At 49.7% G+C, this 127,232-nt stretch overlaps 5 protein-coding genes across 18 annotated transcripts; 1 reads left to right on the top strand and 4 right to left on the bottom strand.

Annotated features, from left to right (window-relative positions):
• Positions 1 to 19,309: 19,309 nt before the first annotated feature.
• Positions 19,310 to 32,699, bottom strand: TOR4A (torsin family 4 member A). 6 transcript variants are annotated; one of them, XM_041119746.1, is made up of 2 exons: positions 32,681 to 32,699; positions 19,310 to 22,103 (listed from the first exon to the last, which is right to left on the bottom strand). In XM_041119746.1, exon 2 carries the CDS (start codon positions 22,062 to 22,064, stop codon positions 20,562 to 20,564), a length of 1,503 nt encoding a protein of 500 aa, XP_040975680.1. In that variant the 5' UTR covers positions 22,065 to 22,103; positions 32,681 to 32,699; the 3' UTR covers positions 19,310 to 20,561. The 6 variants fall into 6 exon arrangements, with proteins under 6 accessions (XP_040975680.1, XP_029856834.1, XP_040975679.1 ...); XM_030000974.2 differs by lacking the exon at positions 32,681 to 32,699 and adding an exon at positions 30,265 to 30,284; XM_041119745.1 differs by lacking the exon at positions 32,681 to 32,699 and adding an exon at positions 29,075 to 29,158.
• Positions 32,700 to 34,568: 1,869 nt separating this feature from the next.
• On the bottom strand, positions 34,569 to 47,210 carry ANAPC2 (anaphase promoting complex subunit 2). Its single transcript, XM_029999869.1, has 13 exons — positions 47,103 to 47,210; positions 45,620 to 46,242; positions 44,966 to 45,098; positions 42,506 to 42,680; positions 42,238 to 42,357; positions 41,600 to 41,717; positions 41,335 to 41,516; positions 41,043 to 41,184; positions 40,211 to 40,286; positions 38,835 to 39,038; positions 36,439 to 36,568; positions 35,847 to 36,082; positions 34,569 to 35,073 (listed from the first exon to the last, which is right to left on the bottom strand). The coding sequence occupies exons 1-13, from the start codon at positions 47,184 to 47,186 to the stop codon at positions 34,861 to 34,863; spliced, it is 2,436 nt and encodes an 811-aa protein (XP_029855729.1). The 5' UTR covers positions 47,187 to 47,210; the 3' UTR covers positions 34,569 to 34,860.
• LOC115334942 (Sjoegren syndrome nuclear autoantigen 1-like) lies at positions 47,206 to 49,921 on the top strand. The gene is made up of 3 exons (XM_029999871.2): positions 47,206 to 47,301; positions 47,376 to 47,575; positions 49,698 to 49,921. The coding sequence occupies exons 1-3, from the start codon at positions 47,250 to 47,252 to the stop codon at positions 49,824 to 49,826; spliced, it is 381 nt and encodes a 126-aa protein (XP_029855731.1). The 5' UTR covers positions 47,206 to 47,249; the 3' UTR covers positions 49,827 to 49,921.
• On the bottom strand, positions 48,705 to 70,000 carry TPRN (taperin). Of its 2 annotated transcripts, none has more exons than XM_029999867.2 (4): positions 67,764 to 70,000; positions 53,342 to 53,522; positions 52,938 to 53,068; positions 48,705 to 52,533 (listed from the first exon to the last, which is right to left on the bottom strand). In XM_029999867.2, exons 1-4 carry the CDS (start codon positions 69,909 to 69,911, stop codon positions 52,471 to 52,473), a joined length of 2,523 nt encoding a protein of 840 aa, XP_029855727.1. In that variant the 5' UTR covers positions 69,912 to 70,000; the 3' UTR covers positions 48,705 to 52,470. The 2 variants fall into 2 exon arrangements, with proteins under 2 accessions (XP_029855727.1, XP_029855728.1); XM_029999868.1 differs by having other exon boundaries at positions 52,938 to 53,065.
• A 3,574-nt stretch (positions 70,001 to 73,574) lies between these two features.
• NSMF (NMDA receptor synaptonuclear signaling and neuronal migration factor) lies at positions 73,575 to 127,016 on the bottom strand. Of its 8 annotated transcripts, none has more exons than XM_030000073.2 (16): positions 126,703 to 127,016; positions 117,736 to 117,797; positions 106,078 to 106,557; positions 101,461 to 101,536; positions 99,254 to 99,259; positions 98,607 to 98,675; positions 94,262 to 94,314; positions 92,118 to 92,207; positions 90,344 to 90,465; positions 88,610 to 88,693; positions 87,508 to 87,541; positions 86,875 to 86,945; positions 85,644 to 85,723; positions 83,903 to 84,005; positions 83,434 to 83,509; positions 73,575 to 81,564 (listed from the first exon to the last, which is right to left on the bottom strand). In XM_030000073.2, exons 1-16 carry the CDS (start codon positions 126,807 to 126,809, stop codon positions 81,467 to 81,469), a joined length of 1,611 nt encoding a protein of 536 aa, XP_029855933.1. In that variant the 5' UTR covers positions 126,810 to 127,016; the 3' UTR covers positions 73,575 to 81,466. The 8 variants fall into 8 exon arrangements, with proteins under 8 accessions (XP_029855933.1, XP_029855939.1, XP_029855941.1 ...); XM_030000079.2 differs by lacking the exon at positions 126,703 to 127,016 and adding an exon at positions 112,566 to 112,997; XM_030000081.2 differs by lacking the exon at positions 106,078 to 106,557 and having other exon boundaries at positions 126,703 to 127,011.
• Positions 127,017 to 127,232: the final 216 nt, after the last annotated feature.

Below are 127,232 nucleotides of genomic sequence, written 5' to 3'. Positions count from 1 at the left end.
CCACATGCCTCAGGGCCGTGCTGTGTCCCCGTGTCCCCCTGGTGCACCTCATGGCCCTGCCATGTCCCCGGGTTACCTCATGTACCTTGGGGCCCTGCCATGTCCTCCTGTTTCCCCATGTACCTCAGGCTGCCGCCATGTTCCTGGGCCACCACTGCGCACCCCATGCTCCCCAGTTGCTGCCGCCTACCCCAGGTCACCGCCATGTCCCCTAGGGTCCCATCACCGCCGTGGTGCCGGTGGGTCCCTCCCCGCCACCCCCAGCACCCTCCCAGAGCCAGTGCCCATGCTGGGTGGCCACAATGGCAGTCGGCGTTGTTGGGCCACCGGCCAGCGTGTGCTGATGGTGGCCTCTGAGGACACACAGAGGCTCAGGTACAACAGCCTCTCCCACACATGCCTCTTTTCAACAAACTTGACGTCGTTTCAGCTACTTTTTAGGATGGTGTCAGTGAAGATTGGCCCTTCCCTGGGGCTGTCCAGACACATGGCCACAAAGAAGCCAAAGAAAGTGAAGGCGAGTGGGAAACTCTCCTGATCAGGAGGAAGGAAAGGAAGGAGAATACTGGTTAACAGGAAAAGGTGTGCTCAGAGGAGGTTTTCAATACACCAGGTGAAAACATAGCCAAAACATTAGACTAGCGGCCAGCTGGATAGACCTACATAGTCTCTGGGTGTAAAGTAGATGGACATTTTGAAGATACTGTTTAAGAGCAAATAATGGTGAAGAACATCACTTTGCTCCAGGAAGCAGAAATGCTGGGTGTTTGGGTAATCCTGTGGTCCTTACAATCAAACTTTCTGTCTCCTATAATGAATTTTCACTCATGTTTTGCAGCGTGAGTGAACACAAATCAGTTTTCAACTTCATGTCTTTTAGCTCTCTTGAGTGGCTCTTTAATGCTGTGAGGCAAAAAGTACAGACCCTGGTATGTCTTCGATGGATTGCTCATTGATTTATTGATTTCTGATCATTTCCCCTGATTTTTTTCTTCTAAGTCTTATTTACAGTAATCTTTTCAGGCTCCCCTTTTTGAGACATCCCGTTGTGCAATGGAGTAGTGCAGCACGTAATACCTAGGTGAGGCAGTGCAACAAAAAACCATTTTAATATTTTCTCTATTACACTCCTGAGGCATCATCAGTCCAACTTAGAGTGAGCCAGAGGGTGAATAATGCGCCTAATGAAAGCGGCTGTGTTTATAACTCCCATGGCATGTCTCTGCAGGGAGCAGCATTGGTGCCCCTTGTGTCACAGCGAGGGGAAGTGGTGCCAGCTCCTACATTTGGTGGAGAGTCGAAAAGATATGGCAGAGCTTGCTGTTACACTGCGGGAGCGCAGATCTCTGCTAGTGAGGTTATGAACGGTCTTCTTATGGCTGCCTCAGAAAAAATACTGAGCAGCTCTGTGTCTGCTCTGGATGAGCATGGGAATGGGGGGTCAGAAGGGTATTCATGTTGTAGGATCAGGGAAACACAGCAAGAGGTTCCCCTTTAGGAGCATCTTTGGAGTGCTGCATCTCACAGTGCGCCTGGTCCCGTAGGATGCATCTATAGTACTTAATTAGGGTGCTCCTGGGGGTGCTGCTGGGTACAGGAATGCGATCATAGGTAATGACAAACTGCCAGAACAGTCCCTGGCCTGGGTTTGGGGTAGTGCATCCATCACGGTCCCCAGGGACTGTTTTCAGGCAGGGAACATGGTAGGAATGTCCCAGGGGCTGCTCCCAGTACACACCTGGATGCTCTTTTCTGAGAGATTTTACCAGCAGGGATTTGTCCTGGAGCAAAGGACTCTGTGCCCAGCAGCAGGTCTGGGGGAGTCTGGGGCACCAGGAAGAGATGACCTGGGCTGAGATGACCCAAGCAGACTTGGATAAGAAAAGAGGTTGGAGGGAAGGGTGGTATGAGGAAAGAAGGGGCTGGGGCTGTAGCATGGATCTGGAAGGCTCTGGAGTGGGCAGAGCAGGGAACTGGGAGCTCTGGGAGAGGAAGGAGCGAGACACAGGCTCTGGCCCCAGGACTTCAGGTTGAGGGTGGAGGCCTCTGGGGCAATAAAGCTGAGGTGCAAGGGACCCCCTGCAGAAAAGGCAGCTACTAGCAGGAGCCACAAGCCCTGTGCGGGACTGGAAATTCAAGTGCAGGACTGGGTCCTGGCATGTCCCAGCTACAGAGCCTGTCTGGATATGCTGCTCTGCCAACTGCGGCGTAGCGCAGACATGTTATCCCTCCGGGGCACCACAGGGCTCCCAAAGCTGTCCTGCCAGGCTGCCTCATCCCTTGTGAGCTCAGCCAGAGCTGGTGCACGTGCCTCCAAACTGCCCTGGCGATGCACAGGCCTGGGAGTAGCTACAACCAGGCTGGGTGAGGGTTGGCTGGGTGACGGCACTCACAGCACTGGGCTGTGGAGCAGGCATGTGTCCTCCTAGCAGCGTCCTTCACTCCTGCCCTTGGCCAGAGCTGGTCCTGTCCATGCTACACCCTGCCAAAAGCAACTGTTGCAGCACACAGGAACGTAAGGGATAGGAGTAGGGGCTGACCACCACTGAAACACTAGACTTCATGCAACAGACTTATTGTAACGGTCCTTTTTGTGTTTAGCTCATTCACCAGGTCTGAAATGAATTTTCAGTGGTTGCATTGGTTTAGTCTGTCAATGTCTGGCTTGAAAGTTGGCCTGTGTTACAGCTGCATTACCATATACCTCAGCTTGCTGTCCTATACCGTATGGAACAATAAAACTTCTCACCTGTAAGAGTTAGTGATGGGTGGGTTTTTTTTTTATATTGAAGGCATGTCTGTATACATTTTGCTGAGTTATGCCCCAGCACGCTAGTTTGTTTTGATAGATTCTGTTTTCCCACCACATCAGCTCTCTGCAAGGTACTGACAGCATCCTCAGCAATTTCTTGCATATGCGCCATTGCGGTTTCGTATTGGGCGTCTGAAACACTGCAGGCCACTGCCTTCTGGGTCCTGCTCAGATTCTGTCTCTGCTGCCCTCTCGTGATACCTTTGGGCTATGCTGCGCTTTGGGAAAGTCCTTGATCTCCCAAGTTTACAATCAATCAACTGACAAGATTTCAACACCACCATTGTTGAAAGATCTTTTTATTGTCAAGTATCTTTACAATTCCAGAGTTTTCCAAAAGTCCACATTCAGTTATTCCTTGTGATTGCATGCCTTCCCCTGCCCACACAAGGGATGTAGAGCCCTTCTGAAGGGCTTATCCTGGACCACCACTCACAGAAGTCATATCCCAGCTGCTCCTTACTCCAGACAGTTCCCTGGCTGCACACAGACAGGTTGCTCATTTTTTTTCAGTAGAAATTAAGTAGCTAAATTCTGTTAACGATTCAGCTTTTTCAGCTACATTTTTTTTTCGAGATATAAGCAAGTCTTTGTAATTGCCGTGGGCTGCAGCTCCCTGCTCTTCTCTGTTGTGGCCTGCAGTGCTGCACTTGGCTTTTCCACACCTCTTCTGCAATCATGGCATGTGCGATCCAGCTTCCTTCCATCCCTGGGTCATGTGCGGCTGCTCTAGGTCATTACGAAACATCTGAGTTCTGCGCTTATCAGAGCCTGAGGAAATAATTGCTGTTGCCGTGAAAAGACCTGCTTTCTGAGACACATTGCTCAGTGAACAGCTGTGTGAGGCACACCAGCTGACTGTCATGATGTGGCATGGAAAAGATCTGGAGTCCCAGGCAAGTGTAAGAGGTTGGCCAAGGAGGTGGTAAAATCTCCAGTCTTGGAGATTTTAAAAGTTGTGCTGGACACAGCCCTGAGCAACCCAGCAAAAGTTTGAAGTTGTTCTGCAGAGTGGAAGGTTGGACTGGAGACCTGAAGGGCAAAGCTGGGGGCTGCAAAAGCATAGCGTGGCCTTTTGGGACTGACCCTCATGGGGGGAGTCCTGATACATGACATACATGAGGCTGGAGCACAGGCCATAGCTTGGAGAAGGTTTTCCCGGTGGCCTTTCCCCAGACCTGGGCTCCCAGGCACGCTTTTCATGGAGTGCTGGGGAAATCCTGGGCAGACTTACTCAGGCTTTCCTCAGGATGCCTAAATTAGGGCAGCTGAATCCCAGCCTCAGGGACTAGGTGATAAAACAGCCCAGGAAATTCAATAAACTCAAAATATCATCCACTGAAAATCCTGGACTCTGCATTTCCAGCAAGGAGCCATGAGTGGCTCTTTGCTATAAGCCCCGTGGCTGGACAAGCAGCAAAAAGCAGGTCCTGAGCCTGATTTCTTTATTCCTAACTCAGGCAGCCTTCTTGTGTCTGGGAAGCAGCAGCCCCACTCTGAGCTGCACCTTGCTATGTAGCCCCCAGACACTATCACACATTCACTCTGTTCAAAAAAACCTACAAAAATACTGCTTTGGACCAGTGGCTAATCCCATATTTTATGCACAGAACCACAAAGTGCTGCTAAACTCCCCGTAACCCCTGATAAACACAGCAAGAGTAGAAGTGTTGGTTAGAACCGACTACTTGTGATCTCTAGTTCAGCCTCCCCCCCCTTGACCAACCCTCTTTCCCAGCATGTCCCCTGGTTTCTTTTAGGGGCCTCCCAGCTTTTTTCCAAGAAGATATCTTAGCCCAGTGCTGTGGCTCATGTTGTGTCCCATCCCATGCCTGACCCAAGTCTGTGAACTCTCTCCCCATGCTGGGCTCCAGCGTGTCGGTGTCCGGGTCCTGCTGTGGCTCTGACCCCACTATTCTTGCTGGTTGGACAGTTTTATTTCTCCAAGATGGTCAGCACTTTTCAGCATGCAGCAGAGCGGCAAACCTTAATTTTAAAATGTCAGATGAAACACATTGTGAAAGTCTGATCTTAGCAGTTTTATTCTTACAGTGTTACAGAGAAAGAAAAACACACACGACCTTTGCACTCTCTTTGGTTCGAAAGCTGAGCTACCTCTAATTTGTGAGAACTGACAGTAAATTACAACATGCAAACGGAGGCACTGAAAAAAGTTACGCAACAGTGCAGGTAGGTTAGCACAGTACAAACCTGACCCAGGAGCATAAATCTAATTCCTGCAGCCTTTTGTTACAGTTCTTGGAAACCCAATCTCTAATCACAGTCACAAATGAATCAGCACAGTTCTTGCTGCAGCCCTGGGCTTTCTTCAATGCTTCTTCTGGCCACCGCGGGCCCCATGACCATCCAGAGTCCTCGCGTCCCCTCAGAGGGGTGCAGGAGTTCGCAGACCACCTCTGCTGCTGCTGATGCTCCAGCAGCTGATGTCCAAGAGCAGGAGTAGGAGGACAGCTTCTCACACACAGTTTAGCGCTCTGCATGAGAGAAACTGGTCAAGCATTGCCTGCAGAAGACGTGCGGTTGTCTCCTTGCTTGTTGTGGCACATCTGCTGTGGTTTGCCAGAGAGGCTGGTGCCCATAAGCTGATGAGAAAATGATTGCTGGGGCCTCTGAAATAGCTCTGTCTTCTCTGGAGCCGTTCCCTGCAGCCCCGAGCCGTGCAGCCGTCAGTGATGCTGGTGCACAGAGTGGCTGCTCTCTAAGGCTTTCTCCCCTATCCAGTCTCTCTTGCTCAGGATCCTCAGTTAAGACCTGCATGAGGATGATGCCAGCAAAGAAGAGCAGCCACCGCTTGACTGGGTCTTTCTCCTGACGTGGCAAGTATTTTCTCACCTGGGCTGGGTACAGCACCTTCCTGACTTTCCTGCTTCGCTTTGTTGGAAGGCCTGGAGGTCTCCTGACAGTTCGGACAGCAAACATCGGCCTGGACAGATTTTCTGAATTGTTTTTCAGCAGATCTGTGCTGGAGAAAATATTTTCTCTGGTGTAAGACAGCATGTCCTTAGCAGCCTGCCGGGGTAGCTCTGAAAGCTGTGAGAACTCTATGGAAATATCTCTGTGCTCAAAGATGGGTTTAATTCAAAAAGCAGACCGATGAAATAATATTAAGAAATATTAATAATAACAACAGGGGTTTTATTTATTCTCATTAAATGCAGCACCCCAGAGCTGAACTCTTGGAGTGATTTATGAATCTTTCTGGGAAGCTCTTCTTTGATTTCTCTCCCTACTCCTACCTGTGCTATAAATACTTGCTTTGATGAGTGAAGTTGTGATGGGAGGAGCTCGGTTGACTCACAAACTGCTCTGGAATGTCTCTACCCCCAGCACCATGTATCTGCCCACGGGCACTCGCTGCTAACAGCAGTGTAAGAGCATGCTCCAAATTTTCTCCTCGCCAGTTCTGGTCTCCTTTATTACAGCTGTCTATCACAAGACTTTGCCTCGAGACATTTCAGTGCTTTTGAGAGTGTATCCTTCATTAAAACTCACCTATCTGCTATAAAGAACAGAAACGGAATCTGAGGACAAGCATGCTCTCACCTTCCTCCCCTGCCTTCCCATTCCATCTGCCAGTATCTCTGGCCTTGAGCTGGAGGGATGGAGGTGGGAGACCCCAGTTTCTGTTATGACACTGTGCAATCTCAGCACTATGCCCCAGAAAACGAGCAACCTCAGCACTTGCTCTGGCAAGCTCAATCTCAGATATGCCCAGAAAAGGAAAAAAAGTAACACTCTCATTCAAATTCTTTGTGCCTTATGATGACTAAACAGAGCCTGAAAGGGCTGAGTGCCCACAAACCTGCTGGAGAGGTCTCCAGCTCTCTGGGATCTTTGTCATGAACTTAGCAGATTTAGCTGCAAACTTCATGTATCTTTGTGTCCTGGTTTTTGCTGGGATAGAGCTAATTTTCTTTCTAGTAGCTGGTATAGTGTTATGTTTCGGATTCAGTATGAGAAGAATGTTGATAACACACTGATGTTTTCAGTTGTTGCTAAGTCATGTTTATACCAAGTCAAGGATTTTTCAGCTTCTCATGCCCAGCCATCAGGAAGGCTGGAGGGGCACAAGAATTTGGGAGGGGACACAGCCAGGACAGGTGACCCAAACTGGCCAAAGGGGTATTCCATACCATGTGATGTCATGCCCAGTATATAAACTGGGGGGAGTTGGCTGGGGGAGTGGATCGCTGCTCAGGAACTAACTGGGCATCGGTCGGTGAGTGGTGATCAATTGCATTGTGCATCACTTGTTTTGTATATTCCAATTCTATTGTTGTTGTTGTTATTATTATTATTATTTTCTTCCTTTCTGTCCTATTAAACTGTCTTTATCTCAACCCATGAGTGTTACTTTTTTCTTCCCAATTCTCTCCCCCATCCCACTGCGGGGGGGCGGGGGGAGAGCGAGCAGCTCCTTGGTGCTTAGTTGCTGGCTGGGGTTAAACCACAACACTTTGTCAGTATGGGGCACCTCACACCTGCACCAAGCAGGTGGGAATGAAAGGTGGACTTCTGTAAAAAGGCCTTGGGCAACCAGCTTTGGGTGGCTAATGTAAAATCAAATATAACTTGATGTCTCCTAAGTCTTCTCAGACAGCCTTTAGCCATCACAAAGCAGGAAAGGGCAAAAATTAAAATTTTAAAACTGTTCTTTGACATCTCCTCTTGCCCTTTGGGCTCCCTAACACTGCTTGCTTTCTGCTTCTTGAAGAACAAAATTATGTTGGCTTTAAGTCACAAGGCATCAAAATCCTGTGCTTTCAGCATTGTAAAACCTGCTGTCATGATATGAAAACTCTCAGTCATCAGGCTTATTCCACTGGAAACTAAGTCTTGGGCAAAACCAAAACATAGCTACTAACACAGTGACTATAATACATGGAGTCCCATTTCTAGGTATGTACCACCCAGTACCTCCAAGATCATTAATTCCATGTGGCAACACTGCTTGTGGCTTTTGCAATCGTCCCTAATCCCCATTTAAACCAAGTGCTGGAGCCAGTGGCTCACCTCAAGACACTTGCTGCTGAAAAACACCTTCCAGGGCAGTCTCTTATGCTGCCCAGATGAGTACTTAAACCTGAGACACAGCCAGGGCTTGAAGACAGAACTTTAGTGGTCTTTGGTCATCTTCCCTCCCCCCCGCCCAAGACAAAGTCCAGAGGGCTGGGAGACAAAAAAATTGCTGCTTCCAAAATCATCTACTCATTGGCAACTCATGGCAAGGCAACTCCTAAGATGTAAGGAATTGGCTCAAGCAACCTCTTTAGTCACTCTCTCTCCTGGAAGCTGGTCAGAGTGGGGTAAAATGGCTTGTCTCTTAACTCTGCTAGCTAAAGCTGTGCTCAGGGGCAGCATCCTAGCTACACTCCCTGCTGGGCATCCTCCTCCCACAACTGGTGCAATATTGTCAGGCAGCACCTAAATCATATAAGTGGCTTAAAAGAAGCACGCGATAAGAAAATAATTCATGTGGATTGCTGCTGCTTTGCCCTGTGGCGTCTGAGCCCTCAGACCTGCCCTGGTCCCAACACGCGAATGAGTCAGGCTGGGGATTAGTAATGAATTCTCCCACTCCTAGCCATGGGTTTCAGGCCGGCTCAGCTCAGTTCAGAGGAGAAAGGGCCACCAGCAGCGGCCTGAACTGGACACCAAATACACCTGAATGTTGAGTGAACAGTGGAAGTTAAAGGCCAAAAATCAAACCTTCAGTATTACATTCAACTATCCCCTTTATTTCAGCCAGGATCATATCCAAGGAGAGAGACAGATCACTTTAGTTTCTTCCAGCTGTCCCATCATATGAGCTTTGTTTACCTCGGCACAGTTAACGGGTAGCTCCTGATGGACAGGAATGCAGCCTGTCCAGAAGTTGACTCCAGCTCTGGCACCGATGGCATCACCTGTGTTAGTCACGTAGAGGTTTCTTAATGAAGTTCCACATCTTGCACCTCTCATGTGCCTAATCCATCTCACCAGCATTGCCCAACACCCAGCTGTAGGGAGGCGAATAATAACCCAACCTCAAAACAAGCCCCATGAAGAGGGGTGTCTACCTGTAGGGACAAATCCTGTTCTTATTGGCAATCATCATTACACATTAGCTTATTGTCATGTGAGTATTACACAGGGATGTATTTATAACTCCCAGGTGAGCTTGTCCAAGCAGGTCACTGGATCTTCCTCAAGCGAGAACTAAGATGAATCAGCACTGCAAGAAGCAGATCTTCTGCCCACCAGGTGCAAGGAGAGGAAAAACAATTTCTGTTGAGCTGGATCCAAAGAATTGAATTTCATCAACCCCCTCTAACCTAGAGACTTCAGTGCATTTCACCAATGGATCACCAAAGCCAAAAACTGAGCCTTGGATGCATCAGGAACAGCTAGAAGTAGAGGTGCTGGATCTTTGGCATAAGGGTGCAACCTGAAAGGCCTTGGCATGGGTCATGGGAGTAAAAGAACCAGCATGGAGTGGCTTTTGCAGCTGAAGATGACAGAGGCCATAGCACTGATGGAGCTGAGGACACTGGGTCGCATCAGGCCAAGGTGCTCTGGAACATTCAGCACCGTGTTCTGACCTCAAGACTTCCAAGAATCACAATGCTGTTTGTGCTAAAGTCTGCAAGGAGGGGCAGAAATGCTCATTACATCACCTGAAATAGTTGGAGCAAACTCAAGGCACACAAGACCTTTTTCACATTGGAGAGAGAAGCAACAACCTTGAAGCCAAGGACCAGCTTATGCTCAAAGCAAAAGCTCAGAACTGACTTCCCAAGGCCCCTGCAGCACCCAGAGAGATGGCAGGACCTCACTGAAGGCAAAGCAAGCCTGTGACTCAGAAACTTTGATCCCACAGGGGGAATATATGAACTCATCTCAGGAAGAACTGGGCTGTTTGCTGTGATATATCAGAAACAGCGTGCGATAGTAATGCCAAATTGTGCCAGCTAAGAGGGGTATGTACCTCTTCAGTTGCAGCCTTGGAAAAGCTACCGGAAAACTGAGAGCCATGTTGTGAAAGTGTGGAAGCTGGGGAGGGCTGGGTGGAACACAGCACCAGATTCCCTGATTTCAGTCACGCCTGCAACTCATAGAATAGAATCATAGAACCATTTAGGTTGGAAAAGACCTTCAAGATCATCGAGTCCAACCATCAACCATGCCCACTAAACCATGTCCTGAAGTACCCCGTCTACTCGCTTTTTGAATACCTCCAGGGATGGTGACTCAACCACTTCCCTGCGCAGCCTATTCCAATGTCTGACAAACTCCTTTTGTACCTGCACACAGCTTGTGGGCAGCTTAGAGAGTTTAAAGGGAAACCATAAATTCTGGGAATATCTTTCTCCAGGATTTTGAAATTTTTTTTTTTTTTTTTTTTTTCTTGGAAGAAGATGCAAGATACCACATGGGTCTGGTTTGAGTGAGAGCATTTGGATAGCGCAGCACATTATAGAAGGAGAAGAGCAGCAAAGGTACAGGTGAAAACAGAGGTTTTGGCTGCAGTTAGTGGTTTACTTTCTTGCTGGCCAGAAAAACATACACACATCTCATGGGGGTCAGCTGCTAGGATCTGATGAAGGATGAGCTCCTTGGGACTGGATCCTTTATGCCCTTCTGGGGAAGCTGGGGCTGATGCCAAAACTTAACAAAAAACACAGGGAGCCGGTGAGGTGCTCCAGGCTAGAGCATCTAGGCTGGGAACTGGGAATGGGGAGAACATGGTGGTCCCTCCTGGCACATCCCCAGGGTAAAGCCCCAGCAGGGAGATGCACCATTAGCAATAAAAGCCAAGCAAGATGCACCCACAAAGATGGCCTGTAGCTCAGGGCAGCAGAGTGATTGCTTCCACGGCTGTAGTAGCAAACTAAGCAGCATCTGGCCCACAACCGCTGCTTAGCATGATTTTGGCCTGCAGGAACTCACCCTGTCCTAGATGGAAGATGTTGCGTGAGGTTGGCTGGGTAGCCAGGGGTGGGATGCAGTGGTGGTAGCTTCCATCAGCAGCATGCTGTTGCATCAAGGAGTACAGAGCTGCAATGGGCTAGAATAATCTGGGGGCTGCATGGGCACCACATGGCCCTGGGGTCCAACCCTGCCCAGGGAGCCCAGAGCATGAGCTGTGGCTCAGGGAAGGTTTTCCAGGTGGCCTTTTCCCAGGCCTGGGTTCCTGGGCAGACTCTTTCCAGGAAGCAGGGATGGGGAAATCCCAGGCAGACTTACTCAGACTTCCTCAAGATGCTGAAATTCAGGCAGCTGAATCCCAGCCCAAGGGATCAGTTGATAAAACAGCACAGGAAGTACAGCGTCAGTAAACTCAAAATAGCATCCACAGAAGATCCTGGACTGTGTATATCCTGCACAGAGCCATGAGTAGCTCTTTGCAGTGATTTCCACAGCTGGAGGCAGAGCAGGAGCCAATGCCAAGTCCCATGCTGCAGAGCTCTGCTCCTGCACAGTGACACAGGGAGCCACTGACCAGCTCCACATCTGTAAACAGAGAATATCAAGCCCTGCTGGGGAGGTCTGCCCCTTTCTGCAGGTGCTTCCTGGAGATGGCTACAAGTCCTTTGAGGTAGATCTAGATTAAGACCCTAAAATCATATCTAATATCTATTAATAAACTGAATCGATAAGGGAAAAGTGTGAAGGAGAAGTAAACAGGATTCTAGATTAGTTTAGTTATATGATTAACTGTTCTCCATACTCTAGTTTCAATGCTGGCTGATTCCCTTGTCCTTCTAACTCATCCCACCTGGGAAATCATAGAATGGTTTGGGTTGGAAGGGACTTTAAAGACCATCTAGTTCCACCCCCCCTGCCATGGGCAGGGACACTTTCCACCAAATCAGGTTGCTCAAAGCCCCATCCAACCTGGCCTTGAACGCTTCCAGGGATGGGGCACCCACAACCCCTCTGGGCAACCTGTTCTGGTGCCTCAATACCCTATCAATCAATCTGTTTGGGGAGTTACTTGCTGATCTCACCACACTTCCCCAGGCTGACAGTCTTCAGATGCAGGTGCCTGAAAACTTTGCACCTAAATATAGGTATTTTAGTAACTGAAACAAATCCATCACAGAGGAGTAATGTTAAATTGGTGTGATATCTGTGAAGTCTAAGCACTGCAAGTAAGACCAGCTGTGTGCTGGGCAGGAGAAAGTTACAGATGAACCTGTGACAGGCACCAAGGCGTGACAGAAGACAGGCAAAGTGGGACCTCGTGAGACCACTGAGGCAGAGTCCTGCAGCTCTGGCTAAACCCATCCTCCTCTGTCACAAGGTTCAGTGGCAGCAATTCTGCAGCCACTATAATCAATCCATTTTGGTGCTTCACTTCTGCAGCTACAGCAATTTTCCTAAAGTTTAACCTAAATCTCACCCTCTGGAGCCAACTCCACACCCTGCCCAAGGACCACTAGGCAAACCAAGCACCGCTGCCTCCTTTCTGCCAGTCTTGCATATTTGAAACCTCTTATCATGCTTCACCTGAAACTTTTCCCCAGGCTGCATCAACCCCCTCGCTCACTCCCCTCCTGCAGCTCAGTTTTGCAGGAGAGATGGCTGGTGCGGCACAGCGCCGAGGGCTCCCTCTCCAGGAGGGTGCCCAAATATGGCCACAGTGCTCCAGCAAGGCACCGTGCGTGGCCCCGCATTACTTCATCCCTTGTATATGCAACACACCTATTTATACTTTTTAATGGGATGTTTGCCTTTCTCGCAACCCCTGTGGTATTATTCCTCGTGCGGAGCGTGATCTCTGCGATCCCCCCCAGGCTTGTTTTCCTTCCAGCCCTTTGCCCTCCCCATCCTGGAACGTGCATTTGCTCATTCCCACCCTCCTCTGCAGCACATTCTTTCAGATCTTTCCTCCAATTTATGCTTTTCATCCCAAGCCTGCCTTCTTGCATGCCTCTCAGCTCCCCATCCCCTCCAAATTCAATGGGCAGACAAACTCCCACCTCTGTCCTCCCCACCGTTTGGGGAATATTGAAATTCTCCAGCTCTGGAAAACTCTTTCCAGTTCATCCCAGTAACTATTAACAGCTATTCTTTGAATATCCTGTCAGAAAAGGAAATTAGACTCCATGGTCACAACTTGGAAAACGTTGGATGTTATTTCTCCCATCTCTTCTATATGCTCACAGGTAATTCATTTGCTCTCCTATCTGCCTGTGCCTTCCTCCTCCTTCTCGAGGAGAGGGGGTGCTTGTCCTCCCTCCACCTTTCAGAGACTCACCCCATCGCTGTGCAGTCTCAAAAGCCATTGCAGACAGTTCCCTCTGCAGCCTCGGATGAATTGCATCATTCACAGCTATTGGGAAAGCTCTAACTTGCCTAAGCTGTCCTTGCTCTTTTCTCCCCTGCTGCAGCCCATGACCTTCCCCTGCCATCACTGATGTTAAACTTCGCTAAACAGACAAGCTGCAACTAAGAAAGCAAAGACCACAGCAAGTTGGAAAGAAAGTAGCAAAGCACTTAACCTTCTAGGGATCATCAGTAGCTTTTCCTTTCCCTGTGTGTAAGGGCATATCATTAGTGTATGTGATGGGCTTACTGTCACCCCCGCAAGTGGTACCTCGATTTGCATCTATCTGCAAACATCGTTCAGGTGCCCTTAGCCAACATCATGCACCTTCTGCGGGTCTTGGTAGAGCAGTCATGGCCAGAGGCACTGGCTAGCGAGGACAAGGTCCTGCCGGGTGGGCACACTGCAGTAGGAGCAGCTCCAGCAACACTTGGGGAGCTCGGGGACTGAGAAAGCCCAGCAAGGCTGGCACGATGCTGTGGTGCGTAACAGAGCAGCTCTGGTCCAGTACTGTGCCATCACCGGAGCATCTTCCCATGGTGGAAAGAAGTCCCAGGGAGGACTCAGCCTCGCAGCCAGGCTGGCCATGTCAGCCAGCATCCACCTCTGGAGGTGGCTTTAGACAGGCTTGCTTGGGAGCTCCTTTTTAGGAACATTTAAATACAAACCTCTTTTCCTGGAGGCAGCTGAAGTTAGCCAGAGCTCATGTAGAACACGTGCATGCACCTGCCTTCCTCTGGCTGGAGCCAGGCCATGTCCATGGAGAATCACAGGGCACATCTCATTCATACTCCCACAGCCCCAGACCACGCGGAGGGGGCAGCCACGTCCCTGGTACAGGAGTTCCCTGGGAACGCCAGCCACAGCGTTCTTGCCTGGAGTACTCCAAGCCCACAGGCTTGGTGAAAGCAGTTCATTACCTCTGTCTGTATAAAAGAAAACCTCCCAACTCGCGTGTAGAAGCAATTTGAGGGTCATCTGGTCTCCAGCTTTCAGCCTTTTCTCAGGAACAACTAAGGATCCTCCTGCAACTGGAAAATGGGAGAGCCTGGCTGGGAGATTGTCCCTGATGACACTCCTACAGGCAACCCGGGCTGTAGGCACCGAGCGGAGCCGGAGCACTGCCCCAGCAGTTCACTGCAAAATGATGGAGTCCTGCAGCTGAGCAGGGACTTGGGCAACACCCATGGGCATCCAGAGAGACACCAGCAAAGGCATCGTGTGCGTCAGTGCCAATCCCAGCAGGAAGCAGTTTGCTGTTTCTGTATCTCGGCAGCCCGCACTTTGTCCAGGCATCAGGGTTCCTGCACACGGCATCCGACCTCAGCACCTTCAGGCACGACCCCCCAGTGCCACCCGCTGCCAGTTGACGTGGTAGGGACAAGTGTGTGCCTGGTGCTCCCTGGGGCTGGGTGGGAGGGAGCAGCTTCAGCCCATGCATGGGCACAAAGTGCAGTGGTGGTTTATCTGTCAGGAACCATGCATGGCTCAGGGCAGGGGAGATCTCCAACACCACCGTGGAAAAGAGATGACATTGGGATAGATCATGGGCCAGACAGCCGGGCATGGGTCTGCAGCGGCATGCTGGGGTGCACACCCACCCCAGGGTATACCACAGGTGACACCTTCACCAGCCAGGTTGCTCACATATTGCATCACCCCAGGCTGCTCCCTTCCCTGGGCAGCCCCGGCAACTTGTCGTGCAACCCAAAGCAAAGCTTCTTTGGCAAGGAAGGGGGTGCAGATGTTGGGAACCAGGCATCTCCCAGCTCAGGGGGCTCTTCTGGTGCCATGGGGGGGTTCTACCAACATGGGTCATGCCCCGGACACAGCTGGCACCAGAAGGCCATATGTCACCTCCCACTCTAGCTTTAGGCACCCATGGGGAGAAGGTAATTCGTGCCTTGGCCACAAGTGTTCCCCACCAGCTGCACACTTGGTCTCATGGCCTTTCCTGGCCCCCCACCCCAAGGTGCCCCCATATCAGGGGGCAGCAAGAGCAGGGCTGCTCCCTCAGGGAGGAGGGAGTAAGTGGGACCCCAGGTCCAGCAGGGCACATCCCACAGTACCTGCATGGCAGACTGGGGCAGGTCTGAGACAGTGGCCAGGTCCAACCAAGAGTCCAGAGCAACCCAAAAGTCCAGATCCAGCAACACCATGGTGATGAGATGGGGTCAGCGTGAAGCCAGGAAGACAAGCCACAGATCAGGGCCAGGTCCAGCAATGGCCAGGAGAGTCCACGGTAATGGCACAAGACAAAACATCAGGCTTACAGGCTGAGGTCTTGGATCAGCAGAGCCCATAGTCCAGGCACAGATGGAGCTAAGCTGGATACCAGCACTCCTCCAACACAGCTCCCACAGGGAGTGGTGGCTCCAGCTGAGCTTAAATAGGGTTCCTGAGCATGCTTAGAAAATTCTTCCCATGCAGGGAAGGCTTCTGGCTGTGGGGTGCCGTCAGGTGAGGCTGATATGGGGAAGACTAATTAGCGCCTTCAGAGCTGGCACTAATTGGTGTGTCTTCTGTATTGGGAGGTGCTCCTCGAGGTGGCACAGCTGCTCTGTCAAGGTCTGACAGCACCGCATGTGATGGGAATGCAGCTCATGCCCATGGGGCCCCCTGACCTGAGCCTGGCCCTGGGAAAGCCTTCAGCACAGACCACACCAATGTGATCACAATCTCCATCCTGTGCAAGACACACACTATTTCATACTTACTCTCACCCTCCTTTATAATTGCCATACTCTTCATGGGCAGTAACGGCAGCTGTTCCCACATCCTCACTGTAGACCTATTTGGAATCACTCTGCACCTTCCCCAGGGTAAATGCAAAAGGAATTTGACCCAAACACCACTCTGACTTTGGGATGCAGTTGCAGGGTACAGAGTACCTGCTGGTCTCCCCATGAGCCCCAGCCACTCTGTGATGGGGAATGGTCATCCCAGTGCCGCTTTAATTACTGGACCAGCCGTGCTTTGCTTGAGGCCAAAGGCAGTGCCACGCCTGCAGCAGGGTGGGAGCTGCTTTCCATAAATCACTGCTCCAAGCACAACAGGAAGGTGTGCCTGACTCAGGAAGAGCTCTTGCCAACCAAGGAAGCCTTCCCAGTGCCACCTACAGCCACCACTATAGCAGATATATGTGGCACCTCCTGCACGTCAGGCAGCCCCCATTCACCTGGGGGATCCAGAGGAGCTGGATAAAGGCACAGGACAGACGTGCAGCCACAGCAATTCTTTTTCTCCCTAGCAATACCTCCTACAAAGTCATATTTCCAGATCTTTTGATTACAGAGAAGCTATTAAGAGTAAAGAAGGGCTGAAGAGATCCCTTATAGATGGATGAGGCTATGGACAACACAACATGGTACCCCTCTGCAGTCCCCCTACTCCATCAGGTGTTGTACCCATTAGGAAGCAAGAGCTAGGAACAGGAGGGTGACCCATCCTGGTGACTTGGACCCATGGGACCAGCTGACCCAGCATCCTGTGACACCCAAGGCCCAGCACTACTGGAAGAAAACGAGCCCTTCACCGGGTGAAGGGAGCTGACAGCGCAGGAGAGGCGTGTGGGATGCTTTCAAAGTGAGGGAGTCTGGGCTGTCTACCAGCCCTTCAATTCACAGCTCAGCTGTGCAGGAGAAGAGCCGGACCACCAGTTCAAGTGCCCCAGCCCTGGGGGTTCTCTCTATCCTTCAGCTTCAGTCCCATCCCTCCAGCTCGACCAGCATTTTCCCTGGAAAATGCAATTGGATAAAGAAATCTATGTCAGGCTAAGGAGGACAAAGTCTATGGTGAAAGCACATCACCACACACCTGGCATCTCAGTCATACCCATTGAGTAAAAGCTCTCCAGGAGAGCCTTGGGTCCCATGCCACTGTGCTCTTTGTGCTTTGGTCCCCAGATTCCAGCCTCGGATGTGCTGCAGGAGGAGCTGTTTACATCTCAAGCCAGGCTCATCACCCCACCACTTCACCAGGCATGCCACGGTGGGGCCTTGGCCAGGGATGTGTGGGAGTAGCTATGATGATGAGCAACTCCTTGGAGAGGTTCTCCTGGCTCTGAGGCAGCATAAGATTTCTCCTGTGCCGAGCAAAGGTGGAGAACCTCAGCAGTCCTGGCACAGCCATTATGGGAGACTCTGATGTTTAAGTCTCCTTAGCTGTTCCTTTCCCGTAGACCAGCTTCCTTTGCACACAGCATTGAGAAATGAGCCAGTGGGCTCCTGGTGCTCAGCACTGTGGATCGCCCATGTGCCAGCTTCACTGCCTTGAAAGTGCCTGGCAGGGCTGGTGGCTTGGCAGAGGATCTCAGGGCAGCTTGGGGCCAGGGACAGTATGGACAGATGCCTAAGCTGGGATCTTGGGGGAGACTGGGGTTGGGGACAATCTGAAGAGCCATTTGAGCTGGGACCTGAGTCTTGGGGCAAGTTGGGACTGGGGACAACCTGGCGAGATATCCTTATCTTCTGGCGGGGAAAGTCCTCTCCATGGCCTGGAGGTTCCTGTGCTTTCTGATGAAGGTCTGCAGAGGTACAAGCTGCCGTGCGGGCTGGGAGCGTGTGGAGGCCTGGCACATGTGCAGGCAGCACTGGCCAGATTGTCACATCCAGCACTGGCCAAGGGATGAGGTGGTCTTCATGCAGCAGAAGGCTGAGCCCCACTTCTTAGCCCTGAGAGGAACTTTGTGGAAGGCAAAGACCTTGGCAGGTCTTCATGGTGCACAGGGCACCTGTGCACCCCATGCCTTTTGCAAAATAGTCAGGACAGCTTTGCTTTGGGGAGTTGATGTGCAGAAATGGGGTGAGATAGAGGGGGAGGCAAGACAGCACAATGTGTCCCCAATCTTCCTGAGCAGAGGCGTGAGGGGCACCATGCTGCTGAGCCTAAGGGTGCTGAGCTGCTCCCAGTGAGCCCAGAGCCACCAAGCATGCTGCTCATGGGGGATACAAAGGCATGGGCTGGTGCCTCAGCAAAACTCAGGCAGCTCACTTGGGGCAGGGTTGGGACCCCTGGTTTAGGGCAGGTGAATCTTAGAGAGATGAAAAGAAGCTCTGCAGATGCTCAGCTCCACTCAAAGTCACCCTCCTTTCTCACACGGGGTGATGGTTTGTGCAGAGGCACCCAGGGACCTCTGGCACAACTAAACACCCTGTGGGTGGACTGCAAGTGCAGACATCCAAAACCAAGTCTAAATCCCCTCCAAAACAACTCAGGCATCCCCACAGTACCTACAGCCCCTTGCATAGCCCTTGGAAGCCTGAATTCCTCCCTTGTGAAGGCAGCACTGCCATCAGCGCTGCTGCCTGTCCTGATGCCACGACAAAAGCCATCTGCAATCCAACACCCATGGGTGCCTGCTTTGGCAGCACCCCTGCAGCCCAGCACTATAGACCCTGATGGCATTTTCAGCTTCCAAGCCAGGGCAGTGTGGGTGATGCTTACCTCTCCTGTCATACTCCTGGGCTTTGAACTCCTCTCCCAGGCATGAAAGACCTTGGTAGAAGAAACCAGAAATAGCCTCTGTCCCTCTGCCAGCTGGAAGAGGAGGGGAATCCTGGTCCCTGAGTTGTTTCTGTTTCTTATCGAGGATAAAAACATATTAACTGTCCTGGTAGTAAAGTCTCACTAAGCTATGGAAACCAGCTCACACATGTCACTTTTTGTGGACACTTGCATCTAGAAGGTGGCTTAGTTTCATTCAGAGCCCTTCCCCTAAGCCACGCAAGCAGCCCTTCCTGCTCTCTGCCCAGCTGCTCTCACGCTGCAGGGCTATTCTGCAGGAGAAAAAGGCTCCTCCACTGGATAATTTCAAGAGGAGAAACCATGGACAGGCAGTCCAGCCCAGCACCATCTCAGCCAAGGCCACACTTCCCCAGTTGCCGGCCTAGTCCCCCGGGCAGCTCTTGGGGATGGAGGAGCTGTGCAACACATAGCTTTTGGCACTGCTGCACTGTGTGGGTTTTGGATCTGGCTTACTATGAGTGTACCTCGAAGAGCTGTGCACACAAGCTGCATCGAGGTGGTCTGCAAAAAACATGCAGCAAAACTGTAGCCCTTGCTCCCAATCCGAGTCACTGGGAAGCACAGGCATGGCAGTGCAGCTACATCGGTCCAGAAAAGAAATCTGGGAGGAAAACCACATTTCAGTCAAAGAAAGGAAATGTACTTTGAATGATTTTATTCAGGATAGTTTGGATTTATTCCTGACAATAGCTCTGGAAGCAGGAGTTTGTGATGGAAGTCTTTGGAGACCAACAATTAGAAAGAGGAAATCAAACAACCAGTGCAAACATCCACAGGATTATGTGTATGATAATTCACAGCAAATTGTAGAAGGGGATTTAGGCACAAAACCAAAACAGCAATGTCATAAATACCTGCTCAGTTTGCCTGCTCAAAACAAAGACATGTGCTTTTCCCGAGGTGCTTCCAGGCAGCATGCTCTCTCCAGGGTCTCAATGGCAAAGAACCTCTCCTTGGCCTCGCAGGACTGGGAACAAGCCGAGGACTCCCACTGCACTTGGCCCAGCCAGCCTAAACTGCCTTTGCCAGTGTGTGTTGCTTAATATATGCCAGCTGCTATTTTGTGCTTTCTAGATAATGAGTGTGGTGAAGTGTACCCAGAAGCAAAAAGCAGAAGAGCTCGCAGGAGGAGTTGCCACCACCAGACCTGAAACAATCCAGCGGTTATTTCTGCACTGGCTGGCGCAGCTGAGCAGTCTTCAAGACGAGCCCAAACAGAAATTGCAGGGCAGAAATCTCGCTGGAGGTGCCAAAGGTGAGCTCAGGTATGAGCTCAGAAGAGCAAGAACTCAGGAATGGGTCCAAAAAGCAGTCTCCAGAGCGCGTGGTCACGTAGGAGATGGGGAAATCAGAGTTCTGACTGCCCATGCATTTGGGGGATGAGGAGCCACAAATTCTCTCAATTCTCCCAGGCGTCCAGCATGGCTTCTGCTCTGCACATCACCAGACAGGACCAAGAAAAGCAAAGAGTTGAAGACTGTGAGCCTGGAGAAAGAGTGAGACATGGCTACGTGTACTGCAGGGACAGTAACCCAGTTACTATTTCCTCCTCTTGTTTATATCCCACAGCGTCTGTCCTCATCTCACAACTCCTTAATGACAAAGTATCCCAAATGAGCATGTGAGGAACAAAGCATCTCACAATTAATGGCTGGTTGCTTGGGCTTTGTTGCCTGTGCCTTATTCACAGAACATTAGGAACATGTGAAGCATCTGGAGGAGAACAGAGACCATGTTGCAGAGGAGCCCTGGCTGCCATCCCTCCACCTTGACCAGGACAGAGTCAGTGCAGGCCTGAGAAAGGACACCTTGACCTGCTGTAACGTACTCCTCCATAAGCCCAGAATTTTGCAAATCCTGAGAGCAGGAATTGGCCTCTGCAGTAAGTCACTACAGCAGGTTGACTTTGGCCACAACCTGCTTGCAGCCCATCCTGGAGTACTGCTTGTCCCCTGTAGTGTAGTAACTGAGCTGACTCGCTAAATTTTCAATATGCTTCTGGTCAGGATACAGCCCTTCCCTCCTCATCTCCTCTAGGAAGCAGTTTATGACGTGACTTTTCTCCAGAAGAACAAATGGGATGATGTCTGCAGATTTCCAGAGGGGGTGGACATCAATCAGTACAGGCTGGATGATACTCAGCAGTTCTTCAAGTCCCCTTTGCTGATGCAGAACCTCAGCAGATGCATTCTGGATAACAAACTTGGTTATTTCACCACCTCCTATGTTGCTTATTAAAATGTAGATGGCGTTGAGGAACTCGTTGGTTTGATTGGGTTCAAAGAATCGGCTGAGAGTATCCAGCAGGACTGGAGACATGAGTTCAACCTCATCCAGAATAAACAATGGTATCTTCTCTTCTATTTCAGCTCTTGTAACCATGTCAGAAATCTTCTTAGACAAATCTATTTCACAAGTAAGAGAAGCCACCTCGTTGGGGCAGTGATGCATAACAAAGTACTGAAGCACAAAGTCATTGTCCATGACGGAACGAAAATGTTTAGCCAGCAGCCAGCCAACATGACTCTTCCCAACTCCTGTCGGGCCATTTAAAGAGATTACTAGAGGCTTGTTGTGTATGTGGGTAGCCAGATAGTCTTTCAGTAATTCCATAATACTTTCCACAGCAACCTTCTGCCCAAATACTTCCCGGTGCATTGTTTTCTCCAAACCATCTAGGTCGTATTTTTGGAGGTTATCATCCAGGTTCTCTATTGCATTGAGAATCTGAAAGAAGATAATGACAATGAGCAAGAGGAGGCAGCGTTTTGCCTTGCTCTTCTCCTCTGTTGGAAGGTATCTTTTTGTTTTGTCTGGATACAGGACTATCCTAGATTTCCTTCGATTCTTTTTCCGCCTGCATTTTTTCATAGAACACTGCTCCACAGATGTGTCAAAGGTGAAGTACTGGGAAGTCTCAAAGCTGGTCTGATTAAAGAAGGACATGGAAGGGCCATACAGGCTAGTTCGGTTCAGGGAAAGCTGCCTTTGAAGCAGCCTTCTATGGACAAGCTCTGAAGACTTTTCTCGAGGGAGCTCTAAATGCAGGCGGCTTTTCTTTTGCACCCGGTATTGTCGTCGCAGGCGGATGATTGCCCTCAACGGAGAAGAAATAGAAGACATTTTCTTTGAAACAGGGGGGATTTCAGTATCTGGTACTTCTTCCCCATCACTCTCATAGCAAGATGCCTCTCCTTTTGCGTCACTCTCGGCACAGGGCATTTCCCCTTCCTCATCACTGTCAGTGCCGGGCATCTCTCCTTCCACGCTGCTCTCAGCACAAGGTGCCTCTTCTTTTGTGTTGGTCTCCACACAGGGCACCTCTCCTCCCAGATCCTCCGTGGCAGAGGACACTTCTCCATCCACCTCAGTGCAGGGCAGCTCTCCATCCATCTCGTCTGGTTCTTACAGCCCATTCACATCATCTTCTTTCTAAAAAGAAAAAGAACAATGTAAAAGCAATCTTTGTAAGACCAGGAAGTGACTAATAACGGTCAAATTATTAGACAGATATCCCACTTTCTAATGGGCAGAATGGTTACCTGTAGCAATCAGAAATGGCAAGGTGGCCGAGAGAGACTTTTGGACCTAAGCTAACTTTCTGGAAGATTTTCTAGACATGCAAAACTACAGATGAAATTCAGTGTAAATAAATGCAAATCGATGCATATCATAAAACCAACCCTGCCTTCACATACAGAAGGAAAGATTGAAGCTGGCTGGAGCCAAAGCCAGGGGCTCTGCAACGTGCTGCCACAAGCAAGAGGCAGGACACTGGGCATACAGATCCGTGCTGTGAACCAGAGCTGTCCCGTCCTATTTCCTTACAGCTGCTAAATTTAAGCAAGACACAAAACCACACCTCTGCACCAGCATACGCACACACGCACGTACACACCCCTATAGGAAAGAGTCACTCGTACAACCACAGAGACCTTCCGGGGTGTGGGAGCGTGCACGGGAGCAACTTGCTGTGGAAAGGCTCTTGCCACTCAGGTTGTGGTGGCACGGCATCTCCCTGGGGGAGGATTTTTCCTGGCTCTGCCGACGGGTATGCCAGGCAGCGCTGGTCACTGCCGGCAGGGAGAGGAGGCGAAGGCGGCATCCAGCCAGCGCTCAGCCCTCGGCCCACAGCTCCCCAGGCTGCCCCCGGATGGGGAGGACTCAGACAGGTTGCAGAGAACTGACGTGGTTGTGACTAAGCCTGCTAGCAGCACGTGGCTATGGGGAGGGGAGAGGAGCAGGGCTGCCCCACAGCACCCCGACCCTCCTACCCCCACGGTCCTTCCCTGCCCCGTCTGCCCACACACTCGCACCCCTGGACACGTGGTGGCCGCTGTGTCCTTCCCACACGAGACCCCGGAGCTGCGCAGGAGAGCATCCCTGGGAATAACCGTCTGCGGGGGGAATGCATGGACAAGCCTTGGTCAGCGAACAAGGAGGAAGAGGAGAGGCCATGCTCTGGCTGCAGGACGTGACGACAAGAGGCATGGACCTGATGGGGAAGCCCGAGGGAAAAACCAGCTCTCCAGGCCTGGATGCAGCCATGCGGCACAGGACCCCGTGCACACACGACCACCTCCACGTGCTGCAGCGCCAGGCATGGCTCTGTCCCTGCCCGGCATGAAGCCGGTGGTGGCAGAAGCTGTGTCACGGTGGGAGGGCATTTCCCTGCTGCCTCTGGACCGCAGCAGCGGTGACGCAAGGGACAGTTTGCCGCTGTGATATTACCAACCCTGAGAGCAGGAAGCTGGCACGGGCAGGGCGAGGAAAGCCGCTTTCATCGGCCACCCAGAAAAATCATCCCTAGGTCTTGCCAAAAGCACCACTTCTCTGGAGAGGAGGAGGAGGTCCCCGAAGGGTTTGTTACTAACTCACTTCAGCTCAGCAGGAAGTTATCAACCTGCAAAATGTCACGGTCTGGCGAAGGTTTTACTTCCCTCACCATGAGGCTGACGCAGGCGGGTGCCCGCCGGCATGCAGCGAGCAAAAGGGTGGCCTGGGAAGCTGTGCAGGGAGTTGCAGGTGGTGGGAAACGCTCTCATCCGCCTCCTCGCTTCACCCCGCTCCTTTCCCAGCTCCTTGGAAATGCCAGGACATGCCGAGCGAAGGCTTCGCCCCCGCCCCAGGGACAAGTTGATTTCTGGACCATGTGCCGGCAGCCGGCTCGTTGTGGGAACCAAGCCTGGGCAAGCGGCTCCCCCAGTGCTAATCGCTGGACGAGCTATTGCTGTGCAGCAATTAGCCCCGAGTGCTAATTGCTGACCATGTGCAGGATTTGGCCGTGCCCACAGCAAAACCAGCCGGAGGAGGTTGCTGCAAGCAGGTGCAGAGGCGGCACCAGGCAGGAGGGCTGGGAGCCAATGCCACCAGGGATGCCACCGCCAGGGATGCCACTGGGAATCCTGGGCTGTCCCCATGCCACCCTGGGGTCACAACCTTACTTCTCTCCGTCTTGCGCGCTTTGCCTTGCTCACACAGCGCCTGAAGGTCCCCAAAGGGACAGCCGTCCCCACAGCTGCTGGGGAGCAGCCCCTGCGGCACAGACCAGCACGGGCCATGGTCCCCAGGGAGCGGGGACACCGCAGAGCTCAGCCTGGGGCCAGAACAACCCTCCGGGCCATAACACACATCAACGCAAACATGCAGTGAAGCTTTCTCAGCCCCAAACCCATGCAGGTGTAGAGGGGATTGATTAAATGCCAGGGGAGAGCTGTGGGACTTTACGGGAAAAGGTTTAGGGAGCAGAAGGATGCTGGCAGGGAAACATGAGACATCCCAAACCCTCCCCACGGATACTACTGGGTGCCCACCCCACCCTGCCCCTGCCCATAGCCCCGGCCGAAGCATGAAGCGGTTTGGCTCCTCGCAGCCTGGAGCCAACTCTCCTACCACTGCCATGTCCACGCAAGGAGCCCTAGGCCAATGTGAGGACGATGGAAAGCAGTGAGGACCGAGTGCTCACTAGCCGGGAGATGCTCAGGACCTTCTTTCCCAAAAGCCGAGAGCCCAAACAGCACATCCATCCCAGCAGCATGGGATGCCCAACCCTCCAGATGAGCCAAGTGAGGCAGGGTGGAGGGAGCAAATCCCATCCTCAGCAAGAAATCTGTCCAGTCACGCATATAATAATCCTATTAATACCATGACTCAGTCCCTAATACCTGCTGGTATTTACATAGGACTCGAATTTTGTAAGAGCAGCCCCCACATGCTCAACATCAGATCAGGGCCGGGGCAGGCGGCTGTGCCAGCCCAGCGGTGCTGCCAACCTGCAGAGATGCACTTTCGACAGCTTAATTAGATGTTTGGTGAAAACTATAGGAAAAAGAACCCCGCAATTAGGTCCACAGCATCACAAGTGCTCGTGTAAACACTGTTAGCCACTGCTCTGCACCGAGTCCAGCCGCACCGCGGGAAGACTTGCACTTAGCTCTTGGAAATGCTCCTGAGAAACCTCCAGCTTTCCTCCTTTAACTCTTCCCCTAACATCTGCATTCATGTGTCACCCTGCTCCTGGCAGAACAAGGCTTCCACAACAGAGGAGACTGCGTGGGCAGACAGAAGCAGCCAGGCCAGGAGGGGAGCAGGATGGGGGCAGCCTCCGGGCAGATGGCATTAGCGGGTAGAAAGTGCCTGGTTTGCAGGAGACATCGGCCCAACGCCAGCCAGAGAAACGTGTCCCCGGTTAAAGTCCCGGCTGCTGAATCCTGAGGACAGCATTGGAGAGGAGGGAGCTGCACCCCAGACTTGGGCTCTTTGGCTTAGCAAAGCTGCTGGGAAAAGGGAATGGCTAGAAAATGAGCAAAACGGCCCCTTGCAGTGCGGGCTGCAGATTAAAGCGCATCAGTGGCCGGGAGCGGAATTCCTGGATGCTGGCAGAGGCCAGCATGGCTCCGGCACAGGACACAGCCCCAGCACCCGACTTGCAGCTCCCTGGGGGCACCACTTGGAAACAAGCTGAGAAACATGGTTTGCTTTGCGGCTCAAGCCTGGGGCACGCAGGCACTCACCCTCCCCAAAAACACAGCACGAGGGTGACAGCCAGGGCAATGCAAAACCCACCCATACCGCCCCAAAAGCCTGCTTGCCACCAAATCCCACCGGCCCCACTCCCAGCCCAAATTTTTTGCCAAGCCCCAAAGACAGAGACCAACGGGAAGAGCAGCAAGCGGAGGGGAAGAGCCCAGAGCATCCAAAACCAGCGGGAACAGGAGGATCCCTGCAAAACTGGGGCGGTTTTTGGTGGAAAGGGGCCATTGGGGATGAGCAGGAGGCAGCGGTGGGGACAGAGCTCAAAGTGGCCGAGGCCAAGGGGTGCCCGGTGACCCTCTGTGGGGTGGGGAGCGGGACAGGGAAGCCGAACCAAACGCAGTTACCGGCAGCGTCTCCCTCGGGGCCAGCCGCCAGTGCTCCACTTCGGCCGCTGAGCCCAGCCTCTGGCCTTGGACGGGCCGGCTGCTCCTCTGCCCCCCCTTCTCTCATCCGTATAAAAAAACCCGACTGCAGAGAGGAAATGGCGAGGAGGAGTGGCCCGTGGCTGCACTTCCTTCTCCCCATGGCGTGGGACGGCTGACGGTGGCCGGTTTTCTCTCCCTCCTCTTGCTTAAAGCCCTCCTCAGCGGCTGCCGTCAGACGGCATCGTGCGAAGAAACACGAATCCTGGGCGGCCGCGGCGGGACTGGGTTGGGGCAGTGGGATGAGCTCATCACCCATGCAGCCTTGAAAACCCCGGGTTTGGGCAAAACATCCCCACCCTATGGGGTGTAATTACCCCTGAGCCTGTCACCGGTAAAGGTCAAAGCGGTGACGCTGCGAGGAGAGGTTATTGGGGCTAACCCGGCACCGGTGTAGCTCAGGGACGAGGCTTCTTACCAAGCAGGGAAAACAGGGAGGGCAGAAAATAGAGCGAATCTGGGAAAAAAATAGTGAGTCCATAAAAAAATAGTGAGTCTGGAAAAAAATAGCAAGTCTAGAGTAGTTGAATTGTCTGTCCCGGGGCAGGCTCCTGCACCGCAGCAGCTCCTGCTCCGCTGTCCCCAGCCACCCCGACCCGCTGAGGCTTTTGGCCCCTTTGCAGCCCCCGGCCCCATGGCAGAGGGACGGGGGGACGGCCAGGCCAGGCTGCACGGCTGCTGCAGAACCGACCTCTGGAAGAGACGGTGTGGGCACTCCAAGCCCTCGCTGCACAAAAACTCCCTGGGGAAGAACCGCTTCCTCCACCAGCTGCATTAAGAGAGAGAAGAAGGAAACCGGGGGTTTTTTCCATAGCCAGCAGTGCAAAAGCTCATCACGGCAGTTCCTCCTCACCTCCACCTGCAGCTCAACTTTCCTTTAGCCCTAACCAACCTGCTCTGACCCCCGTCCTACCTCTCACCTGCACTTGCACAACCTGGCCGAGGCTTTTCCCCGAAAAAACAAGCCCATTTGGCAAAGCCAGAGCAGCCCCAGTGTGACCCCTTGCCGGTCTTTCAAGCTCCTATTTTTGGATCAACTCCCAGCTGGAACCTGCTCCCTGTGAGAGCGGCTGCCCAGGACCAAAAATAGGGGAAAAAAAAACAATTTGGAGTGTTCTGGAGCATCACAGCACAGATCCCACCCTGGCTGCAATGCACATGAAGGACCCCACATCTCCATGGGGTGGGGGATGCTCTGAGCAGGGTCCCCCAGCCCAGACCCACAAAGTCTCCCCAGCTCCGTGCCAGGCGCCCAGACATGCCTCTGCTGTGGCCTGGGCGGGATTTGCCTAACAAATCTTTGCAAATGTGGGGATTTCTGTGTCACGAAGGTGCAGGAGCTCAGCTGGAGGACAGCCACTGGCATGGAGTGGCTGGGAGCTGCTCTCCTGGTCGGGAAGCCTGGCAGGGCTGACCCCAAGCTGGAGATCCCCTCCAGAGAAGCTCAGGCAGACATTTCAGGAACAGCCATGAAAAGAGATGTTTTTCTGGCTAATTTAGATTTTTGCAAAGGAAGAGCTTCTCCCAAGCAATATGGTTGAAAACCATTAAAAAAAAAAAAAAAGCAATGCTCCCCCCAAAACCCTAAAAGAAGCAATTAGAGAAGCAAGAAGCTCCCAGCCACCACCTGAGGGCTGTTAGCATACCTCCATAGCCCAGAAAAAAATGTATTGCTGTAACTGGGAAGGTGTATGAGCTGTCCCCAGTGCCCTGTGGGCAGCCGGGGCGGTGTGGGGGGCAGAAAGCCTCCAAAAAGCAGCAGGAAACCAAGGGAAGGTGGAAGCAGGGCTTGAAGCGCACCTGTGAGGGATGCTTGCCCTGCCGGGACACCAGGAGATGCTGGGGCCATGGCCAGAGCAGAGGGTGATGAGCTCCCAGTTACGGTGAGGACATGGGACCAACCTGCGTGGGACCCCCACGGTGCTGGAGGAGCTCGATGGTGCGTGGGGACGGGGACCCGAGCGGGGCAGCAAGGCCACCACCAGCCCATGCCCGAGCTGGGGGGGCCCAAGCACGGCCGCGGGGTGCCCATGCAGGTGACGTGGTGATGCACGCAGGGTGACGCAGGGCTGGCCCTTGCGGGTGGGGACACTGTCCCGGTGTCGATGCCAACCAGCCTCCAAAATCATCGGCTCAGTCTCGGGCGGCTGCCAAAAAAAGCCAGGGGAGTGCCTTGGGGGGAGCAGGAGAACGGGGCAGGGGCATCGCTGGCACCAAGAGGTGTCCCACGTGGGGACGTCCCTCCGGCGTGGCCCATCGGGCAGGTGGGGACAAGGGGACAGGACCGTGGAAAATGGTCCCTGCTCACGTTCACGGCCGAAATACCACCTCATGCTGCCGCTGCCCCTGCCACGGCCCCGGGGTGGGGACCGCGTCACCCCTGCGGGGCTTTGGGGACCTCCGGCACCCCAAAGTGGGGGGAGCAAGCTGCCATGCCGCTGGGTGCCATAGGGAGGGGACATCGGGGGGGGGGGGGCACATGCAGGCACCGGGGCAATGCAACTGGGGGGAGCTGTATGTGGGGAGCAATGCAATAGGGTGGGGGCTGCATGGGGGGGCAGAGCAATGGGGGGCTGCTTGCAGGCAGGGGGGCAGTGCGCTGGGGGGCCCCCACGTGCAACGGGGTGGGCTGTGTATACGGGGAGGCTGTGCAATGGGGGGGGCACACGTGGGCATTGGGGCAGTGCAATGGAGGGGGGGAGACGCTGCATTGGGGGGACGCTGTGTGAGCAGGGCAGCTGTGGGCAGGGGGGCGGTGCAGCTGCGGGGGGGGCCATGCCTGTGCATTGGGCCAGTGCACCGGGGGGGGCTGTACGCACGCAATGGGGCAGTGCAATGGGATGGGGGCTATATGCGTGCGGGGGGGGGGGGGTCTAGTGAAGGGGTAGGAGGGGTGTGCGTTGGGGCCAGCCCTCTCTCCCCCCAAACCCCAGTTCCCCCACTCACCTGGGGCCCACGAGCCCTGTGCCCTGTGTCCCTGCCGGTGCTGAGGCCGGGCCCCCCCCCAGCCGGGCCCCATGTGAGGAGGAAACGGCGGCTGGAGCGGGACTGGGGACAAGCAGCAGTGGGTGCCACGGCCCTTCCTGCAGAGCCACAAATGCAAATCCTGTGCAAACACGGCCTCTCCCCCAGCTCTGCCCCGCCACGGGGCACTCCAGCAGAAAAGGGGCAAGAAAGCCCTAGGGACAGGGAGACGGCGACCTCTGAGCCAAGATATTGGTACCAGTCACTGACCAGTACCCACTGGTTTGGGTACCTGCAGGTGATGGGCAGCCCCTGACTTTGGTACTCCCCAGAAACCATCGTTGGAGGTCAGGGCAGCCGCACGGCCCCTTGCTGCTGGGCACCAATTTGTACGACAATTTTAGGTTTTTCCTCCATTTTTTGGCATGTCGCCTGTTTAGCCAAAATACCTCCAGGGCTGATTAGCAGCAGCTGCATCCAGACATGTGCAAATGCCCCGGCCTCTCTGCTCCCCCAGAAAGCCAGAATAAGGTGAATGAATCCCCCAGGGCCAGTGGGTCCCTTTGGGAGGGCTGCGGGTGCCCAGAGCCCAGAACGGGTCCAGGACGGAAGGTCCCATACCCACAGCACTGGCCTTACCTGGAGAAACTCTGCAAAAAAGGAGGAAATCTGTCAAAAAGGAAGCTGAAGGCAGCTGAAAAGGTCATGGGCTTGGAGCCACCAGGAAAATGGATGTAGAGATCAGAAATATGCCCCACAGATGCAAAGTCTGGAGCAGGCAGGGAGCCCTGAAACTAAAAGTGAGAGCCTGCAAGTGGAGAAGGGGAAATGGTGCCCGGCGGGGGTGTACAGAAACCCTCCAGCAGCCCTGCCGGCCCCAACCTCAGAGCCGGCCCCGACCTCAGAGCCAGCCCCTCCTGCTGCCCCAAAAAGGGAAGAATAAAAGTATACAATAAAATAATCCGATTCATGGTAGGCAGCAGCTTCCCTGGCGTGGGACTGCCCAAGCAGATAGGCGGGAGGAGCCCCTAACAGGCATCGCATGCAGGATCCAGCACCGCGGGGTCATTCACAGACCCAGAGGACTTTTTTCCAAGCATCGAGCTGCCCTTTTTGCAGTGTGACCACCCGCCCTCCAGCTCCATGGGTTTTTTTCCTTTTATACCACCCACCTTGCGTTGATCTGCCCTGAATTTCTGCTGCTGCTCCAGCCCCTCACTTCCACAGGGTGCCTCTGCACCGTCAGCCCTCCTGCATCCTCAACTTGGTGTATCAGCAAGAAGCAGAACAGCAGCCAGCTTGGTGTAAAACCAGCAGCAGATCAGCGACTCCCCAGGCGGGATGCAGTCCCAGGGCCATTGAGCCAGACCCCACGCTCTTCCCAATCTCACTCGTAGCAAAAATTTCCAACCTTTGTAAGCAGCCCTGCTTTAACACGCCCTAAATAACCCAAACAGTTTATCTGCGGGCCGGGGAACATCCCCTGTAAGGACACCACATCCTGCTTGGATTATCATGGCCCTTCTAAACAGTTTATAAATAGACCAAGGTAAATGAGGGCGGTTGCTCTTTTTGAAGGAAAGTGAAGACTTCTACCCAATTTCTTTTTGTAAAGCCATTCAGGGCGCGCTGGTCCAGATGACCACTCCTAAACCCCAATTTTAATATGTTGCTTCTTTCTCCTCCAGCTGAGCTCCATCCCTGACTCACTAAACAATAAAAAAAAGGAAAAAACCAAAGAAAAATGGGTTTGGCAGCTTCACCCCCTCACGCGCCGGCCTCAGCGGCGTCGCGGGGCTGCCGGGAAGGTCGTGGTTGCGCCGTGAGGCGCCGGCCGGGCTCGGCACCAGGGCGGCAATGGGGTGGGTGCTGGGGCCAGCAATGGGAGAGGGCAGGGACCAGCGGCACGCGCTGCTGCGCCTGGGAGGCTTTGGGGTCACACTGCTTTTTACTTTGGAAAAAAAGCACAAAATTGGGGCGAAAAATGGAAAATTTGGGAAATAATTTGGAGAAGATGGAGAGCAGCGAGTGCCCACAGCCGCTCCTCCTGCAGCAGGTGGGACAGTCACCTACACAGTGTCCTGCCGTCAGCGTCCCCCAATGCCAAAAATATCAACTCATTTCACAAGCAGTGATCAGAGAAAATGATCTTAACGCTTTCCTGTGTAAATGTCCGTTCACAGAAAGGGGTTATATTGTGCAACAAGGGCATCTGTAAAACACTCTGCAGGAACTGAACCCATTTCCAAGAATCTAAGGAGTGAAGAAATGGTATTTTACGTGCACTTCTGAGCTATAAATACTTTTTTCTTTCTTTCCTCTAAAGGTGGAAGTGATTTGCAAAAGCAAGGGACCTGGGACAGGGCTTCACCTTGGCCAGCAAAAGCAGCTCCAGCCTGAAGCAACGTGGCTACATGGCAAACGGCGCAGGGAAGAGCCCATAGCTCTTTTTTTTTTTTTTCCAGCTTCCTCCATTCAGGCTGAAAAATTGCATTTCCAGCTGGTTTCAATTAATTTTAAGACTTTTACATTCCACAAAAGCTGAAGCGCTCATTAAACCAGAGTTTTTCCTATTGTAACACTTTGAAACGACCACACTACAACTCAGATGGTGGCTCAGGCTCAGCTGCGCCAGGACCTCCCGCGGGGAGAGAAGCAGCTCCGGGTCCCATCAGTGGCAGCAACACTCACCTTCTGGCTCAGGATGGACAAACTCATCGCACCCCATGGGTCCACCCCATGGGTCCATCCCATGGGGCAGCATCAGGGCAGCTGGGAAAAGTCAGGGCAGGAAAGATGCTTGTCCCGTGCCCTTCCCCGACCCGACATCCACGGGACTGCCACGGCTTTGGGCATGGCAGGGAGGGCTGGATGTGCCCCTCATCTCATTACGGGGAGGCTGGGAGTCCTGCTGGGAACGGGGTATGGCTAGGGCACGCTCACTGCCCTGCAGCACCCTGCCTCAGGGGGTGAGGAAGCACCACAGGAGGAATATATCCACTTGCACCCACACATAAATTGTAGAATCATAGAATGGTTTGGGTTGGAAGGGACCTTAAAGATCACCTACTTCCAACCCCCCTGCCAAGGGCAGAGACTCCTTCCACTAGACCAGGTTGCTCAAAGCCCCATCAACCTGGCCCTGAACACTGCCGGGGATGGGGCACCCACAACTTCTCCAGGCAGCCTGTTCCAGTGCCTCACCACCCTCACAGTGAAGAGCTTCCTTACATCTAATCTAAATCTACTCTCTTTCAGTTTAAAGCCATTACCCCTTGTCCTATTTTTGCACCTATAAGCAAAGCAGAACCAGCCAGGGCCCTGCAGTCACTCACAGCCACGCTCCTTGCCCCAGCAGCCGGCCCTGGCTCCATTGGTGGCCGCGGACAGCCCTGGCGGCCAGCAGCCCCACTGCAAAGCTGACGGTTTCTTTGATCCCGAAAGATCAAAAAGAGACGTTTCCCCGCCCCGTCGCAGCCACAGCATGCCCAGACGTTTGTCGGTCAGCCACGAAGCACGGAGCGGGACGTGGCAGCTCCAGCTCCCATGGCCGGCAGACACTGAGCCTGCCGCCCCGCGGCTGCCTACCTTTCCAGATGCTTCTATGTGCTCAAACAGTTTTCCTTCCTGAGAAAACAAAACAAGAGAAGCTGTGAAACGCAGCAGGAAAGAGGTATCCTCTAGGGATGTCTGCACAACCTGCCCACATGTTGCTCCCTCTCGCCCTCCCAGGGCATGTGGGTTTTGGATGGAGCCCAGGCACCTGTGGGCTGCTTTGGTTTATTCAGTGGCGGGCGAGCATCTAAGCAAGAGCTGAGCAAGGGCATGCGGAGCTGAGCAGCCTTTGAGGGAATGTGGAGAAGTCCCCAGGAGTTGTTTTCTGCAAGGAAAAAAACCCACCAGGACCTGCTGCAGAAGCACCAGGCAGGCAGCAGAGACCTCTGCCTGGGGTTAAATGAGTTGCAGTTCGACAAGATTTTGTGTCTGGTGTCCTCGACACATGGGTCCCAGGCATGTCCCCAGTCACATCCCATGCTGGGCACAGCAATGACAAGTCCAGTGCCATGTCCTGGCCAGCCCATCCAACCTCAAACAACTGATCCATCTGGGTATCCTACCAGGGTCTGGTGGGGCTCCTCACACGTTCGGGCATAGATTTCCCTCCCCTGCCTGCTGTGTTTTGGGATTAGCCGCTGTTCATCCTCCTTGGCTTCACCTGGAGTAATATCCTACATGTTCACAGATTGGGGTTTATTTAGTTATTACCAGAGTCCCTACAGCACAAGGAATATTTTAAGCTTCACAATAGAACACACCAACCAGTTCTAGTGCCACACCACCACCAGCTTTGAGCAAAGTGCTGCATGGAAACAAGAACACATGGTCTCACCCACAGAGGAAAAAACGTAAATTTGCCCAAGGGGGAGATAAGTGTCGTACCCCACTGCCTGTGGCTGCACAAAGGATGCCCACAGTGTGGGACCTGCAGGCCTTTAGGCACTGAAAAACAAGGTTAAATGTTAAATACAGGTTGGTTTCTATGTTCCACAAGCCTCTCATGCACCTGGATGCACAGCAGCACAGCCAGGGTTACCAGCTGCTCCAGTGTTTTGAGCATGGCCCTTTGGTATCTCAGTTCTAGCTGCTGCAGTGCTCACAGGCTGGGACAGAATACTCAGCAGAGGAGGGGAAAGACTCCTTAGGCTGTGGAAACTCATTCCTTGCTTCACAGAAAGCAAATTTTTAGTAAAAGCCAGATTTCCCCAGCATATTCCTCTTGATGAGCAAAACCCACCCAAAAAGCAGGACTAAGGCACCCTGAATGCAGAATACAATCCTGAAACCCATTGCTTGATACCCAGGTTGGGGGGCGTGATGTTTAACCAACAGAGTTCAGGGATTATCCCATCCAACTGCCTCGTTGATCTCAGTGGTGCCAATAACTCCAAAGCACACCAAGACGACGAACCTTCGAGGGCAGCCACCGTGGTGTTGGAAGGGAGACGTGTATTTGTGCCATAGTGAAGCAATCCTACCAGTGCCTGGTTAATCCACTTACTTATCCTGCAGGACTAAATAACTTGCCCTGAAGAACTGCTACATCTCATCCATCTAAAGCATTCTTCATCCCACAATAAAATTATTCCACAAAATTTAAGAGTCCCAAACAAGGGCAAGCAGACCCTGGAGTCTTCCTCCCACATAAGCCAAAGGAGACAGTGTGAACACTTGCTTTTGTGTAGGGTCTTGCTCATCACAGCCAGCTGCAAGACGCTGCTTTAGCCACACAAAGAGACCCAGACAGCAACTGGAGCCAACAGTCCCCCTCCCAAAACCTCCCAGGGCTACAGACGGAGACCCAAGGAAAGGGAGATGGTGCCCGGCAGACTGGGGAGTTTCCTGCCTGCCCTTTCAGCATAGGAAAGCTGATGCCAAGAGTGCTCTGCCAAGAGGAAACAAAGGAGTTGGTACCATCTGAAGAAGGAGACTGCTGCTTTTTATTAACCAGTGAAGTGGGCCCAGACACTCACGTATGGGAGGAAAAGCAATGTGGGGAGCAGGCCCAGACCCAGCAGTTGTGGGGTGCATGGCCCAGGCTGCTGTTGAGCTGTCTCCATGTGGAAAAGGACACCCTTTTGGGGAAGAGGGCACAGCAAACCGCCAGAGCAGAGAACTACCCAGCAGGATGCAGAGAGCTGGGCAGCACTCAGGAGCTGAGCACAGGCACGGAGAAGTGACGCAGAGGGGAAAGCAGGGACACTAGCAAACTAGTTGCAGTTCTTGGGCAGGCGATAGACACCTCCAGAGTAGATGAGTTGCTGGTCCCGGACTTTTTTCTGGAGAAAACCCTGCAGCTCTTGTATATCGATCTCTGTAACCACTGGGCCTGTCATCACAAACATCTTCAGCATGCTGTGAATCCTCTCCAAGGACAGGCTCTCCAGGTTTGTCAGCATAGCCTGGATGTATGTCCAGAACAGCTGCAGAGGGGGACACACAAGCAACAGTAAACCATACTGACATCTATACCATGAAGAAAAAGGGTGCTTTAGCATCCTGTATCCCAAAAGCAGAGCAAGGCTGTGGCTGGCAGTAAGTTCTGCTCTCAGCCATAAACATGTAGTCTTTAAACAGGAAATACCCAAGAACAGCACCAGGTGTTGGGAAACACAGCTAGAAAGCAGGATTTGACGTGCAGTACGTGCATGACCCTCAGTGGATAAACACCAGTATGACACCTCCGTGTTGCACAGTGGCACAACACACACACACACAACATGACACATGGGTAGAAAAAGCACTGCAAGTATCCAGGAACCACAACACAGGGAAGGCAAAAGTCCAGCTGTAAGTGCTAGGTAAGCCTTTTTGGCAGTCTAGAGTGCCAAAAAGCACTGCTTGGGTGAATCCAAATAAGTGATGACTATTTTCAAACATGAAATCGTGTCTCAGACTTTTTCTTTTTTAAAACTGAAAAAACACATTTAGAGGTGTCCAAATAGTTGCCTGGCCTAGCAGCCAGGCACTTTTCTGGAGGAAAGGCTGCAATCCAGCACCTGCACCAGTGAGCATTAATCAAGAGATACCCATTTCAAAAAACCCTCATGCTGGACTTAGCCACTTGCAGTGGAAAACGCAAATCCAAAATGCAAATTGAATCCATCATCTTAATCATATTCCCCAAAACCAACAGCATGGGATGTTTGCACCATCCTGCTGGCTTCACAAGCAGCAGAGACACACAGACGGGTACCTGCAGCTCTTCCTCTTTCTGGTCAGCCTGTGACGCCATGGCAGAGTCCCCCTCCTCATCGCTGTCTATCAGAACGACCTTCTCCACCTGGTCCTTCTGCTCCTCCTCAATCACAGTGAAGGTGCCTTGGGGCTCTTCACGCAGGACACCCTGCTGCAGCCACAGCGTCATCTTACGCTTCAGCGATGTCACCGGCACCTTGAGCACTTCACTTAGCTCTGTCAGTGTCCACGTACCTGCGGAGACCATGGATATCGGAGAAGAGAACAGGATACCTGCCCACCTCCCAGCATGCCAGGACTTAGTAAGAGGATGGGGAAGGCTGGGGAGCAAGCCAGGAGCAAGCAGCTGCGTGCAGTGACTGCCTGAAAGCAGACCGGGTGCTGGGCTGGGGCCCTGCTGTGTGCTGTCTCCTACGAGAGCTGGAGACCTGGCTGAACCCTGTGGTAGATCCAAGCCCACGAACCAGGTCTTGGTCCTGCTGCCAGAGCTCTCAGAGCCTTCAGCCACCTGAGTAACACAGCCTTCCCACCCACCCACGGGAAGCACACAGACATGGGTGGTAACACTGAGTCTCTGCCACAGCACTCACTCTTGGTCTGGAAGTGCAGGATGATGGCGGCATGCACAGGAGAGACAGACAGGGAGAGGGTGCGATCTGCCAGCTCCACGTCCAAGCTCACCAGGCCCAGGTGGTACTTCCAGTTCAGGGTCCTCATGGCCTGGAAAAGGGAGAAGCAGCCACTCACAGCAGATCTAACGGGAACCACTAAGCACTGCGTTATTGCAAATGCCCCTCTACCACCAGGGCCAGCTGCGCTCCATATCCCTCTGCCAGACATGAAAGCTGCTCCCCTCCTCATGAGTCACCCAGCACTGCCACCACCCAGCCGTCCCCTACCCCCTCATGGGAAACATCCTCCTCAGTACAAGTTGTTGTTCAGCCCTTGCCCAAGACCAATACCTAAAAAGCCAGTCACTCAGCTCTCTGGTAGGGTAAGCACAGGTTGAGGAAGACCAGCTGGGCCACTCAGGACAAACTCCTACCAGAAAATAAATACTCATCTGGGGCAGGATTTCCTCAGAAGAGAAGCAATTTCTTCTGATACTGATGTGAAAAGAACACTGCTTGCTTTGAAGGTTGAGGATGCTCAAGGAGGCCGCTTCCTCCTTGCATCTCCTCCTGCATCCTCCCCTAACTAATTTTTTGCAGGCACAGAAATCAGGTGGCACCCACATCTGGTACGTAGCTACAGCAGAAGAGACAGGATCTAGAAGCATGAGCTTCCCAGCCTCACGGCATGTATCACCTGGTGTATAATAACAAGTTCAAGAAAGGATATAGAAAACCAAGCCTGAAGCGGAGTCAGAGCACAAGTGGACAGGCAAAGTGGAACATCTGCATGAGACACCAAGCTGCGTTCAGGTTGGCTGCAAGGAACCATCTGTGTGTGGACACAGACACTACACTGGCATGACAGCTAGATCTGACTCATCCATGCTCCAGATGTGTGCTCTGCACTACACCAGGTAAGAAGCTGCAAGATGAGAAAGCCAAGACCACAGCTCTGGATATCACCTAGATCTCTCCTTGACTTCCAGACAGGTGCTCCTGCTTCCAACTCATTCTGTATGTCCAGAGCAAGATGCACCTCAGCCTTCTCTATTTGACTAACTGCCATGATCAAGTGCCTGGAGAACAGAAGAATACTGCACGGTTGGTTACATTTGCTCTGTATGCCTCTCCTCCACCCTTCCATGCTGTTTAAAAAGGCATGGATTCAAGACTTTGTCTGAGCCACAGTCAAACTGACCAAAAATGCTTGCACCTAAACCGTCTTAACACAGAGTTCAGGTGTTATAGTAACTCGCAGAATTAACTCACAAGATTGGCAAAACTTAACAAATTTTGAAATAGTTGGTATGAAGAAATACATTACCTTGGAGACACTGCTAGGAGACACTGCTAGGTGATCATGTAAACTTAAGATAAACAGAGTTAGAATATGTGCAGTATGTATAACCAAGAACATATTATTCATTAGGCACAGATAAAGGCAGATTAGTCAGTGCTGGATGAGAATCAAGTAAAGACCCTGTCCTTGCCTTACCTTGCTTAATTTTAATACTAAAATCAACACCCACTTGTGCATAATGAGTATGTAAATGTGAGACCACCTCAGTATAATGAGCTGGACAAGAGCATGACGTGCTCAAAAGATCTTTTCATTGTATAAGTTTGTGTAGCCTATCACAATTTTTGTTGTATGTGTTTCCTTGTAACAAAATTGCATAAAAAGCTCAACCTTTCTTTCTAAAGGTGTGCAGGTATTTGGAGACCTGGCACCCTATACTGCAGTACAGCAATAAAGACAAATATCTCGACTCGATGTGTTGATTGGCTTACAGCACACTGGGTGAAAAAAACCAGCTTTTGAGACAACACAGGGACCCTCCAGAAATGAACGAAACAATCCAGGAGAGGCCACAGACAGAAGAGGAAGCAACATTCACCTAACTCTAGACTAACAGTGAATCTTAAAATGAGACCATGTTAAAAGAGCTTCTTTTCAAGAGGAAAAACAGGGGAGGAGAGTGCCAGGGTCCTGAAGAGAGGCCCAACAGGGACAGGATGTCACTTACTACTATAGAACTTAGGCCAACAAGCTTCGACCAGACTTAAGATGCCTAAAAACTTCCACCTCAGTATCCATTTAACTAACAAACAATGGCATATTTTAGAAAACTCTCTTCCTTAACTGCAATCACTATAATAACTCAGACACCCCATAAAGAGATAAACCCTTCTTTTGGCAATAGCTAAGCTAGCGCAGCTTCTAACCCCAATTCAAAGCTGAAGGAATTTAGGATTCCACCGTAACAGCGTGGGTGTACTAGCAGCTAAAATTTAAGGGATGTTAAAACCCATGCTATGTAACAAAGTCTGAACAGCACACAGTTTTTTCAGGAGCATTAAGGTTGCCTCACCTTTAATTTCTCATATTTCTTGGAATAGGCTTCCATGGCTTCCTTGACCTGCTCTGGAAGCTCTAGCTTCTCCTCTTTCAGCGGTGGCCAGAACTCACTTGACAGGATAACGGCAACAAGGCTGAATGGTGGCCTCTCCTCTTCTGGGAGCTTTTCTTCCTCATCACGAATGTTAGCATTAATGCGTCGCGAGTCAGCCATATCCTGGAAAAGGCAGAGGAAGCTAAGGCAGCTCCTTCTCTTCCAAGTCAGTGCTAACCCTTAGTAAAGGAGAAGATTAAACAAGGTGACTAGCATTGTCTCCAAATGATGATAGGGACATTGGAAAGAACATGATCATGTGTGTCTACTAGAAAGTCTGCTACGTACTCAAACATTTGTGGGGAGGTTGAGGAAGGGCTTACAGCTCAACACTAGCCTACACTGCAGTCCCTCCAGACCCGTGTTTGTCGTGGTTTAAACCCAGCCAGCAACTAAGCACCACGCAGCTGCTTGCTCTCACCCCGCCCCCCACCGTGGAATGCTGGACAAAATTGGGAAAAGAACTAAAACTTGTGGGTTGAGATAAGAACGGTTTAATAGAACAGAAGAAACTAATAATGATAATGATAACACTAATAAAATGACAACAGTAATAATAAAAGGATTGGAATATACAAGTGATGCACAGTGCAATTGCTCACCACCCGCTGATCGACGCCCAGTTAATCCCCGAGCAGCTATGCCCTACCCCTACACCCCCCAGTTTATATACTAGACATGATGTCCCATGGTATGGAATACCCCGTTGGCCACTTTGGGTCAGCTGCTCTGGCTGTGTCCCATCCCAACTTCTTGTGTCACTCCAGCTTTCTCGCTGGCTGAGCACTAGAAGCTGAAAAATCCTTGACTTTAGACTAAACATTACTTAGCAACAACTGAAAACATCAGTGTGTTATCAACATTCTTCTCATACTGAACTCAAAACATAGCACCGTACCAGCTACTAGGAAGACAATTAACTCTATCCCAGCTGAAACCAGGACAGTGTTCTTCCCACAGTGCTTGAAGTGAATTAAACTCCAGAGTCCCAACCCTAGAGGAGCTGGAAGAGCCCAGCTCTTCAACACCAGAATACTGTACTGCAGGAAGTGCAGGAGCGACAACAGCACCAGAGCAACCATCTCCCAGAGCTGATAACCTGATCCACAGGGCTTAAAAAACAGAGATGATTTTGAGTGCACTTCTGCCTGTCACAAATCAGCCCCCTCACTGGGATTTTGGGAACCCCACTTTCCTAAAAGACCCTTTTTGGGTCACTCCTCAAGTCTCTCCCCTTCCCTAATGAGCTCAAACACCCAGGACTTGAATTTAAAGAAAAAAAACCCAAAAGTTACTTTTAACATGACTTCACAATAGTGCATCTGAGCTTCACCAAACCGCAGCTTCAGCAGCTCCACATTGCGGATTTCCCTGATAAGAGAAACAATAGATCAGACACAGGTCCCTCAGACAGATAAGCCTGGCTCGGCCTCCACCCCTTGCAGCACAGCCAAGAATGCAGTCCCTGGCACAAGGGTGATCTTCCTAGGAAGCCTCGCAAAGCACATTAGCTGAACAGGATGCCTCCTAGCATCTAAGTGAGGAACGGTCACTTTCTCTGTAGGCCAGCAGCTTTTTGAAGACCTTCCCATCCCTTTCATTTGGACGAGCACGGCACCTAGCCATCCCCCTTAACAACACAGTGCAACCTCAGCATTTGGCAAGCCCCTTGCCTGAGACTGCCTATCCCAGCCGTGGCTCGCACTAGCTGCATTTCACAGAAGAGAAAACCACTGCAGCTGTTGAATCAAGAGACATAGTTGGGTTGCAACTGAGGTTTCCTGACACTTCATCCCTTTTTCTTACTTCGACACTTTCTGCTGACCCTAAGCAGCCTGTGCAGGTTGTGAGGGCCACCAGAACATGTGGGATGGAGCTAAGAGGGTGTCAGTGCCTCCAATTTCCTACCTGCTGCCCTATTAGTGCAAGACAAGGGAAGGACTGAGCAGGAAGCAGCTGAGAAGAGGTGAGTGCATGAAATTCTAGATGCAAATCCCAAGCTGCAGAGGAAATGGCCAAAGACATTCCTGGCTCCAGAAACAGCCGTTCATAGGACTGAGTCTGAAGCACACCTTTATCAGGTGATTTTACCATAGAAAGCCCTGGAGTTGGGCACTTGGACCTCACCTCTCAGCACTGTAGTTGAACTGATGTAGCAGCCGGTCAGCCAGAAGCGTGCGGTATTCGTTGATAAACAGGTCCTTGCTGCCATAGATGCTCACCAGCAGGCTGATGATGTCCGAGGACCGACGCTTGGAACTTGATTTTCCTAGTGAAATCCAGCAGACAACAGCATGAGATTAACAGAGACCTGCCCCAGCCCAGCTCAGCTCTAGAGGACTAGCAGATGAGCTGCTCAAGACTACAGCTCACTGGGGAAAACAGCAGGCTGTCAGGACTTCTGGTCTTGGCATCTAACCTGGATCTGCATCAACCGGGTCAGGAACCCAGTCCCCTGGTTCTGAGATGTCATCATCACTCTCCTGGCCGTTCTCCAGGGTCACCGGGTCAGCTTTCGAGAGCTCGTTTGCAAGATCACCAGAGCCCTCAGCATCCCCTGTGAGACCAGCCACAATCTGCCGCACCGTGTCTTCCCGAGTCCTGCCAACAGGGAAGAGAAACAGAGCAAGTGAAGGGAAGGAGAGGGAAAGGGGATGTGTAAGACTGCCCTGCAAGCCTCTTACCTCAGATACTTCCTGATGGGTTCACAGGCGACCTCGAGGATAACCATGGAAGGGTCAAGCTCCCGCAAGGCCTTGATGGCCGAGATATACAGAGTGATGATGTCAGATGTGTTGACTCCTACAGGAGAGGGACAGAGGGAGTCAAGAGTCCCAGAGCACAGACTAATGGCTTGGACGCAAGGAGCTTGGGATGCTCTAAGCCCTCTGTTCGATCCATGGAGTCGGAGGCGAAGGGCTTGCTGCCCTACTGCCCCAGCCAAAGGGAGAGATCGGATCCGTATGTCTGAGAAACCAGTTCCAACCGCGAACACAGGCTCAGAGACTACTACAAACCAGTTGAGCCCAGATTGTGCATTAGGAGCTCAGACCACACACAGCAGAGAAGACTTTATCCACCTGGACCAAAGCTAAACTTCTAGCTCAGCTCCTCACCATACTGCAGAAATGAGGCAAGAAGGGGCTGGGATATAATCAGCTACTGCTGCCCATGCACACTCGAACACAGGGAGCACGCGATGGGCACAGCCTGGCTGCCTCCCACTCATCAAACACGAAATCAGATGATGGTTCCCAGTAGATCCCCACTCATGCCCAGGCTCCTTACAGTGTTATGATATATGCGGGGATGTAAAACCCACCAGGATGCAGAAGTCGCATTTCCAGAGCACTTTTCAGGGAGCTGAGCAGCTGCTGCCTCTGATTAGTCCTTTCCAGGCAGAACTTGAGGTCCTCCACAGCAGGCTTCGACTCTGGGAAATCTACAAACTAAGCAGTGATTAGAAACAACGCCATGCTCTTGTGGGAAGGCAAGAGGAGACAGCGTGGCACATCAGGAGATGAAGACAGATCTACCATTCATCCAAACCAAGTCCAAGAGTGAATGCACACTGAATGGGTCCCACCTACCTCGAATAATGCTGAAGAGCTCTTCAATGCGCATGCTGGCATAGATGCGGTAGAAGAACCTTTGGACGTGGCACCGCCAGCGCTTCAAGGTGCTGCTAGCTTCTGGAGAGGAGCGTGCCAAGGGACCATCTTGCAGAAAAACCCTGCTGAGCCAGCCAATCACTTTCTCAATCCACTGCGAAAGGAGAGGGAGGGTACAGAGATGGTGAATACCACAGCTGGATGCACAACCACATCCCACACTTACCCCATCACCAGGGCAGCTACCACAGCAAGCAGAAATGAGCAGCTAGCCAAGGACAGCATTACCTCCAGCTGCTCTCCAAATGCACCCTGGCCTGGGTTATAGCCAAGGAAAGCCTAGCTGAAAGAATGTGAACTTTAACTAAAGATAAAGGATATGGACTATGCAGATGTGTATGAGAAGGTAAAGGGTGATTGAGGACTGTGCATACACGCTGGGCTCCAAAAAGGATAGGGTATATTAAAAAACTTGCAGACTATTCTGTTTTTGCAGAATTCCATTCCATTCTATACTTGCAGAACTATTCTCTTTACGAGAATATGAGCAAATTGCCCATCACATCATCCTTGGCCCAAAATTTCTATGACTCCTGAAATCAATGAAGAGCAAGCAAGCCATCCCAAGGACTCACAGACATACTCTTACCAACCAAACTCAGGCACTTGAAACCAAGACCTCAACCACCAGCCTAGTCACTGAATAATAAAATAAAAACCTGAACAGAGAGCATCAGAAGGTAGTTTTTTTATATTCGAGATCTAGTTTTCTACAGAGAAATGTGTAATTGTCAAATTTCAAATGTACTCAACTACAATATCCAGATATTAAAAAGAAATGCTTTTTTTAAATTTTATTTTTACTTTAAGGTGGCAAATGTGTAGCACTTCCTGGGATAGTATTTGAGTATTAATAGCTAGTAAATATTAATCTTTTTTGATAACTGGATTTGGACAGCCTGAAACAAAAATGCTAATTTCAGATCTGGTTTGATTATGTTAATTTTTAATTATCTACTCAACTGAGGAAACACTGAAGGAATGCATGAGTTCTGCTAATTACAAGGCAGGACAAATGTGAGAACTACAGAACATCTGGGCAAAACTGTGGAAAAGCTGATAAAGAACTCTCCTAAAGAACAAAAGGAAAGGACTAACTGATGCAAAGCAACTCAATTTTAAGGAATACAATTATTATCAAACCAACCCATTTTTCCCCATGGGTTTATCTTCTCTGAGTGCTCCTGCTATAGCCTGATTAGCAGCTGATGCTCCAGACTGCTGCTGATGTGTCTGGAAAGGGGGTTTGCTGTCAGCACTTTGTACTTTTAGGAAGCTGTTTCTCAGACTTCTATTTTACCTTTAGCTTGCCAGGCTTGTGCTTTTTGTCTTTTTTTTGAAATAGCTTCCCAATTTGGATACTGCTTTTACTGTTGTTTTTTTTTTAAATCATCTCTTCCTACTTCTGACATGCTCCAATATTCTGCAGCCAAACACGCTGGCCCTTCTGAAGCGGTGGGAGCAAGAGGACCTTCTGCAACGTCTGACAAACAGAATGCAGTTGCATTTTCTCTGGTGCCCTTAAAATGTCCTTAAACAATCTCCAGGTCATCCAGAAGCATTTCACACTAGGTCCAATAAAGTGTTGCACAGCAACTAAAGGGAAGTAAATATAAAATGACTGCCGATATTTGCGGACAAAAAAAATGGCCGGCACAGCAAACAGCAAGGCAGCTAGGGCAACCATGGAGAGCAGTCTGGTTTGCATGGCAACCTCACTTCACGCATTGTTCTTCAACACAGGAAAAGGCAAGGTCATGCATCGAGGAACAAAGAGCGCAGGGCAAGCCTGCAGAGCCAGGACTGTACCCTGGAAAAGCCATAACCCGGAGAAGAATTTTATTTTAAGGTCACACTGGGTAAACAGCCCAACGCAAACTCGGTTTAAGGTAGCAGGAAAACAATGGGTAGGTGCAAGGAAGGACTTTAATTCTGTATGTGGCCCACTGGTAAGATCAATGCCAGAGCATCACCTCCCAGCTTCGCTTCCTATTTTAAAGGGATGCTGAAAAATTGGGAAGAAGAAAGAAAACAACCACACAAATTCAAATTATGACCCCACCTACACAGAGGGAGGGTTCTCTGCAGGCTGGGTGGCACTACATGTTCTTGTAGTTTGCAAAACAGAACCACAGAAATTCCCTCATTACTAGGGACATCACCAGGTGAAATATAATGGTCCATTATGCACAGGTCAGAGCAAACCTTCCCCTCTAGCATTAAATCAAAATCACTTCTTCTGCTAGGGATGGTGGGAGTCATAGCTCTGGACCAGGTGTTTTTGTGGAATCCACTTTTAGCCTGAGCTGCTAAAGCAGTAACAGGAGCAGCTGCGCATCTCCAAAGGAAGGGCCCTCGCTGCCTGCACGCCTGCCTTACCTCCTGGAACTCATTCAGGAAGGAGTGCTCGTACTCCCCCCTGCACCTTTGCTCCATCCTCTCCTCTATCATCCTGTGCAAGATGGTCGTGACGGCATCGGCGCTCACTCTCTCCAGCAAATTCAGCCGGCGGCTACAGACACAGACAGCGACCCAATTCAGAGCATATGGAAGCAAAGGTACAAGCAAATAAAGAAAAATCTAACTACCTGAAGGCACCTTTCACCCTGTAAGCTCCACACATGCAGGCCTAGCTCTTAGTTTAAATGCTCTGATAGCCCACACAGATGTACTACATATATAACACGTCACTACTGCTATCCCATTTTCCTTAGAAACATTATTTTCTAGCCATCAAAAGCTTTTTCATTTAGAAGAGTTTGCTTCCTTGTGGACAGAAGGCCTTAGAGCAAGAGGAAGATATTCTCATATCCACAGAGATGAACTTTCTGTCTAAAAACCTGCTCTAGTTCAACCACCACTTGGCAACCGGTTGCAGAAACCCTGTGTCAAGTTCTCTACCCAGTACCATGATACAGCCTGACCTCACATGTAACTCCTACTGTTTTCAGGTATCAAGCAAACCTGCTGGTGCTCCCCATCCAGACCATCTGCTTGTTCTGAGTGACAGCCGCCACCCCGAGATCTACGTACAGAATGTCATTGAGCTGCTGAAACTGCTCCATGGCTTTGGGGCACCAGCACTGCTCCCTCTTGGTGCTGCAGCCTGCGCACAGCGGGCTCTCTGCTCCACCCTCCTCCGTATCACTCTCCTGCTCGGTCTCACTCATGCTGCTCTCACACTCGTTCGATCCATCTTCTCCTTTCTTCCACTGCCGCATATATATCCTAAAAGTGCGGCTGTAGAACTGCTGGATCATTTCCTGGAAGGATTTGGTAGTGGAGAAGAAAAGGATAGCTTTGAACATTGTGTAGACCTTTTCTTGCAGCATCTGAGCACCTGTTCCCAGGAGCAAGCCGGCCTTGGTCCACCTCTCTAGAAGTTCCAGACTGTTAAGGTAGGGGTCCAGGCGGCACTTGAGAAGACAAAACGCGTCCAGAAGGAGCGAGGAGCACTGGGGCTCCTCAGCCGTGTTTTCATACTGGCCGATGCAGTTCCAGAACTCAGGAGCTATATTTGCCTGCAGGTCGGTCTGCAGCACCTCGATGAACCACTCCTCCACGATCGAGTGCAAGTCGTAACACCGCAGCACGTCCAGGGCTGCCCGCAGGTCGGCATCCTTCAGCGGCCCCACAGCATTGGACCTTGGTGCTGCCTGAAAAGCGGAGGGGATACCGACTTAAGCGCGCATAAAGACTTCTCTCGGAGGATCTGTGGCAGAAGAGACCGCTCATCTCAAAGAGCGGGGACCAAATGCACACGGACTCTGCTGTCAAACAGCACCAGGCGCATGCCGTTCCTCCATGGACCCCTGCTGGGGTCTCAGCCCGCTGCCTGCAGCCCAGTGCCCACCTCCCAGGCCTGACACCCAACACCCTCCATCGCTGTCCCTGTCGGCGGCTGCTGCAGGACACATGCGCTGGCCGGAGTGCCGCGACCCACCCTCGGGTCCCCGAAAAGCCAGGCTCTGGGGCAAAACCTGCCGTGGCCGAACTTAGCTCCCTCGGGGAGCAAGCGGGGAGCAGAGCCGCAGCGCGGACGGGGGAAGCAGCACCTCTCTTTGGCATGGCCGCTTTCCTGGCCGGCGTGATGGGGGAGGAGGGGTTCGGCCGGGCCCCCGCGGCCTTTCCCCGACGGCCCCCCGAACAAACACAAGCCGCCGCACCGCCGGATCCCCCTTTCCCCTCTTCCCAAGCCGGCAGCTCCAGTCGTTCCTCCCGCCAGCTGCCAATTGCCCGGCGGCAGCACCGAAAACCGGACCCAGGAGCGGAGGGGACCGGCTGGGACCACCTCAGCCACCCCGGGGGGCGGCGGAGCGGCAGAGCGGCGGGCTCGGGGCCTGCCCTGGGCCCCACAGGGCCCGGAGACCCGCGGGCGGCGGCGTGAGGCGAGCGGGGAGCGCCGCGTCCTCCCCCGGGCCCGGGCCCGGGCCCCTGCCCGCCCCCGCGGCGGGCCCGGCGCGGCCGCAGCCCCCCCCCGCCCTCCGCGCCTCCCGGCCCGGCCACGGCCGCTCACCAGCCCCAGGGCGGCGGGCGGCACCAGGGCGGTGCTGAGCGTGTGCCAGGCGGCCGAGAGCTCCGCGCCCGCCGGCGGCTCCATGCGGGCCGCGCCGCAGGAAGAGGCGGGGCGCGGCGGGACGTTGGGCCGGGCCGGGCCGGGGCGATGAGCGGGCCGGCGGCCGCGCTGCGGGGGTACGACGCGGAGCTGCGGGAGGGTGAGCGGCGCCGGGGCCGGGGCCGGGGCCGAGGCCGAGGCCGAGGCCGGGGCTGACGGGTCCGTGCCGCGCAGGGCTGGCGGAGCTGCGCGCCCGGCGGGAGGAGCTGAGCGGGCGGATCCGGGAGGAGGAGGCGGAGCGGAGCCGGCTGCAGGGCCGGATCGGGGCGCTGACCGAGCGGCTGGCCCGCACCAGCGAGAGCCTGGCGCGGCACCTGGCCGCCCGCGGCGAGCTCGACAGGACCATCGCCGAGACCGAGGCGGCCTACGGCAAGGTACCCGCCGCCCGGGGCTCCCCGCCCGGCCCCGGGGCGACGCGTCCTGCCGCTGCCCGGGGCCGGGCGGGACGGAGCTCCCGGCACAGGCGGTCCCCCTTAACGGGGAGGCTGGGGTTGGGTTGGGTGCCGCGCTGCTGGGGCTCGGGGAAGCGACGCCCGACGGTGCCGAAGGGCGCGGGCATCGCCCCGCCTTCAGCTGCCCCCGAGGGCCCACGGCAAGCACCGCAGATCGTGACAGAGAGAGGCGCAGCAGGGCCTTAGAGCTGGGGGAGCGAAACTGGAGGTTAAGCTAAAGCATATTGTCAAAATACTCAAAATGTTCCTTGGAATGGGCCCCCCCAGAAGGAGCACCTCACAAACCATCACTGGGGGGACAGGGAAGGAGGAAACCAGAGACAAGACACTGACCCAGAAGGCCGTGAATTCACACAGGTAACAACAAACCGATGACAGAGCTGTTGGCCTACTAGACGCTTTTTGCCCAACTCTTCATGTAATTTCTCCCATCTTTAATGGAATAATATGATGATAATATCATTAAAGAAAGAAGAAGAAATGTTGGATCAGTAAAGGAGTGGGAAGGAGGGGAATAGTGCAAGGGCTGTTATTTCAGTTACTGGGATGGCTCAGCCCCTTCACCTTTCCTGGATTTTAAACTCTGCCAGGCAGGGACGGCTTCATCCTGCATATAGGAGAACAGCTGAATTCACTTTTGAATTACACACCACTCAGCTTTTTAAAAAAATAAAAGGATCTTTCCAGCCCACTTTCTGATAAGCAATAATCTTCCCTCTATTGGTAATAAGGAGCTGTTCGGTTCAAGAGCACCCCTTCCCCTACTAGCTGCTATCTACATTCTCCTTTTCCCATTTGTTTCTTTTAATATGGTCACTACTCTGTATCAGACCCTCTTCATCTCCCAAAGTCAGTACCTTCCGGTGACAACTATTTTTCAGATGAGACTGGAGCAGTTTTCTAAGCCTACTTCAAGAAGTGATGGTTTGGGGTAAAGGGGAGAACTTGCCCAAAGAGTTAACAACTTTGAAACTGTGTTGTAAAGCTACATGAACAAACAGCACCTTTTAAAAGAAACTTTCTCCGAGATACAAGTCACAACCCCCCAGCCTACAAATGAATTCATGTTTATTGAAATTAAAAGGCAGTCACAGTAAGTAAAAAGCAGAGGTGGTTAGGAGAGGAAATGCAGACAGGCTGTGAACAGAAACCAGTAACAAAGTTCCTTTCCTGTGGATGTACGTCTCTTGTCTGTAGTCACACTCCTTGCCTTTCCCCAGCCTGTGACAGTTGCAGGACTCCACCTTCTTCCATGGACAAGATGGCAAGATCCCACCAACATGTTCTACCGGTGTCTCATCCTGCAGGGCACCTACCTTCATCTCTTCTCTGACCACTTAGTGATTTCCACAGGTTCACAGGAACGTAAATGATCTTTGGGACTACAACCCTGCCATCCTATTGTTGCAATTGTCCATCATGTTAAAAGTTTAAAATGGCAAGATGGACAGGCAGCAAGATCTCCTAAACCTGTTGTAGCCTTGCTTCCTAGAGCATAATAAAAGGGAATGTTATGTTACATACAATATAAGCTAAAAATGGGAGAAAATTAATAAGAAGAAAGATTTAGTCTGACTTAAGGTCATTGTGGAATTGAATTAGTCTTGGAGCAAGAAACCTAAAGCATGGAGTTTTAACAGTGGAAGACAGTTGAAACTGGGTCAGCTGAGCACAATTCAATACTGATCTAAAAAGCCCAGGTATCAACATCTCCCTTAAAAAAACCAAACAAAAAACAAACACACAAAACCCCACAACCCAAAAGTTCACCCCACAGCCTGCTTCAGGAAGTTCTCCACCTCATTCTCCAAGACAGATAAATTGGTTAAGCTGTTTCGTATTCAGAATATGGGCACGAACCAGAGAAATTCCTCCACAGATATTCCTGCAGTGAGATAGGACAATACATCACCAAGAATTAGATATTGTAAGCGCTGGAGAACCCCTCTTGCTGCAAGGTAGATCAGCTGAATTTGAAGGGAACTCATAAGAGAAACAGTTAGTTTATGTAAAAATAAGCTATTTTTATTTATTTACTTCCCAGATACTGGAGAGTTCTCAGACATTGCTAGATGTCCTGAAGGGAGAAATCGGGAATGCTGGTAAAGCCAGTGAGCCACAAAGTACTTCAAAGGAGAAAGAAAAACAAGCACATGGACAAAAGCATTCCTAAACTTATTCTTCAACCTGGAAAGTCCTGTTGGTCTGGGACAGCTGCTGTTCTGGTACAAGGATGCTACATTTAATAAAAGTCTTTGTCTTGCAAAAGGTATTGGTATTTTGGTATTAGAGGTCTACTAAAGTTAATCCTCAAATGCTAGAGATTAGGGTAGGCATCTACAAAAAAAAAAAATACCCTTTATTTTGAGCACAGTGATATGGAAGCATATCCCAGGAGATGACTTACCAGCTAATGCTTCTGCCCTCAAAACAGCATTCACCTTCCTCTGCCAAAAGCAAGCTAAGAGTTCATCCGGTACAGACAGGTATTAAGAGTACAAAGCTAGGAACTACAAAGGCAGGACTCAGGGAGGTACAAACCACAGCTACAAGGTAGAGCAGGCAAACTGGAAGGAGTAGAGAAGTCAGCAGTACACCAGGGCACCACCTGCTCCTCTTGAGAAGAATACTCTGCACTCCCACACCTCCACTGAGCCTGTCCTAAGTTGTAGGCACAGAGCTAATTCACTGAGAACAGCATGCAGAATACCAGAGCAGCATTTCAGTTGGCTGAAGTCAGTGGAACAACCTGTAGGATATTGTTGGCTTTAGCATTCCTCACTGATCCACAGCAGAACAAAGTCAGGACTAGTTCAGACACCTTGTCCCTAAGTTTAATTGCAAGCAGCTTTTGCTTCACCACCTGCAGTTTTTTTTAAGTTGCAAATCTAGAGATAGAGTTGCCTTAAACTGTCCTGAGCTTTTCTACACTGCAACATGCTCACTGAGACCTTTTCTTCAAACACAGTCCCTGATCTCCTTTGGCTGTGTGCACAGCTGTGTTTAATTCCACATATCTGATAACTTACTTAACCCTTAAATCTAGCAGTTACTAGCAGGCCTGCATTTTTCATCATTCTACCCCAGTCTCAGCATCTTGTCCTGATGTATTTAATTAATGGGAGAAGCCTCAGCACATGGGATTCACTGCTCTTTCCACTGTACTTCTGTCATGTCACAGGCAGATGTGCTGCCAGCCACACACTGCTCCTGGGAGGTCACGCAGGGAGAAGATCTCAAGTTAGCTTGAAAAGGACAAGCCTTAGATGTACAAGGAGGTGGAAAGTCTTCCTTTGTGGCCTCTCCAGCCAACATCTAACAAGCTGCTGAGCATCTTTTTTTTTTTTTTTTTTTTTTGCATTATCTTTCCAGAAATATTTAGGCACCCAGGGCAGAAGATGAGGACAACTAGAAGAAGGTATGTCCTAACATTTAGTCCTGACCGTATTTTTCAGCAGAACAACCTTCCTCCTGCTGCTACGGTGTACACCAAAACAAGTGCAAGGTATGCAGAGCATTTTCAGTTCATAGACCAGTGTCAACTTGACTAGACATTCATCATCTATATATAACACACAAACCAGTGAAAGTATCAAATTTAATCAAAGATACCAGCCTGTTCCTTTGGATATAGCCACACACTGGGCTACCACTCATTTCATAAAGCCCAGAGAGGCTGTATCTATTCCAACCGCATCTCTTTTAATCCCAGAAGTACAAATCACATTAGCAGCAGTATTCCATCTTTTCCAGAGTGCAACTTTGACCCTGAGTTTACAGTAGTAGAAAACTTAAAATGGAAGAGTCTAGCAGATTCCTTTGCATATTGGCTGCATTAAACAATTACAATAGAACTATAAAAAAATCCTAGAAAAAATACCATATTCCTTGTTCAAGTTCTACAGAAGAAAGGAGTGAAATTGCCCTCATGTGCTTTGCATTAGAGAAGCAGGGCAAGCATGGCTAGAAAGAAGCATTCCTGCCAACCAAGACAGATAAATCTTGGGCCTGGCCCCGTTAGATGCTAGAACAAAGCAACAAGAGGAACTGGCAAAACAAAGCACAATTAGCAGTTATGAGAGACTGGACCCCAGAGTTGGGTATGGACAAATCAAAGCTATGGCCAATGTTTGGGAATCTTTAAGAGGCTCAAGCCAGTCTGGACACTTCTTTACAGATCAGTGCAAAATGACACAAGCATTTATTCCCCTTTCCATCCCTCACACTGTGTTCAGCTTCTTTCACAAGAACATAACTGGCACATTAATTCCATGACGGTTCAGTGAAACTAGACCCAGAAACATGCTGAGAACTGACACCCAATCTAGCTGTCAAATCACAACCACTTCTGTGAATCCAGCTAACTGCCCAGATACTCCCAGTGCTCCAACTCCAGAACCCCTCTTCACTGGGGCCTCTGATGGGAGAAGTGTTACAAAAGCTGCCCAGGCCCCATACAGTGCCTGGATGTGTGGACTCAGATAAGCACTGAGAGAATCTACATCCATCCCGGGATTACAGATCTGTTCTTAAGATGCTTGCCTTATCGGCAGCTGATCTTGAACAAGGAATACGCAAGGCCACAGGTAAAATAAATCATACGCCCTAAAAGTAGTAGTTAGGTCCCACAATCCAGTGCAAATATTCTCCGAAGATGCCCAATAGCATCTAGCCCACCCTTGGCATCAGGCTCCAACGAAAACTGTGGTGAGGAAGGGACCCAGAAGCTCATTTCCGTGGTGCTTGCAAGGACATTCGGAAGGTGCACTGACACGTTTTGACCAGCAGCTGCTGCTGCAGGCTAGAAGATGAAGCAATCAAAAATACAGAGCAGGCTCGCTGCTGAAATCGGAGAGTCCGCCCTTCTCTGCTGGGGTGAGCTGTGGAGAAAGCAGAGTTGACATGGAAGTGTCATCAAATCCAAAGCAAATGAGTACCCACACCTTTAGACGGTGAAGGCTGCATTGGCACCTTGCCCGAGGCTAACGAGCACATTTAATTCCCCCCTCCAAACATGCCCTGGAGTACAAAGTGTGCCAGCTGCCTTAAGTCTCCTTTACACATTTACAGGGAGCCTCCTTTACAGGGAGAGTCAGGTCTGCTAGTGGCAGTGGGACCTTGTGTTGATCCCTTTGTGAGTGGCGGCACACCTCCCTGGGCAGCAAACACAAACACAGGCGTTCAGTGGAAGCCACATCCTGTCCCATCCACTGTCCAGACCAACCCGAACACCGGATAAGAGCACAGCAGGACAAAGCCAAGATTTGCTTATTTAAAGTCTCACCATGACTTGGTTCCCATGGGAATCAGCTTCCTTCAGGAGGGGTCCCTCTGCAGCAGGCATCTCCTCATACTTCTGCTCCTGCCACTCACTGAACTTCACAGAGTGCTTTGGGGTGTAGCTGGATAAATCTGCTGGAAGGACAAAGCTGACATAAATATTTCTCACCGCCCCAAAAGGAAGTGGGATCAGGATCCTGGCAGGGACAGCATGGAAGCTGCCCATCTGCAGTTCCCTGTTCTAGCTCAAGCCCTGTCCCCACTAAGCTCCAATTCTGCCATCAGCTGGCAGAAGTAATCTCCATTAGCATTTCTACCTGTGTGGAGCCCCATAAGGGTCTGTAGGAAACATGAACGCTATCAGGCACCACCAGTAACCCCACAGTGCCAATACAGTGCCTCGCTCACCTGAGTTAGGTGTACTGGGATGCAAAGTGCTATTTGGGCGTGGAATGTAAAAGGTGCGAGATTTGTCCTCCTCTGTTTCAGAAGCATGTCCTTCCTCTTCCTCCTCCTCTTCTGCCAGCGAGCTCTCTGATGGGTACTCAAACATAGTCTGCAAACTTGTCTCATTGAAAGAGATCTTCATCTAGACAACAGCAAAGGAGTATTAGAAAGCAGCACAAGAAACCATAGATCCCAACACATGCTCAGACAAAGGCCACCTCCCACACCAGGGCTTCACCCTGGTGTAAAAGAGCCATTGCATGTCCCCCCACCTTTCCCCACGTGCCTTGCCAAATCTCTTACCACACTGAGAGAAACCACAAAGGCAGATAGCCAAACAAACGGGATGGAGGCAGGTGGCTGAGAGGTCCAGAGTACCTCTGGCTTTTTGCCCTGGCATATAATTTGCCATCACCTAACACTGATGTGCAGCAGCCAGGAGGAGCTGCTGGCTTGTCCCTCGAGGGATTGGTGTTGCCAAGGAGGAAAGGAAAGCATCCATACGTTGGAAAGACGACATTGCTAATGCCAGCCAACTCGTTTGTGTACCCATGCTCTAGACAACAGAAACATCAGTGATCAGGACTACATTTTTGGGAGGACATCCTGGCAAAAAGCTATTTAAGCTAGGTTAAAAACAGGGCTTAATACCAAACATGAGGAGATAGAAGCAGCTAAAGGAGAGACATTAACAGGTGGTAGTAAAGGGGGAAAATACTGGACAAGTGGGAGGCCCTTTAAAGGTTCTGTTTTGAAACCAGTTTTATTTAATATTGTCACTAATGACTTTTGCACAATAACGGCAAGACTGAGAAATTAAGATGACTCAAACATGGGAGTTCATCAAGGGAAAACCAGAATTTTATGGGTCATGAAGAAAACTGGAGAGCAAGAACACTAGAAATGGGATGATGTTTAAGACCGACCCTTGCTCTAAGAGAAGTTCATCACCTGTGAATAACTGAGAAAGAACATTTTAGATTGGCTACAGGATTGTGATTATCATTAGGATGCTGCTTAAATAAACCAGGAATAAAGCAAGGCATTTCCACTGGAAATAAGGACTGCCTGGCTCCATCCTCCCTGTAACACCCAGCAGGTAGTGGAAGGCAGCAATTGGACTTCCCCCTTCTCTCCTGTAGGCTGAATAAACCAGCCCCCTCAGCTTCTCCTCATATGCCATTTTTTCCAGCCCCAGGAGCACTTTGGTAGCCTCTGCTGGACTTGCTCCAGTTTTTCTGCATCCATCCTGCAGCAGGACACCCAAATCCAGGTACAGTAACTCCAGATGTCCTCTTACAAGTTGAAAGGAAAAGCTGAGGGAAGGGGTTGTTCCCCTGCAGCCTTACATGTCCTAATCATTATCTACCATTCTGCTTAGAAGATCTGGTTACAAGTCATCTCAACAGGTGGAGAGGAGATTCAGCCTGCTCACACTAGCAAAAATGAAGGTTGAGAAAACGCATAACAGCTCTTTGTAAGTACACCAAGAAAATAAACACCAAGGAGCAGAGAAGAACTGCTGATGCCAGCATACAACAGACAAACAAGGAGGATAAGCTTGCCAGGAATAAATTTATGCCAAAAGTAGGGAAGTATCTAGCCAATGCGGATCAAGGTTCAGGAGCAGCTGCCTAAGAGGGTGTTGTGATCCCTTTACTTCTAACTACAATTAAAATTGAGCTAATAGGGTTATGAACAGAATTAAAAGGACATGGTTGCTTGTGACAGGCAGTAGGAGCTGGGTGGTTCAGGAGATCTCTTCTGATGCTGTGTAATAACTTGCAAGAAGAAAGCACAGCACATTTGCCCCATGTGCCATATTTGCAGTTCCCTCATAAACAAAATACCCCACAGGCTGAGAAACGGCACGTGGCTCCAAAGCAGCTATCAAGCAACCACACGTGCTGCCCAGATGCATGTATTTCTTGCAACACCAGCAGCCGCCTCTCTGCATCTCCCACACACGGAGCCCTGGTGCGATGCTGCTGCTGCCAACAGGGTCTGCTGAAGCCGAACCTACAGCTGCACAGGGGCCAGAGCCTGCAAACCAGCAGTGAGCCGGAGCCAGCCTGCTACTGTGTTATCCTGCGCTGCCCACTGACAGATATGCTGGAGCTATGTGGGTGATAAGGGTTTTTAAGGCAAGACAGTAAGCATTTCATTGCTGCTTTTCAGAAAAGCAATGAGGGGAGCTTAAATCAAATCTGGGTAACAGAGTGAGTACCTAACGCCTCCTCTGCGCTGCAAATACACACGTCAGAGCTGTGTGCTACTCTGCTTGAGTCTGGGATGTACCTCAGACACAGGCTGTCTCCCTTCCCCATGCTCCCAGAAGGCAGGATGGAAATAGCAGAGGGCAACCAGCTGCCCTTCCCCATTCCCTGCCCCAGCCCTGGCCAAAGCCCTCCGACCTTCTCCAGATAACACATGAGGAGAGGAGTGATTATATTTCAGAGAAAAGGGGTTAGAATAAAATGGCCCTGAAGATCAGAGCATCCCAGTTGCTGTTCCCTGAATTTCTCACCCCTGCTACTGACCTAGATGCTCCCTGATCCGAGCCAGGCAGCAGAGCAGGCAGTGACTGCTCACAATGTGGCGTCTGTACTGCGGGGACGAGCCACACTGCCAAGCACAAAGGCCACGAGGGTGGAGGTGCCCAGGGCTTCTGGAAACTCAGAAGCTATCCCAGAACCAGACACTGCACGCAGGCCGCTTACCAGTGCTGGCAACTGCGCTGAAGGGCAAGAAGTACTTGACTAAACATGGAAAATAGGGGACAGGAGAGATGTGCCTTGGTTTTAGAATTTAAGTTTAGGAGATGGAACTAAGTTTTCCTGGTTTTCTGCTATCAGGAGGAAATCTCTAAGAAAGAAAAAGTACTTTGAGTCCAATTTGGACCAAAGCTGCATGTAGTGCAGGAGGAGAAAACAGCCCCACCAGGGAGTAAAACCAAAGAGTAGAAAGCAGCAGAAATGACCAGGAGTCAACCCCCATGCAGTGCCCAGAGGCAACACACCAACAACTCAGCCTAATCCCTGAACTAAAGCAGTTCCCGCTTGCCCACAGCCAATTCGACTTGGGCCATGCTCGCTCCCTGGAGTCAGGCTGGGTGTCCTGCAGAACGCTCTGCCACCAGGGTCTCTCGGGTACCTGCTGCAGAGAGGCCACAACGCTGTAGGAGTCAATGTTGAAGCTATTCAGAAAGAGCAATTATTAACAGCAGTACCAGCCCCACAAACCCAGGGCCCCAGCCTGGGGGAGAGCTCGTAACAAGATAATTTGCTGCTTCAGCAACACCTCCAGCTGGGCCAGTGCAGCCTACGCGAAGGCTGACACCAGGCTGTCTTGCTTGGCCTGAGTGCACCCCGGCACAAGGCCCCCTCCCTCCTAAAACTGTGTTGGCTTGCTCTTCGGTAGCGTCCCACTGCCCCACGCCCAGTGCGCTGCTACCAAGAAGCAGGAAGAGCCCTACAATACAATTGTGCTCTGCAATAAAGCACTCCAACGCACCCAGGCAAAGCAAACACCAGAGGAACAACCAGGCACTGGCACAGGGTCGGACTCCAGCAAACAGGCTCTGCACGAGCAGCCACCTTCCCCACACCTGCACACCCCCCCGAGGCACTCTGTCGACCTTGCCCATGTAGAGCAAGAGCCCCAAAACTCAAAGAGATAAACCTGCCGTGACATCACCTGGGTTCCCCCTGCAAGCTCCCCTCCCCAAGCATGAGGTGGTTTCAAGGGAAGCACAAAGCAGCTCTGCTTGATCCAACAGAATATGAAGGGCAACTTATTCAGGCAAAACTAGGGAACACATGGGTCAGCATAGCTGCCTTAAGAAACCCTCTGAGCAGCTGATGAGTAGAACTGAGCACTGCACGCAGGAAACACAGGCAGATTCCAGCCCAGGAACCATCTAAAAAGAAAAATCAAAAGCCCAGTAATGGCACAGACAATAGGTTTGCATAGCCAGCAGCCCCTTGCCAGACCATCTAGACTTTTATGGAAACACAAAAGGCGACAGGGGTCATTTTCTTTAGAAGAAAAACATATCCCAGAAGAGCCAAGCACACTCGAGCCCAGCCAGAGAACTCTGCTCATCTTGTCTCAGTAGCAGTTCCCCCATTTCTGCCTCAGCAGCAACTGCCAGTTGTGGAAAGGAAGAATTCTGCACCCTTCAGCTGTGGATGTTTGCAGGGATTTGTCACTATTTGCCCAGCTGAATGCTTCATCCAGAACTGTGTCACAAAACCAGAGTCAAACCCAAACTCATATATCTATATATTAATACTCTGCCCAGCAATCAGTCACACTGCGAAGAATAAGGCAGGCTTTTCATGGAATATTGTGCTGTTCAGCCACCAGATTCTTGTTGCCATAGCAAAAATCATGTATTTATTTGCTAGAATTTGAACAGTAATGAGCAATGGAGTACCCAGGAAAGAGAAGCCAGGGTAAACATTGCCCAACAAGCCTAAATCTGAGCAGTCATACAGGGCTCACTTAGAAAAGAAAAAACTCAACCTTGTTCCAGGAGATGCAGGCTGTCAGGACTCAGTCTGCACCCAGACCAACAAAGACAGAGCCCCCATGTACAGAGACATATTAGAAATAAAAATAACCAGTTTACAGAAACCAGCCTGTGACATAAACAACGAAAGTCAGCAGACACCTCGCCCCCAAAAGCTGAGGTGGGAAAGTCTGCAAGACTCTGCAGTTAACAGAAGAGCAAACACTCAATGGCTTCTCACAAACCATGGGTATCTCTGTTAAGTCTCAGGAGCAAACCATGGGGTTAACCTGCATCAACTCCAGAAGCAATCTCTTTAGTGTGGCTTTTCTCTTCACCCATTATCACATTTGCTTCTTGGCAGATGTGGCAAAGCCAAAGTGATAATGTAGGGCAGGGCGTTTTACACCTTTTAAACAGAAACCCTCTTTGGCAATCCAAATCCTCACTTTATAATGGTAAGGGGAAAAAAATTGTTCTAGGCATTAAAAGAAAAAAGAGAGAAAAAATCACCCTTTAACTATATTCCAGCAAGGAGAGTCAGAGTCAGCATACTGATCCCCATTGTAGCAGCCTACAATGGGACTGAAAACAACTGAGCCCATTTCCCCTTCCCCATAGAGCAATTGCTGTCTCCCAAACCAGTGGCTCTTGCAGGAGGCTGCAAGGGGCACTGCTGCCATCCCTGCTCAGTGTGCAGAGAAGCCAGATGGGATGGCAAGTCATGAAGCACAAGCTGGAGTTTATTCCTGCCCCTGCTAACATCACACAGTACCTCCAGCATGTCCAAACACACCGCACTGCTGCTGCAGACTAGATGAGAAGGCAATAGCTGTTGCATGGCGAAAAGAGGGACATAGCAATTTTTCAGTAAAGTGGTTATGCCACCCAAGTACTTCAGAAGATCCAAACAGCTGAGTAGCACTAGGGATCAAGGTTTGCCCTTTTCAGGTACTAGTTTTCCTCTGATCATCCTCTCTCCCCAAGGAATATAATCCTGAAGTGACAAAATCAGGCACTGCACTGACTCCCTAGGATACGCATGGGCTGCTGAGGTGCTGCTGGGTGTGATTTAAAGCAGCTTTTCACACGTGGTCAATCAAATGCCTCCTCCTTTCGCAGCAACAGCAGCAGGAGGGTTTTGGCTGATATCTGCAGGAAGGGTGGGCAACAATTCAACATGAATACAAGAGCTCAGGAGCCATGTGAAGAGGTGGGTCTCAACACAGAGCAACCTCCCACCTCACAGCCCCACGCTGCCATGGGGTAAAAGGAAAAGTCCCTGCACAAACAAATCACTGCTTATGGGACTGGGAACAGAGGGCAGATGCAGGTATTTTACAGTGGACAAAGATGCTGAAAGGGTTTACCTGGTTCTTCCATCTGACCCAGTCTGACCATTCTCACAGATCAGCAGATTTAGTAAAAGGAGGTGGAGGAGCAGTTCATAAACTGCATACCTCTGAGGGACCTTCACTTTTTCCATCTGCAGTCAATGATCTAGACAACTCCCTGCGATGCAGTTTTCTCTGAAACCTTTAGGTAAAGGATTTTTGGAAAAATGAGCCATTTCACAGGAGTTAGCAATGAGCTTATCTACATGCCTGTACTTGTCCTGAAAACATGGTCATGTGTCGGCCCAAATTGTTGAATAACTCCAGGCACAGTCTCTATGTGTGGCAGGCTGGAATAGTACCCTGGGGGCTGCAGTAGCATCAGCATATTACCAAGGCATTTGCTATCATTTGGGAGAAGATAAGGAGCTTTTGTACCTCTAAAGCCCTTCCTTGACACAGGAAGAAAGAGGTTTTCCCTGACAGGTACCCCTAGGAATGGAGAGGACTTGAGGCTTGGTTCCTGCATCATATTAAACCCGTACTGCTATGGCTGAAGCAGCCTAAGTGTGTCCAGGACTGCAGATGGCACTTCAGAAATGTACTTTTCTGTCATTCTGTACAAAAAGAAGAGTTTTGGGGCACAGGAGCTGGCTGCTCCACCATAGGCTCACTTGATCATGCTTTTCCAAGAAGCATTTTTCCTAAGAGTAACACTGAGTTTTGCTCAACTATTAACTGCATCACAGAGTTAGTTACTGAATAGAGCTAGCGGCACTAAAGATTTACAGCAGTAGCATGTCAAGGAAGCACTACGTTGCTGGCAAAGGAGAGGTTGCCTCCAGGATCACATCCCAGCTCCCAAGCCACAAGGCAAAACAAGAAAGTCTCCATTTACAAGGCAACCCACAAAGCCAGCTCTGTGTAATCAATATGCTGAAGCACATGGTAGATAGGAGCAATGCATGGAGATTCGAAATATTAAACTCCTTGTACAAGACGCAGGGAAGTTTCAAATTCCTGATGAGAAGTGACAGGCTAGGGACAGTCCAGGAGAGCATTGCAGGGCAGGCAGCTTTGTTAACTCTTCCCTTGACTGTGCTGGACAAGAAGAGAACCCAGCGCCCAAACAACCACAGGGCAACTGGAGTCCCAGTCTAACATGGTACAAAGCAGCTATTCACCCAAGGATCCCTTCATTCCTTCGCACATCTGCAGACAGAGGAGCCAGAGCCTTCCACAGCTTAACAAGCAATTCAAATATTACTTACTTGGCCCATAAGAATTGGACAAATCTCCTTACATATATGAAACAAATCTCATCTGAATACACAAAGAGAGTAGGCATAAACAAGATACAACTAGTGTCAAGACTTGGTATCTTCATTAACACCACACAAAACTCCCAAACAGCAGAGGATTCTGCTTTACAGGCAACTCTGAGCATACAATTTGTAGCTAGAACACAGTGCAGCGCTGGGACATGCCACCCACAAACATTTCTGTGCAACTGAGGCTGACCAGAGCAGTCCAAACAAATACCTCGGTTTGGTGCAAGTGAACAGTCTCCAGCTGGAATGGGACAGATGGAGCATCATTTCCTCGGAAATATGAGGAGGCTGGGAACAGAATTACTTCCCACCCTGGCAAGGAATTCATTCTAGACTACAGGACGAAAAGGCTTCAGTGATGTGAACAGTATTAGCTGCACAACAGAGTTCACGTTTCTCTTGCCCCTCTTCTGTACTACTAATATGCAAAAGAGACTTCCTCGAAGAGAAGTGACTAAGTGCAGCAAGTTCACCATGAGGCTTACAGATATGCCCTCAGACCTGCATCTTCACTAGCTGTAAGCTATACAATTTCCCTAAGCACGCAAGTGTTTTGCTCTCGTAATGTCTGAGATATTTTCTTCAGCTTGCCTATAGTCCTTCAAATGCCTACAAAACAGCAGCTCCATCCTGCCAAGTTCCCAAGATCACCTGAAGGGCACTTCTCAGAAAACATCAGCACCAAGTTCCTTCAGTCCAGATCTTCCCAGGATGTTTGTGAAGTTTCTCTGTGTGATACAGATGCTTCACGTGACTCTTCCTACACAAACTGTCCGAACAGTGATATTGTTACAGCTTCACAGCATACCCACGTCCTGCTGCAGTCACTAAGAAGAGTCTGGATTTGTAAATAGGTTTTAAATTGCCCAGGTTTCACTCAGGAGGGAGTGAGCACAACCCCAGAGGTGAAGGAGATGCTGCTGCAGCAGCTTTTACTGAGATGTCCTTTACTGCCACTGAACCTGGAAACTAAACATTTTAATTTTTCCTACCGTTGCCCACATACAACACAGACAAGCAGGACTTCTGCCCTAGCCAGCATGAGTGTGTACTTCCTCAGCTCTTCTCAGGAACACCGTGACTGCGTACTGGAAAAAGCAGAGTGGGGAAGAAAACCCAAACCCAAGACAAACTGAATACTTGAGATGGAGGGAAATTATAAACCATCTCCAATCTGGTCCACAGATTAAGGAAACCCATTAAGATAATGTTAACTGTAATCCGCGTGATCAGAATTCAAGAGCACAAAGCACTCCAAATCTCATCTCAAGCTCTGGGGCGGGCTGAGCCCTGGGCACGTCCTAACCAGCTTCAAAGCCAGGCCCGTCTCTTATTTGCGTAAGAGTTTCTATTTTAGCTCTTCTGTCCCGTTCCCCGTGCTGCTGACAGTGGCAGGCAAGCAGGGGAAGGGAGGAAGAGAACCCGGGGGGAATTTGGGAGCAGCTCAGACTGTTGCTGCAGCACGAGACGAAGCATGGGAGTGGCAAGGCCATGGAGAATCTCAGTCACAGAAAATTTCCCGCCACAGAGACGAGATAAACATGACGCATCTGCTCTGCCAGGGGTTTAGTACAACAAAGTACCAGCACTTCAAGGAGCTGGCAGGCAGCAGAGAAACAAAACACAACCTACTTCCCCACCGATAGCCTCAGGTGCAGCTTATGAGGTGGTTTAAAAACTACAACCGCAACAAAACCCTGATTTCGAGTCTTCAGCCATCAACATCACAGGCTAAAAATCAGCAGAATTAGAAAAGGGTAGGGAAATTGCCCTGTCTGGGTGAAACAGCCTGCTCACACCTGTCAGGTAGTGGAAATCACCTCCACAGGGGAGGGACCACGCCTGATCATCCAAGACACCTATTTTCTGAGTAGGACTTGTCACTGCTGATCTCATCTACCAAAAATTCAATACATCCATGTCAGATATGTACTACAGCCCCTCCTTAAATGCGGCAGCTGTATTTGCCCAAGCAGAGCACAGCCACGAGACAGAACATAGAACAGGAACACACAGCTCTCTCAGACCTAAATAACACAAATCTTTGTGCTGACCCCTCCAAAACACACAGATGAGGGAATCTAAGTAATTTTTGCAGAGAGATTTTTGCTTCCGCCACCAGGTTAATTTACTTGTGTTATGGTTATGTTATACACTGCAAAAAAAATACTTCAGGCAGTCACTGGAATTTAGATTCCACACTGTGCAGACTTGCTCCAAACAGGTCTGGGCAATAGTTGGAAGTGTTCATCCCTGCCAACATCTCGAGCCTACACCTGGTTCTCACAGGAGACCATCTCCAGCAGAACTGAACAGATGGAAAGCTACAGAGCAAGAAGTTCAGCAGGTTAGACCAACAAAACTGCTGCCCAATCCTACCCATGATGAAAAGCCAAGGGATGTTTAGAATAATTTTTTAACAGACATTTAAGTGGGCATTTGGAAGCCATATTCAGGCATTATGCAGCTCAAAACGTTAGAAAACAGACCATGCTGAAGTCCATGGAGGCTGGAACTTTTTGAAGTTCAGCTGAAGCTGAACATCTTTGAAGACAGTTTTGCAAAGAAGCAGGAAAGCAACAGATTGCAACTGTTTGGATCCCACCAACCTTGTTCTTGTAAGCCTTGTTCACACAAGGCTGCAGCTCACCTTCTAGCACTTGGCAGACTGCCAACTGTGACAAGCAAAAAAACCATTAAAACCATCAACAATCTGATGTCTGTTGGCTCTCAAGTTGTATTATTTGCAGGACTTTGGGTGGCCTGGCCAGAAGTCCCCTTTCCTGCACAATCCCCAAGAGGTACCAGGTCCTGGAGAGGATAAACATACTGACTTGGGATGAACTGCAGGATTGACAAGACATAAGGAAGGAGCACAGTCGGGGCAAATTCTGTATGCACAGGACCTTCATGGCAGAGTCCAGCCTCCAACAAGATGAGAACATGAAGCCTAAAGACAGACAACTACTTCTCAGGACCCCAGCTGTCTCAGCAGTTTGCAGTCCTTTCCAATCACTCGCTCCAACATGCCAGTCGCATGTTTTACAGAAACCTAGATTTCTATCTTGCTGACAACTTTATTGTACGTTATTCTGGCAGGTAACCAAAGCAAGATTGATTCTTGTCAGCTGCGCCAAGCTAGATATTATCCTCTGAGATCCCAAAGATCCACATCCCACAGCAAAGCCTCCCCTTCCTCCTGGGGCTGCTATCAGGCTGAAGTGTCTTTACTTCTTCTGTAATAACAGAGTACAAATATGAGCACTGAACAGAGGTCACCAACAGCGCTCTGCATCCTCTCCCCCACTCCCTGTTTAGAATAAAGGTCAGTAGGTCTCCTTCCACTCCTGCACATGTATCCTGTCCTCACCGTCAGAGCTGACAGCTCAGCCAGTCTCTTCCAGCAGCTGCCCAGAGCTCCGCTTGAAACACAGCACGTCCATTCAAAGCCGCAAACGTTCACTTCATTTTCAAAGTGAAGTCACACCCCCACTGCTTTATCTGAACTAGCTGTGATACCGCCTGGAGAGGTCTCAAAACAGCCATGGAGTAGATGAACAGTCCTGAAGGGCATCTTAACACCTGTAGGAGGACAAGAGCTCAAACTGCCTACCCACACAGGCAGCCTGGTCCCCAGGACGAGCACGTCTAGGGCTCTGTCCTCCGCCTGCAGATCTTGATTGTGTCCCACCATACACAACCCCATGTTCACCTTCACAGCCCTGGGTGAACGACGACTGTCCCACCGCAGCAGCTCTACTTGCACAAGAGAGCTGGGAACCCATTTTCTATTCTGACACAGGAACAGCATTTCCCTCTCTCTCCCTCACCAGCTCAAGATCCAGCTTCAACCCCAAAACAAACAGCTGCTTCATGTATTTGAAGTGTCTGGAAGGAGCAATAAACCTATTTTTCCTGAGAGGCCTTGAACACCAGCAGGCCATAACAAAGTCACAAGTATAACTTGATCCTGCAGCTGCGCAGCTATGAGCAGGGGGTTGGAGGTCCCTCCACGCAGACCACAGCAGCGCTGGAACCCACTGCCACCCTGTCCCAGCCACCCTCCCACTCCAAAAAGCTACAGAGGATGTGGACTGGAAGACGTGGACCAAGTTGGCTCCATTTTGCTGGCATCTCTACCATAGTCAGGCAACTAGTGGCCAGACACTTAACAGAAAAGGGAGGCCGAATTTCCGCATTTGAAGAAAAACACAATTTGCATCTCACAGAACAATCAGTCTAACTGCCACAACCGCCTCTCTCCCTCCTAATAGATCTTTAGCCCTGACTGTAAGCACAGACACCTGCCCATCCGCAGGAACACACCACTTCCAGGCTGTGCTAGACCTGCTGTTTACCTCACCCAGATTCCTGCTGGGCATCAGCAAGCAGATAAAGTTTTCAAAGTCATCAAAGTTTCAGTAAATACCACTTCCTTGAGCCTGGATCATACTTAAAGACCCTTCAGCAAATCCAAGGCAAGGTTTGGTAAGGAAGACACTCAGCAGGAGGTGGGCTCATCCAGCACATCTGCCTCGAGAGAATCACCCCAAAAGACCCGGGTAGCTGCCCATTGAAACCAGCATCAGGTTTGATTTTGATACCCCCAAAAGAGAAAGGGACATTGGTTTTACCAAAGAACTGCAGCTTCCAGCTCACAGGAAATGTCTGCTTCTGCCCAATTCAGGCCAAAATCAAGTTTCTGAAAACCCCGACATATCTACAAAACAGAACCCTTGTTTTTGACCGGTTGCCTTGGTGACACACAGTGATCTCTTGGGAAGAAACCAAGGAATGTGTCCTAATACTAGCTCCTTCCTTTTCGGGCATCAACGCTCAGCCTTATTACCCAGAATAAAAGCCACAAACATCCTCTAGGTTAAGAGTAAACAGAAATCTTTCCATTTGCTACAGCATCAGCATCTTCTAAACCCTGGCAACAAAGTCAAACTCCATGCTTGCCACTCCTAGCAGGAAGGGACCTGAAAGAAAACCTGGTGTTTCTGTCACTACATCACCACATTTAATTTTACCCAGAAACTTGTATCTCTATTTCTCCTTAAGCTGGATCTTATTTTCCAAAGGGTCCCCATTTGTTTCAGCCTCCTGAACCCTGCAATGGAACAGGCAGGTCCTCCTTTGCCTTTTAATATCTCTCTTCTCAGAAACTAGATCTTTATGGATGGAAGTTCTCATGCAGGATATCCCCCACATGTAATTCTTAGCAAACACCGTTACAGTTGTATATGCATCCTGCAGTATTTAGCACGCTTCCATCTTCAGAATGCCTGCAGAGTGGGATAGTTAATGCTCTTAAGCCGATAAGAACACAGGCACAGAAGCTACATGACCTGCCCGATGTCACAATCCAACACTGAGGAGACAAAACAGTTGTTAACCCATTTTCAAAGAATCATATGATATTTTATGTTGGGAAAGGACCTCTGGAGGTCTCTAGCCCAAACTCCTGCTCCAAGCAGGTCTGACCTTCTCAGTTGCTCAAGGCTCTCCCCAGGCAAGTTTCAAATAGCTCCAAGGACGGAGATGCAACTACTTCTCTGGGTTCTGGTTCGTGTTTGACCAACCTTAAACAATGCAGTCACTGCACTAGCCTTGTCCTCATCTCCCTCCCTCCTTTTTGTACAGTTAAGAAAGGCTTCCACTGCGCACCATGTATTTGGTTTTGCTTACTTGAGGCTTTATTCTTTTACCAGCAAGGCTGCTGCCCCAACAGCACCACCCTGCCCAGAGAAATGAGCTCCCCTGGCTGCATCAGAAGCCAGGCTTATTTAAGAGTGTCTGTCCCGCAACGTTTCCTCTGTATTTTCTGCTCCATCCTAAGAGTACCGGGAACTGTAACATGTTGTCTTGATATTTTCACCATTTATACCACACACCTAATTTGGTGTAAATTCAATTAATATCCCAAACTGAACTGAGCAGAGCCAAGGAAACAGCTGGAAGGAAACAGCAAGCCAGCAGGTATTTAAGCAGCAGAATAATTCCAGTCTGATCAAGCATTTCCCCATAGGAGGACAAGGAAAAACTGCAGGAGCACTGAGCGAGAATCAACACACCTGTTAATTTGCTTACGCTGGATCTCATGGCACTCAGGTTCCAGATCTGCTACCTGCATTGGTCACGACCAAATTAGCAGAGACTGCATGCTCTTAAGAAGGGATTTAACAATGTCAAGCCATGACAAACAGCACTCCCTGCCTCCCTTCTAAATGAGATGCACCCTATTCAAAGGATTTCCTCAAATTATAATGCTCAGTGCCTCAGGCACCCACACGGATTCAGTCCATCAAATATTTAGTCGAATTTAGGTAACGGAACGTCAAACCACTCTTCCCGCTATGGAAAAACATGTCACGTCGCAGACCTAGAAATCAGGATTTGTCACCTCGGCATGCTGCTTTCAGAGCCAAACGATTCATGCCTGCTTCTCTGGTGCGGCAAAATAACCCGCTCTTTCAGCATGACTGTGTCTTTATCACATCCAGATGCATTTCACCAAGCCATACAAAGATTAATTCTGAATTTAAGGCTTACAAGGACCTAAGTTAGATCCCAAGCAGTGAGAAAACCTGGCATTTGCTCCAAAGACACTTGGAGCAATTGACATCTCGTGGATCTTCAGAGATGTAGCTGCACATCCAGAACAAGTAGCCAGGTGGTATAATCCTATCAAGGGGAGTTAAGTTGTTGATCTCTTTCTGCCTAATAGAGACCTAATTCTTGAGCCTCTATCAATAGATCACTAATGCAGGGAAGACGCCAATGGCACGCTGCCCACTGTACTGTGTCGCAAGCCGAGCAGTGACCACGAGAAGCTCAACACGTCCATTATCCACCAGACACAGCGAGCAGAGCTAGAGAGGGGGCAAGTCCACAGCTGTTCAAACCATGCGACTCACCTCAATTTTCTAAATACCCCAAATATTTTACTTTCCGTTATCATACCTCCAAGAAGCGACTGTGGGAGAGGCCCTGCAGTTATCACAGCTCATATCCCACCCTCATCTACTTGGTGGAACACCACCCAATGCCCCCTCCCCCTGAAGGCAAGCCTCTGGCTCTCAAAAGGACTGGAAAAACACTGCCCATCTTCCCACCCAGTGCCTCATGAAAAGACAAGCCAAAAGTAGTACCCAGCTACTTTCAGCCCGGCTTTTCAGCGCCGAGACACCCCAGGCAGTTACCTTCTTGCGGCGGGAGCCTGTCTTGCTCATGCAGGACCTCTCCAGGGACAGGTACCCCCCGATCACTTCGATCTCATTCACTGTGGGGTAGCGCTTTTTATGGGACATCCCCACTTGGGGCCTGTCAGCGTTGTCCACGGCTTTGCCTTTTCCTTTGCTCTCCTCCTCCTCCTCCTCCTCTTCTTCCCGCTGCGGCCTTCCGCTAGCATCAGTGAGACTCTGCAGCCCTGAGGCAACGGGCTTCCTTTTGGGCACAACAGTGAAGGTGCTGCCTCCCCTCTGGGGAGGGGCAGAGTGCGGTCTGTAGAGGGGCACGGAGGAAAACTCCATCTCCAGGTCTCCAGCTCCTCCAGGCTGATCTGCCAAGCTCCCCGTCCTCACAGCCGAGCCAGCCCTGGGAGAAAGCTCCCCACTGTCCGGCTCAACAATGTCATCGATGTAAGTCACAGGTACCAACGGATCCAGAGGCGCCGGTGGGGAAGCGACAGGCTCTTCCTGCTCCGGGGCGGAAGCCCTCAGGGGCTCCTTCGGTGCCTTCTCCTCCGAGGACGGCGGCGCCGGCCCCGGCCTGGCACTCTGGGCCGGGGGCAGAGCCGGGCTGCCCTCCCGGCGGGGCACGAACAGGAAGGAATTGCGCGAATTCAGGCGCAGCTTGGCCAAGGCCTGGGCCTGCAGGTCATGGGCTGGGATGGCGGCCAAGTCAGGCTTGGGGGCCGGGTGGATTTCGAAGGAGCCCCCGGCCCGGGGGGCAGAGGCGGAGAGCGGCTGGGTGGAGCCGGTGGCACTGGGGGCCAGACTGGCACTGGGCAGGGGCGACTCGGCCGCTTCGGCCTCCTCCGGCTTTGGCCTCCTGGCGTTGGCTCTGGCACGGGAAGCGCTGGCGGATGGCACTGGCGGCCCCTTGGGCGGCGCGGGACGGCCGGCGGGGACAGTGCCGGGCTCGGGGACGCGGCTGCCGGGGGGCAGGCCCCGGGGGGTGACGGTGAAGGAGTTGGAGCCGATCTTGTGGAGAAAGCAGTTGGCCTGGGGGGCTGCGGCCTTGGGGGCGGCTGAGACCGCCTGGGGGGCTGCGGCCCGGGGGGGAGCCGGGGCTGCCTGGGGGGCCGTGGGTTGGGGGGTGACAGCCCGGGGGGGAGCCGGGAGCGGCTGAGGGGCCGCGGGCTGAGGGGGGGCAGCCCGGGGATGAGCCGGCTGAAGGACAGCAGGCTGGGGGGCGGCCGGCACCGCCGGGGGGGAGGCAGCCCGGGGGGGAGCCGGCAGCGGCTGGGGGGAGGCCGGCCCCGCCTGCGCAAATCCCGGTCCAGCCTTCGGGGCCGAGGCCCGAGGGGAGCCGGGTCCCCTGTGGGGGGGTGCCGAGGCTCGGGGGGAGCCGGGTCCCACCGGCGAAGGGGGCGGCCCGGCGCGGGGGGAGCCCGGCACCGCCGGAGGTGCAACCGGCGCGGCCCGGGGGGAGCCCGGTCCCACCTGCGGAGGAGCAGCCGCCCCGCCTGGCACGGCGCCGGGCCCGGGCCCGGTCGGCGCCTCCCCGCCGCGGCGTCGGCGGCCCCGCGGCCGCTGCCCGAACTTCTCCAGGAGGCGGCTGACGGTGCCCGGCTCGGCCGCCTCGGGCGGCTCCGGCGGCTCGGCCGCCTCGTAGATGACAACCTGGTCAGCGCGGATCTCGGCGAGGGCGGCGCCCCGGCGGGCCAGCAGCTCCCGCAGCGGGTCGGGGCGCCGCGGCGGGGAGGAGGAGGAGGAGGCGGCGGCGGCGGCAGGGTCCCGGCGGCGGCCGGGCAGCGCGTCCCCCTCGGCGAAGCAGGCGGCGGCGTCGGGCTGGGACTCGATGATGAGGATGTTGTCGGCGCGAATGGTGCGGATGCCGGGCACGGCGCTGTACAGCTCCAGCAGCTGCTGCAGCGGCCGCGCCGCCCCGGGGCCGTGCCCGGGCAGCCCCTGCCGCAGCCGCCGCCGCTCGCTCTCCAGCCGCATGAAGGGGTTCTCCCGGAGCGGGCCCAGGCTCTCCGCCACCACCAGCCGCTCCCCCGCCGGGGGCTCCGGCTCGCCGCCGGCCGCCCCGGCCAGCTTGGCCCGCTTCCGCTCCAGGATCTCCCGCTTCCAGGCGGGCTGAGCCCGCGGCCCGGCCCCGAGCGGCGGCTCCGCGCTGCTCATGGCGGCGGCGCAGAGGGCACTGCTCTGCCGAGCCGCCGCCGCCGCCTCCTCCCGCCGCACCTGAGCAAGGCCCCGCCGCCGGCCCCGGTACCGCCCCCGGGCCGCCCCCCACCTCCCCCGGCGGGGCGGGGCGGGCGCCATGACAGGGCCGGCGGCCGGGGGCGGCCCGTCGCTCGCAGGCGGCAGCCTGAGGCGCTGGCCGGGGCCGAGCGGCACCCCCGCTGCCCGTCCGGCTTCGGGGCCGGTGCCGAAGAGATCCGCCCCTGCGGGGCCGTGGCAGACGCCGTCCGGCGGGGAGAGCCCCTCGGGGGCCGCCTGGGAGCACCTGGGCTTCGGCATGGGCCGCGTTACCTGACGTGGCGTTCAGGGACGTGGCTACCTCTTGTCCCCGGGGCTGGTGACCCGCCGGGGTCCCTGCTGCCCGCACCACCCTCCCCTCGCACACGGGAGCCCCCCCCCCCCCGGCGCCAGAAGGCGGCTGGGGGCAGGCCCTGCGGGGTCTCCAGCCTGCCAGGAGACGCGGTGACCCACCCTACCCAAAAAAACCCTCGTCTGGCTCTTTCCCCCCATCCTGGACTGGCCCGCGTGGCGCCAGCAGAGGAGGAAGGGAGCGAAAAGCGCCTTTCGGGGTCGCCCAGCGCTAGCTCAGCCGCCGTCTGAGGAGGAGCAGGTGTCTGGGCGTGAGCAGCCATGGTGGGCAAGGAACAAGCCGCTGGCACCGGAGGAGTGTCGCATCGGGCCCGCCAGAGGAGCGTTGTAGGGAGAGCTCTGGAGGAGACAAGCCGGGGTTTCCACAGCACACGGCAGCAGAGCGGGAAAGCATTTTTCCCGCCGGCTTTGCTCTTCAGCAGCGACTGCTTGTTGGGCACAAAATCGCAGGGAAAAGTGGCCGTTATCAGCCACCAGCAGGTTTCTTTGGGAAGTCTGTGCGATCAGGAAACGATCGCGTGACAGCTCAGGGCTGTCCACACCTCCAATAATGCTGTGTGCCAAAATCCTCAGTCCGGGAGGCGAAGGGGACATGGCACGCCGTGACGTAAATAACCTTTGGCCAGAACTTGCCGCAGTCCCAGCCTGGCCAGGAGCTGCGGAGCCGCACCCCGGCGTGCCAAGCCGCTTCGACATGAGTGACTTCACCCCGCTCCAGCGGGGCTGCTGGAAACACAGGTGTGTTTACAGGAAGGAGCACCATATCCTGCTGATAAGGCTCTTACCTTTGCACTCCTGAGCCAGGACAGAGCAATTGCACCTTCTTCAAATGATACCTGGAAGCGCTACTACTGAAAATAGTATTTTGTTGCCAAAGCTGCCCACGTGCCGGGAGCCGTGCGATGCCCAGCTGTACTGTGTGCTCCGAGGAGCTGCTCTGCTGCGAGCTGGCAAACCAGAGCTAAATGGAAGGAGGCAGCTCTTTGCGATTCAGCTTAAATAACACAAGGGTGATTTAAGGTTTATACATGACCTGCTGTACATGGCGGAAGCACAGGTATGGTCCTGATTGTGGCCCTCGCCAGGGCCCACAGTGGGTGCCAGGGTTGAGGGTAAAGACTAGGCAAGCGGGTAGTGACATTTCCCCGCCTCTGGTGACTCATGGCTCAGGCATGTATAGAGCCAACAATGTGCCTTTGTACTCGGGAGATCTCAATGGATTTCTCTTTCGTGGTCTTGTCTGGTTGGCTTTTGAGCCCATGTAAAGCCCATAAATCCTGAAATAATGAATCCCACAGTTTATCTGCACCTGGTGCAAAGAAAACGCCTCCGTTTGTGGGGATTGAACCTGACATCTGGTAGTTTTGCTGCATGCCCGCCTGACTTTATAACAAAAAAATAAATCCAGCCATTATTCATCTCCTCCCCTGCCAGTCAAGATTTGAGAGCCTTCTATTGCTTCTGTCAACTGTTTCTTTTCTAGGCTGAGTCAGTGAAACAGCGTTAAGGACTGGACACTGAAACTTGGCTGGCAAGCGAGTGCTTTGGAGCTAATCCCCTGCGTCACTATTTACACCCATGGTTAACCCTGGAGGAGTGCCTGAGTGCTGTTACTAAGAGGCTCTCGGGAATGCTTCTCAGCACTCATATTTTGGCACAAAAACGAACGCTCAATTACAAAACCCAGGTGTGACAATGGCAGGGGACAGGACCTGGAGGGTGTGATGGCAGAGTGCCACGGTGTAGCACAGGCAGGAGTTCCCAGTGTTGCAGCAGTGCCAGGGCACAGCTGATGTGGCTGCGCAGCCGGCAACGGGATGCGGCATATACGACACGTCAGTACCAGACGTGGCACATACTGCTTTTGAGGGAGGTAGGGCTGGTAACAGTAGGATCTGCTGGGACAAGCCCAAGTACAGCCAGGTGAGAAGGGAACAGGGAAAGAACAGGTCCCAGCAGGACTCGGAGCTGCATGATTTGACCTTAAACCCCCACAAGACATCTCAGTTCCTCACACTTTTACAGGGCAGAGCGAAACTCTGCCTGCACAGCTCCCGCTCTGGGTTTGTGTCCATCAGCACCATGTGTAACAGAGCACAAAGGGAGAGGGAAGAAAAATGATAGGTAAAAATAATCCGTTGTAACTGGGCTTCTGCAGCAAATTTGACTTTGTACCCTACAACGCTGATTTAAAAACAGGACAGTGCCAACATGGAAGGGTTCCAGGATAAAGAATAAAGACTGTCTTTCTGGCCACCAGGTACTCTGGGCACCAATGATGCTGCAAAGGCCTTAGGGAGAACAGTGGCCAGGTCTCTGGCCAGAAGCTTGCTGCGCAGTTGGTGGTAGGGGATTAAAAGTGATTTCTGTCATCTGTCACACTGCTGAGATGGATACGGCATGTCCCACCCTGCTGTGGTGGTGGCACATGGAGAAGAATGTCTCCAAATGGGGAGGATGCACAAAGGCTGAGAGATCCCAGCGCTGAAGAAAAATGCCTTATATGACAGAGTTGTTCAGCCCATTTATCTCTGCCTCTGCTCAGAGGGGCTGCAGTTACCACATTTAACGGAAGATGAACACGCAGGTGACTGTCAGCACTGGAGATAAAGGGCAAAATTGCAGCTGGGAATTCAAGCCAGACCTGCTCACCTTGGCAATTAAGTCAAACAGACCTGTGACAAAGAAAGTGGTTTATCGGAATTCGATGCCTTCTGCCCTCCTGGGGATGTGCTTTATTTTGGAGCTGGTCTGTTTTCCTCAGAGGGATTATCAGGCCTTTAGCCTCCCTTGAATTTCTCCAGGGCTCTGTTTCTCAGTGTCTAGGACGGTGCTCAGAGATTGGCCTTCCTCCCAGGAAAAGGCACAATGCTTAATGCTCTGCAAGTTCCTTAGCAATCCAGTCCACGTTCACTAAGCCACAAATGCTGCTGGAACTATGAATCACTCTGTACTATCCCCATCACTGGATCTGCACCTCTCAGACGGTACCTTGTTTAAAGCATCAGGAGTTTTTACCTTCCTCCTCTTTTAACTGCATCTGGGCCTCTAGCACCTCTGGAGTTCTGCTCTTGAGTTTTTAGCATTTCCCCTGCTGCTGCTGTTCAGGGATGCCCACTGCCTGTATTTCCCTCACCTGGCAGCACAGCAAAGCATCTGCCAAGTGGCATTTCCTGGGTCTATAAACTCAGCCAGAGAACAACAGAAAAAACAACAAAATGAGAGAAAACCTGCTTTCCCAGAAACATCTCTTTTTATTAAACCACGTCTTAAAACCTAGAAACATTCATGTATTTGAAACCCAGTTATCATACACGAAGCAGCAGATAGTCTCAGAGAAACATGTTAACGGAGGCAGCAGAGATGGCAGATATCTCCTGGGTCACGGACAGGTTTGTCCCATGCCTGGGCAGCAGGCAGCCAGCCAGAAACCACCTTGAAAACCAGAGAAAGTGCTTTGCAGTAACTTTCTTCTGACTTTTCCAAGGAGCCAACCTGCTGGTCCAGGGCCCACCAAGACCTTGGAGCTTACAATCTTTGTTTTCAAAACCCTCCGTTAACTTTAAGACAGGTTTGGCCCCAAACCAGCATGTCTCAGGTTGAGCTCTCTAACCCAGAGGCTCTCTTGGGGCCAAAGTTCCAAGCTCCTTGTGCATCTGTTCTGCCTTCAGCTTCCCGCTGAGATGGGATGAGCGGAAGAGGGACACAAGGACACACTGCAGGCCAGTACGTGTGGACCCAGCCTCACCTGAGCAGCACAGATGGATGCAGCCATGCTACCCTGCACTTGAGCTTGGTTTTGAAAGGAGCAGGATGCTGTCAACTCTGAACTCAGCTGAGAGCAGAGGCAGAATCAGACCACAGAGTGCTTTATCTTCACATGGTTTGTCAAATGGTCGATTACTGTTCACACTTGGGTGGTTTGGGTTTTTTTTTCCTCTTGTTATTTTGACAACTATGCTGCTTGCTTTCTTTTTCTCATTTGGATGAAAGTAACTTTCTCAAACATCTCGGAGTTTAGGAGCATTACCAGATATAACCTATCCTTCTTCACATTACCAGATCCATTTTCAAAGCCTGCACCGTTACCTTTTCCACTTGTTAACTCACATGTTTGGTTTTCTTTTCAGAAAACCGATGATGCCCCCCTCACTAGCAGCTCTGCGGTAGCAAAGGCAGGGCTTGCAGCTGAGCAAAGGAGCTGGAAATGAAAACTGGTGCCTGAATGCCAAGGGGAAACAGTAAAGATCCCAAAAGCGCATTGACTCCTAGCCCTGCGAGAGCTCAGTTTTTGCTGTTGCTTGGTATCACAACTGAAGTCACCCCAGTTCCAGGAATAGTGTTGTGAAAGAACAACAGGAAACACGCAGCAGAAAAACTACAGCCCCTTCTTGCTCATTCGGGTATGACTCCAGCCTGATTTCCTGGGATGGGGAACACCAAACTCTGTTTCTTCAGTCATCCCCATCTTAACACCTAACAAAATAGTGTCTTATTTAGCATAGAGGGCATAGCAAGCGCAGGGGAGCAGGATCCATACTCAAAGGGTCTTGTTTCACTGTACTTATTTGTGATGTTTTTAAGGCATTTCAAATGTAAGGGCAAAGATACCTGTCCTTGAATTCCCAGCTCTGCTCCAGCTCTGAGTTAACAGGACCTTGTAGTGGGGACTATATTGCTACAACTGAGTTTTAGCCCCCCCCCCCCAAAAATTTAAAAAAAAAAAATAAAAAAAATCTAATAACCCCACACTTTCTACTGAAGCTTTTTGAATACCACTGACATGCATCTGTGCTGGTCCTGAGCCAGAGGCCAAGGTGACCATGGCAGTGACCAGTCCCTGGCCAGCTGCTGCAGTCTCCTCAGCACCCCTGCAGTTCAGTCTTCCCAAGTAAGAAATGTTCCCCAAGTACAACTCAACATGTCCCCTGCAAAACCACGGGAGGAAAACACCACTCAAACACACAGAAACCCCACGGACACCAGGGAGCAGGGCAGAGGCTGTGCCTGTAGGTTATTGCTGTACCTGCTTGGTGAATCACAGGAGGGGCCACCCCATGACAGGGGATGAAAGCTTGGCTCCATCGGCTGCTTGAGGGTCTCTGCGAATACATTCCCTTTGCTCAAGGCTTAGCAATGCAGGTGGAGAGGGTCCTCTTGCTAAAGATTTATAGGGCCATTACTGCTGTGATTAATCACCAATTCATTTGGATGCTAAGAAAAGGAAGACAGACTGGTGTGCCCAATTAACTAAATACAGCCTGGCTCCCCACTATCGTAATGTAAGACAACCCTAGATGGGTCTTATCTGTCCTTACGTAAGTCAATTTTAAGGATACTCTAAAAGCAATACAATAATGTGAAAAATTATTAGGTTGTATTAGCTCTTTAAAATTTACTAAACATTTATGGAAAAATGCAATTTAGCTTCTCTTCAGATGGATTCTTTACATTTAATGTCCACAACGTTTATTCCTTCCAGTCTTTTTCACACTGATTGGCAGTATGTTGGGCTGAATTTATTTCTGAATCAAAGCAGCTACCAGTTCCTATCACTCTTCGACAGCTCACGCGCAACCTCGGCAAGAGATTGCATGCTGGCATTTTAGGCAGAGACAGCAAACTCTGGTATCTTACTATTAATTCTGCCAATTACACAGCAGGGTTACCTGGGACCAACAATGATCACAATCAGGTTCACAGCCATTAAACCACCCCTTTACTCACTCAAGTATACGATATTATTAGCAGGCTGACTTGCCATCAAGACAGTTTCCAGTTGATTTGGCTTGTGTTTCCACAACTGAGAATTAAAAACCAATCCCATGGAAGATGCAGAAAGCCATGGATACTCTGTGATCAGTGGGACAATATACAGGACCACAAACACCTTTTTACAGATGGTGTGGAAAATGATATTGCTGCTTGATATCCCTTGGGAAGATATCTGCCTGGCATCCTTCAAGGAAGGGCTGTCCATATCATCAGCTCCAGGGATTGTCATGGCAAAACCCAGAGTACAGAGCAATTCAGCTTTATGTGTACCTGCAAATCTGTGTCCTGGTACTCACTGTCTGGCCCAATTGCTTGAGGAAGGATGACACAACCCAGCACATCCTCTGATGCATGGTTCCGGCAACGCAGGCCAATTGCCAAGGGCCCTGGAAGGATTTTTTTTTTTTAATCATCCAGTAACATACCTTATCCTGGACCGATACATTAATAATATATGTGTGACCCTTAAACTGTGTTTTGATGGGTTGAATGTATACGCTTACACCAAGAGAGCAGAGAGAGCCTGTCGTTCCACCTCCTGTCTGGACTGGGATTAAGGATACACTCCCATTTCCAGATCCCACCAGGCTGGCTATTTAAAATCAGCATTTTCCATTCTTTCAACTAACCCCACTTATGTTGCCCGAAGGTGACGAAGCAGTGTTTGCAGTCACTGCCAGCAGAGCCTTGGGAACAGGAACTCCCAGCCACAGGTCACCAACACAGTCATGTCCCAAAACAGCAGCAGCTATTTGTGAAACGGATGTGTGCCAGGAGCCCAAGAGACGCTCACACAGCATGGATGACAACGATAACGCTGCCTTATGCTTTACTGCACATGGCAAAACAAGCAGGAGCAATCGCGGGGGAGCATCTCCCCCAGACCACAGGAAAGAGCCTGTGTGTGAAGAGACAACATGAACACACATACACGCATACTCCAGCAGCTCCTGGAGTGGGAAACATGTGCTGAGCTCCAGGCAACAAGTCCAGGCTGAGAAACGAAGAACAAATTCATTTCCAGAGTCCCCTCCGCAGAGGCAGAGTGGAGCCCCCCATGGGCCGTGGCTCCAGAGGCACTCAGAGGCAGAAGCAGGTGGGATCCCACGGGTGTGCACAGCAGAGTCCTCACGCGGGGCAGGATGAGTTGGCTGGTTGCCTTTTGCAGTCAGATGTTTTGCTACAGCTAAAAGGATTTTTCTGTTTTGGGTTTTTTTTTTTAATGCAGGAAGGGATTATCTGCTAACTCATCCGTCTCCCACCCCAGGCCTGGAGGTCAGCTGCAAAGGGAAGTTGGTGGCTGCAGCATGAGGAGAGGTGCAAAAAGCTGTATCTTGATTTTCTACCTATTTCTACATCCCTCGGATAATCTGAATTTTCTTCTTCCCTTTCCTTCCCAGCCAAACAAGATGAAAAGAGAAAAGCCTCTCTGGAAAACCCCGTATAAGACAAGTGCCACATCCAAGAAGACAGCCCCCTCCAAGCCACTACAGCTGAGTGAATATTCTCTGCAGGCACCAGATAATATGGTCAGGGGCTGTTTCCAGTGCATGAGCTATGCTGAGCAGCAGCAGACTGGACAGCTGATGTACTTGCTGCCCACCTTTCTCCTCTCCTCAAGGTGACAATCCCAGCCCAGACCATAACACAACCAGCAGACTCTCTGCTGACGTTCATCAGTTCAGGCAAGGGGTTGGAGGTGACATCCAGTACTGCTTCATAGCAAGAGCAGCAGGAACTCCCATGCATGGCTGGGGTGAACAACCAGGGTTAGCACCCAATTCAGCTATCCCAGTTTAATCTGCCTCCCTCCAGGGTTAACCAGGTGTCCCTGTTTCTCCTGCCCTTGCTAAAAGCAAATCCAGACCACACAGGAGCTGCAGTAGCAGTTTCCCATGGTGGGGCTGAGTATAACAGTGCGAAAGGGCTGCTGATCCTCTAACGGAGCAGGCAGGGACAGGAGCTCAACTGCACCGTAAACTGCTCACTCCAATTACCCTTATGAGAGGTGAGTTCCACCAAGCCAATTCAGACAACAATTACAGACCGTGGGTGAACAAACTGGTTTCAGGGCTTCAGACAGACACACCCCAAGAGCAGCAGGTAGTTGACGGCTGAAGAAGCAGATAGAAGTGAAATGACAAATTGTCCTGTGAGCTGAGCAGCCACAGCTCCCCCAGGCAGAGCGCCCTGCAGGCGAGCCGTGCCCCGCAGGCACTGCCCAGGCCTGTCCTCAACACGCCCCGGAGCAGATGCTGCAGAGGTGCTCGGGGTGCGAGGAACCTCGCAGAGGGGACGTCCTGCCTGTGAGCATGCTGCACGCTGGCGGCGAGCGCGCGCCCAGAGGGCATCCTTTATAGGCTGGTCCAACTGAGAAAGTCACAAGCTCTATTTTTAACTCTAAAGTTTAAATAATTACAAATTTTTTTTTTTTTGCATCCTATCCTCTGCTGATCCCTTCCTCTCCCAGCAGCCACTTGAAAAATTCAACCAGTTATAAAGGGGAAGAAATTTGTTTTCCTCTTTCAGAAATGGTTAACTTCAATGACGCTATTTGCACAAAGGACTTTAAACATCAAAACTCTATTGTTTTTCCAGTCACAGCTTTTAGAGTATTTCATCTCTTTAGTCAAATGAACGCTACAAAGGAAATAATATGCTCATGTCATAAACATCACAAACCATGAGGAATATAGATCTTTGGAAAAGAGAGAAATGCATTCATTGTTTGTCATTATACTATACTATAGTCAACTGCACCAGTAAAACAGTCCATAGTGTTCACTCAAACATACATCTTCCTATAGAAGTTACGCAACTGTACAATCTACCTTTCTACTTTGCACCCCTAGTTCTACAAGTGGTCAATGAGGATAGATATACAGTAGTTCTACAGAGAAATCACTGAAGTGGATACATAAGTGGGCCCTTTCGGAGTTAAGTAAGATTTTCAATAGTTCCACAATGCTACATTCATGCTACCAAGTTCACTGAATTGGGATTTTACTTTAGAAAAGAGAAAGGAAGAACAGTTTGTCTGTCTCCAGTTAAGAGCATAACCATAGGAGGTAAAAGGGTCAGAAAGGGAGAGAGTTTTCTGTCAGCATTTGAATCCTGCCACTACCATTTCCTTCTCCAAATAACACATGACTTTGTGCTTTCATCGCACCTACAGCTCCAACCTCTCACAAGCACAGCTGGCAGAAGCTACCATGCTAAATAATAGATAATTGGCATAAGTTTTGTTTTCCTTTTTATATCTGGTATTTTCTTGCAAAAGCTACAGACCGGTGCCTACTATCCCCTTCGCTACAAGCCTGGAAAACATGACCAAGTCAAGAGGATAGGAGTCCAGCCAGGGATGAGATGTAGCCACCAAACCTCCCGAGGTCAGGCCAGCTCAGCAGGGCAGCTTCCCAACAGCCCACACCTATTTGGTTCAATATGTTGCTTTCAATTACTTTAAACCATCTCTCTCCACTGATTCCTCTCCTTACTTTCTATATGTACATTATTTCTTCAAAAGTTTTGCTATAAAACTGCTATAAATGTACAGGGTTCAGCAGTTCTAGCCAGAGGCCTGCTCCCCAAAATTACAACCACAAATATGTCACGGGGGAAGGAGTACTCTACACATCAGAACAACTAGTTCTTTTTGTAAGTATTTAAAAGAAGATTTGTACATATATTTTCCTTCACTTCACAATCAATTAATTTTAGATACCAGGAAATCTGGCAACTAAGGTAATCCTTCCCTGTTACTTCTCCAGTATGTTTTACTTATAAAAGAAATAACTTGTATCATCTCCCAGAATTGTCAGAGTGACCTAGGCAGACTGTAAGTAGTATTTATTCTCTGAACAGGAAAGTATAAGATGAAAAAAAACCTTCCCAAAACAAAAGCAACCCCCCGACCTAAACAAACAAAAAGTAAGTATATTCCAAAATAACCTCAAATATCAAGTACAAATCTGGGTTCTTAAACCATGGCTGCTCTGACAAAGCTCTGGGTTTACTCTGTCCTACACAGGAAGGGATGTGAGCAGCTCAGACTGATAAACAGGTCTTTTTAGCATTGGAAAAGAAGTGGTTTATGCACAAACAACTGGCAAACAAGTGAGCATAGGGAAGATTCAAACTCATGCTACAAACCCGTGCTGTACTCCTCCAGAAGCATTTCTTCCAAATGCCTCAGTGAACAGTCTCCTTGGAGGGTTTCTGATGGTCATGTAACTGCGCTGCCCCACACAGCAGACTAGAAAGAGAACTCGTCTCTCAACACATAGCAAAACACTGGCATGAACAAGTAATTACCATGGCTATTAATTTCTAATTCATTTTTATACCATAGTGAACCTGACAGAGATTTCTCAGCCAGGTGCCATATTTCTAACCTAAAGTATTTCAGCAAAACTAAAGTCCCATAGTTTTGCAAGCAGCAAAATAGAAAGTAACAAAGTTGTGTCTAATTGGAGGAGAAATATACATTCGTGAGAGCACATACAATTAGTGCAACACAGCTACTCTGAAAGTAACGAACCAAACCGGATTAATCAATGCAGCAGACATGCAGGGTCTGCTAAGTTATGTTAAAACCATGTTTGCTGGTGATTAAATATGTCTACAGAAGATATATTACCATTTTGAATATATTTTCAAGCAGACCAAAAATACCTCATCTATTGGTTACTGGTGTGTTATTTTTAACTAATTAAATATTGGGAGGGATTTTACCCCTCTCACTATAAAAATTGCACTTATTTGCTATTAAACAAAACAAAACAAAAAGTTAGATTTCAATTCTATATTCCAGTATATATTCACATCGAAACTGGATCGTCTGACCTAAGCTTGCAGGAGTTGGTGTAGCAGTCCTTGCTCTCCAAGATCCCCAGCACAGAAGGTCCCATCAGTACAAACCCCTCCTTCCTCTGTGCTCTGGTCACTTCTTCATTGTAGTGCATGGGTAATTGATTTTATTTTTTGTTAAGAAAACCTGAGCTTCAAAAGTCTTTAAAAGGACCTGGAATCAAATCTGGCCCATTCTGACCCAAAACAGCTCAGTTCTGCAAGGAACTCCATCCTGTCCTTGTTTCACACAGCTCCTCCTGAGACACCATGGCTCTGACCTGAGGTGAGTGAGGTGTCAAACCCTTTCCCTCGTCTCTCTTGACCCAGAAGACTTTCCTCCCGACACTCTTCCGAGGGCTCCTTCTTCCCTCCCTTTAGCACTGCTGCCTCCTATAGGGCTGTGAAGGGCTCCCTGTGCCAATAAAAAAGTCTCTCTGCAGTAAGCATGACTTCTTGGACACTGGTAATAATCAAATTCCTCTTGCAAAGTCTTCTCCAGCTCATAAAATATCATCGTAATCCAATAGTTTAGAGTGCTGGCGGGTCTTCCAGAGGCGGTAAAGGCGGAAGTCAAAGTAAGTCTCAATCATTTGCTTACCTAGGAAAAGTGAAATGAAGCACAGGGGTTACGCCCTGCAGCACATGGGAGAGAAGCTAGAGGCCACACCAGCAAAAAGACCCCAACCCACGTACAGGCAGGGGCACAGGAGAACCTGTCCATATGCCTCATTTGGAAAATACCAACATTCAGCCAGGGCACATGAAGGTGCTCATGAGAAGCAAATGTCTTTTTAGATATCCTCAAACCATGAAAGGCTCCTTGTAATCCCCTGGCAGGGTTTGTCCATGGGGGCAGGAACTGAGCACAAAGTCTGTCTCCAGACTTCAACCTCTTTGCACTGACTGCAGAAGAGGGGGCCGGCAGATGTAGTGTATCAGACAACAGCTCCAACAGCCTGCACAAGGCAACCTGGCACGGGGACTTCAGAAAATTACAAATCAAGAGTAAACTCATTGTAAAGATTTGTGGAAAACATTAAAAATAATTAACATTGAAAATTAAATTTTATTTTATTTTTTAAAGTAACATTAACAGCCTGTCTCTGTCCTGCAGAGCTGTCTCTTCTCACAGCAATGAGCTCAACAGGACACACTAATGCAAGTTCTGCACCACTGGCACCTTCAATTGAAGGTTGGGGGGTTGTCTCACAAGGTGGTCACAGACTGAAAGCCAGGCACAGGGCTGGCGCTGGCAGCAGCGAGTGCATTTGAAAAAACAAGGGCAAATAACCCTGGAGTCTGAGCCAGGGCTCAAGGAAGGGATTTTTCACTTTTGAGGCCTGATTAAGATTAGTTTCAGATGGCTTTGCAAAGGATTAGAGAGGGTACACTATTAGCACATCCCAGATTGATCAAGTGGATAAATTCAGATGTATTCTTCAGCCCAGCCTCCTGAAAGATCAACTCCTTAAATGCATGTGCACAGAACCCACTGCCTTGCCTGCCAAGCTGCATATAAACACAGGACTTTCCCTGCAAGTTGCTTCTTGGCATACACGTAGAGCACATTTCGCTGTGGGATCTGTGCAAGCACCGTATAAAGCTGAGTCCAAACCTTGACAGGACATGCACAGAGAACTCTGCACAGCACGAATGTGCTCAACTCCCATACATTCCTATGACAGTAAGTGGGAGTTAAGAATAACCCATGAGTGCTGATGCCAGCTGTGAGCAGCAGAGGAAGTATCCACAGTGCTTATAGCCTAATACTGCATGTTTTTATCTTCCAAGAGAACAAAGTACCAAGAACTACAGCAAAGATAAAATAACAAGGGAAAAATTCAGAATATGTCGCTTATGAAACTGCACCTAAAACTATTTACATTGACCAAAGAACAGGAAAAATTCTATAGCCCGTTGAATTATCTTGAGCTACAGGCAAAAAAAAAAAAAAAAAAAAAAAAAAAAAAAAAAAAAAAAAAGCAAAGCAGACTGAGACATAGAATGGCTCTAATAGGCTATATCCCAGTCACTTGTTGATGACACAACTCACTCGGTACCAGTGGTTTGAGTCCTGGAGATGAGATCCCTGCACGCTCGGTTACAGAGAAGGTTCTGCTCCTGTGTGCATTTCTCCCACAGACTTCACATGCCCTAGTAATATGATGAATCTCCTAAACTCAGCCTGGAAAGCTGCCTACTATTTAGGCTACTTGGCCACTGCCAGTAGCCTGGGCGAGGGCTCTCTGCAGCTTCAGGTACAACAAACAGGATAGATGAAATGTGAACATGGAGGAATTGCAAAGGGAAAACCAGGTTCAGCCACTAACTACACAAGGTGGTTACAAGCAAAATGAAGACACTGACAGGAATTAAGGGAGCTCAAAATTGCTTTTTCAGGAAGATGCCCACTGAAGGAGGCAGGCTTATTAGGAAGGTGTGTGTCTTTGAACAGAAAATAAATTACCTTGAGCTGATAGTTCAAGTGGAGACTCAAAGGCAACCCTATAAGGATTCATTAAGTTTTTCAGATTCTGAAATAGCTGAAAGGAAAACATATCGAGAGTTAGCATCTGAAAACAAAGATGAACTCCAGGGCACCCAGAATTGCCCATCCTTGTTCCCTAACTCTAGAAAACCTTCCACTCATGTCCTTTAAAACATCTAGCTCATCAGTAAATAAATAAAGCACTTTGAATGACTGTTCTCCTCAAAAGCTTCAATATTTGTCCTGCATGTCACTTATCACTCCTCCCCTGCCCTCTGGGGAAGGCACAATCCATACGGCGGTTCGCCCATTCACAGCCATGTGACAGGATGGCAGCATGTTCCCACACAGAAGAGGAAAGTTTAGACTTCGCAGTGTGACTATTGTCTCCCTGGGCTTGGTGCTACTCAGAAGACATTCCCAGAGAGGCAACCCAGGAAGCTCTTACCTTCTCCCCATTGGGGTTTCCAAGAACATAGCAGCCCATGATGTGAATGATATTTGGTTCAGGATTGACTTTACTCATCAGCCGGCTCAACCTCTTCCAGAAGCTGGAAGAAACAGGAAAAAACAGAATATGTAATTTAAAAAAGAAAAAAAAAAAAAAAATCTATCTCCTCAGATGCATGAGTAATCATAAAGATGTGTGTGCACACTGCTCAGAAGGGGCCTGAGGCTTGTAGCCTGAGGAGGAAGCTGCTCAGGAAGAGCCACTGGTTCTTAGACAAGGAAGAGCAGGGGCAGAGCAAGGGCCTGAGAAGCAGGTCCAAGTCATGTAGTAGAGAAGGAGGAGCGGCCCATCGAGCCAAGGAAGCAAAGTCCACCAGGAGTGCTTTTAGACTGACAGTTTTACTAAGCATCTTCTTGTAGCAGTTCCCTCCAATTTCCTCTCTCTCATTTCTATCAACAATTGCACTTTCTAAATGTGAGTGTTATCAGTGCACTGGTTCATTTCCAGGGCATGAAATCAGCAGAGAACAGCTGGAGAGATTGTTCTTCTACGTAGCTAGAGAGACAACACCAAACCAGGCTGGTTTATGTTAGCTAGTGCTTGGTGCTGCTCACCAGTCGGACCCGCTTTACATTTTGTGACTACTAACCAGGCACACTGTGCCTAAGGGACATGAAATACAACCACCTCCCCTGTGCAGTGGGTTAGAGTAGACTTCTGGTGGGCCCTAAAGCCCAGCAGTTCCTCTGTGGGGTCTGCAATCAGACTGCAGCCTAAGCTTTTCTCAGGACTGCCTCTCAGGGACATACAAGTTGGACGGAGACATTCACTTCCAAGCATCCAAGTTTTCAGCTGTGTGTTCACAGCTTTCTGAAGGTCCCTGAATTACCAGTTCTGGACCAGCTATGCCTGGAATGTGTTCAGAAGCGTGTACGCACACATGTGCTGAAGAATTTTATTGACAGTGTTTGTGCCAGAGCATGAGCGTGCTGAACAGATGTTGATTTTAATACTCAGTTCTCATGCCAACAAAAAGTTGTGTAGGAACAGGTTGGTATACATCCTCTCCCCCACAACGAAGCACTGTTAGCCAAGTAAGTTTGAGCCAGCACAAGCAATCAGGGAGCAAAACAGCCAAACTTAACTCTCTGCAAGGAGAAGCAAAATTGCCTCAGCAACCCCAGCTGACAGGCTGACATGCTAGTGAAAATCCTCCTCAGTAACGTGCTGGACTTTGAGCAGGCTTTGCAGAGGCAAATTCCATTTCTCCATGCAATCAGGAGGGCAGTTACCAGAGACAGCTGTGGTGGGAACAGTTTGGATTTCTGCCACTAGTCGCCTGCTTCGAAATGCTATCTCAGCCACTTCTGAGCAACAGAGGCACGAGGTGTGTGTTCTGGTTTCTGGTCAGCAAAGCCTTTGTTAGGAGAGGAAGTATCTTTTTCCCTCTTTTGACAGTCTCTAGTCCAAACAGACACTAACAGCAGATAAAAGCATAAATCTTCTGGTGACCTGTCCCAGAGCTGCACCAGCCCAGGGACAAGATCGGCTCTGTCATCTTTGCAACTCCCCCTGAAGGAGCTGTAAGCTGCTATTAGGTCCCCCCCTCAGCCTCCGCTTCCCCTGACCAAGCCACGCCAACTCCCTTCACCTCTCCTGCTAGGCCATGTGCTATAAACATTGAGCAAACCAAGCAGAAAAATGTTATGCAAGTCCAGAACATAACGCAGCCACTCACAGGATCATATCTTCCTCCTTCTCCACTTTGGCGAAAGTGGCAACTTTGTTCTTTAACAAGTACAAGTGACCAGGACCTCCCTGCAACAGAGAGACAGACAGATGCAAACCACTTTGCACAGGCCCTGAAGAAACAAACCCTGGACACGTTTCTTGTCCTGCACAGCGATACCCAGAAGTGCCACAAGGGAGCAGAGCAGACACACCAGGCTGGTGTGGCTGCTACAACCTCCATGGCAGACACAGCAGGCACTTGCTCAGGAAATACTCACATATGGGGAGTGTGTTGGGGGTTGGATTCTCCAGTTTTTACTGTTACATGCCCACCTCACTCTAGAAAGGCACAATAATAGACAAAAATCTTCATTGTGGGTGGCTGGAGAGTAATAGGGAAGACAAGAAAGTCCCTTTCATTTGGGGATACTAGGGGACTTGCCGTGGTAGACAGACGAGAAGCTGAGCAAAGCAGGGATGAGCAGGCAAGATGTCACCATAGAAGAACTGGACTTTGGCAGTAGCAGGCATAAAAAGATTGAGCACAACATCAGCAAAATTAAGAGTCACAATCTCCAGGTCAGTGTGCTGCAAACCCTCTTATTTTGCAGCATTAGGCATGTGGGAGGGAGTTCAAGATAGGTTACTTTCCTAACTTCTCATTTCAAGCTTCCTTGCACAGCTGCCGGGGAAGTCCAAAGCTGACCACCCTGAGAAACAAGAGACTCGGGAAAGAAATCCCCGGCAAGCCCCAGATCCAGCAGGGCCTGAATATGTCCCACCCACAGCTCTGCAAGCCTGTACCCTGACCCCTCTGCCGTGTAGGCTGGCCTCCGGCTCCGAGCTGTGCCATCTGCCGGTCTGATCCACAACATGCACCACTGACACTCATACTGAAGCTGTACAAAACCTGTAACCATCACATTACAAATGCTTGTTCCCTTCTCTGGAATCCTCCTTATGAGATCTGCGCTAATGCTGGTTTGCCTGGGTTTCCTTGAAAGCAGCTGAGAAGCAGCCCAGCTCTGGACTTGGCCACAGTAAATCAGATTTTATTTCCTGCTGTCACAGCAACTTGAGGCTGCTCAGTGTCTGAGGAAATGAGAAGTGAAAGCCGTATACGTGCAGTTACTTTAACAGAACTTGACTTTGGAATATTGGATCCTCTATGTAATTTTCCCTGTAGAAAAAGGCAAATTTGTAACAAACCACCCAAGTGCTTAACAACTTTAATGTACCTGGCAAAATATCAGCATCTTCCAGATTTTGCAGCCTTTCCGATAAATGTTAAGCTTCTTCTCTATTTCTTCTGCAAAAAACATGTTGGAAAAGATAAACCATGGAGGAAGTTAAAAATGAATGTTACTTCTTCTCACTTTAGTCCTGAAGGCAGGAGGCTGAGCTGTGAGAGGTGCTCACCACCTATGTTCCCACTGATACCAAAGCAAACCTTTTGCTTTCATGCCATGGAAAGCAGGAAACCCCAGCATATCACAGGGCAGAGAAGGTACGGTGCAGCACCAGACACTGCTCTATAGTGACCACAGCACTGTACCAGACTCTGCCATCCTGATCCTCTGTTAATGCTCCTACTCACCTACAAGGATACAATGAATAGGTATCTTAGCTGCTCTGCGCCTCAGCTTCCCTTTCGTAAACTGGGAGCTTGGCATAGAAAATGGGCCACAGAAGTGAAGTTTTACTACTGCAGCACATCCAACAGTAGCTGACTGCCTGTCAGGTGTCACTGGGGTGATAAAAACACCTTTATGAGTGGCAGCTGAGGCACAGGGCAGTGGAGTGACTTTAACATATTGATCAGTTAATTTGCAATGGGCAGGAGTTAAGAAAAGGAAATAACACTCACTTACCTAGGATGTCATCAAAGGTGGCATGTTCATGGTCCTGGAAACCAAGAGAGAAGACATATCAAGGTTCACTGTCACTACACCAGCTCCCATGACATTATTATAGTCTCTAATATTGCACATAATCCCATTTCCAGGGAAATGGATGCTCTAAGAGCACAATTATACCAACTGATGACTTCTAGTCACATCACAGCAATTACCACCCTAAAACACGTCTCAGCAGCAAAGAAGCTGAAGACTGAATGGTCCATGAAGACCAAGTCCATCCAAAGGCTTGAAGATGAATCCTGCAGACAAGTCCAAAGCACATACCATCCCTCAGATGTAGTCACATCACTGATATGTGTTTGGCTCTTGGCCCATGTTTTGTAGCCACACTCTGGCTTCACATGTGTCCAAGCTGGCTAACAAACAGCCACATTCCCAACACATCTGCCTCTAGCATAGCAGGGTCATCAGGACAACCGTACAGCTCTCAAAGGAAAAGAGAGGCAGCATCGCTGCCTGCTGCACATGGAGACTGAGTTTTCTGGGCTGTCAGTCCCACTCTTCCCTTTCAAATTAAGTGAATATAAAGTGATTAGGAAAAACAGACCCATGACTCCTTGCTGGTGTTTCAGGCAGGACTCCTAGTGAAAAATCAAGCTTAAATTAATGACTGATAGGGATGCGCCATTGTATATAGGGTGATGGGGTTCACAGTCCACTGCAGAGCTCTGAGGTCCTGCTCATCCTGTCTAAGGATGAGCGTAAGGAGGAGGCCTAAGACTGGCAACACACAGCTCTGCTTGTGTGCTCAGGCCTGCCCTGCCTTCCCTTGTTAATCTTCCCATGCTGTATGGCTGCGCCTGCATAATCTGGCAGCCCACATGTGCAATCTTCACTCCACCTTATTCTTCCACCTAGACCTGAGCCCCCACAAAGCTACCCCAGACCCCAAATCTGTGTTCAGCACACCCCCAGCCATTTCCTGATAGCTTTTCAGAATCATTGTAACAGAAACTAGGGATAGAGACAAAAAAAAAAAAAAAAAAAAAAAGAATAATTCTCTGTATGAAGCCTGCTCCCACACATCCAGACATAGCAGAAGTGATATACTTACATAGAGAATGGGGATGATAGAGGGATCGTCCCTGCGGATAATTGTCGGGACATACTCTGCTTTGGGCACCTTGGAAGAAATGAGCTGGAAGGGGAAAAAAAGAAGTGCAACAGCATGAGGAGAAGCCAGTAGAGTTTGGACAGAAGTGCAAAGGCCATGGTAACAGTGGCCTGTTCAGTCGTTCTCAGGTGTTACCCAAACTAGCAGCTAATCCAGGCTATCCGCATCCCTGTGAAGGTCCTCCAAGTTTTTGGTCCACTACAGAGCACCCCCAGGCCTGCCAAGTACCCCCATGTGTTACAGTCTCCTCGACCCCCAACAGATGAGCACACAGCTCTGCCTAAAAGGCAGGACTGAGTCCGAGATAACAGTTTGTAAAGGGGAGACCAGTGTGCGCAGAGGATGAAGAAGCTTGTGTGTCGCCATAAATGGCTCTATCCCAGTAAAGATCACTTCTGTACAGCCTTCCTCTGCGCGAGGGTCTGTGCTTCTGGTTGTAGAGGATTGTTCAAACTGGCACACGTAGCTGGCTGGTGGTGGGACAGCTGCATGCCCAAACAGGAACCAGCCAAGGGATGAAATGGCATCAGGCAGAGGTATGCACACAGCAGTAGGATGTCAGGCAGATGCAGGTTGCCTGGCAACTCTGGCTGAAGCTTCAGCTGGCTCCATCAGCATGACAGCCCGAGAGGATAGGCCTGCCACCAGCACAAGCCAAAAGGCTATGGGAACATGGGCAATTTGACTGTGCTGTGATTTCAGGCACCTCTGTTCATCACTGTGAGAGTGGAGCAGGCAGCAGTGCTGGTGGTCTTGTAAGTGCAGCCTGGGTTCCAGCTTGGGCTGGCTTCAAAGCCCTCCCTCCTAGCAGGCAGCACATCACTGCTTTGGCCACAAGGGAGTTAATGTAAAGTTTCTGAAGAGGCACAATATACAGAGTCCAGGGATGGACACTCATCACATACACCACCTGAGGAGACACAGTGGAGGTGTCAAGGGCTGAACAAACCCAAGTGTTGGGTTCCTGTTGTTTGGGTCTCACCTGGTCACTTTGCCCTGAGGGCTGAGTCTGCACAGACAGCCTGGGAACACATACAACACCAGACTGTCTCCATGTCCTTCACTCTTCCCAAGTCTTAGCAGGACCCATTCAAACACAGTACTGCTGTGCTGGACTGGCAATGCTGCCCCTAGAACAAGCTGGAAGCTTGAGACCCCATTTTGCCCGAGTACTTGTGCATATCGCCAAAGAAGGGATGTGTCAGAACCTGGTCCTGTCTGCCAAACCCCACAGAGCAGAGCAGGGGGAAGCCTAGCTTCAAGGAATGACAAAAGAGCAGAAAGCATCTCAAAGGATGACATACAGCTCCAAAGCAAATCAGGCAAGTAATAACAGGAGGGAGGGACTGCTGGGACTGGGGACTCAGGTCTCTGTTGTCAGGGTTATCGAGACTGAGGCTAACTCGATTCAGTGTTAGTGACAGTGCTGCTCTGATTTGGGGATGGACTACAGGTCCTTCCACTTCTAGTTTTCTTTCAACACATTATCCCCACCAGTAATAAATGCTGAATAACATGTCATGTCTTGGCTGATCTCTGAGTGACCCTCATACACACCTGAAGAGTTGCCTATACAAAAGACTTGCCTCTTCCCATGAAGATCCTAAACTGAGCAGCTCTGAAAGGACAGACAGAGCCTGAGTAGATAGGGGTAGCTGAGTTGGAAACCCTCACCATTATTTTTGGTGGAATAAAGTCTTCTCCGTCACATGCCATGGCTTCAAGTTCCTTTTCTGCTTCCCAGTTCAAGTCAAAGTCACCATCCAAAGCGCCACAGGAATCCTGAAGGTCATGGCCTGCCAGAACACAGTGTGCATTACAAAGGCAGAACAGCTTGCCTTCCCCACTCGATCTTGTCTGGCAGCTACTTCACAAGAGGCACCACAAGCCGTGAGACTTGTGCCCTCCTTTCTTCCACAGAGTGACAGACACCACACTTTGGGGCCGGTGTCTCTAAACAGACAAATAATGAATGAAGAGTGCACACACAGAGCCCGATACCACATATCACATCACTTTTCATCACTCTCATAGTCACCAAGTTTAGCTTTCAAATGCTAATTCACAACAGTCACTCTGTCATTTCAGAAATGGAGAAGGAGACAGAACACAGACAGACTCTCTACACTTTAACATTGCCAAGCTGATGAGCAAAAGTCCAAAGACTTCAAAGCTGGTCTCCTTGTAATAATTACTACTCTGACTACATCTTCTGAGTCATTATAAAGAAACTCTGCCTTGCTGGTCAAACTGATCCTGGCAGAGAAGTCGCAGAGTGTGAGAACAGCTGTAGCAAACACAGTAGTATTGCAACAATATACTTGAGTTTGCTCTCCAGATTGACCTTACCTGTTGGCCTTCAATGCCTCTTGGGGAAAAAAACATCTGGAAGGAATATAATTGACCATTAAAGGTTAAAAATAGAGATGGTTCCCTGAAGCCAGGGACTGAGGAAAGAGAACGGAGATGCCTTTATTTGTGCCTTTTGGGATGTCCGAGTGTCACTGGGCAGTGCCTGGAGCCTGTCTTTTCCATTCGCCTCTGAGTTAGCTGAGGGAGCGGGGAGGAATCAGACTGCAAAGGAACAATCGGGTCATGTTTTGAACCTGGCCTTTCACACATTTCCCCCTACAACCTCGTATGGTGTCTTCTACAGCTAGGAGGGCTGGAACTTGTGCTTACCTGGTAGGTCAGTTCATTTCACTAGTGAAATTCATTTACAATACAACCCATTTCAACGTGGGCAAACTCATATCCATCAAGTCTCTTGCCTACAGGATTTCAATCAAATCTGGGTAAAACAGCCGTTCCCTTTATAAAAAGACAGTGGGAAGATGCTGGCATTTCCTCCTGTAAATTAACACAACAGCATCTCAGTCCCCACAAGCAGAACATCACAGCGTTTCCGGGGACTCCCAGAGGAATTCCTGGCAGCCCAAATGAAGATCAGATTGCCCCAAGCTATCCTCTGTGCAGCCAGCATGGCCAGGAAATCAAAGCTACATCTCACGGAGCACTGCAGCTGTGCTCTTGAGCTATTCTAGCCTAGGAAAGAGCTCAGAAGGGGTTCTTGCATGGGAAGCCAGGCAGGTTAGCCCCACTCTGGTGAATGTAGCCTCGGACTGTTGTGCTTCCAGGTAGGTTGTTTTGGTCCCAAGTGAATAAGGGATGATGGGAACAGAGGGCCGCAAGAGAGCTGTACCACCGGGTATCCTTTGGCAACTGCACAGTAACATGAGGTTAGATGCGTTGTGCTCTACAAATAAATATAGGTACACACAGATGAACAGGTGCATATACCTGGAGTGTTATTTGCTCAGATCTCACAAAACTAAAAGGATCACAGGTGGGACAAAAGGGCACAGAGGAGTTACTCCAGTGGGACTCCAGTCAGCACCTCAGCTGGAGGATTGGCCACAGGAGGAAGCTCAAAGGACTCAGAACTCACTTTCTCGAGAGTCATGGAAGGAATCAGCTTTGATGGGAGTCGGGTCACTCCAGGACCTGCTGAAGCTCCTCTCACGCCGTTCGGCAAATGCTAGGATAAAACCAGAGCACGACATTAACAGACTCCAAGGCCACCTCTGTTGCTGCCAGCAAAACAAAACATCCAGTAGATTTCCACCAAAGCCACACATCACGGACTCCCCTGTGCTTGTTCTTCCACTTGCCAAATGCGAGTCCCTTCCACACAGCAAACAAGAGTCTATCTTCTAGACAGCAGAAGACAAAGTGCCCACTTTCTGAGCAGGAACATTATGGGGTATGTAACACAGAAAAAGGAGGACACTTGATGGTCTCCTTAAATGCACACAGCTCAAACCTCAATTTAATCAAGGCTATTCTAGTGTCCCAGTGTAAATGCTCTGACTCAAAGGCCTCACACAAAGATGTACTCAACAGCTAATGACACATACGTGACCAGAAGAAGGCAGTAGTCCTCCAGTCAGTTCTCCCTTCATGTTCTAGTGACATCCCAATCAGTGCTGGACCAAACAGATAGGGCTAGTCTGGAAAGCTCATGCTTTCTACATTTTGTCGCAAGAGGAAATCCTTCAGTTTTTGCTTGCCTGGACTCTTGTGAGCGCTTCCCCCTTAGCCTTTTTTTTTTTTTTTTTTTCTTTTCCAAGGGGCATGATATTGTTTGTACCGGCATTTCTCAGGTAGAATCCAGGGAGCTTGGCCCAGCTGGCTGCACCACAGGCAAATTCCTGGGAACTGCCAACCACGATGTCTGACTTGGCAAGCCCACGTGAGAGCCATTATGCCTAGATTAACAGCCACTTATAGCCACTAATACCTATTTCTGGTAGCAGACAGAGCAAGTTTGCTGCAGCGTATCTAGTAACAGCATCTCATGTCAGCAGCACAGGAATTCATCTGCAGTACAAGAGCTGAGAAGCTCCACTGCTGTCCACTGCTGCAGTGTGTCCAAGTGTGGGTGTCCAGGGAGACAAATCACATAGTAAGTTCTTCAGGTGATCTCCATCCTCAGCTTTCATTTAAAACCAGGCATTTAGCTATTGTGCACACAAAGAAAGCTTTGAAAACATGACCCGAGAGTTACCAAGGCAGAGAGGCATGCCTGAACTTCCAGACAGCTCTAGGGGAAGGTGAGCCCTGTTCATTTCAGGCAGTGCTAACTCAGATGCCAATAAAGACACTTTAAAGGGCAATGCTCTTTGCTGTTCGCTTCCCACAGCATATGAGAAAGGAGAGGAGAGGAAAGAATGCAAATTCAACTAAGCAACACTTTGCTGTGGGCAGTCTGTACATGATGCCTGGCCAAGGGGTGGGAAGAACAAGCTGTTTCCTCTTCTGGAGCAATCCTCAGCTCTCAGGAGCCAGTTACACCATTCTCAGACCATTTCACAGCGATAAGGGAGCTGCCCCAACCAAGTTATGGAGGAATGTTGCCTTCCTCAGGGAAAGGGAACTGCCATTTCCCAGGCCTAAGAGGTGATTTCTTCCCCAGTGCAGCATAACACTCCCCCCTTGCTCCAATCTCTTCCCTGTTCCTCTTCTTTCTCCCTTCTGCCGTCCTCTCAGCTCCCACCAGGCAGCTTTCCCCCAGGTCCTGCTGCGGAGATGGTGGTGGGACAGGGGAGGAGAAAAGAGAAAGCCACCAGTCCACATGGCACATAAAGCACCGACTGTCCCCAGGGAGCCACAGCTGGTCCGCACCTTCAGTAAGAGGCCAGGCAGCCCTCGCCAGCTCTGCTGAACTCTCAGCTCTGGTTCTCCTCACAAGCGTTTACGCCGGTGATCACCGAAAACCACACGCACATAGGACAAGGACACTGCAGCTCTCCTTCCACTCCTTGCACTGAGGCCACAGAGATCTCCCATGGCCAAAGCAGAGGGTCCTTGAAAATAGCTTACAGGCTGCTTGCAGACATCCGTGTGTCCTGGAGACTTGCCACAACCTGGCCTTCTTTTTTGTAGAGTAAAATGGTACCAGTAGGTCAAATCCTTTCTCCGCCCCAATGCTAGGTCCTTTCTACCCACATCTGCACGCAACGTAGGGTTCCCTGTGTCCCACCGTCACAAACCCCAACTCCTCGTGGCCACATCTTACAGGTGCTCACTTACTTTGTGCTTTAACCCTTCGGCTCCCCACCATGCGGAGGTGCTTCCGAAAATTCCTGAAAGAAAGGCCAAACACAACCTCTGAGAAAGGTAATACAAAGCAAAACCTGGGCCCAGCAGGACTGAAAAAACTGGGAGGAAAAAAAATAAAATTGAGAAGACAGCGTATTTCCTTCTGGCCATTCAAAAGCTGGAGACCAGGTTCCCAGTCTGCACCTATTCAACGCTGGGGACAGTTATGTTTGTCAAGACTGTGGCTGTTTCTTTGAACTCCCTGCACTGGTGGTACAGGACAAGTGAGGTCCTACATGGCAGTCTTCTTCTCATGGCCTGCTTTCACTTTCCTATGACTAAGGCATACCTGTGCTGTAACTTTGCTGAAGACGCTGCCACTGCCCATGCTGGCAATGCTCCCTCTTTTCCTGGCAAAGAGCAGTAACTGCTCCCCTCTCTCCTTTCTTCCACACACACTTCAGCAGGAAAGTGGGGTGCCCAGGCTCTGCCCTGCTAGGCAGCATGCACACTCCATGCTCATGGCTGTGCTCATTCCCAAATGCATTCACAGCAGCTGCTAAAATCCCACCCATGCTGTTAGCAACCACGCAGCCCGTACTGCTCTCCAGGGCAAAGAGTTGGGAAAGACTGACACAGCTTCTTCCTTCTCAGACAGCACTGTTCAGCAAGGCTGACTGTCCTCATGGGCCTGCTCTCCGCTAATGCTACCTGCCTAATCACATGCTTCCCTGCCCAGGACTCACAGGCAGAGTTCAGTGGGGCTGCAGAGTACACAGCTCCAGGGTAAAGTCCACCAGAGGGTAAGCCTTGGGGAGCAGCTACACCCCATAGTCAGGTCTGTGTAAAACAGACCATCCTGGCCACTCCTGAGAGACCATGGCAAAGGGACTCTTCATCCAGCCCCTCTGAGGGCCAGGGATCTGTTTCCCTTAGTTTCTCATCGCTCATCTAGACAGGAACCAAACAGGACAGGAACTAAACAGGACACCAGAAGAGACACAGGGAAGCAGCAGCACATGACTATCAAGAAAAGTGTCACCTCTCCGTGAACCCTACTTAGCCAGGGTGACTTCACTCTGCAGTGCAGGCCCCATGGCCCCCAGGGATGTCAGCGAGCCCATGTACCGGCAGCCTGCACGGAGAGGGGGAGCCTTCCTAGATTCACTTCTGCCCCACCAACATACACCGCAGACATCAAGCAAGAGACTACTGCTGGTGAAACGGGTAAAAAGACAAGTCATCTGGCTCACACACAGGTTAGTGGGATGAGTAAGGACATGATACAACCATGCAGATGCTTTAGCAAACTAATTGGACTAGAAGACACTTCCAGGACCGACATGAAGTTGTTCAGAGAAAGTCAGATCTGTCTACTCCTATATAGAGAGATCAACACAAACACAGCCCTCATGGGAGAGCACTTAACCCATGCCACCTTCTGCACTGTCCCCCACTTTGGCTTTGGATCCCATGTTGTCATCAGGATCCAAATTCAGCAGCTCAGGAAGGAAAACTAGCAGCTGGGTAGTGAAGCTGGGAGCAACATTATTCCATGACAAATTTCCATCTGCACTTGAGCTATTAATGTTATTTTACAAAGACTTATTTTAGCTCTACTTGCATGTGTGAAGATTCACTGCTGTGGATCAGACAACTGCCCCCTTTAGACAAGTAACTAAACCAATTCGCTTCACTAATACATGCTGGACTGGCTTTATGTACAAAGCCTTCTGGGGTGTGTGATGACTGATAACATGGGCTGTCTTATGGTGCATTAGATTCAAATCCAAATAAATACAATATTTTAAGGGAACCAGGGTCAGTCTTTACACAGAAAGGTCTTAGACATATGTTGTAACCCATCAGAATGAAAATCTTTATGGTGCATTGTGAGACCAAGATCATACCAGACACTGAGCACCAATGTTAATTGCCAAGGCCACTGTTAGATCATTTGGGCTTTCGGCATTTTGGAGTAAAATCCATTTTTCTGTTAAATGCTCAGTTGTCCTCCCCATAGAGGAGCTTCTTCAGACCCTGGGGGGAGAGGGGGTAAAGCAGTCTTTGCCAGAGAAGAGTGCTGCTCCCAGCTGCCTAGACAGCTTGGTCTCTCCCATGAGTGTGGGTTCAGGGCAGCTGTCTAGATACCTCTCCTAAATACTGCTGAGAGCAACTCCAGGCGGAATCCAGCTGCTCAAGGTTAACCATTGCACTAAATGCTCAGAGAATGGACAAAGGCCTTTATTTCCTCCTCATCTCTTCTAGAAAAAAAAAGCACTTTGGAAAGGAAGTGCAAGCCTGGGACTGCCTCTTAATGTGGGCATCCTGTGGTCATCTAGATCCTTCTGAGTGCTTTTTACAGCTGTATTGGCCCTCAGGCCCCTCTGTGCTTGCACGTTAAGCATGAATGGACTGGCACAGCACCCCTGGGGGAGCCACAATCTGCTCTGTGAGCAGTGGGGCTACATAAACCTGCCCAGTCTTCCTGCCTGGCTCCTGCAATTGCACCCAGAAAAGCCAGTGTTATTTGATCACCTGCAAGATCTCTTCACCCATCGAAATTCAACAAGCATCCCTCAAGTTACAGTGATAAAATCTCCCTATTACTCCCTTTCCTGAACAGTCCTCCTCCTGACAGGCTCCAGCTTACCATGTGGTCTGCACAACCCTATGCCACCTCCACAGTATCCATCCCAGCCAAAAGGTCTCCAAGACACAGTAGCCCTACTCCACACACTCTGCAACTCTGCCTGCAGTGGTTCATTTGCACTCTGCAGAGAAGCCTTTTCATTACCCAAACAGAGGTCAGCGACAGAATTACTGACATACATCAATGCCCTGCAAAACTCCTGACAGCACCTCTCACATTTTCTTCCCCAGTTCCTCCTTGCAGCAATCACAAGGTTCAGCAAACCACTGGGTATCACTCGCTCTCGAGACAGCATCCATTGAGTGCCATGCCACCCAAACCAGCCTCCCTGTGCACCAGACACACAGGGCCAAGCACTGAAGGGGCTGTGCAATAACAACTGAACTTCTGAAACACCTAAGGCCATGAAGGGCTGCACAACAAGCATTCAAACTGTGGTTGGGCTGGGGTCCTCCTCACTCCCTGGAGAAGAGAGCTGAACGCTAACTACCAGCAATCCTTACAGCTGGCCAGGGTCTGCTTGCATGACACAGCCAAAAATCCACCATTGCTATCCTATCTCCTCTCTTATGACAAGGTAAATGCAGATGGGTTCCAACTATACAATTCTGCCTAGACCTTCAGTGTCCACAGGAGGTGAAGGGACATGCTGGCCACTCAACACAATGATGACATGACTCTGTCCTCTATCCTGACCACACCAAGGTATATGACTCCTACTCCTGTACTCGCAAGCCACACAAACAAGCCATTTTCTAACAAAGACTTGCCTCTGTCTAACAAATTTTGAGAAATCTCTTTCTTTTTAAAGACACACTGTCTATTTATTTATAGTGTCTTAAGTTTTGATTCTTATTTCTCTTCATTATTGATGAAAAAAACCACCACCCTTAAGTTGCTAAAAAAAAAAAAAATTCTTCCTGGCAATTTCCCAGTTAAGAAAACCTGATGTTTTTCTCCCGCTTTGTTTTGAACAGTGCTGAAGTGATCATGGCAGTTTTTAACCAATGACACAAATGCTGTGTTATCCTTCTTAGTAGGCTGCCAAAATACGCGAGCCTTGGCACATTCAAAAAAACAGAACAGTTCTGATTACCACAGTGGCTAAGTGATGTGCCCTGTGAAGCCAGCAGAGGGAAACCAGGGCCCTTCTGTAATAGCCAGATGGGTCCCAATAGCCAGATAGGGAATCAGTCCCCATCGCCTTTTCTTTCCTTTTTAAAAAAAGATTAAAAAAATGGACTTCTGGTCACTAGAGATGTTAATTTTGCCTAGGTCTCAGACTTTTGAGGTGCATTTGTAGATGCAATAACAGCACACGAAAAGTATTCAGCTAACCTCAAACAAATTCCAAGTATTTGGGAGAGGGCTGGGGAAATTGCATCTTTAATTTTTTTTATATATATCATATATTTTTCTGCCTGAGACACAGATCCTGTATATTATATTTGGAAGCTTAAAAGAAACTTGACAGTGTTCCTTTAAGAAGATGGAGATCACCTATCTTGAGCACTGCAGCATCATTCACCTCCACATTTCCAACACAGCCACTGCTAGTGTCCCTACAAACAGCAACACAGACAGGGACAACCACGTTCAACGTCATCAAGCGTCACTAATGACACCCGAAGGGCCCATGCAACACCAGGCAAGGTTACAGCTATGGGAGAAAACGGGCCCTACCTCTGTATAACAGCTGCAGAATCATTCTCTCGTTTCCGTCTCTTCCTCTCTGCGTAGCCCCTGAATGCCCTGGGAAACCATTTTAAGCCATTAACCAACTACACAGCTTTGAACTGGAGAGGACACGAAACACAGACAGGAAAGCTCTCACCAGACACAGAGAGAGATTAGGCTGACCGAGGAAGTCAGCCAGCCTTGTAGGACTGCGTGCGAGTCAGGGGCCAGGCAAAAGACTCACCAAACCAAAGGTCCTCACTCACTAGGGTAGGTGGCTGGACAAGCAGTTGTTCCTAAAGCAAACATGAGTGGCCAGAGCACAGCCCAAAGAACGGAGGCGAGCAGCCATCATCCCTGCTACGGAGGAATAAACCTAGGAGACTGCAGACACAAAACCTCTGTACACCAGGATCAAGAGGGACAAAAGCATGCTAGCAACTGTAGTCTCCATTTTGAAGATGAGGATGGTTGCAGTGTGATCCATGTAGGCCTACGAAGTGTAGCCATCTAACCTCTTGCCAGCTGACAAACAACCCTAGCACAGGGAAAGCACGAGTGAATATGATGGACAGGAGAGAAGAGGAGAGAAGAGGAGAGTTTATCCAGGACACCAACAGACAAGGAAATAAAAAACCAAAGATTATACTTACGAGATGCTAGAGATTCCAGGAGATGCAGGGAAAAAGAAAGAGAAGATGAATTCATTAGTGCTCAGCCCTGGCCAGTGTTCTGAGGGAATTCTCACTCCAGAAGGAATATTTCTAGTTAGGTGGAAGGAAATTGCTTTTTAAATTAAACATTTCTCAGTGGTGAGACTCCTATCTGACAGAGCTAAATCCTCCCTGGGGCAGCATTGGCATGTGGCTTGGATGCAAATTAAGCTCCATGTAGACCCAGAGAACATGCAGATGCACAACTGGCAGCTGAATGTGCCCTGTTAGGCTACAATGGGAGCTCAGCATCATGGGCTTCTGGAGCAGGGAGACCTTCTCCCACAGTGACAAGGACTTGTGAAGTCAGCTCATGCTGTCTGGTCTATGAAGGAAGCAAGCACGGTGGGCTGAAAACGCTAGAGCAGAGGCCAGGAGGACAGGGGCACATGGGGGAGCCACCCCAGCCAGCTTTAGGGAGGTGCCCTGAACTTTTGGAGATGTTTCTATGCAATTTCTAGAGGCAGCACAGATTCTCCAGAAACATTAACCAAGGAGCTACGTTAACCAGGGGAGCTGTGCTCCTCAAGGGTTTCCTTAGGGCACTGTTCCCCAAACCAACCTCGCTTTGGCCTTCAAGCCCCGTAAGCCCTGCCATGGGCCATCATCCTGCAACAAACCTTGTGGCCAGCAAAGATGGCTTCAGATAGCAAAGGATATGCCGAAGGGCAAAGGAAATGTGCTGATTTTGTGCATGGTTTGATGTATCAGATCAGAACTGTAAAATACCATTCACTGTTACCAGCCAACGTTTTTAAAGAGCAGAGCAAGCATCTGTCAAATTGCCCTTGGGCTGCCCACAGGCCCTGTCAGCCTGGTGCCCAGGAGCGTTAACCAGCTGGGATGCCACCAGATTTACAATCCCTGAAAAGGAGGCAGGGGGACATAGGGAGTCAAGTAAGAGAAGCAGCACTAGGACAACACAGAGAGAGCAGAAGCCCATGGAGGCTCCTCACTTCCACTGTCAGGGTGGGATTAGCACCCCACCACCACGCATCAGATTCCGCAGACTGGCACCAGGCAAATGCCTCCCCGGTGCTGTTCCCTATGCCAGGAGGGTGGGTCACACCTCCAGCTGAGCTGGAGGGGAAGGGCATGAAGATAAGCTTTTTTTTCTGGGGGATGCAGATCCTTTCCAACATCTCAGCAGCAAACCCTCTCCCCAACACTGGATCCAGCCCTCCCTGCATCAGTCCCTACAGGTCTGATCCAGTCTGGGTTATGCCAAGATCAACAGTCAGCCCCTTTTCAGGATTTGGGAAGGGAAAGGTATGAGGGAAAGAAGAAACAGCAGAGAAAAAGATTACAAAAAAGGACACCAGATTAGACAAGGAGAAATAAAGAGAGCAGTAGAGCTGAGAGTGACACAGACTTTGGAAGAAGGACACAGGAAAAAGGTGACAAGGCTGGAGAAGGGCCTTAGAAGGTGGAACAGTGTCTCATTTCCCTCATTGCTTGCTTTGGCTTTCCAGACAGGTAGGAAATACTTGACCAGGAATACAGCATTTCCTGACAAGCTGGGTATAATCTGAAAATGAGGCTTCCCTTATTCTCTTCAGTCCTTTGAGAACTGCCTCCTCCCAACATACAGCAACCAGAGGCACCAAAACCTGTGTGGAGGGAAAGACTGTTCCTAACTCAGATCTGTTCACACTTTGCAGAGATTTTACTGACACCTTCTTCAAATGACCAGACCAGCACAGAAGCTGTAGGGCTACATCTCATCCTATAGAGACGCACTCCTCTGGAGTGATGGATGCAGGGCAAGCCTAGAATAACAGTCCCTCAGGGCCGTGGCTGCAGCAGAAGCAAGTGGTGAAGGGTCTCAGCTGGTGGTCCCACAGGATCCTCGCTCTGCAGAGGCAGCCAGGGACAGGGCACAGTGTCACAGAGAAAATAAGGGAAGCAGAGAAGAGCTGGGTAGCCCAAGGAGTAAAAGAAGGTAAAAGCAAACAAGTGGGAGTAGTAGGAAACTGAACTCATAAGTGCAAAAGAGTTATTAATACGAGACAAGGTTCTCTCTCTCTCTCAGCCCCAGACTGCGGTGCCAAACATACAACTCAATTGCTCCAGGCTCTCAGATATAGCTTGAGTGGGCCGCAAACTTTAAGATGCACAACAAAAGCTACGGCAGCAGTTTCACTTACGCTTGCATAGTTGTAGTAGCAGTTTGAAAACTGAAGAGGTTCTCTTTTGGGAACCAGGTTCGTATGGGGACATCATCTGGAAGAGAGAGCAAAACCTGAGAATCCAGTGGGCAGAGACATCGTTCAGACAGCAAGACTTTCCAAGCTCTTTCAGTACTTTTCTTCAGCATCCTGCCCTGCACTAAACAGGAGAGTCTCATCCTCCTTATACTACCACTGAGTGTTTTGTAAATTTACGCTAAGCCTGTCTATCAGGCTACTAAATGAAAAATGAAAGCCCTATCCTAAGTGTAGAAGATTAGAATAATCCAGGAATTACAGAAGAGACATTCAAACAAGAAAAAAAACTGGGGAAAGAAACATTTTTCTTTAAAAGCATTTTCCAGCCTCTGCCTTTTCCTTAGTACCATTGATTTGAAATGTCCCATTCATCCAGTTCTTTCTGACACAGACTCCTGTGGAAGACAAAAAGCATTCACCTTCCTCTCTTCAGAACTGTAAGCCTGAGAAATACTCTCTTTTTCCACCATTGAAGTTTCACTAAACCCCTCACACAGCTGCTCCTGATGACCTGGCCTTCATCAGTTTTTCTGGTTTTAGAAGTCAAACTGCACATCAGCTATACAATCTGCATATTAAGACTGTGCTTATTTGGTCCCCTACATTTGTAAACTGCCCTGCCTGAACCAACGTGGATTATTTCCTAATTCCGTTGCATTAAGACACTGCATCATCTTCACGTAATGACCACTAAGACAAAAAGCAGGCAGCAAAATAAGTCACTAATTATGTGTGTGGGATGGTGGTGACCAGAAGGAGGAATCTGACCAAGTAGCAGCTCCTACTGAGAACTCTCAGGCTGAATTTGGTCAGGCAGGGAATCAGAGGTGTATTAACATCCACGGACACAAGACGTGCAAGATCTGAGTGGATTGGATCCCTGTGATTTGGGGCTACCTGATTTTTCACCTTGCTTCACTTCCAGTTTGTGGCTTCCTTGCTTAATGACTTGCCACATGTTGCTGATCATGTGTCTTGCTTTACTCATTCAGTTTTAAGATCATTAGCAACTATGGTATCTTAGACATTAATATTCTGGCATTGTCAAGAGTATTTTTTTATTCACTTTCATTGGCCAAAACCCAATCAAACCCTGCATGCGTACTGCAGACCAGACATAATTACTACAGACCAGATATCTTACCAAATGTTCTGTACAGATCATTATCTACTACAGACTGATCCTGGTGTTTCCTGAAAGGACATGAAGTGGCTGCACTTACAGATGCAGAAAATGCTAAATACAACTGGGCAGGCTTCCTTTGAAGTGAAGCTTCCAAGAAATCATATAGAAAGTTGTAACAGACACTCCTTCTCAGCTAACAGTTTAGGTCAAGCCTTCTATAAAGGCACCCTAAGGAAATACATATGTTAAATGGAAACTGCATTCTAGTACGCTAAATACTTATTATGAAGTTCCTATGTCTGCTTTCCTCCAAAAAACAGATAGAGAAGAAATGCAAAACAGCTCAAACTGTAAATGAATTACTTGTTTGAAGTCTCAAACCCACAAATGTGGTAAAGGAGGAGAAGTCGTACAAATTCCTTTTTAGACAACAATTCTGTACAGACTTGTCAGGGACTATGCATCTCAAAAGACTGACAATCTCTTGATATATTTTACAGCTTTTAAGCCACTAGCTTCGATTCAAAGCAGAGCTTATGAACAACAGCTAATACCCTTATGAGGTTTTGCCTGGACAATAGCTGGAAGCCTCCCCTCCTTTTCTGATAGACAGGAGTCAACACAGGAGAGATATCACTCCCCTACCCATAGCACTCAATGGAGAATAAAGGATTTGTGACCCTTCAGAGGGGCCTCTTTACCAGCCAGAGGTAGAAGAGTAGCAGAGAAGCACACAGCTAGGGACTAGGGAGCACAGCTCAGACCCAGAGCTATCCAGCTAATTAAAATTCGGATTATAAGTATGGCTGTTTTGTTTCCAGGAGCAGGTAGCTTGCTCCTTTTTGGCCAGGCAGAGCACCTTGTTCTCCTTTCTTGGTACCATCAACTGTGATGAAATAGTCAAGGAACCATGGGCCTGGGTAAGACTGAAGGAACACCACCACCACATTTAGCATCTCCAGCCTCTTGCCAGGCTGCATGAAAATCTCAGCACCTCTGCCCATGAGTGGATGCGTTTGTATCAGATGCTGGGAGCAGCACAGGAAAAAACAGCTTGTGCTTCTCTGGAATGGTGTTAGGCATCATAAACTCAGCATAAAAATCCATATTAAACTATGCCAATCTGGCCTAACTGCCATGAGTGTTGGTTTGCAGCAATAATGTGTCATGTAAATCCAGAGAAAGCAGCACTGTAAAGTGAACCTCTGGGGAAATTAGTCTCTCTCCTGTCTCCATTCATCTCTGCTCCGTTTTCTCTGCTAGCCATGCATGAAGGACATTCCAAGAAATACCTCTTGCAACCTGTGACAATTGTGCCATTCAATTCTCGTTTTTTCTCTGAGTAACAATGCTTGGATAGAGAGCGCAAACGAGACCAAGTTGAGAAAACTTTCATTCCATGATGCCAGTGCTATGATGGGATTTGGTCTTAGAGGCACAGCGCTGCCTGTGCAGCCACACGTGCAAGCACTCAGAAGCTTGAGGCAAGCACTGAGGGTAGCTGCTGCCTGCTCGTATGAAACATGAAATACTCATGGAGGCATCTGCAGGTTCAGCGCTGTCCGCTTTGTTCCCACTTAAGTAACTATCCCGATATATTTTCAGAAAGGCAAATCTCCATTTCACACTGATAACTGGCCCTAACAAAAATGCTGCCTAGTTGAAAACACATATTATAAATTCCAAGGCCCAGAAACGGAACATGGCATCCCTCTATAGCATTTGCTAGGACATGTTTTCCAGCAGAGGCGTTTAGCTCCAGCTATGAGGAGTTAAACTCTTCCATTAGTGATCTGGAGCTTTCCTTTGGTTCTGTATCAAGTAACCTGCTTCAGTCCCACAGTGCATAGTACAATTTTGATTTGCTCAGGAAAGTTTTCAACATAAATCCATCAGCACTAGAACAGGAAATCTTCACTTTCTTAATTCAGTACGCATCATGAGGCTGCAACCGATTCAACTCGGCACCCTGATCTCCAGAAGACCAAGCCCCTGGGGTTGTGATCTCCTTTCCTGAAATGGCTTTCTCTTTCTATCCTCACACAAGCTTTCTGGCTGTGCTGTCATATGCACAGCCATCTTTTAACAGCTAAAACATGTGATCATAAAACCATAAAAGGTTTCCATACAGGAAAACTCTTCTCACTCCTTTTCTTGCACTTAGGCAATAAAAATAATAAAGTCTAAACTTGCACATGTAGTGAAGCCCCAAAATCACAGGGAACAAACAGAGGAACAATGCTTAAAAACTACACACAGGAGTTAGTGGGACTGTAGGTGTTCTGCACGTTTGATAATCAGTTCTTTTTTTATTATTATTATTATTCAGTATTAGGCCATGTATTAATTTAGTCATATAATTTCAAGCATCTAGGTATGAAAATATGGTCCAGAACCCAAACTTTCAGTGATTTTACCTGCAGTAAATATCACTATGATATTTACTAGGAAACTATGAACCTAGGAAAGATGTACACTTTGATCTCCACAGTCCTTAATCTCTTTCCAAGGAGAAAACCTTGACCTTTCTTGGCTGGACACTCCACTCTAAAAGCCTTGATGTGTGTTTACAAATAAAAAAAATCAGACAAATTAGGTCAGACTCTTTGCCAGCCACATACAGAGCTGACAGGCAAAGATCGACTGCCTCCTAGCTTATAATTCAAAGCACATAGATTGTGACATATATTTGATTAATGGTTAAGTTTTTAAAGACAGTCAGGGATTTTTTTCATGCAGCTGAATAAATTACAAGCCCTGTTCCCCGAGAACAGTGAACAAATGGATAGTGAATGGGGAAGAAAGTCCAATATTGTATTATTTGCTAGTATTTATTGAAAGCCCATGAGGTGGCACTACTAGAGGGACCCTGCTAAACTGCTTCCAGCCATGCAGATGAGCATTTTGGGGACACACCGAAGTACAGAAGACCATACCTGAGCTGAGCTGAGGCTCCTGCTAAGCACCCTGGCACATTCAGCCCCAGAATGAGGCATAGGAGAGAGGGTCCTCCTCTGAACTGCCTCCTAGACGAGTATAAATGTAGGTGCTTTGACACAGTCCCTCCTCTCTTGCTCTTCCTTCAACAGAAAGGGAGCCCACAGAGATCACCCTCACTAAGCTACATGAAGCTGTCATGAAAACCATCCAGGTCATCTGCTGCTTACAAGCTAGAAGGAGACACAATGGAGCTTGGATGAGCTGGCCTCAAACTGACCTTAGCTTATTTCAAACTCCTCCTTTGACAATTCCTTTCCACAAATGCTGGTGCAAGGTACCAGTAAGGTGCCGCAGGGGAAACACTACAGGGCCCAACTTGAGGCACATGGCAACAAAATCTCCATGCTGGGATGAGACGGGTGTCACCTTTCACCTCTGTCTCGATGAGTCCCTTTGTGTCCTCCCAGCACCCAGCATTCACCCTTACTTACCAGACACTCGATCAACACTATACATCCTCTCCAGCCTTTTTCTGTGCCACCCAGTCTCACTGGATTGCTGCTGCTCCAGGTCAAAGGAATGCTGGGAAGGGGCAGCCAGCCGGGTGCAGTTTGGGCACTCCTTGGAGCCCTGCCGGCTGCCTGGCCAGCCCTTGCAATGCCTGCTAACACCATGAGAGCCGCCAGCACTGTGCACTTGGTGGCCATGGTGGCATTCCTCTTGGGCAGCCCCCTTCATCACCACCAGTTCCATACTTTCATTCTCATGGTCCGACAGCATCGGCCTCTCGCCGGAGATCGTGTAGACTCGTGGCTTCGGTCCCTCGCTTGGCATCTTCTCTGCCTGCTCCTCAGAGAAGCTCCTCTCAAACTTGCCGTCTGAGATGACGGAGAGCCTGCGCTTGTTCTGTGCTGCCTGCTGCATCTCAGGGGAGTCCTCCTGTCCGATGTAGGAGTCTGCTAACAGGTGATCTGAAACAAATGGCACACTTTCCTTAAAACCAAAGCACCCCAAACACTGACAAATTCAGGAGGCTCTTTGTTACTGTTGCAGAAAGGGGAAGGGGGAGAGAGATATGGTAGGTTCCCCCAGGAATCTTTTCAGATCAGCACGTGCCCATAGCCTTCTAAATCTCCAGAGCTGGTACCGAAATCAGAGACATTTCTCCCAAATACACCAAATATTTTAAGCGTGCGTGGCCATCAAACAAGGCTAGAAGCAAATGCAGGTCTCATTGCACAGCCTGAAAATGCTTATGTACAAAACAGCCCCTGTTCAGCTGCGCAGTCCTGTCTGCTTCAGCAGGTTTAGCCACACAAGGGCTACCGAGCTGGTGAAAGTTTGCAGAACAAGGACCAGCACCAACTTCTCTAAGAAGTGACAAACTCTGAGTGTTTTGTGCACCAAGTTATTATTTTTTTAGAACTAAAGGAAAGGGGCAAACCACCAGGGTTTGGTCCGTTCCCCCCCCCCCCCCCCCCGATTTTCTGCCAATTTGTTTGACATGAAAGAAAGACAAAAAAGACTTCAGCCGACAGCTGCAACACAGTGTCCCGCTCTCTGCGGCACCCCTGGTTAGCAGGCCTCATCATGTGTGCAGATGGCGACAGCACAGCCTGCGGAAGCTGTCCTGAAGGAAAATACAGCCGCTCCCTTTGTAGGGAAGGAAGATCGAAAGGAGAGAGGCCCATGAGTGCAACTATCTTTGGAGCCCACACACTGGATGAAGTGCCAGGAAATCTCAGCATTTCCATGGCAATTCCATGCATGAACCCAACAGTAGCTCCCACCCACCTGCTAATCCTTTTTTCAAGCGGCTGTTAATTACCTCTTACACTTCCCTTCAGATGGGAAGCAGCTAGGGGACTGTTAAAAAGGCTCAGCAGGGAATGCATTATTCATGTGACTACTACCCCAGAAAAAATAAAATCATTAGTGTCCAGCACAGACAGCAGCCTTCTAAACAGAGGCAGAAAGCAAACCCAAGCCTTTACTTCATTAGATATTTAACAAACATCTTTCCTGTAGCTACTGAGTCATGAACTGGAAGAATTTGGCAAGAATGTGAGGCTTGGCTACCTTGTAGCTGTCCATGAAGGGATGAAGGAGGAAGAGACCTATCTCAGGACAAGTCTGATGTTGTATGTGTGCAACATGGACCTTCTACTGCTGCCACATTCTGCTTCCTATGAAGTGCTCTTGTGTCACTCTGAAAAGAGCCCTCCCAAGCTGAGGACGTACACTTGCACCTTTTGAATCCAAAGCCCACCCTGGACTGTGCTTATGTTGCCCAGGGCCTCTCCCCCTGCTCTGAGACTGAACTGAATTGAATGGGTACTGATATAGCGTGTCACCCTTATCTCATTTTTCTGCTTGAGATACAGCTTCCTCCAGCACCACTAGGAGATAAATACATCTCTGGCCACTCTGCTCAAGAATTGACTGTCAGGACCATTTAGGGTGACACAAGTCAGGTTCATTTCGTTTGTCTCCTAGTGAGGCCTCGCAATCTCTGGATACTGTAGCTGGCAGCTGTGTGACTCCTTGAGCTGACCAGGAGGAGCTGCCTGTAGGAGTCCTAAAGAAAGAGCTATGCCTCTTGAATCTACAGCTGATGCTGTCTTTCCAGACTTCATGTGAAGTCCAAAACATGTGCCTAGGTGTAGTGAGGAGTCATGCACCTCACTGATACTGTCCAGGTAAAATATGAAAGGCAGGCAGTGGTCTAGTTCACCCACGGTCTCCTGCACAGAGACAGCGTGGACATGTGCACCTCTTCCAGGAGGAAAGCCTGATGGACAACACCGGCCATCACCAGAACAATTACAAGCAATTCAAGTGGAAGAAGCTGCTCTGCCAGCTGTCATTCAACAGCTTGTCCCCCAAGTCCTACCAGCTGCAGGATACAGTGTCATGGACCACCCAGTGCAGAAAGTGTTCACAGGCTCCAAAGTCTCTCCAACCACTTGTCGCCCCTCAGGAGGCAGCAGGCCACCACATTTGCTTTCCAGCAACTCAGACTCTCTCCAGTTCCAAGACTAACTGTGCTCTAGAGTGGGCATGTCTTGGGAAAACACCACCAAATGACTCTTCAAGACCTGCCAAGATCTGTGCTGGCTAATAGTGCCAAGCACACCATTTTTTAAATTAAAAACAAAGGCCAGTTTCAAGCACTTGTCTCAACTTGTCAAACTTACTAAGCTGTGTGGGCACAATGACACTACATATTTCTTAAGACACCACAAAATAGTGGCTGATGGCTGCCCCTGTTCCTCCTGAAATGAACACTTCTATGGAAGACGTATAGCCTCATTAGAGCAAACGCACAGGATTGTGCACCTTTACTCACACGCTAACAATGCCACAATTCAAAGATCTGAGAATTTCTGAACTCTGGTATCTGTGGGTAAATGGAAAAATGAAATGCCCAAAGTATAGTATGTCTGAAAATGCTGATAAACACAAGTGCAGAGAGACCAATTCCGGTCTCTGTTTTATAAGCACTGAGGTCTATTCAGCCCCATAAAATTTACAGACATGTAAGTGGGACCTCACTAGTTTCAAGTAATAGTCAATTTTTTACTGAAATCATGGCAGGGTTACAATTCTTGCCTGGATATATTTGACATAAACTACCTGTCTGATATAGCATGCAAAATGCAAGGATAATCCTTTCTTCCTACCTTACTTTTCCCTTACTCAAGGTGTTTTCACTTGTACTTACCTAGAAGTTTTCATGGTCTACACTACAAAGGCCTGCCACCACACCAATATGCTTTCTCTTTGTCAAACAATTGGATAATTTTTCTTTTCATTCAATTTATCACTGTCAGTAACTACACAGTCGAGAAGCAACTTCATATGCAAAGTGAATGTGAAGCTTTATTCAAGACTTCTGGTTAATAAAGAATTTAAATACAGAAAAAAGATACTATGGAACAAAAAGAGATTCAGACATCCATCATAATGAATTATTGGCTCCAAAAACAATCCTGCACCGTTTCAGGGAACAAGTCTGCCCTAGCATTCACACACATCTGCATTCACATACACCAGCAGCCCTGAGACGCTACCAGTGACCAGTTCCCTTGTCTGTGCTTGCAGTGAACTAGATTCAGGTGCCAAAGCACTGCACCTGCTTCCACTGTGGCATTTTAAGTTAATAGTTTGCTTCTGCTAGGAAAGAAGTCAAGCTGGTCCAGAAATCAATGCTGAATTAAGTCTGAGCCACAGGGACATTCAGTGAAGAGAACCGAGAAACAGTAACAGGGGACTTCAGCAATAACTGGAATTGCCTTCTAAGAGTCAGCTGAAGCAGACTTCTGTTAACACCCTCTGCCTGGTTACTGCTGCTCCATTTCTATTCATTTTCACATTGCTCTTGCCATCTCTCCCACAACCAGCTGCTCCATCAAACTGCCACGCCAGCCCAGGACAGCATGACTTGGGAAGCCTGGCACAGTGTCCTCCTCTCCAGCCACTCCAATGAAGCTGACCTGGTAATAACTCTGCTCTCCCACTTGCTTTCACCAGCAACACCTTTGTCTCACACAGCCGCAAAGCCACCTTGGAGCAGACAAATCAGGTTCCTCAAACAGATTTCTTTAGGTTTGTGCTCTACATGGATTTATGGTGCCTGAGATACTTAGCGGCAAGATGAAGGGAAGAGGACCAATGTACTTGATCTGTAGATCATGTGTCTATTGGTAACAGAAACATCCAATTTTCATCACTTCCCTGTCTACCTGGGCTAAGTCTAACAACCTGTCCAGAACCTGGGGGCTTGACAGTCTAGTCCTGAGGGCCAATCCACTTCTCATCCCCCTTGTTATTTACTTGAACATGTCTCTTTGGCTTCACTTGCTCCTCTGATATTTCTTTCTTCACCTTCCATGCAGCACTGCCCAACACAGTCATTAGGGCATGCATATCACCACAGACATGACCACCAACAGCAATAGTAATCTGTACTGGTTAATATGCGGTATCTTGGGAAAGAAAGAATCCACAATCTTGGTACATGTAGTTCCTGATAATCAGGCACTTATTACTATTAGATACTTACAATACATCCTTTCTCATTCAGTAACTCTAACTTGAGCACCTCCTTTGACCCAGGTAACTAACCGTGAAAGGACTTCCACATTTTCTTTCACTGCCACAACAGTTTCTCGAGAGGAGGCAACATGCTGGGATAAGCCTCAGCTGACTGATGCCCATTCACAATAGTGGAGGGACTCATTGAGCCAAACTCGTATCTGATGCAGACTGCCTTGTAACCCCATGGGATGAGAAGTTTATAAATCAAGGCAGAATATAGCCACAAGGCATAGACAGAAGCTTAAAAAAAAAGTGCCAAATTTATTACTGTATTTAGCAGCCAAACTGATGATTAAAGCACCTTAGATTTAAAACCTCAGCTCCAGCATTAGAAGCAAAGTGGCAAAGGGGAATCCAGATAAACCCTATTAAAAAAACATCTGTCCTCTCAAAAAAATAAATTTCAGAAAAAGAATTCTCTCTTCCCTGCTCCACTTCAGCTGGACCTCTCTGGACCTGATGTTTACAGTACCAACTTTAAAAGAAAGAACTGTCTTGGCCACTGAAGATGAATGGGAAGATTTTAGGTTTACAGTATATGGACTTGCAGCATTGTTCGTAGCAGTAGAAATTAAGTTAATGCTTTTTTTATTTTACACCAGTAGGAGTCCAGGTGATATCCTCAATGAGGAGAGCAGACGGGTGTACTGGCTAGAGCCCAGGGCACTGCAAAAACAGTAACATCTTTTCAAACAGCACAGCTGAGCAGTTTCTCTTGCAATTTCAATTCTGAGACCTCCCGTATGCCTGCCACTGCCCCTCAGGTGTGCTAAGAGGCTGTCAGGTCCTGTTCTCCTCTGCTCCCTCTCTGAGCACGCATCGGAGCCACAATGCAAAGCTCCCTACCATGTCAGCTCTGTCCTTCCCAATGCTAATGTACTGCAACGTGACCCCACCAGCACAGGGCTCCTGCCTTCAGAGACAGGCTGGCAGCTGACCTCGCTGGTCTGCAGGGTTGAAACATAGTCAAGAAATAGGCATAGTAAAAAACAGGACATTTGTTCAAAATATTGAAGCATGAGGCAGGGATATAAAAACAGGGATACAACAATTAAAAAAAGGTCACAGTGGCATTTCAGCTGTGCAGTAGCTTCAGAGTCAAGTGAGCGAACGACATGCACAATGTTCGCTATGGGATTACCCGAAGCCTGACCAAGTGAGCCCTGCTGTGACATTATCGGGCGCCTGACCCTACCGCTCCCAAGGATGGAACGTCAGACACTTCTCTGCAAAGCCACAGAGAAAAGACAAGGGCTGCTTCAGTAAGGGACCTGCTCTGAGAAAACAGAAGGTCGCTTAACTATGACAAAATGGTTCCAATTAGTCGTCTGCGCTGAAATGGGCCTAGGAAACAAACAAACTGAAGATGCTGTTGACATTGTGCCTCATAGATGAGTAACCTTTTAGTCTGGCCTGTAACATTAATGTGAAAAGATGAAATTGTTATTGTGAGACAAGACCCAAAGGAGCAAGTGGCAGCTCCACCACCGGCCTTAGCATTTCCATGGTAACACCGTGACCTACGTTTTTATTCACTTTATAAGCAAACATCATATTCCACCTCAAGTTTTATGATACACCCACACCATACCTGTGCTGGCCGAATGTGGAAGCAGCCTGAAACCCTCAGAGATGAGATTTCACATCCCTGCTCTGCCCTGAACTCAAGCTGCCTACAAACCCTTCTGGAGCATGGGCTCTTTCTAGAAAGTCCACCTCCACTGCTCAAGGCCAGCCACACCACGTCAGCACAGGATACACTGAGAGAGCTGGGCCAGTGTGGCAGTACACCCCCCACTCCCACACCAGATGCGCTGCTGGGGTCCATCCTGGAGACAGAGAAACATCGTCTAGAGAAAAAGGCTGACTCGGTGCTTACCCTGAATCAGGCTCCACTGGCAGCTCCATAGTCTGAACACCAGCAAATTGAAGGTCCCTCTTAAAGCACTGTATAGCTGCAGCCTTACTTAATGGCTTCATAAAAAACACAGTTCATGGGTCACTTGCTTGGACTGAAGCACCTGCAAAGTCTCAGTCAGGCTGGAGTTTCTCAAGCCCCATGTCAGTTCCTGGCAGTGTCAGGAATCTCCTCTGTTGCATGGCTGCTGCCCTCCACACACATCCCCCCTCTTCTGAAGCGGCAGAAGCCCAGGGTGCAAAGACAAGCGGTTGCTTCAGTACAGTCTCTGCATGTGGCACAGCAGCCTCAGCAAACATGTTTTGCTCCTGCCACCACTACCCATTGCTATTTGGCTTGGGGAAGCTCACAGGTGCCCTCTTGTCCTTATGCACTCAGTGTTTTCGCTGACGGCTGAAACATCTTGCAAAAACAAAGGAAAGAAGCGAAGACGACTTCTTTTGAGCTTAAAAAGAAGCTTCTTCCACTTTCAGGTAACTATCCCCTTTAGTCTGTACTGATGCAAACCAGTCAGAGTAGCCATGCTGTTACTGCAATAACCACAGCAAATTTGGGTCAAGACCAGCTAGGCAGTTCTGGCCCAAGGCCCACCAACTCTGCAGCACCAAGCACACCTTATACTTGCTGGGATCTTTCCCTCCCTCTTGCTCCCAGAGCCTTTCATGTGCAGCTTGCCCAGAGCAGCCAGCCTGCAGCAGGCAGACCAGTGCTGCATCCTACAGAGCTCCAGCGGCAGCAGTAGCTGCCCTCCAAATAACCCAACTGAGCAAAACAGAAACTGCCTGATAAAGAAGTATCAGGAAAAAACCCAGCATAACCCCCTTCCTTTCCTCAGCAAAGGATCCTTGTGTTTGAATCCCATCTCACCAGGGTGCACCACTGCTCCCCGAGAGAAGAGGAAGTTTCTCAAACGCTCCACTTGCTGTCATTTTTAATTTCACTGCCCCATGCCCTCGGTATCTTTTTCCTCTCATAGTTCCAGTACATGGAGATAAAGAAATCTAAAGCAGTATCTCAGTGTGGGGCCTCTGACATCTAAGCTGGGAGAAGGGGCCTCTGGGAATGTCCAAAACTCTTTATTCCACAAGCACTGGTGGGACTCTGAGTGATTATTTCTTCTGCATTTTGCTCTCTGCAGCCTTTTTACACTTCCCTTTCACAACATTTCAATCCTTTTCCCTATCTTTCTTCTAGATCTGTCCCAAGTGACACCCACTCCTACACTAAAAGCATGCCACAGACAAGATAGAAAGTCTTTGGAAGGTACCAGAAAGCTACGAGCGTCAGCAAGGACTCTGGCAACAGCCTTGTAGTCAGAATGAATGCTGAACCTGGGAGAGTGCTCTTCTTGGGAACCTTCCCAGACCTTCAGCCTGCATGAATATGCCAGCAATGAACAGAGGCAGGAAGAGAGCAGGAGACATATTACCACCTCAGCACCAGCTCCCTTCACAGATCCACGTCCTACCAGCTGCAGCAGAGCCCAACCCTCCCTTTTTCTAATTCCTCAGAATATCTTCTAGATCAGGAGAAAAAAAAAAAATATCTGAGTGATTCCAAGGGGACAATCCCTTCATCTCCTGCCAACAACTTATACCCCGTCACCAGGCAGCTTCCCTGTTCCAAAAGGGAAACAAAGAGAAGAAAAATCTGTATTGCCATCATCCCTGCTGTAACCTCACAGGACATGGCCAGAGCACTCTGAGACAAGCAATAGAGGAGAGTACCTCCCAAGTACTGGAGGTACCTGGAAAAACCTCATCCAGAATAAGACCTCAAAGAGTTGCATAGAAATAGCCACACAGTATTTCTGAGCCATGAAATTCTCAGGCCTCGCATCAGGAAGAATCAAAGGTGTAACCAATAACAAATACCGTCCCTCACCTCACCTCACCTTCTTCTTGCTATGTATACACCCTGCAGTACTCTGCAATCCTCTTTACCTCCTGCTGATGTTCAATTCCATACCCGCTGCCCTAGTGAAGGAAGCAGAGCATGGATAGACTGCAATTTTATTGAAAACAGAAGGTAAACAAAGCCTTGCAAATAACTCACCCCTCATTAAAATGCTCGGACATGGCAGCTGGCCCATCCTGATGATATACAATCCCTCCATAGTTCTGCATTACCACTCCCCAATTTCTTAAAGCCATTCTGCCACACACATACACACAAGCTCTCCAGAGGAGCCACCAGAAATAGATTCTGGTGTGTGAAAGTTACCACCAAAGAATAAGCTCTTTGATCAGTTGTGGAATGTGAAATAAGAGGTGGGATGCAAAAGCCATCATACCACCTCCTTTCCTTGGAGTCGAGGGACTCTTAAAGATAAAAAAAGTCAAACCAAAATCAAAAGTCAAACAATCCTCAGAGAACAAGTGCAGCAGAAATTGAGTAAGTTGGGGCAGTCTCTGCACACTTGGCATCTCCATCCAGATGGTGGGTGTCCTGTGTCTGCCTGGGGAGTTACAGAGCTCCACCCTTCTGCCGAGGAGTTGAATTAGCAGGTAAAGCAGCAAAAGAACTGGCATCCCAAAGATTCACACCCACCTCATTTTCTGCATGAGGATTGTCCTCTGCAGGGAGAGAGGAGGGTTCTAGCTCCTGGATATGCAGAAGAGGAGGATCCTCCCCTTCCCTCCTCCATTTAGGCCTCCACTGTCCTACTGATGGCTCTGCCACCTTCCTGCTCTTCAAAGACAACTACCCTTTTCCCTCACTGCATTCATTAATGACTTTAAACCTTTCTTAAACCTTTTTTTTCTGGACTATAAACTACTGAAGTCAAGGCCTGCCTCCTTCCATTCACATTTAGGCTAGAGTCTTAATTCCAGCTGCAGTCTGGTGGCAGTGCAGGGAGCATCCACATATACAGTTAGTGTTATTACAGTGGAAAGCAGGCCTATCCCACCACGTAAAGACACTCACATGAAAGCCCAGAGTGCTACGAACAGAGACATATATGCACTGAGGACTCAATTCTTCAGTGTGCTGAGCTTTCTGGACCTTGGCCACCAACACATGCAAGTTGGAATTTAACTACAGGATGCTGGTGGGCTTGTACCATAACACTGGCCATAACACTGCCTCTCCTTGCTCTTTTCAGCCAAGCTGATGAGTCAGAGCAGATTCAGGTACTTCTATATATGCTACATCTTCAACTTGTGTAGAAGAGGCCCATTCTTTGTTTTGCTGGAGTCACTGAATGAAAGCTAACCATACAGCTTAAGTGCTCTGCTGAGCCAAAGGTGAAGCATTCAGAAACTTGCAGAAGCAATACTGAGATATACAGAATTTCTGCAGGAAGGAAAGACTTGACTTCTCTGTTATTGGACTACTGGGACAAACAAAAGGGAGCCAAATTTTGTACTCTCAACATTTTTGTAGGACAGCAACCTTCCTACCATGGTTATTTATAAAGAAATGTTACGTACTGTGTTAAATTATACACTGCAGAATTTCAAAAGATGACTTAAAAAATGATGAATTTTTTTTTTCCTCTTCTATAAACATTTAGTGTCATTTCTAGGGATCTTTCATTATTTCCAAGTCAATACTTAAGAATCCCATAAGGATTGTGCACCTCTCGCTGCTTGATTCTTATCTGTGCCAATGAAATTCACTTGGATTCAAATACAATCTCAAGCCTGATACACCAAGGGGACAACGGGTATGAGAAGGTTTCCCTGGGGAGCTTACAGATATGTCACAAGCACAGAGAGGGTTTAAGTGCTGGTCTGGGGAGCCCGACAGCAGGGCATTATCCAGGAGTCACATCAGCTCCCTTTCCACATTCTCATCTACAGTCAGAGCGGAACAAGCAACTAGGAACACCCATAAGGCTGAGTAAAACAACAGCTTTTTAAGTGCGCCTCATAGAGGCTCCTACTCCTTGGCTTTGACCAGGGTTCCCCAGGTCTCAGACACGTGAACAGATCTGCCATTTCCCCTCATTACCATCAGAGATTCTCATTACCATCAGACATTCTCTATCTGGCCTGAATGAGACCCCACAGGTACTATGAGGGCACTACAAAGTGAGCAGGAGACAACACTTCTCCCACTTCTCCCTGTTGGAAACTGGGGTGGGGGACTGGAGAAAAGGACCAGCAAAGACTCCAGCTGACAGAAGCAGCTGCAAAAATGGCCATGATAAAGGATGCTTTTGCCATTCTAGGAAGCCTCCTCAGACCTGCCCGGCCTGTCTCTGCACTGTCTGTCCAACCCTTTCCTTCCCTCTGCCTCACAGATGCTTCATCTCAGCTGCATTAAACCCCAGCCTTTTTCTACCCTTCCCTTCCTACCACCAAGTATTGTAAGTAATGTGTCACTGGAGTTTCTCATGCCTGAAAAAAAAAAATCCAAGAAAACTGCAGTACATTGTTTTAAAGCCCTCCCATTCACAAAGTTAGCACAATTCAGCCAAGGACAACTTGAAGGTCATTAGAACAGATCCAAGAAAAAAAGGCAGGGACTCATTCAGCTGGCTGTCAAAGACTAGTGTGACTGGGCTTGCTCTTTTAGCAAGAGGCATTCCCTGCCTGTAGAGGTTTAAACACACACACTCACAATTTACATAAAATGATAACATCACTCTATATTACGTTCTACTAGCTAGCACATGCTGGTGTCCTCAACTAGACAAGGCAAATGTCATTTTAACCCCTGTTGAAGCAAACCGTGGGAATAAATCCAGATGTTACCTTTGCCAGCAAAGACAGATTGCTGTATGTAGACTAAGCACGTCAGTTAACACACTATAATTCGCCTCTTTTTATTCCCCAATGAAAGCAAGACCTAGGAGTGACAAACCAGTGCAGAAGCCTTGTGCAGTGCAGTCTTTCACTTCCCAGTTGAAACATCTTCCAGGGACATCAGCTCTAGGGGTGAATTTATGACAGGGCACTTGTCCACTAAACTGAACTTGTTCCCACAGCCCACCCAACCCTCGAGTCACCAAACTGCCTTTTCTCCTCAAGGGCTTCACAGACCTAGAGGGTGACTCCTCCTGCCTCTCTGCTGCAGAGATCTCACACTAACCCTTTATGATAAATACACTTTCTTTTTAAGGCCTATTAATAAATAGGTGCATGCACATATGGATATAAACAAGGCATGTCAATTCTCTTACCTGAGCCGTTTCTGCCTTCAGGATGGTTTTGTGAAAGATATTCTCCAAAAGCCCTTGCCGCTCTGCATATCCAAGCATCACAGAAGGCAGCAAAGGAGAGAAAGAAAGAGATGGGCAATGGTTAAAGGCCAAGGAAAGAAGGTACAGTTCAATATCAATATACTGCTGTTTTCCTCCAGCTGCCTTTCCCTCAACTTCAGGTGACACCAATTTAAACATGCTGCAATAGCAGTGGGCTCTTCCTGGTTAACACACCTCAGTTTTCCCCTGGCCAAAGGGGAAAACAGAGTTGGACTACAAGCCCAGGACTGTCTTAGTCTTTAGCTTCTCTGTTAAAATGAAAAAAAATTGAAATGCACCTGCATTAAACTTGGCCTTGTTTCTGTGATGCACATAGGAACTGGACCACTGTCTCTAACCACCCTAAGTTAAACCCCTTCTGGCAGCCCAGGGAAGAAGGTATCTCCAACCCAGTCCCAACCATCACTGCAGCCTTCTACTCTGGTTCTAAATACTCCTATCTGTGAGCAACCACAGCTTAGACGTTAATGCTAATACCCATTTTACCTACCTAAACCCTAAGTTCTCAAGCACCAGCTGTATCAGTATTTGGATTACTGGACAACCTTATTTGAGACCCCCATGACACCCCACAAAAGCGGTTCCTGGTTCTCTGATGGATTCAGGTCCCAGGGATGACTGAGATTTTACTGAAATACATTAAGAATCAACCAGGCAGGGTGAGCTCAACCCTTATCACACATCAAGGCCTACATAAGAGAGCAAACCTATGAATATTCCAACCAGGGAAAAGCTTTCTGCTTGCAACCCACACAGGAAAGGAATCCTTGGTCAAGGCATGCATTCCCTGGTATATAGTAAATACAGTCTCCAGTCTCCTATTGCCAGGACATTTGTAACATCCTTCTGCTGCGCTTGTTCTCCTGTACCCAACAGACCTGTGACTCGAGAGAGCTAATACCAGTTTTTCCCCTGCCATCCATCTTCCCCAGGTTTGTAGAACAATCTTTTCCAGGTCTGCAGCATCACAATCAGGCTGATATTTGCCAACGGACAGTCCAGGGCGGAGGCTGGCAAACAGTGAGACAAAACAGCCACCCACCTCCTTGGCAAGCCAAGCCAACAAAATCCAGCACCCAAGCACTCTCAGCCTGCAAGCACACCAGCGTGTCTTGGGGGAGGACACAAAGACTTGCTGCAACAGGGAAGACTCTCCATACCAAGGCATCATGTCCACTGTCCTCCTTCAGAGGTGCTCAACCTCAGAACATCCCTCTCCAGCTCAAGCTGCCACAGAAGGCTACACTCATAACAGCCATCAAAAACCCAAGTGGAAAATGGCTTTGACCTCCAAAACAACCTTCTGCTTTGCTACCCCATGCAGCAGCACATCACAACTCGTGTAGCCAGGATTTTCCCCCACTGCTTTTACACACCTCCTCCCAAAGGGGAAAAGATTAGCAAAGCTACAATGTACCTCCCAGAGCCACTAGAGCTGGAAGGAGTGAGAAGTCCATTTGTCATCCACAGCCAGCAAGAGGGGATCGATATGAATGATGAAGAAAGAGTAATTTAATCTCCCTGGGACTAAATTTCAGCACAGCCAAATGCAAAATGCTTTGGAGCAGCGCAGCTGGAGCTGTGCAAGAACCAAGGTTTAACCTTCTGCATCATTACAGGCTAACATACAGTGCTGAGGTTTTTTCCGTTTCCAGATTCTTGCCTGTCTAGTACCAGACTGTACCTTTAGACACTAGCCTGGGGTGGCAATTGCCAAAACTGTCTTCCTCAATGCCTAAGCACCCCCAGGGATGGTCAGGCAGAGGCTCTGTCATATGTACAATTAGCATGCAATCCCCACTACAAGGAACAAAGGGATGGCCATCATGGTTCATCCATACAGGAGGGCAAGCACCTCATAAATGTTCCTTGCACCCACTACCTTTCTGTCTGAGCAAAAAAGCAGGACTTGGTCCTGGGGCAACACACAAATGTAAAGTTGGGAGCTGGACTGTGACAACTTCAGGGAAGTGGTTGAGTCACCATCCCTGGAGGTATTTAAAAGACATGTAAATGCGGCACTTAGGGACATGGTTTAGTGGTAGACTTGGCAGTATTAGGTTTATAGTTGGACTCGATGACCATAAGGGTCTCTTCCAACCTAAATGACTCTATGATTCTAACATCAGGCTATGCAGCCGCAAGAGCACTCCTGAGCTACTCCTGCACTCCATCTTAGAGGTGGTTAAGGCTCAGCCAAAGCCATGGCCAATCTCACGTAGCACTGGCGACAGCCCTGCTTTGAGCATTTGGCTGGGTTTAAGACTTCCAAGATCTCTTCTACCAAGAATTCTGGGACTTCAAGGCTTCCCATGAAAACGCCTGTCCTTGCAAGGCATCATCATCAACACCGTTCACAAACAGGGCACTTAGACCCTTGGCAAAGACTCTGAAGCTTCTCTTGTGCATCAGCAGTCATTCCATGTAGAAAAAAATAACAAGCAGCAAGTTCTCAGGTAACTTATCAGTGAGACAACATGGTGATTTACACAAAAAATGCTTAAATATGATGACAAAATTTAGTCTGTAACTAGTTTAAAAGCTTCAAGAGCATGTTAGTGCATCTATCATTCTCTCCATTCATATCTCTGCCAATGCCCGAAGCTGATCTGTCTGCCTTAAAATCTGAACCAATGCTTCACCCTTAGTTTGCAAACCACAGGCTCAAAAAATCAGTACCAAGCACTTCCTAAGTCCCACACTGCAAGTGGCTAACATAGAGCTAGAGAGAAGCACTGCCACCCTCCATCCCACCTTGTTCCGTGGAGAAAATACTGTCACTCAGAATAAAAGCCTGAGTTTAAAGGTGCTGCAGCGTCTCTAGCCTCACTCTCCTGTTTCCCCAAGCAAATGAGGTAGGAGGGTAAAATCCTAAGTGCCGGAGCTCCCAGAGAACAGGCGATACCCAGACCTCTCCTTGCAGGTCAGAAGCACAGTCGAGGAGCATAGAGCTACTCAAAAACTTTGCTGCCCAGCCCAGGCTGAACCTGCAGTTCTGTCACTACCGTTCCACTTTCACTGCTCTCAGATGCTGCAGGCCAACCTAAGAGCAAATGAATGTGGCTGCTTGATCACAGTTATCTAGCGACAGCTAATAAGGCAATGACGCCTGCACAGCACAATGTGCAACGGGGGTTTTCCAGCCAATTACACTGCAAACTTCAGACTAATTTTTTTGCCTATTATCTCAGTGGTTCCCTTCTACATTCCTGCTTCCCAAGTGCCATCAGCTTCTCCTTGGCGGTGCCTCAGCTGATCTCCCACAGATGTCTGCATGTGCCCTTTGCCAAGGGGACTCTGCTGGCCACGCTAGTTCCTTATGCCTAGTCTCCCCTTGCCAAGCCTTTTATGTTCCTTCTCTGCCCTCACTGTGCTCACAGTCACCCCAGTTTACCAGCATCTGCCTGTATCGTTAACGTGCCATTTACCCCCTCTTCCTGGCTACCTGCTGACTTGATCAAAATAAAGTCAGAGCAAAATTCAAACATGGTAGCTGCTTTATTCATCCCATTCTTTTCTATTTCTTTTATCAACGCACTGTATTAATACAAGTCACACAATCGTACTTTTCTCTCAGCTCAGTTTTGCCTCCACTATCACAGCCAATGTAGTTCAAGTCCCATCAAGCTGCCTGATGGCATTGGACAGAAAACCCTTCAACTGGGCTCAGAGCAGAGACACCTCAGGATAATTTAACAACTAGCAAGAGATAAAAAAGAAAACTTGTTTCACATAAATGAGATGAAGTACAAGGTGCCTTACAGATACACAGGCCGATGAGCTATAACCCTGAGTGTATGACACCGCAAAAGCTGTGTACAAATGAACAGGTAGTACTGACAGGTAATCAGCTAATGACATGACAAGTTTAGCCCTGACTCATCTAGAGAGAGGTTTTCATTTTAGTGGCAGATCAGACCTGCAAGTTACACAGTCAGCACAGCTTCATTTAACAAAAGGACATCAACCAGGGACCATAGCCTTGGTATGCTGCACTACTGAGTCTAACCAGTAAAGACAAGACTGCCATTGCCTCAGAGAAAACACCACCATCTTCTCTGGCAGCTTCTCCATCAGAATGACTTCAAGAGTGCAGAGGGTGAGATGGGGTAGCATAACACAGGCAGCAAAGGCAGCCACCCTTCTGAGGGCATTTTTCAGTACTCACCATGCATTAGATGTCAAAGCTGGACTCGGGTCTGGAAGAGAAACTGAGATTTTGCGAAGAAGCATAGACGGTCTAGACATACATTTGCTACAAGGAGGAAAGTCACCAAATAACAAAGATCTCAATTACAACACGATGAGCACAGAATAGCCTTCATGTCTCTGAAATAATCACATCAACAGGATAAAATGGGCCTTGATATACACTAGCAGCTATGAGAAATTGATGCACATAAATTTATGCAATCCACCAAACTGACACTGAACTGAGTGAAGAAATGTGTATTGAAACACTCAGAGATACACGAAAGACCTGAGATAACTCCATTTAAAGCATAGCAACAAGCTAAGCAAAACCTGGACTATTCAGGAGTGTTACATGGAAAAATAAAGAACACCCACCACCTTCTTGTGTTCCTTCAGAAGTACTGCCCAGAGGAGTTGCAGCAGGAATCTGTTGTGACAGCACATGACAGTGCTGCATCTCAGGAAAACAGGAGAAGAGACCTCCTGCATCATCAGGACCTAGGTCCTCCTACAGCAGCAATCCTACTCTTGTCACTAAGCAGAGAGGGGAACACCTCCAGCATATCCGTAGTTAACAGCTCAGTCATTAAAGACTGTTGACACCTACGTTGTTGAAACCTAATAGTAACAATACCCTGACAAAAATTAGTTTTCTGAAATATCTATATAGGGAGATGGTAGCTGGAAAATTTCAATTTTTACATCTTAAAGTTCTAAATTCTCACTCTCAAGAAAGGGAAATCGGATGTCAGCAATGGGTCTTAAAATCAAAGACCCCCCCAGTCTTGTAGGAATTTATAGTCACAAAACTTGGACAGGAGGAGAGAGGACAGAGCAGGAAGAAGATAAAAGAACAAGGTAATCAAAGCATGACAGAGTTCATACCACTCACAGGAAAATTCACAAGCAGAAAAAAGGAATCTAGACTCCATGAAGAACCCTAATCTAAGCCAAAAATTGCTCATGCAGTAATAAACCTGGGATAAGGAATGCATTCAAGTACCTCAGCATTTTGTCAGTGCAACATTTACCCTTTCGCAGCAATTAACGCTTTGTGGCCTCGTTTAAGCCCACTCTCTAGCCCTCTCTAGTCAGTAGAGAGGGAGTGAGACCAAATTCTTCTCTCTCTGTGGGGTATTTTGGACTAGATGCCAAAGTCCTGAAATTAAGCAAGATGAACCACACTCTAGACTCAAATATTTCTTGCGCTAACTATAGTAAGGAGAGATGGTTCTGGAACACCCAACAAAAGTCTCATGTCTGTTTGCTCACACTATCACACGCTCCCAAAGAAAAGCTGTATGCCAGAGTAATACAAAGCAGAGCTGCAGGAAAAGACTTACTTTATTGCCACATTTGGGGTGCCAGTATTGTTCTGTAGGTGTCAAGGCAGCAAGGACAAAGAGAGCCCATTTCTAAAGGCTTTGGTTCATCTGTGCCCTTGAAAGTATACTAAGGAAGCCAAGGAGCGTGTGTCAGACACCATACAGGCCAGGACCCTGAAAAGAACCTGCACAAGCCCAAACCGCAGCAGCCTGGGAGCTGTCAGCAGAGGGGCAGCACCAAGGTCATGACTCAAGGACAACTGCGTCATCCCTGCCTTCAGCGCTTGTGCCCCAGGAGCTGCAAGGCAAAAAAGCGCACACAGGAAGGAAACACAGTATGACAGCAAGTTCTCGCATACAAGCATTTCAGATTTGATCAAAGCAACAGCACCGAGCCACAGTCACTTCCCAGGCGCCGTACGCAGAATCAGTGTACAGTTCACTGCAACTCTCTCAGGAGAAGACAAGACTACAGAGACCAAAGTTGGCAGCACTGTGGATGCTCTCAACAATGTTAGCACAGACCAACTATGCCATTATTTTGTAAGAAGCTATTTAAAAGACCTAGCACACAACAAACTGCATGGAGCTTAATTAATTCTCCTGGGACAGGAGACTCCCCTGAGTCGCTCTGCAGAGATTTTAATTTAAGGATCTAGGGAGCTTGCACCTTCTGCTTAGATCACATTACTCACAACAGCAAGCAAATGATGCTCCCTGCTCAGTAAGACAGTCAAATGCACACACACATACTCCAGCCACACATAATAAATATACATCAGTGGCCACTTGGACTTGCAGCGAATTTGAGGAGGTAATTTTTCTCTCAAAAAGAAAAGTCAGGAGAAATACGAACAGGGCAGAGCTCAAGAGGTGCAGAGAAACAATCCCAGGGCATCTCCTCCTGCAGCATGAGAACAGGATCCCACAGCTGCCTACACGAAACCACAGGGGACCTGATCATTGCAGCAGTGCTACCCACACAGGTGATCCACGTCCCCATCTGTCTTGGGAAGGTCAAAATAGTCTATCTCTGTAGCCTTATCTACTGTCCTGCAGCATCCTCACTGTAGATAAGGAAGATAAGGACATGTGGGACACATGGAGGATGACCCAGGGCAGAGCAGAGGAGCTGTGTGTGATGTGCTCTGAGCACACCTTTCAGCAGGTGGGTCATCACCGCTGTAGAAATTCTAAGGGTGGCAGAGACTACACAAGGCAGGGACTGAGATGAGCTTGGATTGGCAGGATGGAGGCTTGTCCCCACCAGCACCTTCTCCATGCAAAGAGGCAATGCAGGGAGTTCCTCAACAAGTTCTCTGCCCTCCCCAAAGACTTTTTCAATTAGGCATTTCTAGCACAGGGCATGAACAGCAAGACACGTAAGAGCACCTGTCCTGTGCCATGGTCTATGTGACCAGACACTCTTCAAGGACTTTATGTTCCCCAGCCCAAGTCCACTCAGCTAACTTTTCTGGTCAAACCACCACAATTCACACTGCCAAGGGACACCTCAGAGCTCCCGCCTAACAGTAGCGGCAGCTTGTCAGTAGTTACAGCAGGTATGTAGTAAAACAGAACCCCAGAGGCACGTCTCAGACTCTACACAGTTGATACTACTTGAGCAGCATCTGCCCATCCTGGTTTAGGGCTAACAAGCCATTGCATTCAAAACACATTAGTCGCTCCCAAACACCCACACTACCATTTGAAATCTTACCAACTACTGAATATGTTGTTTGTGTGACTGGCTGTCTAATCCTACTCCCAGAACCCCATTACAACAGTTATGGTGCATTTTGTGTCATTTCTGTATAACCACCTGGCTGACATCTGCCAAAAAGAATCCCACTTCCAGATCTTTGAACACCATCGAAAGCGCTCATGTTTTCGTTACTGGTTATGGAGCATCATAATGCGGGGAAAAGTTCCAGGCTCTGCCCGGACAGCTTTCTCCAGAGGCACTCCAGACTTTGAAGGATGAATTTCTTTACAGCGTAAACAGACAGCAATATATAGACATCTTTGGATCTCTTCACTTCAAACCGTAAGACTACCTTTCCTCCCAGCACAGCAGAGATGCCGTAATGCTGAGTTACAGTCACAGAGAGGTGACTGAGATCTCTCAGCAGCACGGATCGAGTCCTACACATGACTCCAGGTTATTCTAATGCAATTTTGTCTAACACAAAGGAAGCATTATATAATGCAGCTGAAAAGTTTATTTCTTCCCATTTTTTTCAGCAGCAAAGAGCTAGTCTAGATGTGGCAGAGATACTGACAGACCTACCCCTCTACACAACCGTGCTGTAAGAGCCCCTAAAAAGCTGCGCCAATGCCCCCAAATAGTCACCGGATGATTGCCGTGACACTTGCACTGCAGCGTGGGAGAAGGGTTGTTCCCATCTCTCTGGGCAAAGGGCACTGTAGCAAAGCTCATCTGCAATAGCTTTTTAAACCTAAGTACAACCAAGCAGCAAATACATTTTTTAGGATCTCCCATGTTTGATACTAATAAGCACTGGGACGAGACAGCAAGTGAAATGCTGCACTGTAGGACAAGCAATATAAAAACGTAACAGGCACAATATGGAACCCAAACCTTTTAACTGGTCAAGGTAGCGGCTTGGGACACTGCCAGAGAGGGCAGATGTGGTGGGTCCAGATTTCCACGCAGTAGGTTTTCCGTTCAAAGGAGCGATACCCCTTAAAGAAAGCTGCTGACTTTGCCCTCAGACACACAGATGGCATTTTAGCTGATAAGAAACCAGCGAGCAAACTGCCCGCACTTCCAGTTCTCGAAGATTAGAAAGATCCAGCCCTGACAAATCCACTTCTGAACCGCTCCTTGCCACCCCAGCAAATAAAAGCTGCGGATGACATTAGCCGGGCCGGCAGCAAGAAGCGGGGACACCTTTGGAGACAAATCCCCTCTCCAAAGGCTGAGGGTCCACTGTGTGCGGGGGGAGCACGGTGCACCTCAGCCACCAGCCGGCTGCAAGCGGGTGGCTGCTTTTGGGGGGCACCGCAGCAGCCAGCGAGGGGGACTCACCAGCGGTGTCCTGTGGGTGCGTGCCAGGGCCCCTCCAAGCTCTCCTACCCCAGGCTGCCATTCCCGAGCCCCGGCGGGGAGAGCACCCTGCCCCGAAGGCCCTGCACGGCCGCCGCTCCGGCCCTGGGTGACAAGCCCGGGGGTCCTGCCCGCAGCCGGCCGCCTTGGCTCGTCCCGAGGGGCTCGGGGCCTTCCCCCCCCCAGCTCGGCGCCCCGCGGGCAGAGCCGCCGACACGCCCGGGGGCGGGCAGGGTCCCCAGCACCGCGGGGACTCCCTGAGGCGCCGCCGGCGGGGCCCGCTCCCCCGGCACCCACCTCACTTTGGCCGCCACCGACGACATGGCCTCGTTCCTCAGCGTCTTCCTTTTGGACACGGCTGTGCCCATATTCGCGCGGGGGGGAGCCGCCGGGGGAGCGCTCATCGCACGACCCCGCGGCTGCCCATGCCGCGGCGGGGCCGGGTGCCGGGGCGCGCCGCCGCCCCTCGCTGCCGCGCTCCCTCAGCGCCCCCCCGCCGCCGCGCTCCCCCCCCCCCCCCTCCGCTCTTCCCCCGCTAGTTCTGCGGCGCTCCGCCGCGGCCGCTGCCTCCTCATTGACTGCGGCAGGAGGGAGGGCCCGGGCGCGGCCCGCCGCCCAGGAAGCGCCGCTATATTTGGCCGGCGGCTCCCTCCTCCGCCCCCGCCTCCTCTCGGCTGACATCATGGCGGGCTGGCCGGGCGGGGGGCGCCGGCCCCGCCTGAGGGGCCGAGGCGGGCGGTGGGGGGGTCGTCTCGGCCCGGCGACCCCCGGGAAGGGCAGTTGTCCCCCGCCCCTGCGGCGGCGTCCCGCGTTCGCCGCGGCCCTGC

The sequence above is a fragment of the Aquila chrysaetos genome, chromosome 24 (genome assembly GCF_900496995.4).
Source record: "Aquila chrysaetos chrysaetos chromosome 24, bAquChr1.4, whole genome shotgun sequence".
NCBI lineage: Eukaryota > Metazoa > Chordata > Aves > Accipitriformes > Accipitridae > Aquila > Aquila chrysaetos.
This window is presented reverse-complemented; position numbering and strand designations above follow the sequence as displayed.

Excerpts from the sequence above, each read along its gene's own strand:
- ANAPC2 (XM_029999869.1), bottom strand. The coding sequence starts at position 47,186 with ATGGAGCCGCCGGCGGGCGCGGAGCTCTCGGCCGCCTGGCACACGCTC. Across the intron at positions 45,099-45,619 it reads CAGCAGCTCAATGACATTCT|CCGCCGGCTGAATTTGCTGG; the intron begins GTACGTAGATCT and ends CTGTGTCTGTAG. Across the intron at positions 42,358-42,505 it reads GCTCTTCAGCATTATTCGAG|ATTTCCCAGAGTCGAAGCCT; the intron begins GTAGGTGGGACC and ends CTTAGTTTGTAG.
- TOR4A (XM_041119746.1), bottom strand. The coding sequence starts at position 22,064 with ATGGATGGAGAGCTGCCCTGCACTGAGGTGGATGGAGAAGTGTCCTCT.
- LOC115334942 (XM_029999871.2), top strand. The coding sequence starts at position 47,250 with ATGAGCGGGCCGGCGGCCGCGCTGCGGGGGTACGACGCGGAGCTGCGG. Across the intron at positions 47,302-47,375 it reads CGACGCGGAGCTGCGGGAGG|GGCTGGCGGAGCTGCGCGCC; the intron begins GTGAGCGGCGCC and ends CGTGCCGCGCAG. Across the intron at positions 47,576-49,697 it reads CCGAGGCGGCCTACGGCAAG|ATACTGGAGAGTTCTCAGAC; the intron begins GTACCCGCCGCC and ends TTTACTTCCCAG.
- TPRN (XM_029999867.2), bottom strand. The coding sequence starts at position 69,911 with ATGAGCAGCGCGGAGCCGCCGCTCGGGGCCGGGCCGCGGGCTCAGCCC. Across the intron at positions 53,523-67,763 it reads CAGGCTCCCGCCGCAAGAAG|ATGAAGATCTCTTTCAATGA; the intron begins GTAACTGCCTGG and ends GCTGTTGTCTAG. Across the intron at positions 52,534-52,937 it reads CCCATGGGAACCAAGTCATG|CTCACCCCAGCAGAGAAGGG; the intron begins GTGAGACTTTAA and ends CTTTCTCCACAG.
- NSMF (XM_030000073.2), bottom strand. The coding sequence starts at position 126,809 with ATGAGCGCTCCCCCGGCGGCTCCCCCCCGCGCGAATATGGGCACAGCC. Across the intron at positions 106,558-117,735 it reads TGAAGGCAGAAACGGCTCAG|ATCACCTGTTAGCAGACTCC; the intron begins GTAAGAGAATTG and ends CATTTGTTTCAG. Across the intron at positions 94,315-98,606 it reads TCTGCAGCTGTTATACAGAG|GAATTTTCGGAAGCACCTCC; the intron begins GTAGGGCCCGTT and ends CCTTTCTTTCAG.